The sequence below is a fragment of the Cibotium barometz genome, chromosome 4, assembly GCF_041138505.1.
Source record: "Cibotium barometz isolate CiBa-2024 chromosome 4, ASM4113850v1, whole genome shotgun sequence".
Lineage (NCBI taxonomy): Eukaryota > Viridiplantae > Streptophyta > Polypodiopsida > Cyatheales > Cibotiaceae > Cibotium > Cibotium barometz.
In genome coordinates this window covers 17,131,958-17,276,136 of record NC_141049.1, presented here as the reverse complement: position 1 = coordinate 17,276,136, position 144,179 = coordinate 17,131,958, and the positions used below count along the sequence as shown (strand labels likewise).

Genomic DNA, 144,179 nt, shown 5'->3' with positions numbered 1-144,179 from the left:
TATTCTAACATAGTCAAGAGCCTTAAATTACCCTTTTTCATTCCAATCAAACTCGAAGGTCACATGGCTGGCCGGGTCAAGGGAGGAACTTGCACTTGGATCATAGAGACCAACGCTTTTTTCCCCGTTAAGAGGCATAGCCATTGATTCTTTTTCATTGAACAAGGATTATCCGTGATTTACTTCAACTATCGTAACTTAACACAATTGAGTCTTATTTTTAGGGATCCATCAGTCCAACCTACCCCATCCAGTCCCATGGGTTAGCCAATCGCCCAACCACTGCATTGATAGGATCCATTTAGAAATTTGGTTATGTTTTGCCCTGGGTACCAGGGAAAAGAGTTCCCAGGCCCCGTAGCCGATGCTTCAAGCGAAATTCAAGATAGTCACACCACTTACGCACCCAATATGAAATTACCTTTTTTACAGATTCGGCTGTCTTTAAAACAATCTTTTAATGCAACCATAGTATCACTAATCCTAATCCTCGCTTGAATTCCAATTTTCAATCATTCCTTCATCGGTGTACCTATGGCATCATTGGCAACCAGAACGCTTACCATCTGCTCACTCAGGGCCCTTTTCAATAGTTCCTAGCTCATAGTACCCGGGAATATAATCACATAAGAAAATCCAGATGGACTCTTCGCCGTTGAAGATCAATAAGATCAACCATCCAACAAGATCCATATAAAAGAGCCATGGACTCATCCATTGAAGACCAGCAAGGCCAATCAACCAGATCCATGCCCGTGGTTAGAAAACAACTCCAACTCATTTTCTTCCTCGACGCACGCGTGGGTATCTTCGGCGACCCAGAGCCTGAGCACCGTATGGTCAGCACCCTTTAGGCTCCTTCGCAGGTCACCAAGCACTTCACTCATAGGCCGCTTCCTTGGTCCCTTATCCATCGTACCAAAAGCTCACCATTTTAGTCGAACCTAGGCTGGTCGGCCGACCTTGCCACGCGAGACGTCCTTCATTGACTCTCCGTCAGCAGTGGCTGCAACCTTATCACTTAGGTTCTCACGACCTTAATCGACAAGATAGTCAAAATGCTTTCCTGCATTCTTGACATAAAATAGTCTTTTAAAAACAGGTCTCATATACAATTATAGTTTCCAACAACTCCCATCTATCCACATCATATCACATCCATTATTCTACATTAATTCACATCGCACATTCCACGTCTATTCATATCCATTTCCATCGTTCTACATCCATTCTCATCCATTTACATCCACTCTCAACACAAAACATCCATTCAGATCCATTCATCTTACATTACATCTATTCACATCCATTCAGATCTATCCACATCTCATCATATCCATTCACATCCATCCACATCACATCACATCCATCCACATCTCATCATATCCATTCACATCCATCCACATCTCATCACATCCATTCACATCCATACACATCACATCTTATCACATTCATTTACATCTATCCAGACCCACATCACATCACATCACATCACATCCATTTACATCTATTCAAATCCACATCACATCCATTTACATCTATTCAAATCCACATCACATCCCTTTTCACATCCATCCACATCTCATCACATCCATTCACATCCATCCACATCTCATCACATTCATTCACATCCATCCAAATCTCATCACATCCATATACATCACATCTTATCATATCCATTTACATCTATCCAGACTCACATCACATCTATTGAGATCCACATCACATCACATCCATTTACATCTATTCATATCCACATCACATCCATTCACATCCATCCACATCTCGAATATCATATTATTTTTCTTGATTAAACTAAATTAACCATTCCTCATTTCCAAAATTGTTAGTATAATCCTCTTCCCATTTAGAATGAGTTAAAGTAATTTTTCCTACTTATAATCAATCTAAAAAGAATTAACCATTATTTTAACTAATTTAAAATCATAAAAATATCAATTCTCATTCTCTAGCTCATCAAGCCTAGAGTTTAGATTGAAACAAGAGATATTTTCCTAAAGAAAACATTATAATTAAGCATAAAGATTAACATAATTCTATTTAGACATTATGAATCTTTGGAAAGCTTGATTTGAAGAAAGTACCATTACTTTGAAAGCTTCTCAAGCTTTAGAGGGGTTGAGAAGAAGAAAATCATTGAGATAATTAAAAAAAACCATAAAAATAGGAGTACCTCTAAAATTGGCTTGATTCTTTACTTTGAAGTGAAGCCCCCAAGCAATCCTTTGGCTACCAATAGGAGAAGAGCAATCTTCAAGAGAGGTTGGAGGAGAGAGAAGCTCCAAGCTCCAAATAGAAGTGTAAGATTCCTCCCCAGCCTCTCAAGATATCTATCATCTTCTCTTGTAATCAAATCCCTCTTAAGAAATATAAAAGATTTTGTTTCTACCTGTTTTGGCCTAGAGAGAGAAAATATTTTAGAGAAAGGTTATTCAGATTTTGAATATTTTTGGATGGAAAAATATCTCTTATTAAAATAAGTTCTCCCAAAATAAAAGTTCAAAAAGATTTTCAGAAGGTGCATTAGAAATCAAGTATAATCTGTTCAAGAGGCCTTATCCTAGGGGTCCAGCTTTTTTGAAAATTTTAAATTAAGGTTTTGAGGGGCCAATCAGATTCATCCAAATGTGTGGAGAAGATAAATAGAAGAAATAAAGAAAATCCTCCCAAAAAAGAGTAAATACTCACATAAGATGAAGAGTGGACTAAGGACCAAAGGAAATACAAAAAAAAAAGATTTTTGACACCTCACAATGGGAATTCTCCCCTCATGAAGGAGGCACCTATTTTACATGTGTGGTGGAGTTTTAAATTATAAAAATTGAGATATTTCATCTCTCCTCTCTCCTAATTCAAGTCTAGTTCCAAAAAGTAAGCTAAACTGACCTAAAATGGTCAAAAATTGACCAAACTGATCTGGAAAAGTCTAGAATCAATTTGCTTGGTTAGAAGCTCACTTTTTCCTATAAATAGAAGCCTCCCCCTTTGTTGAAGCTTAATAGTGTTTTATGCACTGTTACTCTACTCCTCCCAAGAGCCACGAACTGTGAATTTCTTAATAATTCACTAGTTTTTGACCATTCCCTCTTCTAAAGATTTGGTGGCCACTCTTGTTGCAAACAAGAGTAGATCCCTCAAACCATCAAGCCAAAGAAAAGCTCCTAGAATTCATGTAGGTTAGAAATCTTATATTTTTCTTTACTCTTTTAATGGTTTTCTAATTTTTATTTTGTTTGAAATGATAAATCGATGCTATGTCTTGTTGGAAAGGCTTTCCCCCTCTCTCATTCTTAAAATCAGCCTTTCTTTATCCTAGTTAAGTGATCTAATAGTTGGAATTAAACTTTTCATATTGTTTCTTTTTTAAAAGTGAAATTTGATTAGTTTAGAGTGCTTAAAACCATTTGGGGATAATTTTTAAGTGATTTTAAGATAGGAAAAATTGAAAAAAGGTCAACCATACAAAGGAGGTTATGGCAAAATTTTCTAAAATTTGGTGAAATAAGTTTTATCTTTTATCATTCAAAAAGAGTAATACCCACCATTTGTGTATTCTAAAAGTGTTATTTTCATTCTAGGCATAGAAAAATGCATAGTAGAAATATTTTTATTATAAAAGTGTTATTTCTTTTAGATATAAATTCTATGCATATAAAGATGCATATTGGTTTTTTTTTATTACAAAAGTGTTACTTTCATCAAAATGGATTTTTATGCATAAATAGATGCATAAAAGAATATTTTTTTGTTATAAAAGTATTACTTTCATCAAAATGGATTTTTATGCATAAATAGATGCATAAAAGAATATTTTTTATTATAAAAATATTACTTTAATCAAAATGGATTTTTATACATAAATAGATGCATAAAAGAATATTTTTTAATTATAAAAGTGTTACTTTAATCAAAATGGATTTTTATGCATAAATAGATGCATAAAAGAATATTTTTTATTATAAAAGTGTTACTTTCATCAAAATGGATTTTTATGCATAAATAGATGCATAAAAGAATATTTTTTTATTATAAAAGTGTACTTTCATCAAAATGGATTTTTATGCATAAATAGATGCATAAAAGAATATTTTTTAATTATAAAAGTGTTACTTTCATCAAAATGGATTTTTATGCATAAATAGATGCATAAAAGAATATTTTTTAATTATAAAAGTGTTACTTTCATCAAAATGGATTTTTATGCATAAATAGATGCATAAAAGAATATTTTTATTATAAAAGTGTTACTTTCATCAATATTGATTTTTATGCATAAATAGATGCATAAAAGAATATTTTTTATTATAAAAGTGTTACTTTCATCAAAATGGCATAAATAGATGCATAAAAGAATATTTTTTATTATAAAAGTGTTACTTTCATCAAAATGGAATTTTATGCATAAATAGATGCATAAAAGAATATTTTTTATGTGTTACTTTCATCAAAATGGATTTTTATGCATAAAATGATGCATAAAAGAAAATTTTTATTGCAAAAGTGTTACTTTCACTAATATTGATTTTTATGCATAAATAGATGCATAAAAGGATTTTTCTTTTATATAAAAGTGTTATTTCTTTAGAAGTTGGATTTTATGCATAAATAGATGCATACATAATTTTTATATCAAAACAAGAGTTCTCTTTAATCCTTTGTTTAAATCCCATGAATATTGGTAAATGAATAAGTAAATACTCTGTGAAAGAAAATTCTACTGTTTCATATTCTCTAGGATGGTAATGAGAAAATTCAAAAAACCTATCGAAGTCAGAATTTTAGTTAAATGATTAATTTATCCCTCATAGGAATTCGTGATTAGTTTTGAATTCAGTTAAGCAAATACTCAATGAATGAAATTTAGTAAAGTAGTAATTGAAATATTACCCTTCTCGATAAAGATAATTCAGGGAGAACCTTTCTAGACTCAATCCCCTGAATCAGACTATGACCAAGACATAACTCCCTCGTCAGTTTCAAGAATAGACGATGTGACCAGTTGGGTAATCTACACTCAAATCACCCACCGAATCTAAGTTGAGTTTTCAATTTTTAATGGGCCTGTGCAAGGCAACCGGATCCTCTAACCGACGAAGAGTTAGATCCGGATGTTCGAAGGCCTGCATAGATCCCAACCTGGTCCCTTCAAGGGTGAAGGAGAGCAGTTAGGTGAAGTAGTGGAAAAGTGGTTGAGGCAATGGAGGAATACTTTGATGTAACTGGCTACAATGAGAGAAGCAAGATGGAAAAGTGGTTGAGGCAATGGAGGAATACTTTGATGTAACTGGCTACAATGAGAGAAGCAAGATGGCTCTCGCCAGGTTAAAGATTGTGGAAACGGCCAGGGTCACTTGGAGGAATCACTGCGAGACTAACCGTCTCGACCGGAATACCCAGACCTGGACCGGACTTAAAGCTTACCTTAGAAAGAGGTTTTGTCCTCCGGGCTTCCTTGAAACTAAAATGAATGAGTTCTTGGAACTAAAGCATGATAGCCGGACAATTGAAGAGTACCATCAAGCTTTTGCCCTTCTCCTCAAATATTCCCCTCAGTTGGATGAAGAGTAGCTGATGGCCAAGTTCATTCGAGGAATGAACGAGCCATTGGACACCTTAGTAAAGAATGCCAAACCTGTCTCAATGGCCGAAGCAGTAAGAATGGCAAAGGACTTTGCCAAAGCCTTTGTTGTTAAGGTCCTGCCAAAGCCTGCACCCTCTAATTTTAAAAGATTCCAAACCTCGAGAAGTAATTCAAAATTTTCGCCCCCAAAGAGGTAGCAAGGCCCAAATCAGAATTAGGATACTGGAAGATTTAGAAGTGAAGGAAGACCCTTCCCACAAAACACTTTCTCAGAAGCCCCACCTCTTTCAAGGATTCAGAGGGATGAGCTCAGAAGCGAGAATCAGTGTTTTGGATGCCAGGGTTTTGGTCACCAGCTGAAAGATTGCCAGGGTTTTGGTCACCAACTGAAGGATTGCCAGAAGCGAGAATCGGTGTTTTGGATGCTAGGGTTTTGGTCACCAGCTGAAAGACTGCCCGACTCCTACCATGTCAAGGGGACAGGGAAGTCAAGGACCGAGAGTGCAAAGACCAACCCCTTTCTATCAGTCAAATCAAGGTCCATCTCGCCCAAATTAGGGAAATCCGAGGAGAACTCCAGCTCAGCCATCTGCCTCTATCTAGAGTAGCCTCAGAACTCCTTCCCAGAACTGGGGCAACCAAAGAGAAAGAGTTCCACCTCAAACTGCAGCAGCCAGAGCAGTCACAATTGCAGAAGTAGTGGAAGAGGAAAGAGGATAAATTTATGCTGGAGTTGAAAACCAAGGGCCAAATCGCCAATTCTATGTCATTCATACTCCAGCTGAGTATCAGGGTAAGCCTTTTAAACTTTTGATTGATTCAGGCATTACTCATTCTTTCATTTCCCCTGGTGGATGCTTGCGTAAGCTAGTCTTAGATCAGAAATCAGGGAAACCTATGCAAGTTGAATTGGCAAGTGGGAAGATTCTTTTCACTCACCTTGAGACAGATCGTATTCAGTTCAATCTAGATGGGAATTCAACTGACTGTCAGTTTAGAGTTATACCTTTGGGAGTTTTTGACGAGATCCTTGGAATGGATTGGCTCCACAAAAATCAAGCTGACATTCACTATCATAATTTCCTTCCGTGACCTTCACGGAAACAAGGTTCAAGGAATCGAAATTTTAGGATCCCCAAGTCCGCAGTTAGTAAAAGCTTCTAAGTTACTAAAAGGACTTAGAAAGAAGTAGCGCATTTCTCTTGTCAAAATGAATCCAATAGAGTCAAAGTTAAAAGCTAAAGAACCTGAATGGTTAAGTGATTATGATGATTTATTCCTAGTAGAGCTAACAGAGATGCCTCCAATTCGGGAAGTAGAATAGAATTGACCCCTAGAGCTCAGCCAGTAGCCTTGCGCACATACAAAATGCCACTTCCTGAAGCCATCAAACTCAAGGAGTAGCTTAGATAGCTGTTGGAACAAGGGTTGTAAGACCTAGTGTTTCACCTTGGGGTGCGCCAATTCTCTTTCAGAAAAAGAAAGATGGAATGCTAAGACTCTGTGTGGACTACAGAGGTCTCAATCAGCTGACAGTTAAGAATAAGTATCCTATCCCTAGAATTGATGAGCTTCTGGACAGGCTAAGTGGAGCCCAGATCTTCACAAAGATAGATCTCAAATTAGGATATTATCAGATCAGGATTAATGAGCAAGATATCCCGAAGACAGCCATCAATACTCGGTATGGGCATTATGAATTCACTGTCATGCCGTTTGGATTGACAAATGCCCCAGCTACATTCAATCGCTTAATGCAGGACATTCTCTGAGAATACTCGGATGATTTTGTTCTTGTTTTCTTTGATGATATTCTGATTTACTCAAAGAATGCAGCTGACCATGAAGCTCATGTCAGAAAAGTTCTTGAGATTCTAAGGAAGCACCAACTCTTTGCAAAAAAGAGCAAATGCACTTTCTCTGCCGACCATGTTGAATACAAAGATGGGGGGAGGAATCTTACAGGTGTCTTTATAAGAGCCTTTATGGACAATCCAAATTATGCAAAAATATACATTGCATGAATTTCTCCAATAATTATGAAGGATAAGAATTTTTCTTAGAGTTTATAGCTGGTACAAGTTATAGGTGTGTTTATATGAGTCTTTATGGAGGACAATCCAAATTATGCAAAAATATAAAAAGCATGAACCAAAAATGATAATCCACTCTAATTTGACCTAATGGAGCTCAATGCTTATGTTTTTGGAGTAGATTGCACTCCTAATCATAATTGCTAAGATAATCCTTGGATCAAAGTAATGAAATCTAAGCTTCTTGGGCTCTAATTTCATGTAAATCACCAAAAAACAAAGGTTTGAAATAGAATGCCCTTATAGAAAATAAACTTCAAACTAACATCAAACACATAAACAAATACATCCCCAATGGCTCCAAAACCATATGTTCTTTAGAGTGTGACCTCCTAATCAACACCAGCGCGAATATGGGGTAGTCCCATATTTTGGAATGGATGAAAAATATAGATAAGCCCTAGGCTAGTCTTGGGCACGATGACACCAAATATATTCAGGTAAAGATTAGCCTTACCAAAGCATATCTCATTGGGTCTTGCCTTCAAGCCGTAAACACAACTTCCCATTGTGGGTGTGCTAGCTCGTTCGTCACATCCTCACTCTATTGTTGTCACACCAGAATTCTCCTTGCCAAAGGGGTGAAGGGAGAGCTCTCAATGCCTAGATGGAGGCAAGAAGATATGATAGTTCTCTCTCACAAAAGATAAGAAAAGAAGATGCTAATGGAAGAGGGAAACCTATAATCACACCTATTCAAATAAGTATCCATCAAGCAAGGAAGAATACAAGGGAATGATTATATCTTGCTTACTATCAAAAATGACTTATATACAAGTGAATAGTTTTCACACTAGGCCGACAACTATTCGTGCACTAGTTTGAATAGTTTTCACACTAGGCCAACCAAACTTAAAAGTGGTACGACCTGTACTACTAGTCTCAAGCAACTATGTACATTACGTAAATAATTTTCACACTAGGCCGACCAAACTTAAAAAATGGTGTGGCCTCTATTATTAGTCTTAAGCAACTATGTACACTAAGTCTATAGATGTTCCCTATTTGAAAGTAATTGTATGATGATGGTAAGGATGCTTTATAAATTTTTCATTGTCTGATAAAAGTTAAGTGTCTATGCCATTCACGTGGGTAAGATGGAAAAGGGCCTCATGGTAGATCGGGCGAGTAAAACCATGTTTACTAATAGAGTGGTTAAAAGTGTGTGTGCGTGTGTGTGTGTGTGTGTGTGAGAGAGAGAGAGAGAGAGAGAGAGAGAGAGAGAGAGAGAGAGAGAGAGAGAGAGAGAGAGAGAGAGTTGACTACATTTTGCAATAGGCCTCTTGTTTGCTTGCTTCCATGTGTGTGGAAGAGATAACACAAGTGAGAGAGTGAGCTATCTTGTGTTGTGGAGCCACCACAATGTGAGTGACACACTGTTGGAGAAATCTGAGAAGAGAAGCAACCAAATAGACATGTCCCTCAAAAGGTAACTTTTGTTTGGTTGCATTTCTTAGCCTACATTAGGTGCGAAGCATAAGAGATAATTATGAGAGCCTAGATCTGGAGTTCTTTCTAGTAGCTACAATACTAAAAGCATGTGATACACTTCCACCATGATTATTGTATTGTCACAAGACATACTAAACACCAGATTTATTTTAAAATGGGTGCTATTATGCAAACCTCTTTTGTGCTCTTACCATGATATTGGAGACATCCTTAACAAGTACATATGCCTTGTGATTAACATTACTCTTCACTTTTGGATGGTAGCCACACTACCTTTTTATATTAGCCACTTTGATTAACATTACTCTTCAGTTTTGGATGGTAGCTACACTACCTTTTTATGTTAACCACTTTGATTAACATTGCTCTTCACTTTTGTAAGGTGTCTTTTTTATAAGGAGACCCATTTTGGGGTTAACAAGACTTTCCACTATATTTTTACATTAAATAGCAAAGATGGAGACACAAAAAGCATATATGACCAATCTATGAACCAATGGTGTGTCCAAAACTACAACTTGGATGGGCGCCTAAAAATGGTCTGACAAAATACTTATGGCGATTGCACTCTAAGAGCATGTGGTAAGTTAGAACAGATTCCTTGTGAATGCACTTTATGTATGTATGATGAAATTAAGTATTATATAAGAAAGAGGCCACTTATGAGCCTTCATCGGTGCTTGGTCGGGCGATAATGTTTGTGGACACATATGGCCTTGTATATCCATCATTTTCCCATACTGTAAAATATGATCCCATTGTGTGATAAAGTCTTGCTCTCGCTAATTACCTTGTCTAATACATGTTAGTGAGTGTGCGTCAGTAATTTGAGTTGAGATGAGGGATGTAATGGCCGAGATCAAGCACATTGCTTCAAGAGCTTCCCATGATATAACTAACTCATGAAGGTAAGCTTTTGTTAATGTGTTAGGACCTTTAAGACACTTGGAGAAGCAATTCTAATTCTCAAGCACAAAAAATAGAGCATAACATAGACAAACAAATCAAAAGCATAAACCTTGATAAAAAAAATTAAATAAATAAGAGAACTTGAAAGATAGGAAAGAGATCACCGTCGACATAAGATTGGGTTAAATCTCCGGATGAGTGTGGCTCTTGTACCACTCACCTATATTTATATGTATTAAAAACCTTAATTTTTAAAAAGATAACTCCAAAGCACAAAAGCTTTTGAGCATGAAAGCTCTTATAAAATATAGTAAGCTATAAATATAAAGTCTTGGACTTACCAAAAGTATAAAATACCAATTGGTATGTACAAAGGTTTGAGGCCTTAGCCTTTTAAAAATACTAATGCCAAAATATGAAACCATAATAGCTGCACATTAGGGAAAATATGGATGAGTGTGGCTCTTGTACCACTCACCTATATTTATATGTATTAAAAAGCTTAATTTTTAAAAAGATAACTCCAAAGCACAAAAGCTTTTGAGCATGAAAGCTCTTATAAAATATAGTAAGCTACAAATATAAAGTCTTGGACTTACCAAAAGTATAAAATACCAATTGGTATGTACAAAGGTTTGAGGCCTTAGCCTTTTAAAAATACTAATGCCAAAATATGAAACCATAATAGCTGCACATTAGGGAGAATATGGACTACAAAAAGGGCCATTTAGGATTAATTTTAATGACATTTTAATCAAGTTTGGACCAATGGGAGGGGGGGGAGTGCACATTCTATCCACTAGCTTTAGGACCTAAAGTAGGGGTATTTATTGCTATACTCTAGGCTTGTCCCACTAGTAATCCCAATCACAATCACATCACCTTTTTTATCCAGTAGCCCCACACTAGTGTCCTTAGGGGTTTTTCCACCTCCCTTGGGCCCCACCACATCTGCTGGCCAAAAAGTAACCCTAAAAATTGAAAATTTTTGTTTCCCTCCAAAATGTGATTTTACCCCCAAAAAAGTGCTTCCATATTATTCTATAGTGAAAAAAGGATTTTCCAAGCTTCCTAGCCCCTTTATATGCTCTTAAACCAATTACACCTATAAACCATTAGTCCTAGAACTCTCTAATCTTGCCTACAACCTTCTAATCTCTTTCTAATCTTTGCTGCAAGCTTATAATCTCTCTCCAATCCTCTTGTGTGTCTTTAATCTCTCCATAATCTTGCAGCAAGTTTCTAACCCTCTTGCAAGCTTCCATATCTCTACTAATCTCGCTATAACCTCTTTTATCAATCTCTAACAACTTCTAAATCTTGCTGCAAGGTTTAACGGCTCTCTAAGATCTTGTCTAATCCTCTAGTAGTCTTCTAACCTCCCTGTTCCTCCTTTAATCCCACTCAAATCACTTTATCCTCTTGTAAGCAAGTTCTCAGCCATGGAAACATCTAGTAGGAGACCTAGCGATTCCATCTCTGAGTATGTTCTTAACAACTCTAGGAACGAGAGAGGTATGTGGGTTGGAGAGAGATTCATGATTAATGATTCGGTTTACTTATAGCCAAGCTCAAGAGGGCCACATAGAGTCAAAGCTTGTGGTGTTTTGGAACATCATTGGAAGGGAAGATTGCTAGCTTTCAAGAAAACTTGGAATGAAGGCATGGTGGCAGTGGTTCAATATGTCTACATGGCTTTAGACATTCATCTTCCTCCTCAAATGGCAAAAACCAAGTTTCCTTGTAATTGTAAGTATTTTGTCACTAATGTGGTTCTATTCAAATCATTTTGTTATACTCTTGTTGTTCACTTCTTTTTTTTGGTGGTTTTGTGTATACAGACATATTCCCATCAAGTTACATAGAGGAACAACCATTGAAGAGCATAACAGGGACCTTCAATGCTTTCCATTCCACCATAGATGAGGTTTATTTTCTAGCAAGAACCCTAGGACACTTATTGGTAGTAGAATATTCTTTTTCACACACTCTTACATAGTTCCCTCTAGGCCTAAAGATTATGAAAGACTTGAAAAGCTTCCATTTTCCTCATTAGTCAGTATTAAGTGGCTAATCCTAGACAAATAGAGTGTAGATGCCTTCAAAGAAAAGATGATTAGTGATATCCAATCCTCTTTAAAATTTACAAAGCCCTCTCGATCTCAGTAGGCCTTAGTTGGTATGCTCCCATTCATTCTTTTGTGCACATATTTTGCAAGCTCTTGCCACAAGCCACTCCAACAATGTTCATTTGTAAGAAACTGCAATCTGAATAGATGATTGTTTATTTGGAAATGATTGGGATATAGTGGAAAGGGTGCTTAAGGGAGATGTACATTCTTGCAGATTTGTGATTTCAAGTATCACACTTTAATACTTGATAGCATGCTCAAATTTATACATCCGATTCTTTTACGAGCAATGGATGAAGAAAAAGGGGGAGTGGATACCATTGCAGTCATGTGAGGGTGTTGATTCACCCATAAGACTACCAATCAAACTGCCTAATGGCACCATTGACCTTGTCAATGCTGCTAGCAAAGAATGGAGCTTAGCAGATGTTCAAGAACACCTACTAATTATGGGATTTGAGGAAGTACAAGATGTAAGCTTCAAGGTAGAACATCGAAAGGTATTATATTTTTCCTCATTAATTTTTGAGTTGATTTTTCTTAACCATCCATGCTCTGATGATATTTGTTCATATATGTTTGTGTAAATTGGGAGATGTATGGAGAAGTCTGTCATGCTTCATGATTCTTGGAGGGACGGTGGTATGGAATTGCAATTAAGAGTGTAATTGGATAATATCATTGTAAATTTTTTTCGTTTTGTAATCCAAAATTTTCCTTTTTGGTTGATATGTAAATGGCATGAACTAATTAAAATGACTACATTTAATAAAGTATTTTGGGCGGTCAGCCCTTTTTTTTATAAGTGTGAAATTGTCAACTCCAAACCCTAAATTTTTCTATAAATAGGGAACCTCCCTCATTTTTGTCGTTTGTATCACTAGCACTCGCGTGAACTTTGCTAGCATACATTCCTTAGAGATTTGCTTGCACTCTCATTGCAATCCTAATGGATCATTCCATGGCGTATTAAAACTTTGTTGCATTCCTAGAGAGGACTAAGTGGGATGGCCAATAAGAGCTATTTCACATTTTCTCTTGGACCATTGACTTCGAATCAACTATCCTCCTCACCGAACAGGACTACAAGGAGACCTTGGAGTACATGGAAACATACGTGAAGCCTTTCGATGTGATCATCCTTGACATTAACACTCTCTGGGTCCCTTGTGAGCTTTTATGCTACATCAATAAAACTGATGCAAACTATCCTAAGAGATTGCGTAGGTACCAACAAGCCGTGTAAGAAGATGGGCACTTCAAGGTGCTCACCACCACTGAGAAAATGCTTGCCCTTGGTAAGGGAAACATTGGCACCAAATTTTTGTCATGGATCTCAACATTCATTATCATGTTGAATAAACAAGAGTTTGATGATGAGGTTGAGGTCGGTGACGTTGCCCTGGCCGATTTAGTTAAGGGCAAGGAGGTAAATCCAAAGCTTGAGCTCCTTGATCAAGTGGCGAAACAAGCTCTAGCCTTAGTTCTTCTTCAAGAACATGAAGAGGCAGAAAAAGCTGAAGGTACAACCTCACGGGCCATTGGAGAAGGGTCATCAATGGATGCACCAGTGGATGAGGCCGATGAGATAGGGGTAGCACCAGATATGCCTGAGTTAGCACTAAGTATGCTTAGCTCCGTAGTGGTGGATGGAGATGAGTTTCTCTTCTTGCAGGACTCAGAGAAAATGTTTAAATTAAAGCAAGATGAGTGCTTGTCTCTCCTTTGCCATCAGGCTAGATTGTCCACTCGATAACAAAACCTCTCAATACATGATGGAGAAAATGATGGTACGGTATTAGAGAGTGTCCAATTTGTTCAAGGGTATATACAAGAGGCTGAGAAGGGTCAGGTTCCCAAGGAGGAATTTAAAGAAGTACAAGCTAGTGACCTTAGTGCATTCACCTCCTCAACAATTGGAGGAGCACAAGTCCTCAATTAACACTCAGATGTGATAGCATCTGATGAACTACACTTGGTAAGTTAATAATCTCTAGTTTTTGACTCCTATTCATGGCATGATTGATTACTAAAATGTGGTTTGTATGCAGCATGTCATGGAGTTGGATGCCTGGGCACATTGTAAGGGCAGCTCAAGGGATCCCTTTGGAACTAATTCAGCATTGGCCCATTACATGGGCCATATTCCAACTAAAGACATTGTGGTTGTCCACAATGGCCTATGGGAAGATTCCAAATTCTTGCTCTCAAGACCTTATCTAAAGTGTTGTGCTTGTCTAGCGTCTCCAAGAATGTAGAGAAAATTCTCCTCATCAGTATGTCATCCATTTTTGCAACCTTTCAAGGAGGCTATACTCCTAAGGTCCTTGTCAATATAGCCCTCGTAGAAAGTGTAGGAGAGAGAGATGTCGAGTGTATTGTAGATGCCATCATGTCGGGCACTCTTCCCCTCAACAAGAGAAGGCACAATGCCACAAAAGTGTTGTGCTTGTCTAGCATCTCTAAGAATGCAGAGAAAATTATCCTCATCAGTAAAAGTTGGCCCTTGTCAATACAACCCTCACAGAAAGTGTAGGAGAGAGAGAGATGCCGAGTATATTGTAGATACCATCATGTCGGGCACTCTTCCCCTCAACAAGAGAAGATGCAAGGCTACAAAAAAAATAAAAGACCTAAAAAATTTGGGATGTAAATTGTAATGCTTTTCATCATGTAATCCCTTTTTTTGGAAATATAAATACACTTGTTTTGAAGTCACCTACACCAGGGCCAATTTTAATTTTTGTAGTAGAATTTTACATGAAGTGAATTTTTTAACTGTGCAATTGATGAAAATGAATTTGAAAAGGTACTTTCGGGGGTTACATATGATTGAGGGACCCTTTCGGGGGTTACATATGATTGAGGGACCCTTTTTGATTTAAAAAAATGTCAAAATAAAATAAAAAACCCTAATTTTAGGAGTCCGTATACCCATGTTTTTCAAATTTAGGGAAGAGAGAGGTGTGAGACCACATATATATGATGAAAAAGATATGGGGCTTGAAAGAGATAGTTATTGGCTAAAAATGACCTTGAAAAGGTAATTTTGGGGGTCACATTGATTGAGGGACCCTTTTTTGATTAAAAAATGTCAAATTAAAAAAAAAACCCTAATGTTAGGGTCTTGGTAAGGTGATTTGTGATGGAATCGGCCTCATTTATCAAGTTATTCAATTCCTCCACATTAGGTACATGACTCATGCTTCATTACAAGACTAGAATATGGTCTTGAGGACCACTCGGTAGCCCTTGCAGTGCTATAGGATCAGATGTGAGGAACAATGAATGGCTTGACTGAAAGAGAAATCATGGCCATTCCTTGAGCATCATGGGAATCCCACCGTCTTTTATCTTTGGCGGGTCCATGTGGCAATGCTAAAACTCCTAACACTACTTGTTCCATAGTTTGAGTCCCTCTTGATGCTCCCTATTAATGCTGCCACACCATAGTCCTCCTGGCTATTAGCATACTCTTCATCTCTTGAAGCTCCATAGTGAGTAGTTGGGACCATCAAGTCGATCTTGAGTTGTCTGTGAACCCACCAAACCCGGAAAGGTCAGTGGTATTTTCTCTTTGGGACATCCTCACAGTATGGGATTTACCAAAGCTAGAGAGGGTACTAGGAATAAGAAAGCTCCCCAATCATAGACTATTTTAAGTCCTAGAATAGCAGGTTATAGTGGTCATGCCCATTGAACTAACGAATGAACTCTTGTGAAACTTTTCATATGTTGATGTGCACAACATTCAAGGAGTGACTAGCAAGATGATAGTAATACCTTATATTGCATTTGTATAGTCGCAAGAGTGCTTCCTATTATGCCCATATTTTGCATATCCTATAATTAACGTGCTTCTTTATGACATATCAAGAAGTAAAATCTTTAGAAACTTTTGAATGTACATTGTGAAAAAGGTGTTCCCAACAATAAGTTCTCCATTCAAAATCCCCTTTTTAGATAATTTTATTATGTATTTATCAACCCTTTTTTATGGCTACTATACTACCATAAGATTTCAAGCTATAAAATACTTAATTTAGCATTGATTTAGCACATCATGTAGTTGTTTTATTCCACAAGGCCACATTTGAAATTGTCTCACTTATTGACCAAGGATTTGCCAAACAAAAAGATAATGATCCGTTATAATAAGAAATCTAAGCATTCCCCACTCTCATATACTTACGTAAAATTTTACGCACACACGCATGACACCTTTTAGAGAGGCACCCTCAACTTGTTTTTTCATAACACAGAGTGCTTCTTGAAGATACATATGTTCAACTACCCTCAACTTGTTGAACATTTGGGGAGACAACTCCAACTTGTTTGTTCAAACCATGAAGTGCTTCCTCAACATACCCATCGTTAGGGACATAAAACCCGAACCCTAGATAATTATCAGTCACAAAGAAACATGATGAAGAAGAAGATGAGAGGTTCCCAAAAAAAAAGATGAAACCCTACCTTGGTTAACAACCCAACCATATATAGACCAATTACCTTAGGCATCCACACAACATACTCACGTGTCCCTTGTGTGTTTAATTGGTGCCCTTATCCTATGTATTAGAGGGTCGTTAGGCCTATAACCATTCATCACGAAGAACCTCATCAAGCATCCCATGCTTCAATAATGTGTCCCATGTTTTGCCAACCAGCATGTATTTATGGAGTTCGTAACACCCACGTGTAACAATTTCGCACAATTATCGAATTCCATGACCACATCTTGAACTGGAATATTTTCAAACACACTTCTTGTGCATTGGTAAGTGAACCTACATGTCATCCAATGCAAGGTGATTCCATCAGAATAGGGTCTTTATAACAACCCTTTTTTTTTTTGGCAATTTTAGCGTGTATTTTTTGGCCCTTGTTTGTGGCTCTTATTTACCACAATCTTCAAGCTACAAATACATAACATCATGTAGGTAGCTACCCTTGAGTGCTTCCTCACCAAGCCCATGTGTATCATGTCTTAAGATTAGCACCTTGTACAAGATCATGTAGGCAGCTACCCTTGAGTGCTTCCTCACCAAGCCCATGTGTATCATGTCTTCAGATTAGCACCTTGTACAAGATCATATCTCTAATTGTCTAAACACAAACTTTCAAGATGTAATCACATCTAGAAAGATTTTTCTTATTGCATCTATTCAAAACCTTCAATATGTAATCATATCTAGGAAGATTTCCTCTTATTGCATCCATACAAAACATCATTTGCTACCACAAACCTTTATGATGTAATCACATCTAGGAAGATTGCATCTTATTACATCTATACACAAAACATTATTTCTTTCTCACCATGCCCATGTTTAAGATACGCTGCACTCTAATTGGTAACATCCCAAGTTGGAAGCTTATTAAATATTTGTTATGCTTTGCCAGGTAAACACAACCAATGTGTTTCCAATAACCCCTTTTTAGGAATCTACCTATATATTATCCCTTGAGTACTTCATTATCATGACCATGTTCATATATTTTGAAAATATTGTACTCTAAAAGACCCAATTATGAGCTTAAAGCTTATAATACACTTTCTTTTCTTGTTGAGATTTAGCATACATACAAACCAAGGTTCTCACAACAAAAAAGGCCTATTTAACAATTTTCTTTTTAATCTTTTAAATTTCATAGAACATGGCAATACCTAGGAGACACATCTATTTATGTCTAAATGCTCCTCTCCATGCCCTATTTCAGTATATCTTGCAATTAATGCATTATTCACTCATCCATGTGGCCACAACTTGAACTAGAAATATTTATTTCTAGTCATTATTTTCTTGCAATCTCAACATTTGTACTCTTATTTTTTCACAATCATTCAAGTGGCTATGAAACACCCTTGAGTTGAATTTATTGAAAACTCTTGAAAGCTATTGGTCTCACCATGGGTTCACCATGCCCATATTTAGATTGTCCTTTATTTTTTGGGGGAGATTTCACAAGGCATAGTTCATGAAACAAAATCAAGTTTTACAATAAGGAATAACTACATTAAATATTGTCCTTATTTAGATTATTGGGGATTTCACGTTCATGAAAGAAAATCAAGTTTTATAATAAGGAAAAACTACATTAAAAATTCAAGAATTGGACTTGAACATATGTCAAAAAACACTCATATTATTGATTATAAGGAATAATTACATGAAAGATCACCCTTGTTTCAACCTTGTTTGACTAACTTTGATCGAGTGTGATTAAGCTTTGACAACCCATGTGATTTCAAACTTAAATATACATATCCATATGATTTAGGCATCTAATATCTATGGAAACCAACTCTAAAATGATGGCTAAAAACTTCCCATAGGCAATCCATTTTCCAAGGTGATTTTCACAAGCTTAGATGTGTTGTATGAGTGATTTGAATGGTTAAGCTTGTTGACCAAATATGCATACATCCTAGTGTGTATCCACAAATTGACAAGATTTATTCCAATGGATAATAGTAGTAGAAGCTTCCAAATATGGAATGAAAAAGTGATATTTTGCTTAACTATTCACACTATCAACTATGATTGGTGTATATTTGTACTAATTTGTACTAATTTATAGAAACCCAAATAAGGATCTTGATGGATTTATATGAAGCCTATAATATTGGGAAGTCCTTGCACCATAGAAAGAGTGCAGGAACTAGCCAAGGTCATGGGGCTTTGCCAAACTACACTCGGGAGCATAAAACAGCTCAAACCGAGGAGCTAATCTTCAATAACCTAGCTCACAATTTCATAAGTAAGATGTGTCACTCACCTCGTGAATGCTTGCACTTGGATTCTCATAAGAGACGATGTTGCCACGCAGCCACACTCCAAGCTCCATTCCAATGCCGCCGCCGCACTCCAATGCAAGCTCGACCCTCCTCTCACTCAATCTCCTTGTTAAAACCCTAAGATCTCTCTAGATAATTGTTATGCATAAACATGCATAAATCAGGCATAAACTCAACCACCCAACCACCCCCGAGCCCAAGGGATGCACACATGAATCATAAATGAAATACATCATACCTCTATCTTGATGTCCCATACCATCAAGAGGTATAACTCCAATCCAATAGCATGTAGCTATAGTGTGAAATGGTAGATGAGTAGATATGGATCTCTACACAAGAGACCATAGCATAAGCCTCAAGCTTCCTAGCCTCCAAGCCCCCTGAGTGTGGCCCATGCCCCTATTATATAGGAGGGCCCTCAAGTGACTCTTGACTTTCCATTCCTCATGTGTGACCCTTGGATGCCTGACCCTAACCTTAACCCTTAAGGTTAGTCCTAACCCATGCTCCACTAGACCTTGTTCCCATGCTCCCATGCTCACAAGTCTAATGTGGGTTAGCCTCCTAGTATATGCACACATAATGTGTAGATAACATAGCACACATAATGTACATATAACATACTTCCCCTCTCTCAAAACATTGCACTCTTGCAATGAAAAGAAGGAGAACTGCGTTGAACAATCTCAACTGACTCCCAAGTCGAATTCTCAATTTCCCTATCTTTCCACCTAATAATTTTAACCTCAGGGATTAGTCAACTACAAAGTTTCCTTTCCTTGAATTCAAGTACCTTATCAGGTTCATGTGGAACATATGATAATTCATCGACTTCAACGAGTTCTTGAGGAGTGACTGTGTCATCCTCACCTCCCAGTTTCCCTTTCAATCTATCGATATGAAAGACTGGATGAACTCTAACAATTGGAGATAGTTTTAGTTCATACGCAACCGTGCCAATCGGATATATAACTCGAAATGGACCACAATATCTAGGAGATAAATTTGAGCATTTTTCCATTGACAAAGTCTGAAAATCTTTAGGAACATTAAAATAAACCAACGCTCCTGGTTCAAAAGACTGAGATGAGCATCCCCTATCAGCATAAAACCGTGCCCTATCATGAGCACTCCTGATAGAATCCCGAGCTTCGGTCAGAATTTCCTACATATCTCGCTAGAAATCCCTCGATGCATCAAGCTCGATGTCCTTAAGACTGACATCAAGGTGCCCTGAGTTGATACCCATACATAAGTATGCACGGACTAAAATAATAGCCGTAAATTTAGAACTGTTATAGGCAAATTCCATCATTGGAAGATATTTCCCAATATGATGATTTTCTAGAGACATGCACAAAGCATATCCTCTACAATCTGATTCATACACTCTGTTTGTCCATCAGACTACTGCGGATGATCAGAACAATTCACATTCAAAGTAACTTTTTTGTTGTAAACCTTTCGGAATAAAGTAGGAAAGCATGACATTATAACAACAGAAACCAGGGATTCATCGGTGCCCCGACATACCCACATCTGCATATGGAATAATCGACGTCTCGAGTTACCCATATCAACATAGAGTCATCAACGTCTTGATGAGTCACATATGTCCATCCGTAAACCTATCATGTTGATTGTGTAAATCACCTAAAGTACGGAACTAGAGAAAGAAATGCCAACAAAGGAAGAATCCAAATTTCCTTATCCGAACACAACAAGATAAACTTGTTTGAACTCTAAAGAAAGAGATTTCAACAAGTGAAAATGCCGATGAGATTACCCTCATCAAAACATGCAGGCTATAGATAAAAGAAATTTATCTAGAGAATGCCCACAATATAACTTCTAGTGAATTTAGAAAATAAGATTGTCTTTGAATGTTGAGGTCAACATGCTAAGTGATGTAAGCAAAGCAACAATCTTGAGCCCAAATTATCCCATAAGATAATATATGTGAGGGATCACTAGCGTCCCATACCACCATGATACCACCCATACATACCTTAACAATTTGAAACTCCCTAGTATGCCGTCTAGGAAAATATGAATAAAATCCTGTGTAAAAGGAATAACATGGCCTTATCCAGACTTTCACATACTAAACTTGTCTCTATATACTTGAGACTACATCAAGGAATAACTCCTTCTGAGTACATCATTAGAAAAGAAATTGTATTATTGGCACCTTTCTAATGATAACTACCCAAAACACAATAAAGTTAGGGTAGAAAAATAACTCACCTAGATATATAAGCAACTAGGTATCCGAGTTGGAATATATATAAGAGTATAAGAAATATACTCCAAAATTACGTGCAAAAAACGAAGGCAAATGCTGCCTTCAAAGCACATGTAATTATTCAAAAGATCAAAAGATCCTTATAAAACCATGGATAAAAGCATAGAAGCTCCTTAAATCCATAAAAACCATAGTTGATCATAAAAATCAATGCATACCATCTAATGGACATAAATCATGCCAAAAGAAGCATTAAAATTGGTGGCCAACTCATCAATCCGGAGTATATGAACGTTGTGTTGTTCAAATAAAACTCCAAAGTAAGAAAGTGAAACACATGTGTGTAGCACTCAATAAGAAAACCCTAGACAGAAGTGATCTAGGAAGAACATGATGAGTCCATATAAAACTTGAAAAATATCCAATAAAAATCCACCAAAACAAACCGATCAACTGACCCATGATAGAGGCTTAAGAAATTAAGCACAAACCACACTTTAATAAGTGCTAAAATAGATTATCATGGAAAAGTGTCAAAGGTGAAACACACTTTGAACGAAAATTATAGCCATCAAGAGAAATTAAGGAACATGTCCAAAAAGAATGGCTAAAAAATGGTAAAAAATCATGAATACATCGTTTAGAATTAATCCAAACATAAATATCCATTAATACGAGGTATAATCGTATTAATAATATGCAAATAACCCGCATCTATCTAATGTCAGCATAAGAAAACGTACTTCAACATTAAATAACCCTCGAAAATATTAAATTCTCGAGAAAAATAATTATCATGATTTTTTTCTAAATTTTCCTAATTTTATAGGGCCTCAAAATATAATTTCACCAAACCTATCTCATGGCATTCCAAACCTATATTTTTCCAGAAAATTTTCAGCAATTTAATTTGCCAAAATACCATTGATATTTTAAATACCAATTTTTAGGATTTCTAAAAATAATTTCTAGAAATTTCCTAATTTTTTTCGAGAATCCCATCGTTCACGAAATTTCCAATTCCGCCCGACAATTCTCAAATTCAATGAAAATTTACAATTTTAATGGATTTTTCTAATTTTTTGGGTCAAAAAATATAATTTTAAAGGAATTTGAATGGTCACGGGCGCCCGAATGGACACATCACATGCCGAACACCAACCCCACATTTCCCCGAAATTTAAAATAACCTTTGTCTAATTTTTCACTAATTTTCAGGAATTTTTTGAAATTTTTAAATTACCCCGAACGTATTTAGAATATGAACGGTCAAAAAATTTCGGAATTCCAATGCTTTTCCCGGAATACGGTGATGGCACGGAAGCGGTAAAGCTGTTTACGCCCTTATAGCATGCCACACTTCCACACACGCATGCAAACACACCAGAACACCAGACCAAAGAGCATGAACAAGACTTATATTTCAGAACAGACCTTCACTTTTACAGAGTCGGATATCCCAGATATCCCAGACACCAGCTTCATCAAGCACCCGCTCGCAATCAGCCCTCTCTAGCTCCTGGTCGCTCCAAAATACCTTCGCTCTTGCTTCTCTGTAGTAGCCGACCTCTTCGTTCTCTGCTCTGCACCTCAGTTGAAGACCACTCTCTCCTACACCACTAGCACACTGCCAGTTCCCCAAAGCAAAGACCCGGTCACCCTTCTATCTTTGTCGCCAACCCAACAACCAGCCCAAGCCACACAATACCAAGGGGCTCCTTGCATCCAAAGCCTTTTAACAAAAACCTCCCAACTCTCTCCTTCGCACCAGTGGGGGCAGCAACACTAGCAAGAGACAACTCATCCTCTTCAGAGACGTCTACCCGATCAAAATAATCCTCCTCTAAGCCCTGGAGTAGCTGTGGCAACTACACGACATGCCAGCTGTAAGGCCACGATCATCAGCAGCCAGCGCCCCTCTCCAACCTGCGGTCGGACGACCCTCCTCTCTCACACACAGTCAGCGTCCGTCTCCCTTATTATCGGCTGCTACACTCTCCCACGTCCAACGCTGCGCCTAACACCTGCTCACCGGCTTCACTCCTCTCTATCGCTAGCCACCAGTCTTCACAGCTCTCGGCTCCCACACACGCTTCTCTCCTGAGAAGCCCCCGTGTATGTGCAGCTTCGCCCACCTATCATCTTCACTTTAGCTTGCCAGCAGCTACACTCCAGCCACGCTTGCTACCTGTAACGCTAGCCCTTGTCGCTAGCCCTTGTCACTTAACGCCAGCAGCTCGTCACCGCTACCAGCCGCTACCCTTCACGGCTATTCAACGCAGCACAAGAGCTCTGCCTCTACTCTGTGGCCGCCTTTCCTCTCCAGCCGACCTGCCTCCTTGCAGTACGTCAACGTCTCTTCCCTCCAACGCCTGGCGGCACACCCCAGAGCCTCCAACTCTCCACACGGCGATCTCCCTTTAACCAGTCGCCTCCACTTCTCTGCGCTCCCCGCCCTTTTCACCGTCTTGCAGCTGCGCCCAGAGAGCAAAAACCCAACAAAGCGGCCTCCTCCACTCATGGCGTCCTCGCCAGCTTCCAGAAGAACCTCGCTGGCGGCAAGGTTGGCTGCTACGTGGCCATTACTTTTGTCGGCCATGTTTGTATTATATTATATATATATATATTTAGAGTTTCAATAATGGCCACCATATTCCCTTTCACACCAATGCCCATGCCTACCTTGGCCACATCAATAGTTGCTTCCCACGCTTTCCACATCCTCAAATGCAACTTGCAAGTGTCCACTCATTTCTTGGACGTGCACACAATTCAAGGCGACCAAACAGCTCAAACCATCTCCAGCGGACCTCGTTCCGGACAAGCTTGTGCTTCCAAGATCTGATCATTTTCTCTCGCGTATACACTTCCATTAAAACCAAAAGCCTGACTGCCGCATCCACAACGCCCACACTGAGCCAATGGGTGCCCCCATGACTTTACCACAACACGAACAACACTCATGTACACATGTACAAGTTGAGTTTGAGGTTCCCAAAAAACTTCACACATATTTAGCAACCCCCTTTTTTCTGCTGAGACATTTATGTCCAGCAGCTGCACAAATAGAAACCATTTATCCCCCTGGATCAAACAAAAACCTCGGTGCATCTACCTTCCAATCCTTCAAGCATTTTCCTCTGTTTGATGCACCCTGTCATGGCCCTCCACTTTCAGCAACCCCCTGGGCTCTTTATATATGGCCTCATCACCATCTACTGTTGCACTTCCTCCTCCATACCAGCTCACATAATTTGGTGATGGTAACATCCATTCCTCACCTCTACTCCCCTCTGACACATCTGACTCCCATTCATAATCATATACTGATATAACACACATCTGATGATAAACTTCCACTTCACGGTCACTCAATTTCCAACCCACATCATTGGCTTCCAACCCTTCCTCTGGGCAAACTGCCAAACCAGGACTATAGCCAAACCACTCATCCATATGCTGAGCATCAACATGTGGTGTGTCCACCATGAACTCATTTCCTTTCAGCCCATCAACACCAAACACAGCAACCTCATGCATTGCAGACTCATCATTGTTGCTTTCCTGCAGTTTCTCCAGCTTCAAGACCATTGGCGATCCTTCAAGATTCTCCACATCTTGCACAGGCATCCCTACCAAGTCCAAACTCCCCAAACTGCCAGGCAAAGCATCTTGGTCCCCCTGACCAACAACAATATTCTCACATGCATCCTCACCACTGACAACCACCAACTCATTCTCTTGGGCATGACAAGGAACACACACCTTATGATCAGCAACCGCACATCCAAAATCTATCACGCCATCATCCAAAATAGCATCCAACTCATCATCAATCATCACACCATCACTCCCTTCCTGCACAATTGGTAAGCAAGTATCTGTTATCTTCTCCAAGGAAGCCAACTCCAACAGATCATCCAATGCATTATCAAGAACACTGTTCAGCTCATCATCCACACTCTCACAGGCTGCAATATCCAACTCATCACCCGGATCATCCATATGTGCTCCATCCATAGCATCTTCATTAGTAACACCTTTATCATCACTCTCCACCTTGACTGGCTGAAGTACTGGCACCTGCAAGTCATTATTCTTTTCTGAATCAAAGAGATCATCCAAGTCATATCCATACTCAAACTCATCAGGCTCCACAGCACTAGCATCACTTTCACAATCCATAGCATCATCAATACTTTCACCCTCCTTTTCCTCACCTTCTGAAGGCTCTTCAGGGCTGATTCCAGAAACCTCACCCTTCTCCATTTCCAATAGATTAATCTGTCCCATATCCTGCTCTCCAAATTTGACCTTATGGGCTTCACAAACATTGGGCTGAATTGCATCCTTCACCTGCATATTAGGGCCAATCACCCTATCACTCATTCCCAAAGACAATTGATATATGCCACCTTTAGCTTTGGCTAGTCTTTCACATTGCAGACTGATATGACCCCACTCACCACAATTTCGGCATTGCACATCACATGGATACCCTCTCCCTCTTCCAATATCTGCTGAATTTCCTCCAGAACCAGATGATGCATCAGTTTTCTTTCCCATATCACCTATGCTTCTTCCTCTTCCTGTAGACTCTATCCAATTCATGCTTAAAGACTTCATGAGCTCCACTGCTTCATGAACCTCCCTCTTTAAAGAATCCTCCTGTTTAGGAACAACAGTAGCTTTTCTTCCAGGATGCATACTCTCAATCTCTGGCACCTTCACAAACCTCTTTGGCTCTTCCTGCATTCCCAACTGCCTCAGACGCTTCACCTTCCACTCCTTCTCTCGAGCAACTCTGACAACCTCCTCAAAGCTATCCAGGTTCTTCAGCTCCACCTTCAGACGAATCGTTGGCTCCAGACCAGCCACAAATCACTCTCTCTTTATCATCTGCGGGGGTACTTCAGGAATCAAAGCCTCACACCATAGACTCCACAGTTTACCAAACTCTATCAGATACTGATCCACATCCTGACCGTCCTTCTGCTGAATGTTACACAACTCTTTCCACACTTCATTCGGACTCTTCACATGGACAAACTGTGCCAAAAATGCAGCTCTGACTACACGGTACTCAGGATCCTGTTGATGAACATTCCTGTGTGTAGTCACAAACATTTGCAGCCATGCTTTTGCATCACCCTGCAAGCAATAAGTCAAAATCCGAGAAAGGATCTCCGGGGTTGCCCTGTCTTTCATCAAGGCTGTAAATTCCATTTTCTCCAGAAACCTGACTGCACTCTCCTGTGGCAGTCCCCAATACTCCGGAAAATCCTGAGCCATTTCCAAATCTCTCTTCACTCAGCCCCTGTCTTCTTTCACAAACCAGAGGAAATATGCTCCTCTGTGGAGGCACCAAAAAGTGATGGCACAGAAGCGGTAAAGCTGTTTACGCCCTTATAGCATGCCACACTTCCACACACGCATGCAAACACACTAGAACACCAGACCAAAGAGCATGAACAAGACTTATATTTCAGAACAGACCTTTACTTTTACAGAGTCGGATATCCCAGATATCCCAGACACCAGCTTCATCAAGCACCCGCTCACAATCAGCCCTCTCCAGCTCCTGGTCGCTCCAAAATCCCTTCGCTCTTGCTTCTCTGCAGCCAACCTCTTCGTTCTCTGCTCTGCACCTCAGCTGAAGACCACTCTCTCCTACACCACTAGCACACTGCCAGTTCCCCAAAGCAAAGACCCGGTCACCCTTCTATCTTTGTCGCCAACCCAACAACCAGCCCAAGCCACACAATACCAAGGGGCTCCTTGCATCCAAAGCCTTTTAACAAAAACCTCCCAACTCTCTCCTTCGCACCAGTGGCAGCAACACTAGCAAGAGACAACTCATCCTCTTCAGAGACGTCTACCCGATCAAAATAATCCTCCTCTAAGCCCTGGAGTAGCTGTGGCAACTACACGACATGCTAGCTGTAAGGCCACGATCATCATTCATCTCTCTTTCTCTGCAGCAGCCAGCGCCCCTCTCCAACCTGCGACGGCGACGGACGACCCTCCTCTCTCACACACAGTCAGTGTCCGTCTCCCTTATTATCGGCTGCTAAACTCTCCCACGTCCAACGCTGTGCCTAACACCTGCTCGCCGGCTTCACTTCTCTCTGTTGCCAGCCACCAGTCTTCACAGCTCTCGGCTCCCACACGCGCTTCTCTCCTGAGAAGCCCCCGTGTATGTGCAGCTTCGCCCACCTATCATCTTCACTTTAGCTTGCCAGCCCGTCGACCTTCTCAATTGATGCTTGCAGCAGCTACACTCCAGCCACGCTTGCTACCTGTAACGCCAGCCCTTGTCGGTAGCCCTTGTCACTTAACGCCAGCAGCTCGTCTCACCGCTACCAGCCGCTACCCTTCACGGCTATTCAACGCAGCACACGATCTCTGCCTCTACTCTGTGGCCGCCTTTCCTCTCCAGCCGACCTGCCTCCTTGCAGTACGTCGACGTCTCTTCCCTCCAGCGCCGCCTGGCGGCACACCCCAGAGCCTCCAACTCTCCACACGGCGATCTCCCTTTAACCAGTCGTCTCCACTTCTCTGCGCTCCCCGCCCTTTTCACCGTCTTGCAGCTGCGCCCAGAGAGCAAAAACCCAATAAAGCGGCCTCCTCCACTCATGGCGTCCTCGCCAGCTTCCAGAAGAACCTCGCTGGTGGCAAGGTTGGCTGCTACGTGGCCATTACTTTTGTCGGCCATGTTTGTATTATATTATATATATATATTTTTAGAGTTTCAATAATGGCCACCATATTCCCTTTCACACCAATGCCCATGCCTACCTTGGCCACATCAATAGTTGCTTCCCACGCTTTCCACATCCTCAAATGCAACTTGCAAGTGTCCACTCATTTCTTGGACGTGCACACAATTCAAGGCGACCAAACAGCTAAAACCATCTCCAGCGGACCTCGTTTCGGACAAGCTTGTGCTTCCAAGATCTGATCATTTTCTCTCGCGTATACACTTCCATTAAAACCAAAAGCCTGACTACCGCATCCACAACGTCCACACTGAGCCAATGGGTGCCCCCATGACTTCACCATAACACGAACAACACTCATGTACACATGTAACACTCATGTACACATGTACAAGTTGAGTTTGAGGTTCCCAAAAAACTTCACACAATAGAAAGCCAAAAGTTTTGGGAAAATGAAAAGACAAAAAAAATCGGAATGTGAAAGGTCAAAGGTTTCCAGAATACGGAAGGTCAAAAGTTTTTCGAGAATTTGGAAAGCCAAAAGGTTTCGGGAAAACGGAAAGCCAAAAGGTTGTAAGGTTCCTCCCTTTAAAAATGGGAAAAACACTTAAGATAGTCCGCTAAGTCTTATCTTGGGAAAAATTTCCTATTCATCGACACCTTGACCCTGTAGAGATTCAAGGATACGATTTATAGGTATGACCTAGCTCTATCCCGCAGGGGAGCGTGATTTCCTAAACATCAAATCACCCATAGAGCAATTGATCAAAAATTGGGCAACTACTAGACTTGATTTCTAGGGACAACGCTTTTTTCCTCATCTTATGCAAGGCACAGCCGCTGGCCTAGTCTTCTTGAATAGAGTTGCCCAAGAACCTAACTATCTAACGTAGGGCTTTCACTTAATTTGTTGGAAAGCTACCCGACTAATCGGGTCCACCCATCCGTAGGATGGTGCCGTCAGGGCACTCCATCCTCCCACTTTCCACCCTACTCACGCATCAATTTGTGTTCTAATTAATACTACCACACTGTTTGACATAAATAAGCATATTCCTTAATTAGGGCCCTTCTTCACAAGGTTCGTTATAACAGCCTTCTTACACAATACAATCATACCAAAGACAAGATGCAATTATATAAAAAGTTTATACATGAATCCATTTCCATACAAGCCAATCTGGCTCTCTTATTCTTATTCTGCCGATGATCTAGAATTCGGCCTTCCAGCCTCTACATGCTGGGCAAAACCCTACGGGACCATACACCTCATCGTCGGCCGCTGGCGAGGACTCAAGCCGGCCTGTCGCCCTCTCAGGCTCCATCGCTCGATCCTCCCGCCCCTCAGAGGGATGTCTGCGCACTAGGGTGGGCTTATTTACCGCACTAGCCTGGGCCCTCAGAACTAGGCAGCCTCATAATCTCTTGCCTCAATCGGCGATCCTTATTCTCCCAAAGGTATGAGGGATACCTTGGGCCATTCCCGGGCTTTGCTAATGACGCCGCCCGGCTACACAAGCACGGAACGGAGTTAGCGTTTGAAGCCAAAAGAAATCTTGAATTCCAAAGATAACAACTTCAATGCAATTTTCTAAGTATAGCATTCACAATTTATGAAGATAGCAATTTCAACGCAATTTTATCGAAAACAACATCACATAATTCGTAATTTCATATAACTTTTATGTCCACGTTTTAAAAGAAAAAGACACCATTCATTAATACTAATTTAAGAAAAATTCTCTTCTTTTGAAAATTAACCAAGCTAACCTGGCCACCGTTTCCTTGAGGGACTTGAAAAGGGAGGACTGGAGCCGCATTGGGCGCATCTCCCTCCATCTCGTTGTTACGTACGCCTCTTGAGGCAATATTTTTCTGTCTCCGGGATGAGGCCATCTTAGGCGTCGCCTTGTAGAGCTCGCTGCTGCGATCGAAACGCTTCAGTCGGATCTGAATTCCGAGCTCGTTTGCTCACCGTATGAGCAAAAGAATATGGCGCACGAACCCTCGCTTGAGTCAAAAATCCCTTACTAAAGTCTACGCAAATGGGGGGGGGGGATTGTTGAGATGTCCTTAAGGCCAAAGGCAAAAACGTGGAGAGGGCTGGGAGGGGTGGCTGCAAGCCTCTCTGTAAGTCTATCCACACGGGGGGGGGGGGGGGGGGGGGGGGGGAGGGAGAAGAGTTAAGGACACTGGTCCATGGCAAGAGGAGGATGGAGGAAAATTGGCTTATCTGAAAAGAGCCAAATGAGGGGCTGTGAGAGGGTGGGCTGCAAGGGCGGCTGTACTTGCAGCAAGTACGCTACGGCGGTACGGACGGCAGCACAACAGGGCATACGCTACACAGAAGTGCGTGCCAACTGAGGAGCACCCCGGGGGTTTATATAGCTGAGGGGTGAGGGTGCGGGCGTTGCGCAAAGCAGGGACGAAAGGACGGGGTACCTTCAAAGGCTATGGATCAGTGGCCTGCATGGGTCTACCGGAAAGGTACGGTGTCGGTTGTCTGGGAAAGGAGTGGTACGCATGTACCTTATCCGGTCTGGGTGTCCGCCCAAGGGTACGCGTGGACCAAACAGTGGGCGGCCGTCCTTCGGTTCTTGGGCGGCCATTGTACGGGCGCCCTAGTAAGTGTGTACGGACCAAATTTTGGGGTGGGGTACCCAAATTTGGGGCGCCCGCCTCGATTTGCGTGCCGGACCGCCCCGGGGGGCGAAAATTTTTTTTGTCCGGGAGGTTCTCCTGGTCGCAGGGATTCAGACCGTTCGTCAATCGGACGTGCGGTCGTGCATTTATTAAGGTTTAAAGGTCGCTGTTTTTTAACTAAAATGATTGAAATTAGCGTATAGGCTTGATCCGGTGTCCGTTTTGGACGCTGTAAAATCCTATATTAGGGTAAAATCGCGCGCAAATTCCAAATTTGGGCTCAGAATTTGAAGATTCTAAGTGGAAATGACACAAATAATAAAATTATTGATATTTATACCATAAAAACTCATAATTACATGGACATTTCTTTATTAGAGAAGATGGGTACGTTACATCCTTCCCCCCTTAAAGAAATCGAGATGTCCTCATCTCGTCATGAATTGGGGATAATCCTTTAAGAGTGTAGCTTCATCTTCCCAAGTTGCATCCTCTTCAGGGTAATCTTTCCACTGAACTAGATGTTCTACAAGAGTTCTATTTCGGAGTTGCCTTTCCCTAGAATCTATGATGCTATTGGGCTGTAATTCAAGGACTCCTTGAGTAGGGATTACAACTTGTTCATCATCAAGAATATGATCGAGACTGGGGACATATGGCTTTAACAAACTTACATGAAATACATTATGGACTTTGATATGGGCTGGAAGTTGGAGTTTATAGGCACTTTTACCTAGACACTTGATAACTGTATAAGGACCACAATACCTAGGGCTGAGCTTCTTATATTTCCCAAGTGATAGAGAACTTCGTTTGGGGCACACTCGTAGAAGAACTTTGTCTCCTTCCTTGAAGATCCTTTCAGACCTCTTGTTGTCAGCATAATGCTTTTGTCGATCTTGGGCAGCTTTAATATCCCTTTGGATAGCTTTGGTCTGTTCCTCCATCTCTTCGAGCATTTTCCTGGATGCCTCAACTCTTATGGTCGGATCAGAGAAATTTAGAGGAGACAAGCATTCTTGCCCATAGAGTGCTTTGAATGGTGACATTCCTATGCTTTGATGATAAGACGCATTGTAGGCAAATTCTACCAGAGGAAGGTATTGAATCCACCTTCTAGGTTCCCGTCCACAGTATGCTCTGAGAATGTCTTCAATTACTTGATTGACTCTCTCAGTCTGGCCATCGGTCTTTGGATGATAAGCTGTGCTAAAGCAAAGTTGAGTCCCCAGAGCTTGAAATAAAGACTGCCAGAATTTTGAAGTGAAGTCAGAATCCCGATCACTTACTATCCTTTTTGGGAGACCATGAAGTTTGAGGACTTCCTTGATGAATATTCGAGCAACATCAGAAGCTTTGAAGGTCTTTTTTGCTGGTATAAGGTGAGCTACTTTGGTAAGTAAGTCCACTACTACTAGAATGGAGTCATATCCTCCTTGAACAGTGGGGAGACTTGTGACAAAATCCATACTAATGCACTCCCACTTCATTTGGGGAATATCTAAGGGTTGAAGCTTTCCAGGCATCTTGACCCTTTCAGCCTTGATCCTTTGGCATGAGAGACATTGTTTCAAGTACCGAAGCACATCTTTTTCAAGCCTGCCCAATGAAAGCTCCTTCTTACCGCATTTAATGTTTTTGCGTAACCTGGGTGTCCTGCAACAGGGCTATCATGAGCTTCATGGAGGATTAGTTTCTTTAAAGCAGGATCCTTAGGGATACATAGCCTGTGATTGAAGTAGAGGCTTCCTTCATGAGTGGAGTATCCCTTGATTAGATTCTTCTCTTTCTCTGAATGTCCCCCTTCTTCTACTAACTTTATCATCCTTTGATAATCTGGGTCATGAGATGAGACTTCTTCCACCTTGACCAGTATGGGATTATTTGGCATTGAAATTGCATTCAAGAAAGATTTGCGGCTAAGTGCATCAGCTACCACATTATCTTTCCCAGGGCGGAATTTGATGTCGAAATCATATTCTTGTAGAATTTCAATCCATCTCCTTTGCCGCATGTTGAGGTTAGGCTGGGTGAAGATCCACTTTAGACTTTTGTGGTCAGTTACAAGCTGGAATTTGCCTCCCAAGAGATAATGTCTCCATAATTTGAGGCAATGAACAACTGCTAAGAGTTTCAAATCATGGGTGGCATAGTTTGCTTCATATTGCTTCAGCTTGCGGGAAGTATAAGCGACTGGTCTTCCTTCTTGGCCTAAGACACCACCAAGTGCTAGACTACTAGCATCGGTAACCACTTCAAATTCCTTGGAGAAATCAGGAAGCTTTAAGACTGGGACAGAAGTAATAATGACTTTCAGCTGATCAAAGCTGTTTTGATGGATTGGCAGCCACACTATTTTGCAATCCTTCTTAAGAAGATCTGTCAAGGGTGCAGCTACCAAGGCATAATCTTTGATAAAAATCCTATACCAACCCGTGATTCCCAAGAATCCACGAACTTCACGAACTGATTTAGGGGGTGGCCATTCTAGAATATCCTTGACTTTGGCAGGGTCTACTGAGATGCCATCTTTGGAGACGATGAATCCAAGATACTCAATTTGATGAGTAAAGAAGGTACATTTGCTCTTCTTGGCATAGAGTTTGTGTCTGCGCAGCAATTGCAGAACTCTACGCACATGTTCCTCATGCTCTTCCATTGATTTGGAGTAGATTAGGATGTCATCAAAGAAAACAAGCACAAACTCATCCAAGTACGGGCGGAATATATCTTGCATTAGGCGGTTGAAGGTTGCAGGAGCATTGGTTAACCCGAATGACATTACAGTAAACTCATAGTGGCCATAACGGGTATTGAAGGCTGTTTTGGGTATATCTGCTTCCTTGACTTTGATCTGATAGTAACCAGACCTCAAATCTATTTTTGAAAAGACTTTGGCCCCATGAAGCCTGTCAAGAAGTTCATCGATGCGAGGGATAGGATACTTATTCTTGACAGTGACTTGATTTAGCCCTCGATAATCTATGCAGAGGCGGAGAGTCCCGTCCTTCTTTTTTTGAAAAAGAATAGGTGCTCCCCACGGAGAGCTACTGGGGCGTACAAATCCTTGTTCAATGAGTTGGGAAAGTTGCTCCTTAAGTTCAATGGCTTCAGGAAGGGACATTTTATAGGGAGTTTTTGAGACGGGTTGAGCTCCAGGGATCACCTCGATTTCATGGTCGACTTCTCGAGGAGGCGGTAACCCTGTAAGCTCGTCAGGGAAGATGTCAGAGAATTCTTGGAGCCAAGAGGGTTCTGTCTCCATACTAGGTTCAATGACTTTGTTGAGTTTGATTAAGAAAACTTGCTGACCCTTACGTGTTCCCTTGAGAAGATGTTTTGCCTTAACTACCCTAGACTTAGGTTTTCCTGTGATTCCCTGAACAGATATTACTTGGCCATGCTCATTTTCAAAAGTGATACTCCCCTGGTTACAATGAATGCTAGCTTTGTTTGCAACTAACCAATCCATCCCAAGGATTCCATCATAAATTCCTAGTGGCAAGACTCTAAAGTGGCCATGAGTTTGCTCATTACCCAGCTCAAAATCAAGGTTTCCTATAGAGTGGCGAGATACTACTTCTTTCCCACTGGCTAACTCTACAATCATTTTTCTAGCTGATTTTTGACTCAAGTTCAATTTTTGCAAGCACCTAGGAGAAAGGAATGAATGGGTACTGCCACAATCAATCAAAAGCTGAAATGGCTTACCGTGATGAGTGGCGGGGGCTTGGATTACACCAAATTGTTTATTCGGACCTTGGTGTTCTACTGCCGCATGGACGGTGGCGCGCTCTTCTTCAGCCTCTTCCAAGGTTGGTTCTTCACTTATAACACAGGCAGTTCTAGCAACTGTTCCTCCGCGGCCTCTGCCACGACCACTGCCTCTTGCACCTTGGTGGGTAGGGGTTCCACGGCCTTGATTTCCTCTGTTACTTGGGGGAATGATGTTGCCATCTTGGGACAGTTGGCTCTAAAGTGTCCCGGCTCATTGCACTCAAAACACAGAGGGCCTTCTCTGGAAGAAGCAGCATACGAGCGGGGGGCAAAAGAGTTGCCTTGTTGCCCTCTGTTGTAGTAGGGGAAATTCTGTTGAGGTTTCTTGTAGGGTTGATCTCTAAGGTTTGCCTCAGGGTAAGATCTCTTTTGATTCTTCGGTTTGTTAGCCTTCATTTCTTTCACAAGGGGCTTTGCTCGTATGAGAGCATCCTGTAAAGTGGTTGGCCTCATTGCTTCAAGGCGGGAATCTAGGGGTTCATTTAGCCCTTGGTAGAAACGAGCCACTTGCTGGGAAGTAGTCATAGCTGGGGCATACTTCCGAAGGGTAATGAATTTGGAATAGTAGTCCTCAAGAGTTAAGCTGCACTGTCTAAGACTAAAGAACTCATTCATCTTTATGGACTCATGGGATGGAGGAAGATATCTTTCCTTCACTGCCTGCTTGATGTCTTTCCACGTTTGAGAATGCTCGGTGACCTCCTTGTCACGGCACCACTGTTTCCACCAGAGTTTAGCATCTCCAGTGAGGCGAAACCGTGCGAGCATAGATTGATTTGCTACTCCAGTACCGGCAGCAGAGAAATAATCGTCCATCGCCTCAATCCAGACTTCAGCATCCTTCTCAACCTTTGAACCTTCTCCTTTAAAGGAGGGAGGTTGCATTTGCTTGAGCAGGAGCTTCTTCTCCTGGGTATCGGTATAAAGCGCATTGGGAAGTGGAGGGTGGTCATCCTGGCCATCATCGTAAAAACAATTTTTAAGATTACAAGATTCATATTTGCACAACGCTTAATTTTTGGAGAGCAAAACCATTGAAATTATTTTATTTCCAAATATTTACAAGGACAAGTTTTATTACAAAGATCTGAGACTAATATAATTAGTCTTATTTGACATCAAGGGAAATTCCTAGGCTTCACTGTGACATAAGGGTAGAGCGGTCCACATATGTGAAATATGGGGGTTCCGCTGTAGTTTCTAAAACTCTAAAAACTGATGGTAAGGGTAGTAAACTCTGGATTGGGGTGGGTCCCAACACTGCTACTCTATCAGCAGGTAAGACCTGCATCACTTTGTCATACACCCAACGATCCTGAGGTATGCGAACCCCATCTATAGTCACCGAGGTGTCGTCCCTGGGGGTACCGACGAACCAAAATAAGCGGACCATCTTCAGCTTCTCAATCCAACGAATCCGCTTAAGGTCGGTGGTGAGGTTCCCAATCTGATCTGCTCGGATGATGAAGTATCTCGGCCCACGACTCCAGAAATCTCTACCCCATCCTCTCTGAATACGAGAGAAATGAGGGAGGGATATCTTCTCTAATATCTGCACCATGGTGTCGCGAAACTCGAAATTCGAGGAGTGACTAGCAGTCTCGAAGATGCATTGGAAAACTAGAAATTTGGAGTAGGCATCTTCCTCTTCCTACAATCATTCAAACATCAATTTAACTTATTTGTTTAAGTAGGATATCTTTTCTAATTAGCATTTCGTTAGGTAAAACATTTATTACAAAACAGTCCTTAAACAGTAATTCCTAGGAGCCAAACAGGCTCTGATACCAATTGTAAGGTTCCTCCCTTTAAAAATGGGAGAAACACTTAAGATAGTCCGCTAAGTCTTATCTTGGGAAAAATTTCCTATTCATCGACACCTTGACCCTGTAGAGATTCAAGGATACGATTTATAGGTATGACCTAGCTCTATCACGCAGGGGGAGCGTGATTTCCTAAACATCAAATCACCCATAGGGCAATTGATCAAAAATTGGGCAACTACTAGACTTGATTTCTAGGGACAACGCTTTTTTCCTCATCTTATGCAAGGCACAGCCCGCTGGCCTAGTCTTCTTGAATAGAGTTGCCCAAGAACCTAACTATCTAACGTAGGGCTTTCACTTAATTTGTTGGAAAGCTACCCGACTAATCGGGTCCACCCATCCGTAGGATGGTGCCGTCAGGGCACTCCATCCTCCCACTTTCCACCCTACTCACGCATCAATTTGTGTTCTAATTAATACTACCACACTGTTTGACATAAATAAGCATATTCCTTAATTAGGGCCCTTCTTCACAAGGTTCGTTATAACAGCCTTCTTACACAATACAATCATACCAAAGACAAGATGCAATTATATAAAAAGTTTATACATGAATCCATTTCCATACAAGCCAATCTGGCTCTCTTATTCTTATTCTGCCGATGATCTAGAATTCGGCCTTCCAGCCTCTACATGCTGGGCAAAACCCTACGGGACCATACACCTCATCGTCGGCCGCTGGCGAGGACTCAAGCCGGCCTGTCGCCCTCTCAGGCTCCATCGCTCGATCCTCCCGCCCCTCAGAGGGATGTCTGCGCACTAGGGTGGGCTTATTTACCGCACTAGCCTGGGCCCTCAGAACTAGGCAGCCTCATAATCTCTTGCCTCAATCGGCGATCCTTATTCTCCCAAAGGTATGAGGGATACCTTGGGCCATTCCCGGGCTTTGCTAATGACGCCGCCCGGCTACACAAGCACGGAACGGAGTTAGCGTTTGAAGCCAAAAGAAATCTTGAATTCCAAAGATAACAACTTCAATGCAATTTTCTAAGTATAGCATTCACAATTTATGAAGATAGCAATTTCAACGCAATTTTATCGAAAACAACATCACATAATTCGTAATTTCTTCTTGCAATCACTCATTTATTTATTTTAAAATATTTTCTAATGTCATTTTTCTCTTTCTAGCTCTAAGGGGGTGCACGATATGTGCACATGAGATCCCATATAATTTTGTGCACATGTGCACATGGGAAGACCCCATATACTTTTACGCACTTACCAGCTTGGTCAATCACCTTAAATTTAATTTTCTCGGACTTTTAAATTATCTCATTTAGATGGACTTATCTCTTATTAAACTTATCTCATTTAAATGGACTTATCTCTTATTAAACTTGCATTCTCTCACTAGAATGTACATTAGAGAGAACAATACCTGAAGTTAACCTCCATTCTCTTACTAGATTATCCATTAGACCTCAAGCTAATTTATTGCATAGGAAGAGGAATCTTACATTCTCTCATGCTTTAAATGTACATCATCTTTTATTAAACCTATATTATCTCACTAGAATGAACATTAGAGATAACAATACCTCAAGTATATTTATTACCTAGGAAGAAGGATCTTACATTCTCTCCCACTTGAAGATCCGAGATGATTTCATCTCGTGAGAACGGGGGATAGTCTTTCCTTAATTCTTCCTCTTTTTCCCAAGTGGCCTCTTCAATTAGGAAAAAATTTCACTTGACTAGATACTCCTTTAAGATTCTACTTCTAGGAGGCTTCTCTTTGACGTCCAAAGTTGCTTCTGGTTTCAATTCTACTTATCCATGAGTTGGAAAAGAAACTTGTTCATCATCCAAAATATGACTGGATTATGAACATACCTCTTCAGCATACTAACATTAAAGAGATTGTGGATTTTTAGATACAAGGGTAGTAAAAGTTCATAAGTTTGATCTCTAACTCTTTGTGTAATTACATATGGTCCACAATATCTAGGTGACAAATTCTTGTACTTCACACAAGGAGAGATAAATTCTCTTGGATCGTATGCAAAGAAAAACCATATCACCTTCATTAAACTCCCTTCTAGATCTCTTTAGGATATCAACATACTGCTAGATCTCTTTAAGATATCACCTTCATTGAAATCCCTTCTAGATCTCTTTAGGATATCAACATACTGCTTTTACATGTCTTGGGTGCTTCAATGTCTTTCTTTATATATTACATCTGGTGAGTTAGAGTTTTTTTTAGTTGTTTTGATTGTCTTTGTTGAGATAGAGCCATTGTGAAGGTATGTCTCATGTTCTGAGAGTCAAAGTTATCTCATAATTAAAGCAATCATCTTCTATTAAGAGAATATAGTCAAATAAGGTCAGAAGAGTGTCAACTATAGGCAGCTGTGCATCCAAGGGGTCGGCTTGATGAGGTAAAAGGGTTTATTTGATGCTTTGGGAATCAAGGGAAGTTGTCTTAAGTTGAGTCTGACGGTCAGAAGCCAGACAGAAGTCAAACAGGATTATGGGAAAATGGGTACTTCTAGATCAGTGGTGGTGAGTTCATTGGGATCAATTGGATGTCTATAGAGTTGTATGTTTGTGTGGTTTGAGTGTTTAGAGGGTTTAGAGGCGTTAGAGGACTCAGAGCTAAGAAAATCTACCCCAATGAGTCAGCCCCACTAGCAAAGTTAGTAGTAAGTCATCTGTGGGGCAGCACAGAGTCTTTGAAGTCATATCTTCTTGAAATTAGGGCATCCTAAGGGTTAGGAGGATTCAATGGACATAAAAGATAAAGTTCTTGATCCAGATAGGGTTTCTGAGTCAGTTGGTTCTACCTCCAAAAGCAAAATCGGTAACAGTCAAGACCATTTGGATTAATGTCAGCAGAAGGTCCGTAGAGTGTAAAGGGATATTTAGCATGGTTCTGGGGTTGAGAGGTTGAGGGTAGGTGGACCATGAGGATAATAAGAGAGCAAGGAGGACACATATTTGGGTCGAATTCTACGTCAGTCATCCAAGCCAGTTTACAGGAGGGCAGCTAGGGTAGGTTAGTGTCAACGCCGCGGCAAGGCATCAACAGAGGAGAGTTGACAGGTTCTAATAAATTCAAGATCAAGCGTTTATAGTTGGCTGTCTCACTAGAGGACACTCTCGAGGACATACGGATCTGTTTCTACATGGAATTCGTTGTGCAGGCATCTGTTCTAAACTATGATATAATTTGATCATTTCTAAGCTAGACTTCTGAGATAGGTTTTAATCAATTTTTCTATCAGCAGTTCAGAAGAGGATCAACCAAGAGTTTGGTAAGCCCCTGGGGTAGTGGCTACAAGGTTAGCTAGTGGTGCGAGAGAATTGTAGAGAATCCAAGAGGACTCATTTTGAACTGGAGACAAAAGGAGGATTTTGGAGGTGGTTTTATGTCATTTTTGTATCAACTAAGATGAATTCAGGTTAGTAAAGGAGTGTTCACAAGAGTTATGGAGTTTTGAAGCAAGTTTGTGAAGTGTGCTGATGTTGACGAACAGTTTCTTGCCTAGGGTTGTCAGCTGGTGTCTGATTCGGGAGACAATCAATATTGGATCTATCTATGTCAGTTGGGAGTGATTCAAGTCAGCTACAATCAATATTTGATCTATCTATGTTAGTTGGGAGTGATTCAAATCAACTACTTGTCAGCAGCTAGGGTCAGCCAAGGCATTCAAGTTAAAGATCAAAAGTCTTTGTAGTTTGACCTGACCGAGGAGGACAGTTGGAGGTAACAGCCAACAAGCCGGATTGAAGGGGTAAAGGTGTTCATTTGTGTCAACTAGAGGTCACAGGATAGAGTCTAAGCTGATTGGTGCCTTTTGAGCTTGGATTCTAGTGTCCCCAAGTTCTAATCCTAATACATTTTCTTCTTGTATGCCTATTTGTGATGTTATAGATGCCATCACCGAGTTACCACACAATGTGTATACATATATATGTATGCACATATACGTGTATAGAAGTTGCTTCCACATACTAGGATGAATCCTTTTGATAGTTTTACTGCTTGGTGATTACAACTTTGACCTTTGCACATATTTCCCCTAAGGTTATTCTTCATATATTATCCCTCATCCCTAAGGTTATGCTTCATATATTATCCCTCATCCCCATGTATACAACAATTTTATCCAACAATCCCTCCCTTGATTAACTGATAACCTGCAACCTTGGCATAAGTCCATGGGAAGTTTCATGGCTTGCCCACTCTCATCAGTTTTTGACAACACCTATGACCCCAACCTAAAACTCACTCTAATTGCATTGGCAGTAGACTCCTCAGATCTGACTCCAATTATGGTCTATTGGTTTACAAAATGAGAGGATTCAATTTGCATACATGATTTTCATATGAGTTAGGATCCATATGAGCACTTAGAGGGCCTAGTCAGTGTCAATGTCAACAAAATTGGCCTCATAAGAGGCCACAGTATCAGCAGTATCAGCAAGTTCTTCTTCATCTCCGTCCTCCCACTAGATTTGTGGATACCCTCTTCTTGATGTAACAATCTCTCTTGAAGTGTCCAAGCTTACCACAAAAGTGGCACTTACTCTCTTCTTTGTCTTTGAATGTTGGCTTTGATGTAGATCCTTTGTTGAAGTGCTTCTTTGTGAAGTAGGCCTCATCTTAGAACGTGGTGTTGGTGGTGTTTTGCATTTTGATCTTATTTTCCACTTCCAAAAGAGCTCTTGTGATGTCAGCTAGTGTTGGAGAAGGCAAGTTGGTAAGAGTAGTGACTATATTGCCATAGTCCTCATGGGGAAAACTTTTTGCCAATAATGCAATGCATACATCTTCTTCCGTAGCCAAGTTAATCCCTGCAAGCTGTGTGGTTAGGCTTTTCATCAAATTTGAGTGAGAGACAAGAGGCTCTCCCCTATTTAATTTGAGTTCAAAGAATTGAATTAGAAGGCTAATCTTGGAGCTCTTGGCTTGAGCACAAAACAATGTCACCAACTCTTCCCAAGCTTCATTTGAAGTGTTTTTCCATCTATGTGATGGATAAACTGATCACTTAAGCCCAATGCTTTGATGGCAAGAGCTTTTCCATCCTTGCTAACTCATAATGCTTCTCCCTCCCTAGTGGTAGGCCTCTTCTCCTTCCCATTGGTAATGCTCCACAACCCCTTTTTCATTAATGTAAATTTGATCTTGTTTTGCCATGTATGAAAGCTTGTTCCTTTAAATTTGTCTATCTTGGTGGCCATTAGGCAAGGCCTTACCTCAAAGAGGCAATGTCTGGTCCCTTTACAAGAAAATAAATTATTAATGAAATATTAATCCCAAATGGTTTAAGTAATGAGCCCTCCTAGAATTAGAGATGCAAGAGAGTAAATGTGGAACATCTAATTCCGACATCTAACTCAGCTGATTCAGATAGCTATATTCGATAGTTGATTTAAATAACTGACCCAAGCAACTTACTCCGACAGCTGACTTAAATAGTTCACACTGACTCAGGCAGCTGACTCGTGCAAGCTGACTCAAGTAGCGAAATCAGTAAGCTAACTCAAGTAGCTGACTCCAAAATCTGACTCCACTTTCGGACTCTGTCATCTGATTCTTCAGAGAAAGTAAACCCCACTAAAAAAGTAAGCCTGACAAAAAAAGTAAACTCGGCTCAAAGAGTAAACCTGGCCAAAAAGTAGATGTCAGCACAGCAAGTAAAGCAGGTTGTTGGCTATCAGACAGGCTGTTATGGCTGATAGCAGTAGTTCATTGATTGTCAGCAGAGTAGGTCGTCTAACTATAGGTCATTGATTGTCAGTAGGTCATCGATTGTGAGTAGGCAGATTTGTTGATTGATTCCACATTTGGATTGTAGCTTGATGCTAATATGCTTTATCTTAGACTCTGATTGAAGTGGTGCACTGATCGAAAGACAAAGTGGTGCTCGGAGCTGACATGACAAGGTGGCACGCGGAGTTAACTGCAGGATGGAAAGATGGTTCAACAATTGTGGGCACCCTAGCCGTGAAGAATAGGGCATAGAGAAGAGCAACAATGGAGTGGTGCTCAGATTGGCAAAGCAATGACTAAGCTGGTTGATAGAAGTGGGCTCTAGGAGCAAAAATGAGATGGCATTAGATAACAATGGCTTCTACATGCATTGGCTCAAGTCCTCGTGTAGTAGGTGATAGTGACGGCGGGTAGCAATAGCAGCAAGCACACCAAACAACAGCTGGTAGAAGGTTGTCGAGGAAAAGCGGCAATGATTGTGGTCAGCAGTAGTAGACGAAAGAACTTGATGTGGCCTTGTAAGCAATCATTGCAAAGATTGCAGGAGTGTCATGGCTCTGATACCATGTTGAGTTTCATGGTGGATTGAAGATAAGGATCAACATAGTGGATTAAGACTAAGCATGTGCAACATTGAGTGATTAACACACAGTACTCACAGCAAATGCCCAGCATAATGATATAGAAAACATAAGATATAGTTCCATTAGATCTTGCCCCTTACATAGACATAAATACAAGGTTAATTGCATCAATGATGAGGTTGGGAATCCATCTCCAAATCATCTCCACCATTTCCTTGAATGTAGCTCGTAAAGTGACCTGTTAATCGGCTACATTCCCTCCCCTACCAGATTCCTCACGAGTTTCTTCCACCTACTAGGATGAATCCTTTTGATAGTTTTACTGCTTGTTGGTGACTACAACTTTGACCTTTGAACATTTTTCCCCTAAGGTTATGCTTCATATATTATCCCTCATCCCCATGTATACATCAATTTTATCCAACAACACTCACACACACATCCACGTGTGTGTGTGTGTGTGTGTGTGTGTGTGTGTGTGTGTATTATGCATATGTATGTGTACATATGTGTGTGTGTGTGTGTGTATTATGCATATGTATGTGTGTGTGTGTGTGTATTATGCATATGTATGTGTACATATGTATAATACACATGCAATGTGTGTGTGTGTGTGTGTGTGTGTGTGTGTTATTATACATATGTATGTGTACATATATACATGTGTATACGTATGTATATACATACGTATATATATATATATATATATATATATATATGTATGTATATATGTATGTATTATATGTATATATGTGTACATATATACATATGTATATGTGTGTGTGTGTGTGTGTGTGTCTGTGTGTATTATATGTATACATATATATATATATATATATATATATATATATATATATATATATATATATATATTTTTATATTTATATTTATATATATATCGTATGAGTGTGTGTGCGTACACACACACACACACATGTTTAATGTTTTTACAACTTTTTTCTCACAAGTTCTTTTATAATTTTACAAGTTTTACAAGTTTTTTATGCACCCTATATAAACCAATTTTCTCTCATGAAGGAACAACCATTATGAATTTTTTAAATGCATTTTTTCTCTAATCTTATAATTAAGGAGTCTTAGAGAATATGTTATCTTCTTGTCGATAACATACTCTTTACAACATAACTGATGCATTCACTCAATGTACTCATCACGTCTTCTTGCATGCACATGATCAAAATTACCTTGCCAATCATAATGCTAATCATCTTGCATGTGCCAATCATCATCATGCAACTCTTCCCTTTGCATCCTTGGAGCTCTTCCAACAAAATTAGAAACCAAGTTTTGAGTAGAGCCATGTGCCAATACTTTTCCTCTTGTAGAAGTATGAGAAGCGAAGCCACGAGAGATGTACTCAGCATATCATGGTGCATATTCCCTTGAGAAGAAGGAACATTCCCATCTTTAATGTTGACTCCTTTTGTAGGTCTTGGCATCCCATCACCAAAAGAGAAGTATTGTTGCATTCCATTGCCATGAATTTGATCCATATGAGAACCTTGCAAATGTGTACCTTCATGATTATGCATCCACGCATCTTGGTAAGGTGGATGGCCACCACCATTCCTTGACTCACTTCTCAATGAAGCCATCTCACTTTTAAAAGTGTTGATAAGTTAATTTCGCGAGTTGATGAGTTGGTCTTGAAATTTGGATTTCTTATCATTGAAGCTATCCAAATTAATCTCATCATGCACAACATCTCATACATATTGGATGGGTGGTGCTTCTTTGGTCTTAGAAGGTTCTGCCCTTGCATTAGTCACCATGTTTGCATAGGTAACCTACTCACAAGCATTCTTGCCATCTCCAAGAACTTTGTCACACACCAACCCTTGTATTGAAATTTTCTCAAAATGTGCATTATTCCCAATGTCAAATGAATCATCAATGTCTTCCACAAGTTTCCCTTGATTAGGTTCCAACATCTCTTGAGTCATCCACAATCTTGTGTGGTCTTCCCCTTAGCATAGCTACAAACTTTGGATTGAATGCATGAAATTCCAAACGAGGTTGGAATTGAGTTATCAAGGGCTCTATGGATAGCTAATGATATGTACTAACACAATATGCAAAAACAAAAAGTTTTCGGGTGATGCAAACACTCTCTGTTTTAGGGTTTATGAAGTACTACTGAAAATGTAAACTTGACTATAAGATGACCAAAACTTGACCAATTTTGATTATCTATATCTTGTTGGAACTATCTTAGCATGTACTATCATCCCCCCAAAGAGTTTGACTAAAGTCAAAGTGGAAGTCAACTCTATTTTGACTTTTGTCGAAAAGATAACTATGTCACTTTGACCTAGCAAATGAAATCAGAATCGGAGAGTTAAGGGCTTGATTGGTAGGTCTAATGAAGTACTAACAAGATATGTAAAGATCCATGTAACACAGTCTAGGGTTTATGATTGAATTAGGGTTTGGTGATTTTTGAAAAACCCTAATTTCACCCCCCAAACAATGTCGAAATCAAGATCTTTAAAACTTGACACAAAGTACTTATGGAGTATTACAAGAGGGTGCAAAGACCTAGGCAAGACCTAAAAACCCTATGACTAAATTTAGGGTTTAGGTTCCAGGTATGCAGGGCAAATTTTAGAAATTTTGACATGACCTTTGGGCAATTTCAACCAAAACTCGATCCAAAATGTGATCACAAATGATGCCCAAACATAGGCAATATGCAAATACCAACAATTGTAATATTTTCCCCCCTTTTTCATGCCATTGCCTTGCCCCAATTGCAATTACCAACAAAATGATTATTAATGCCACTTTGCTTATGTCAGCTTTTTCCAAATGTAATTATCCACAAGATGATTGTTGATGTAGCGCATTGATGGTTTGCCGATCTGCCGTGTACAAGCTCTTCCAACCCCTTTACCCAAGTTTAAAGTCTAAGGGCAAAGGTTTGGGCCAAGTCTTTCACTGCCAATGCCTAATCCCCTCACCATACCACTTTACCAAGGCACTCATGGCACGGTGAGTTCAAGCCATGCTCCCCTTGGTCTCTCCCCACATACCAGGGTACCCTCACACATCACTAGTAGCTAGAAAATGAGAGTGTATTACAATCGTGATGTGGAGAGTGATTGAACTCAAATAGATGGTGAGATCACTTACAACTGTTTTTAAGCATGACTCATGCTTATATCAAAAGGGTACCTTACAACTATGAGCCGTTGACTTATGCCTTGGCCCATTTCACACCCAAATTATTATGTCCATGCCCATAAGCCTAGGTCCCAAGCCCAACATATGAACATTCCCATGGACCCATGGCCACCACCACATTACATGGTGATTTCTGAGATAGCTTAGCTCACATTTACCTATAGTACCCATTCCATTTTCAAAGTGAGTATACACTTAGACCATTGCGCCTAGTATACCGCAGGACACATATATATATATGAAGCATACCCAAGTGAGGGGGAAAATCAACCTAGTGATGACAAAGAATCAGAGCATGCTTATAAACTATGATTATCTGATGATGAGCTTGCTAGATGAGTATGATTTATTTCTAATTATTTTTTTACAAAACTCATTAAGGCTAATGAGCATTGAATGAGTAGATGCTCATGAGTTATCAAATTGTCTATTTTGGGAGTCATTTATGAAGGGTGTAAGGGGGTGTCATAAAAAGGTTAACTTTTTTGATTCCCACTTGCCTTTTTGAAAAAATACCCATATCTCCTTAATTTAAAATTCAAAAAATATTTTCCCCAAGCAAGTAAATTCGAATTTCCCTCTAGACTCGAAAAAAAATAAAAAAATCGGTTCACGTCCTTAGTGTTTCATGCCGTGAACCCTACTATTTCACGTTGTAAAATATTCCTCGCGTAAAAAAAAACCAAAAAAAAGGATAAAATCCGTGAAGTCCGTTTTACGCCGTGAACTGCACCTTGGTAGTTCACGTCGTTGAAAGGAGTCCATTAGCAAAAAAAAAAAACGCTCTAGAAAATAGCCCTGTTTAGAGGCTCGTATCTCTTAAACCGTGAATCCAATGAAGGCGCTCTAGTACTCATTGGAAAGCCAACATCGAGCTCTTTGAAATTGGTCTTGACCGTTTGAGGTCAAAATCGATCGTTTTGGCCTCCGACCAACAACCTCAAGATTCAACCTGAAAATTAAGGTAAAAATGGTCCTTAAAGTACTAAAAATTACTCAAAACAGTACAAAACCGACTACGAATCATATTCGGGCTACTTTTTGAGGTTCTAAACAACAAAATCATGAAAGACTCAGAGAGACAAAGTTGTAGTACTCCAAAAATCCTACAACTCTCTCATGCAGAGTTTTTTCGAATTCCCTTTGGAATACCTTCGAAAACGAGCTGCGAACATGATTTTTTTTTGTCTTGAGACAGTGATGGAAAATAGGTTTTAGAATCTCCTTTTCCATCTGGAAAGCTACTAGCACCTTTTCTAGATAAATATCTCTAAGAGGTCATTCACGTGCGTGTAGCATCTAAGCTAATTAGGACAAACGGACACTCTTTTGACCCAACGAAGAGTACACCAGGCTTCCCGAGGCTATAATCGGCTGTGAGAAAATATAAAAAGCAAAAAATAAATAAATTGGTGCTTGCTCATTAAAGGAGCAATTAGTAACGTCAAGATATGGAAACGATAGAGGGACTACGTAGGCCGACACTCTCACTGAACCCAATGGCTAACATTCTTCGAGCCACTGAGATCCATGCTGCAAATGCACCTCCCAATACCATTCGCCATGCTAACAACAAGAGTCATCGGGTTTCGCACCCCCTGTCACTTCAATCCCACCGGGCCTTGATCCTTTACCTAACATTTGCACAAATCCTATAGTACCAACCCTTTCCAATTCCTAGATGTCCACACCTTGGACATATTGACTAGTCTAGGAAGGGGGGTTGTCCAAGGACTAAGTGAGTCCCTACCAACAAAAGCACTCACATACGGCCTCATTGACTCATACAAAAATACGGTTATACTACAGATTTTAAAAATTATAGACAAATACGACGGAATAACTGATCCTGTTCAATTCATTCAAATGTTTGAATAGAGATGTGAAGCCTTTGGAAATCCAAACTTCCCCACCAAGGTACATGCATTAAACCTATGCTTAGTGGGAAAAGCTAGTCGATGGTTCATCACATTGATGCCGGCAATCAAGACAAACTTCAGAACCTTGAAGTCAGCCTTTATCCATGGCTTTTCAAGACAAGGTGATCGGTGGAGTGCAACAAGTGAACTATATTCAATTGAGCGTAAACCAAATGAAACCATTAGAGACTTTATCCTTCGGATAAAACTCTTAGACTCACGATGTGAGTCATGGAAAAAATTAAATGATTCTCAATTGAAGAGATGTTTCATGATAGACTTAAAGAAAATAAGCTTACACAACTTGATCATTGTATCCAATCCAGAAACATTTGATCAATGTTGTCAAGAAGAAATATGTTTAGATGACATCATGATGGAAGATGATCATGATATGAGCTGTTCTTCATCTAAACCAAGTGAAGCAATGGCTAAAGAACGATCGATCTCAGAATTGTCATTCCCCGAATTCTATGCAGCCTTCCTTTAAAGCTTTCAATCAACATCTCTAAGAGAGGATGAGATCCTTCAAAACCAAACATTCTTAATGCCTCTCCAAGTGATGAGCAAAATGCCTTGTGTTAAGTGTAATCACTATGATCATCCCAATCCCCATTGAGCTTACAAGGTGCCTGTTTTTCTGTACTACATATATTGCAGAACCTTTGGTCATGACACTACCCACTGTTCCAATTCATTAACAATTGACTTAAAACCTCCATCTCCCATGGACCAAGCAGAAACAGTCCAAAGGGTAGAAACTGCTCAAGAAGCAGTTAAGCAAACACTTCAGTGTTTCTATTGTCGTGGACTGCACAAGGTGGCTCATTGTACAGTTTGGTATACTTCCATACCCACAATCACTGATACTTTGCAACCAATGCAAAAAGTTACAAACCTCGTCCACACGGAAGCCTCTCTACATAATGACCTACCATCTCCCTCAACGACCGACTCCAATAAAGCATCCACTCCTGCAACTCCATCCTCACCAACAAATTCTAATGCCACAATCTCGCAATCTACTTCTATTTATGAATAAGTTCCCCAAGCACAACCATCTAACAAGGAACTCAAGGGAAAAGCCCTGGAGCAAACGCCTCTTCATCAACCAACCTCGCCAAAAGAGGGGTTGCATGCTCAAAAGCCTCCACATCAGTAACCACCACTCTGCAAGAGACTCGAACCTCATCGTCGTCAACAACGCTCATGAGTCTCAAACCTGTAGCCTCAATGCCAACCAATGTGAAGGAGGGCTCAAAACCTTCTTCTACCAAAAAGAAAAATCCACCAAGACAACACAAATCAAGGTATCTTAATGGTATCAAAAAGTGGGTGGAGAAGAAACTACTTGTATAGCCCAAGGCTACTACAAAGGCACCAATCCGATTTGGGTGCCTCGATCATCAAAGCCTCTTCCTCAACGCAACACTCAGAGGCTTCACCTAAAGTTTGACAAGAATGGAGGCCCAAGCAACACCAAGCAAGTCATCGCTCAAAGTTGTCAAAAGAGTTATGTAGACAAGAGAACAAAGCTAAGAGAATTCAATGGAGGTGAAATGGTATTCTTAAAGAAGGTGAAACCAAAGAAGAGTTCTTTAAGACTTGGGAAGTTTAAGAAATCAACACCTAGATATGCAAGACCTTTTAAGATACTTAAGAGGATTGGAACACAAGCTTATCACCTATAACTTCCAGAAGGAGTTAAAGCACATAATGTATTTCACATTAGCTTATTGAAGAAGTACGTGGCTGATCCAAATCGTTTATTGGGTGACAATACAAGAGTGGAGGAAGTGGGCAGTTTTGAGAACCACAAGAATCTGTTTCTCGCAAGGTGGTACCAAAAAAAAGGAACACAAACACAAAGGAGTCACATAAATGGTCCACCTAAAAATGTAAGAATATCACAAACAACTCCCAACGATCTTCAATAGTAGCCAATACATTTTTGTTAAGCTTATAGCTTACTATTCTTTTGGCTAAGTTAATGTAGCAACTGCTCCATGAATACATATCCATGCTCATGCACTAGAGGATATTTGCATCAAGGCCTCACCATCGACAACTTTCCAGTACATCTTTGGATGGAAGGTAGCTACTTCTACAAAAAGAAGCAGCATAATAAGAGTCTACATGACTCATTTCTTGTACTTCATGTATATCTGCTTTATTAGAGCACTTACATATATATAAAAGAAAAAATAGCACATGGAAAGAAGCATGCAGGAACAAGTCCTAGTCAATAATATTTAACAAGAATCCCACCTCAAAAAGGGACTTCATCGAAGGCATATTCAAATGATGAATGTCGCTTCAATGAATCAAATGAGAAACTGAGAAACACAATCTCGTTTTGATGATTATGTCTATATTCTTCTAGATCCTTCCTTTTTTTCTTCCTCATCATTAATATCTCTTAGCTTCCCCACTTAACATAAATCATATATAACCTTGCTCATGATTGCTACAAACAAAGCGAGCAAAACAAAAAACATGCTCACTAAAATATAAAAAACACAATCATTCACAAAAAATCCACCCCCTCATCCCCGTTAGGAATTCCCAATAAACTACTAACCTTTTTATTTACTAACTAGCCTTTCTCATTCATTCCGGAGGAATAATGACCATTGAACGTCACTTATCATAAAACGCCATCAACAAAGCTTATCAAATCTCCCCAACACAAAGGTCTTTAACGTGATCACGAGGACGTGATGGGCATCAAAAAGACGGAATGTTAACCCATTCTTAGGATTAACAAGAGCTACCGCCATTATCTTACATCAAGGAGTCAAGGTAGATACACCAAAAGGTCATACATTCAAGATATGAAACAATGGTGTCCAAACATACAACCTGGACGAGTGCCCGTAATGGTGTGACAGAGTATTTATGGCGATTCTCGCTTCAAGAGCGTGTGGTAACAAGTTAGGATGAAGTCCCAAGTGATGTACTTCATGGATATATTATGAGAGTAGTCATTGTAATAGCATCAGGCCTCTTATGAGCCTAAAGCACCCGACTGGCCATAGTTTGAGTGAGTGTGAGCGTTGCCATGTATATAAGTGAATCTCTCATAATACAATATACTCTCCCATTATGCAATAGAGTCTTGATCTTGCCAATCCTCTTGCTAATTTTTCTCTCTAATGCATGCTACTGAGTGTGTGTGAGTGATGTGAGGTGAAAGGAGGGACGAGTACGCGTAATGTAACGCGACAGTGTGACAACGCTCGCGTGGAGGTGCGGTGGAATTGCTTCTCAAGGAGTTATAGAGCTTGGAGACCTCAAGAGTTACGAGGTTAGCCATTGGAAAGATCTTCACGACAATTGTGGTTCACCAGGTAATCTCTTGTTGGATGTGTTTCAAGAGAGATTAGGGTGAGTCATAACAAAGGACGTGAACATGGATAAGTTGACAGAAAATCTACTCAACCGTTTAAGTCAGCAATGGTGGTAGGGCCAACTCCAAGGCCAACCCTAGCCAACTCAATCACCCACATTTATTTCCACGGAGCATTATGGTTTGACATGCAATTTTTCGCCGAAACCATACAAGCACAAAGTGTCCACTGCTAAGGCCTAAACAAGAATAGTATTATGCTCATTTATTTCCATGGAGAGTTATGTTTTGGTGTGCAATTTTTCACTGAAACCATACAAGTACGAAGTGTCCACTGCTAATGCCTAGATAACAACAATATTGTGCTCATTGCTTGCGCTATGGGAATCACGATACAACCCATCCACGGAAGCTTGTCACCACAACCTATCCTCTCGGTGCGTAAGCAACCACTAGTCCTACCGCCCATACCCCCGACACTTAATCTAGTACCTGTTTTTCAAAACCCTCTACCAAGTCCTACCACCCATACCCTCGGCACTTAATCTAGTGCCTGTTTTTCAAAACCCTCATTTGAAGCTATGGTACAACAAATGTCGAGAGACTTCAATAAGATGTCACACATGCTACCTCTAACATGTTTCCATTGTAAGGACCTGCACCGTATTGGAGTGTCCTCATAAAGCCGTCACACAAATACTCAAACTCCATCCTCAAATCCAATGCCAAATCCCCATGTAATTCCATACAGAGGAATATGTCACAAGTGTGGATTTGAACATGCTTCCAAGGATTGTCCCAATAGAGTGACAATCACCCATGTCAAGCATCAGTCACTTCGGTGAGCCTTTACTTGTTAAGCATTCAAGGAGTACTTATTCATAAAGTCCATCTTAATGCTATCACAAGGCTTTAGACCAAGACAAGGACAATTGCCAAGGAAACATCCAAGGTAGCTAAAAAGCACAAAGCTCAAGCTTCAACCTCGAAGCCAACAGCCAAGAGCCTAAGGCGCAAGCCCCAAAGGTTGCAGTAGCCCCTGAAAAGGCTAGGCTAGTAGCCCTTGAAAAGGCTGATGGAATACAACCAAAGGTTCAAAAGAAGAAAATCTCAAAGGACACGCAAAATGCAACGCAAGAATAGTCATCAAAGATAACAATATCATGAATATTGAAAGTGATTTGATCAATAGCTCTTCCTTACAAAGACAACATATGCTCTCCTACTCGAACCAGCTCTTCCCAAAGAGAAGAAACCCATTGACTACACAGACCTTCCAAAGAAACTTAAAAAGTATCCCAACCTCCTGTTAGAGGAGTGAATGAAACAAGCCTAAGTGCTTGTAAGAAAGGTGCAAATTCAACTAGAGCCAGTACTTTGAGAAAGTGATTTGAGTACGAACCACTGAACCCGCCTAAGCGTATCTTTAACTCCATTCAAAAGTCAATCATAGAACCATCAAGGAAACCTCAAAGCGTGCCAAAGGCCGTTTCGCTAAACCCATAACCATCCTTAAGTAGCAAAAGAGCGAGTGCCAAAGCCTACCTCTGGAACCAATCCAACCAAATTCGACATTCCCTTGCAATAGTATACTTGTGAGCTTCCCCTTCACCTCTACTCTTGCTTGTTTGTGTTCTATTGAATTTTACATACTTACTAAATAGAATTGTTCGTAAGTTTTTCGCTTGCATTAGCTTCGGCTTTCCCCCCCCCCCCCCCCCCCCCCCCCCTTTTTGTAAGAGAGAACCATTGTGAAGGACCTTCTTCATCTAGGCAAAGAGAGCTCTCCCTTCACCGTATCGGCAAGAAGCATTCCGGTGTGACAATGGCGTGAGGGCACGACAGACGAGTTAGTGCACCCACATTGGGAAGTTGCAATTGCGGCTCTAAGGCAAAGTCCCCAACGACACCATATGACAAATGTAAACGATTGAAGCAACACTTGGAATCAAAAAGGTCATTTGGATTGGAAAACCGCCAGGCACTGGAACGAAGCACTCGATTAGGCTTTGTCCTGTGAATATTGCCATGTGGTTGCTAAGCAAACCGAACATTGAAATAAGAAGTGGTAGCCAGGTTAAACTCCCCACTGCTCCAAGCCCAATCCGATAGATTTGCATCGGAAAAACACATGCTTCAGCACAAGGCTAAGGTAAGCTCTTGACTTAAAAACCATACAAAACTCACCTTGAATTGTCTCATATGAAAGTAAAGCACATACTCTTGAGATTGGCACAAAACTTGTTTCAGAGAAAAGTATATCAAAAAGAATTATCCATCTTTCATTACAATCTCTAATCAAAAGCAAAATATTTCTGCATCAAATATTATTCCATATTTTAAAAAAAGGTCGTGTAAATTATCATTGTAGCTATGGTACAATGCAGCAGTCTATATTATCTCATCACAAAGATGAGGGCCTTTCATGAAGCGTCTCATTCTCCGAAAATGTACTATCTGTGCAGCCATATATGTTATACCTGCGATGCTGCCACATGGTAAACAGTTAGTTATACTTTTGATCACATGACATATGCACTGTAGTTTATTTGAGCTGCCCTTTACTAGTTGGATCCCGAAATATCCCAGAATTGGTCTAGAGACATCCATTGTTAATGTATACAACATGCAAACTTTGCTCATCTCTGCAATTTTCCATCATGAAAATTGAACATTTTGCATTGTGAAACCTGATTCCTAAATTTTGATTCTCATTGAAGATTTAAAGAGAGTTACAAATAGAGAGTCTAGAGCCCAAACTTCAGTGTGTCTGAGGTGGGTTTTCTTTGCTTTCTTGTACTAGGCAGGTTGCTATTTGATAGCCTCCACGCACCCCCCCCCCTTTGCTGTTATCCACCTAAAAACTGCTTCTCAAGCTTCAATCAGCAAGGTGTGAATATCCACAACCACCTCTTGATGGCTGAGATTTGGACAGCCACCTTCCTGCCACTTACTGCAGCCACATTGAGTGTCTAATCACCTGACTAATGGCAGATCTGCATTAAAAATAGTTGGCCTGCAAACCACTCTTCACTACTAGAAGGAGCTAATAACCTAATAAAGCCCACATGCCATGGAAGAGGATGTGTGGTTCCCCAACTGAAGAACGTCCACATTGAATGCCCTATTTAAATTCTTGAAGAACTTCCATGGCTTTTGACTGAAGTTATCAAGGTTCTGATACCAATGTTGCATGTGTTTTAAGTAGTCCAAACTCTCTACTAACAAAATACAAGTAATTTTCTGCAATACTGATTGCAATGCAGAAACACTGGTGACACTAAAACTGCCAAGAACTAACATTGATCTGGTAGGCAAAGATCAATGCCTGAAGTGCTTAAAGCAGAGTTGTTTTATGAACACCAAGGCTGGCTGACTTGACTACGTATTGGTTTTCCAGGTTGGCATCTAGGTTGGTCAATTGACTGTAAACAGAAAAGGGGTGGGCTGCCTAGGGTGTCTAGGTCTCCCTAATTGTTGCTGCTCTCGCCCACCCCAGGCCACCTAAGCACTGTGCCTGTTCTGTCACATAAACCACTGCTCACAAGAGCCACAACCACCACTGTGATGAATGCTACAATCCATACCAATCCATACGATGTGTGGTCCCTCAATCCTTTTCACAGCCACTGTGTAACTTGGGCATGGAAGCCTTCAGCATACCTTCCAGTATTTCGTTAAGAGGGTAAATTAGGTTGGGTACAGAACATGTGCTTTGCTAACAAATGCACTTGAAAAAAGATGTCTTGATTTCAGAACTTTGTCAAATACTATGCTTGCAATCACATGATAAAGAAAAGAGTGATACCTCAGAGATCGGCATCCGTGTCCTCACTGAACTCAAAAAGTCCAGATCCACTTCAGCCACTGCTAAACCCGTGCATAGACGATCTATTTTTTATCACACAAATATGAAGTCAAATGCTTGATCATAAGTACTTGGTATTGGAAAAAATGGCTTTTTAATAAAACACTTGCTTTCTTTTACAAAACTTGCCAATTGGTACATGCACCCCAGGAATGTGTCCAGAGGTACCCACATGCATAGGTAGTATGTGTATGCTCACACTGTTTTCTGCATCTTCACGGTGCACCTAATTTATGTTTACTAACAAGTATATGCTCGCTACATGCATGGCCAAAACAAATGCAATCATCAGTGATACTTTAATTACTCCAACCCTCATGCACATGCACTTGTGCAGGCATGCATCAACCCCTATGGATTTGCATTAGTTCATGTTAATAGGAAATTTAGAAATTCAATGTGATATGGACTCAACATGATATTATGTATGCACATGCATGCATGCATATGCATGCATACACTCCATTCATCCTAGGAGGTCCTTGACCGACTGGCAATCGTCTTACTACAAATGCAGATTGTGAAACCCTACGCAAGGAAATCTACACAATGAGTCTTAGGGGGGAGGGCATTGACAATGTCCTTGCTTGTGGAAATGATTAAGCTTTCAGGTATGTGATCAGTATCCTGGTAAGAGCAATCCATCTTTTGTATATTACCAAAATCAACCCCTCCATTCTAGTATAATTTGTACAGCCTCATACATACAGTGATAAAAAGGGGAACACGAGTACCTGTGCACCGACCAATCACAGTACCCCAAGGATCAATTATCATTGCATCCCCATAACTCTCTCTCTTCTCGTTATGTTTTCCAGTCTGTGCTGCAGCAATAACCTTTGAAAGGAGCATACAGCAAAATAATTTAGAGCTGGCACATTAGAAATGAAGGCGCACACACTAATGTTGTGCCAACACAAGAAGACATCAAGATTTTGATCATGTGTTGTCGCCTCTTGGATTTCATAATAAAAAAGGGACTTATAAGACAAGTTATGCACTACAAGTTATAATGACTCCCTCATGTGAGAAGAATCCATCACAGCTCCACGTGAGGGTGTGTAAATTGGCTATTCATTTGTTGGGGTAGGGCAACACAAGTTAATGTCTACTGGATTAAGTTAAATGCATGCTGTTCATAACTATCAAGCTGATTATTTCGTTGTTCAATGAGAATGACCTGTACAAGCTGCAAAAAAGAGAGAGAGAGAGAGAGAGAGAGAGAGAGAGAGAAATGAAAATGAAATGATATATTAACGTCTTCAAAAGGCCAAAATGACCTATGAGACCAAAAAGGTTTCAACAGTTGGTGGATCTGATACAATGTCTGTGTAAGGAAAGCTAAAAACAACTAAACAACTAACTGAAACTGAAACAACTACGAGGAAAAGTACGGTACCAGGAGCTCCTAATGGATAACATCTGGGAGGAAAACTCCAGCAACAAAGGTAAGCATCATACACATCACTATCCAAAGATGTCTCTCATTGGTCGATGGCGGATATCCTCAATGTCCTCCATGGTGAGTACTCTGACTGGACGTCTCCCATGCCGTGCTAGTATGGTCCTGATCCTCTGTTGTAGTCTCCGCCGGTGTCGAGATGGGCCTCTCATCTTGGGGCGCCTGGACCGCCCCAGCTCTATAGCCCGATCAATCAATGTACCTCTGGTGCGGCTGTACTCTGGGGCTAGCTGCAATGCCTGCTGACCTGACTGCTCAATCTCTGGTCAAAAGAAGTCTGTAATCTGCCTCTGTAGGTGTCTCTCCCTCTCTGATCCCCTCCCTCTCAGGAGACCCTCTCTATGTCTACGCAGCTCCAGCAAGAACAATCCGAGGCATCTCTGATCCTGGTATCTCATGACTCTAGAAAGTGGTCCAAAACCCTCTCTGAACAGGCAGTGAAAACGGCCTCGTATCTCATAATATACTGGACAGTGACATATGTAATGTAACTCTGTCTCTGGCTCCATCTGGCACAGCTGACAAATCCTGGCCTCAGCTGGTACTCCTCTGAATCTGCTAGTCTCAATCTCTAGCTGGTGTGAGGATGTGCGCATCTGACCAATAGCACACCGTACCCCATGAGAAAGATGAGTATCCATGTAGCTGGGTCTAATCACAAACCCATCCTCCGTGAGCTGGAGAAGATGATCTCTATAGAAAGCCATCTTCGTACCAAGCTCGTGTGTCGGCTGTATCCATGTCCTCCTAGTGTCCAGCTGAGTCAAGTCTTGCCTGATAAGTCTGGTAATCTCTGCCCGTGTGAGAGAGAGGGAGGGTGCATCCAGGGAGTACTGAAATGGAGGTAGCCTGTCCATACTAAAGCCATGCAGTTGGAACCAAGCTGTCATCTGTGCATACCAACATGATCCGTCTCCCTGTGATGCCAACTGTCGTGAAGACTCCAGGGCTAAGCGAGCATATCTGTCTCTAGGGAGAGCCCAAGTGCTATGTATATAGGAGACTGATCGAGTGAGTGCCTCTACTACCAATGGGGGGGCAGCCATCTCTGCACGGATAATATCATGTGGTACGGAGGCCTTGGCCCTAATCATCCGGGAAATCATAGAAACCAAGGACCTCTCCATACGTCTCCATCCATCAGTACTACCAGCTCGGCTGTGGTGATCCACTGAGGGTCCCCATATCTCCACTCCATACAGCATGGCTGAAGTGACCAAAGTGTCAAAGAGCCAGAGCTTTGTTTGAGGTTCCTGAAACTGAACCTGCGAACACATCCTCTCTAGTCTCCCCAATGCTGCATAAGCTCTGGTCAATCTGGTCTCCGCTGCTCTCCTCAAGGAAAATAGTGGGCCACTAAAAACCCAAGGGTCTATGAGACCAAATGATGTATACAAAATGTCCATGAAATCTCGTCATGGATGAAAAAAAGAAAAGGCAACAATAAACTAAAACTGAAAACTGATAGCTAAGATCTCAGACTCTGAGGTTATACAAGATGTGATCTTGGTATATGCCAGCTAGGTCGTGATGAAATGAACCTGTGTAGTGAGAGGCAGGTGTAGTAGTAGGTAGAGTGGGGAAAGTGCCAGAGAATGTAAAAGAGAGGTAAAGTGTGGTATGCACCAAGTGGGGGGGAGGGGGAGGGGGAGGGGATAGTGAAGTCATGAATATGGAATGCCAAGGCTGGGGATCCCAATAAGTAGTCAACTGTACTAAAGCTTCCACCATGTGGGAAGCAAGCAAGGCCTCCTGAGAAAGGCCATCTGGCCATCCTGTTATAAATATCAAGCCCGTAGCTAGCTCCCATGGCTAGGAGACATCTTCCAAAAACAGTAGTATGCCCCAAATCTTGTGATACTTTCTCCCTATATTTACGGGATCCAGGTCCCGTAGCAAGATGGGGTCTCCAAAATCAAGTAGGCGAACCTAATGACTCTCTGTCCAAGAATTAAAATCTCCTAGTAGGAGAATGTCACCTAGCTTGGAATACTTTGTAATGTCCTCATAAAGGGGCATGTATAGCGATTGCCCACTGGGTTGTGCATATGTGAATGTCTTTGGCAGGAAGTAGCAAGCTGTGATATGCACTGATCTGCCCGTGGTATTGACATTTCCCCGGAGCAGCACCTAGCCCCTCTTCTTTTGAGCATTCGGAAAAAGTTGTTAATGCTCGAGTTAAGCCAAGCTTTCCTTAGCTGGCGGAGTCGTCGTAACATGCAGTGGAAGTATTCGTGCTGGAGGATCCTGTCACACAAATGCTCACACCGTCTTCTGTATCCTGAGTTTCACGAGTTTAGCAATCCACTTTAATACTTCAAATTTTAAAGAGATATGAGAGAGAGAGATGAGAACTGTACACCGTATGGGGTTCCGAATTACCCACTGAAGGGCCCCCTATCCCGTTACCGAGATAGTATTTGCTTTATTATCTTTAAAGAGACTGACGGTGTGACTGACGATAAGCCGAACGCAAGACCTCTGAAGACCAAGTGTTGGGCTGAACTGTACACTACTGTAGAAGCACCAAAGATGTCCAATCTCGAGCCTATGCACTCTTCCCAATGGTATGAGGGAGGGATGCAAAGCTAGGGCTGAGAGAGGGGCTGTTTGGGACTGTTCTAGACTGTATATGAATACTGTAAATGAGTATGAATGCTGCGTTTTACCTTCACCAAGTGGCTGGAGCAAAACGATGAATGGATGAATGCTGAAAACTGTATGGATGCAGGGCTGAATGCTGGCTGAATGCTGAACTGATGCGTTTTATTGATGTAGATGGCTGAATGCTCATGCGTTTGAAGCGCCTAGGGCTGTAGGAGACAAACGCTGAAGAGAGGTGGCTAAAACTGCAATCGCTTATGCTCCTGAGGCTAAGGATGACAAGTGCTTGATTGCTCTCTTGCTGAATATAATGAATGATGGAATGATTATGCAAGGGCTGTATTTATATGGGCTGAATGAGCCAGTCGGCTGGCTATAGAGCTGGCCAACTGCTCATGTCCATAAATAATGTATAAATGTTGTGAAAAATGCTGAAAATAATGGAAAAAATACTAGAAAAATCCTAGATAAATACTGGATGCTATTTGGGGTTCCTGCAATGGTCTAGATGCTATGCATGAATGATGTGCAATGTGCAAGATGCTTTCTAATGCAAACCCTAAGGTTTCTACGGACTGTATATGCATGAATGCGTCTCTTTAAGTGGGTTAAGGACTTAGACGGACTGACGGACTTTCAACTTTCTACTGTAGTATGCCACGGGTCTATTGTCCTGCTGGAGAATTGCACCTATGGCTACATTGCTAACTTTAATATAGGTGCCAAGCTAAGCAGGAGAGAATGTCACATGCACTCTACACTGTAGTGCATGGTGACAAAGTGGCTCATCATCATCAGTGCAACTTTTGCGAGATAATCAGCTCTACATCAACGCCAAAAAGTATGTCTTTGGTGTTAAGGAAGTTCAATATTTGGGCTATATCATCGGTTCTGATGGGATTAGACTGGATCCATCAAAGGTTCATGAAATCTTAGATTGGGACATTCCTAAGACCGCCCAAGAAATCCGCTCATTCGTAGGTCTTTGTCAAGCCTATAGTACCCATCAGTTTTCTAACCTTGCAGCACCTCTTATCGACTTGCTCAAGGGGGTGAAGACTCGCAAGCAAAAAGTCTTAGTTACAAGCAAGGCGCTTGATGCATTCCGTGCACTCTAGAAAGCCGCCTCAAAAGTGCCTATATTAAAGTTAGCATCTTGGGATGAACCTTGTTTAAATTTGTAAATGAACCTTGTCTTTTTTAATGATCATTTACTATTTAAAAAATAGATGGGAAGCTTCTTAATTAAATTGCACCTTTTTTAGTAATAGAACAAGTCCTTTTCAATTAATCCCTCTCCTCTTCTTATTGTGCTGTATTCAATAGTTTGCACTAATGGCATTCTATGAGCGGCGGCATGGTTGTCGTTCATGCGTGGCTGAGCGACAATACATCGAGACAGCTCATTGTCGATGCCCTTTGCCTCTTCGAGAGAGCCTGACATTGCAAGATACAATCTCTAAGAGGGCTCGACGATGTCATTGCCCTCCCATGTGGTTTTGGGATGATGAAGATTGCTTGCTATTGCAAATGGTCCCAAGACACACTCGAAGACGAGCCCCCATATGGCGATCTGTGGTCCTAGTTGATGCTGAGGCACCTACCAGTCATGAGGATCAAGACAATAAAGCCCATGTAGAAAGTCACTTGTTGTAACTATTGCTAATGTTGAATGAATAAAGAATTTTATTTTTCTTCGAACTTTGTCGGCTCTATTGTGTACTTTCTTTTTTTAGAATCTCCTGGCACCTTGTCCTTATTGTCCATTGCAATGACCCTTGTTCCTCGGTCCTTCTTTGCAGTCTTTGCATCCATGGCCTCCATGGATCATTCCACCTCAAAGAAGTCTAAATCTACGGAGTGGTCTTGGTGGGATGAGATCCTCGCGGAGGGTGCCTACAAAACAAGAGGGGCGAAAAAGTGGACATGCAAATATTGTCTCCTTATGAAGTCAGGTATGCAACTCGTATTCGAGCACACATGCTTCATCAGCATGGACAAGATATTGCATTATGTACCAACATCACTAGTGAAGCACGAGAGGAGCTTTGTCAGAAAGACGAAGCAACGCGGGCATCTTCATTGGCTCGGAGAGCAGGGGTGGGAGTAGATCTTTCCACATATATGGGCACTTCAGGACAAACCTCTGGAACCACTAGGTCTTCATATGGTGGAATGCCTTCATTTTTTGGACCCACTACAAGTCCATTTGGTGCACCACCACCAGCAGTGGGCGTGAGGGGTACTGTTCGATCCAGGCAGAGTACACTTCACAGTAGATGGGACCCAAAGGAGGAGGAGGTGGATGGTACTGTTGCGCGCTTCTTCTACCATGATTCCATTGCCTTTCAGGCTGCTCGGTCCTTCTACTTCAAGGACATGGTGCGCAAGATTGCAGAGTATGGATCCACCTATACTCCATCATCAGATCTTTCCACATATATGGGCACTTCAGGACAAACCTCTGGAACCACTAGGTCTTCATATGGTGGAATGCCTTCATTTTTTGGACCCACTACAAGTCCATTTGGTGCACCACCACCAACAGTGGGCGTGAGGGGTACTGTTCGATCCAGGCAGAGTACACTTCAGAGTAGATGGGACCCAAAGGAGGAGGAGGTGGATGGTAGTGTTGCGCGCTTCTTCTACCATGATTCCATTGCCTTTCAGGCTGCTCGGTCCTTCTACTTCAAGGACATGGTGCGCAAGATTGCAGAGTATGGATCCACCTATACTCCATCATCAGAGGCATTGAGAACCACCTTACTAGCGAAGGAGAAGGACACAGTTGCTGCAGCAAAAGACATTGTTAGGTCCTCTTGGGACACGAATGGCATCACACTTATTGCAGATGGCTGGAGCGACACTCGGTCCAAATCCATTCATGGTGTCATTGCCTATTCCAGAGGGCAATCTTACTTTATCTCATCGCATGATGCATCCGAGACAGGGAAAAGTGCAGAAGCACTCTTCCTAGAGTGGTCAGCAGCCGTACAAGCGGTGGGTAAAGAGAAAGTGATCCACTTTGTAGCTGATGGAGAGAATGCGAACAAGGCAGCCGGCAGATTGTTGTGTGTCAGGTTTCCTCATATCACATTTTCTGTATGCATGGTGCACTGCCTCAACAATCTTCTCAAGGACATCGGGAAGTTGGATTGGGTTGCTCCCATCATAGAGCAAGCCACCCAGATTGTATCCTTCATTTATAGGCACACTTTCTTGTTGCCTGAGTTTAGGAAGAAGTCATCTAGAGATTTGAGCAAGTATTTAGACACTCGCTTCGGATACAACTTCCTCATGTTGGGGTCCCTTAACAAGTGTTCTAGTGCCCTAAAGCAGTTGACGGTGAGTGATGAGTATGAGAGGCATGCATTGTCTGGAACCGTTGTAGGGAAGGCAAGTGCGCCAAATATTGGGAACCCTCTTTGGTAGGAGCAGGTGAGACGCATCATAGCTTTGGGGAAGCTGATCATCCACTTGTTGAGGATGACAGATTCACTTCAGCCATGCATTGGAAAGATTTACGAGGGGATGGACAAGATGGTGGAAAAGTTGAAGCACATTGAGCAAGATGAACAGAAATACCAGGTTTTAAGGAAGCTATGCCAAGATAGATGGGATATGTACCATTCACCTATGCCTGCAACAGGTTGCATGGTTGATTCCCAGTTTCAAGCAGGGAATCAATACACAGATTTAGAGGTGGCAGATGGATGGGACATGATTTTGGAGAGACTTGAGCCTGACATTGCAAAGCAGAGAACTATCAAGGATCAACTAGCAGATTACGGGGCTTGCAAGAGGAGGTTTGGAAGAGCCAATGCTTTGGGAGATCGCTTCACCACTGATCCATGTGTTTGGTGGGAGGACTATGGGACAGACACTCCAGAGTTGCAACAATTGGCCATCAAGATTCTGAGCCAGGCGGTCAGTTCGTCTTGTTTGGAGCAACTAGGGAGCTCATTTAGCCATATCGCTTCAAAGAAGCGAAACGGGCTTGGCACTCAAAAGACCAATGATCTAATTTCTGTGAGTGCCAATTTGCATCTTCATGAGCAAAATGAGAACCCCCAATCTTGGAAGCATTGGTCAGAGGAGGATGAGAAGGGTTCAGAGGCAGAGGAGCATGCCAGTTTACCGCCTACGCCGATAGCTACTTTTGGGCGAAGCAGGGGATAGCGGCTCCAATGACTTTCTATATTATGATGATTTGGGCTTAGACGATGTGCATCTCTCGCAAGTTTGAGTCTACTCATGAGTTCCAAACTTGGCTGATGTATTTGCATTGTTCTTTCTATTCTTAATTCAACAAGAAATTGACTTCATCTTGAGGTGTCGTTTATGCAAATTTGAGAAAGTCTTGCTGTTGAGTTTGTAATTACTAGTTTTTGGTTCTAAAGTTAATTTATCAAGTATATGTGCCGTTTCCTAGCCGTTCCCGTTTCCCACGGTTCTCGTTTCCGTTTCCAAGGGGGGTGCCGTTTCTATTTCCCTTTTCCGTTTCTGGCGACTATGGTTTAATGCCCTATAGTTTACACAAAGGCGTGCAAACTTGTCCTTCTTTTGGACAAATAGGATAGGTGCAGCAAATGGTGAGGAAGAAGGCCGAATGAATCCGGCTTGGAGAAGCTCAGATAACTGTTTTTCTAACTCGCCCTCTAAAGTCTTGGAAAGAAGATAGGGAACTTGCTAGGAGGATCTAATCCAAGGACCACATCAATATAATGGTCCTCAGGGCGAGAGGGTGGGAGACTGGGCGGGAGATCGTCCCTAAGCATAATGTCCTGATGTCTGGATAGGAGGTCTGCTAACTGAGGGACTGAAGATGAAATGGATGCTACCAATGAGGTAGAGGCTGTTTGAGCACGAACATAAAGTAGTGCTCCTTCTGCTCCTTTGTGGATAGCTCGTCTGGCCCGGAGATGCGAAATCAATGGGATGCCAAGAATGCTTCTATCCCCATGAATCATGACAGGCTCCGTAAAACCTTTACAAACAGTAAAAGTGTCCTGCTCCCAATCGGGAATAGGCTCATACTGACGGAACCACTGAATTCCTAAGATCATGTCACACCCCAACAGAGGCGAGACGATGAAATCTTGTTGAAATGAGGCTTTCTGAACTTCAAAGACAAATTGCTGTGCCTTCTGGGAAATGTGGGTGCAAAGACCAAGTGTAAACCCATCCACATCCAGATGATATGGGACTAATGTGCAGTTCATTTTGTTAGCCAACTGGGAAGAGATGGCATCTTCAGAACTGCCCATATCAAACAGGACTACAAACTGTCAGCCCTTGGCAGAGCCGTAAGCTCGGATGAGGCTTTTCTACGTAGCATCGCTCTCACCCTCCTGCTTAGCATCAAATACCACTGATGGCATAGGATGCATAGAAGGTAAAAGTTGAACCGCATTGGTGGTAGTAGGCGGGGCTGGAGGAGCTAGGGAGGCTGTGGCAACTATGGCAGAAGGGGCTTTAGTGGCTTGTTCCGCTTGCAATTTGTGGCAATCCTTCTTACCATGCCCTATGATGTGACAGAAAAAACATCTGTTTTCTAACTGATACTTCTTTTGCTCCTCTGGAGGAAGATAACCTCCAGTAATGTCTGCTTTAGCCTTTTCAGTGGGGGTTTTCTTAGGCTTAGATTCTTTATCTTTCTTACCCCCTGAACTGGAGCTATTACTGCCGTCCTTCTTAGCATCTTTAGAAGATGCATTACCTTTCCCTGGCTGTGCAGTGGATTGCTGCTGATGGGGTTTGGTACTGGACTGAGATGACTGCTTGGGCTTGCCTCCGTTCACCTTCATTTCTTCATTCTGAGCGAGAGTCAAAGCCCGGTCATATGTACTGGATTCAAAGTTACGAACTGTGAACCGAATGTTAGGATCCAATCCATGAATGAATTGCTCCATCTTGGCCTGCGTAGATAACCCTAACTGTTGTGCTAAAGTAATAACCTTTCCGGAAAACTGAAGCACTGCGGATCCACTCTGTCTGAGTCCATAGAACTCATCTGCCAGACCGGTCATGTATTGGGGCGGGAGGAATCTGGTCTTTAGATCATGGACAAAGGTATCCCAGCTAAAAGCTGTGACACCTGTGGTTTGGTTTATATAAAGATTAGACCAATGCTGCCACCAAGTGACTGCCTCACCAGTGAGATGGGGAGCTACTACGTGGACTCTATCCTGAGGATCTGTGATCCTAGCAAATGGAAAATGAGTAGTAAATTGATGAATCAACTGATTTACTGCTAAATGATCACACTTACCATCATACTTACTGAAATTAGGTTGACTTCGAATGACGGTAGTTGATGTTGCGGACTCTTGGTTGGTGGCACCTGAGGCTGGGGATGCTGAAGAGGTGTTGGTATCTAAGATGGATGACCTCCTTTTTCCTTTGGTGCTCGAGTAGCATACGTTCTTGATCGAGCTCTCGTTGGTGCTCTCGAGCGGCGAGTTCAGCTTGACGCGATCTTCGTCGATCCTGCGTTGGGCTTCATCATAGTCCTGTCTTTCTGCTTTTTCTTGTTGCTTTCTAGCTTCTGCTTCTGCTTTTTCTTCTCTCCTTCGGGCCTCATCTTCTCTCCTTTGTTGTTCCATCTGAAAGAAGAGGGAGAGCTGGAGGCGGAGGAGGATGTGCTGCTGCTGCCTCCAAGAGTTGGAGACGCACCATGAGCAGCTGGTTCTAAGCTCTAAGAAGAGCTATGGTGTCTGTTGTAGTCGGAAGAGCAAGGTCTCCTTCTGGGGAGACGTCTTTCGGCTGATGAGTACTCTCTTCTGTAGACATGATACTGAAGTCCGTGGTCGTGCCGGAACGCAATCTGACCATCCAAGGATGCCCCCACGCTAGGATATGGTGTGTGTGGACAAGCTGAATCTGATACCAATGTAACATGCAACGGCAGTATTCATATTGGAGGATCCTGTCCCACAAATGCTCACACCGTCTTCTGTATCCTGAGTTTCACGAGTTAGCAATCCACTTTAATACTTCAAACTTTAAAGAGATATGAGAGAGAGAGATGAGAGCTGTACACTATATGGGGTCCCAAATTACCCACTGAAGGACCTTCTATCCCGTTACCGAGGTAGTATTTGCTTTATTATCTTTAAAGAGACTGACGGTGTGACTGACGATAAGCCAAACGCAAGACCTCTGAAGACCAAGTGTTGGGCTGAACTGTACACTGCTGTAGAAGCACCAAAGATGTCCAATCTCGAGCCTATGCACTCTTCCCAATGGTATGAGGGAGGGATGCTAAGCTAGGGCTGAGAGAGGGGCTGTTTGGGACTGTTATAGACTGTATATGAATGCTGTAAATGAGTATGAATGCTGCGTTTTACCTTCACCAAGTGGCTGGAGTAAAACGATTAATGCATGAATGCTGAAAACTGTATGGATGCAGAAAACGCAAGGCTGAATGCTGAACTGATGCGTTTTACTGATGTAGATGGCTGAACGCTCATGCGTTTGAGGCGCCTAGGGCTGTAGGAGACAAACGCTGAAGAGAGGTGGCTGAAACTGCAATCGCTTATGCTCTTGAGGCTGAGGATGACAAGCGCTTGATTGCTCTCTTGCTCAATATGATGAATGATGGAATGATTATGCAAGGGCCTTAGGGCTGTATTTATATGGGCTGAATGAGCCAGTCGGCTGGCTACAGAGATGGCTGATTGCTCATGTCCATAAATAATGTATAAATGCTGTGAAAAATGTTGAAAAATACTAGAAAAATCCTAGATAAATCCTAGATGCTATCTGGGGTTCCTGCAATGGTCTGGATGCTATGCATGAATGATGTGCAATGTGCAGGATACTTTCTAATGCAAACCCTAAGGTTTCCACTGACTGTATATGCATGAATGCGTCTCTTTAAGTGGGTTAAGGGACGTAGACTGACTGACTGACTTGCTATGGCTGAGAATGACCTACGTAGCTCGTGCCTGACTTATCCTAGACTGAAGATTAAAATGGGGTCACAACATACGACAAATATCATCCTAAATGGAACTAATACTGTTCAATGTTGCCCTGATGATGATGAGCCAGTTTGTCACCATGCACTACAGTGCAGAGTGCATGTGACAGTCGTGGTGGCGAGCCAGGCTCTTCTCACCACCATGTGGTACATCACTTCTCACGTTCAACGGTTGATCCACAACTTCCTCATTTCTCTTAGCCCGCAACCCCATTCTAGGAGGTCCTGGGCCCAGAGTCCGAGATGGATCTTTGCAAAGATGCAGGCCTGTGGCTTTAGCTCAGCATTCGAGAACAAATTTGCAGCCAACTTCCTTCGAGCTTTGGACCACCTCAGACCGGCCCTTCAGCAGTCCTCCCCAGCTTCAACAAAGGAGCGCCTCCGATAGCCCTTGATATGGTTCCCTCTGGTTTGGTTACCCAATGGTCACATGATAGGTGCCCGTCAACATGTGTCGTGGGGAGCTCTGAGCATGGGCAGTCCCTGGGATTGCTTACTTTTCAGACAGCTTCCCCCGGAGGCCCATTCGAGGAGCCTCACTGGGATACAAGGCAAGAACAGACTTAGCCTTGACATCGACTCATCCATCCCCCTTGAGTGGCTTACCCCGATCCCGGACCCTCCTCCCCCACAGGCCCTAGCAAGGAGCCTCGCTGGGGTATGAGGCAGGAAGACTTGGCCTTGACATCGACTCTTCCATCCCCCCTGAGTGGCTTATCCCGATCCCAGACCCTCCTCCCCTGGCACCCCCTTCTTTGCTGTTGGCACTTGGTTGATCATCACAGTCTGTTTCAGGTGTGACCATCTACATGAGTCCCAACGTCATTGCCTTTGGAATTGCCCGAGGCTCAACAAGTTTTTTTTTTTTTCCGAGAAAAGATCCTTTCATTAGTTATATAAAAACGCCCGTAGGGCTACAAAAGATCCTCTCCTGCTCATAAGAAAACAGAGCAGAGAACAAAGCAAGGCAGCTAGGGGGACTCTCCCTAGGTGCTGAAAAGTACAAGTATCAGTACAAAGAACTGAGGGGCTCTATCATACAATAGGAGGGGGGGAAAGCCAAACAGGTGGCCTGTAGTGCCAACGGGGGGACCCCGCGTGTAGGGTATATAAGGGACCACTGCGCCAGGTGGTGTGAAAGGCCTGGCGCCGCAAGATCGCCTCATCCAAGTCGCCCCGGATGCGATCATACTGTCCTCGCAGGGTGTGGATCAACTCCTGCCAAATCCCCCGAACAATCTCTGCTGGTGGCTCCAGTCTCCCCTCAAAGGCCCTGAGACACCGGGCCCTCCAGGTGAACCAGATGGTGAGGCTGCTGACGAGCTCCCATCGTAGATCCCTCTCCTGTGTCCAGCCGGCGGACGAGAAATCCAGTGAAGGAACAAGGCAAGGCTGGCCCCTAATGAATCTGATGGCCTGGCTGTCCTGCTCTGTCTCATAGCCCATAGCGGGCCCTGACGAAGTCGACCAAGCAGCGGCACCCCACGTATACATACCCTCCGGAGAGGGGGGGGCCAGAATGCGTAGCATCCGCAGCCAAATCTGCTGCGCCTGAGGGCAGTCCCATAGGCAATGTCTCTGTGTCTCCATAGGGTGGCCGCATCGGACGCGCAGGCTGCCGGAAGACCGCTGTAGACAAGCCAGGTGCCAACTGCAGGGCCCCTGTGGGCGACCAGCCACTGGAAAGTCGAGATCCTGCGTGCCTGTCGACTAGCCCAGAGCCTGGTCCAAAAATCCTCCAGGAACTCCTGTGAGAGTCCTTGAAGCCGCCAATGCCCCGATGCGCAGTTGGAGAGACCATCCTCCTCGCCGTCAAAATATGTCGCCCCAACCCAACAGTATACTGGAAAAAGGTGATCTCTGTGGCCTCAAGGGATGCATAAGGATCATGCCACTCGTACTCGCCAGGGTCCCACTGGAGTCGGGCCAAGGGGCGCGCTGCATATGCCCATATGCGCCAATCAGAGTCCACATCTGCAGGGTCTGGGTCAATATGCCACTTCCGAGAAGCGGCGGCCACTACCCGTATTCTCTAAAAGATGCACTCTGCAACCAAAGGCGACTCCACCTCCACTCTCTGAAGTCTGCCCTCATCCTGGATCTCATAGTAGAGGCATCTGCCATCCTCAGTGCAAGCTCTGACAGCAATCAGGATCTCCAACTGTGTAAAGGCTCCCATCCACCGTGGGGCCACGGGCTCGAGAGGCGTGAACCACTCCTTTGTGAGTGCCTCCTGAATGTCATCCCTCATAATCAACCCCTCTCTGAAGTGACTCAGCCTCTCCACCTGGATCTCCTCTGGGAGACTGCAGAAGGCCTGCCAGTCTCCAAAATTGCGTGCTGGGCCTGCCGCCAATGGTCCCCAGGCTAGACGCGGCCGAGAACCCAGCATATGACCCTGCTCTGTGCGAACCGCTGGGCTCCAGATGAGCGGCTGTCTGGCCCGCTCCTCATCACAAGGAGGAGGTCTCTGAGAGAGCCCCGGTCTCAGCAACTCCCAAGCTCTCAGGATGCTCCGGCATGGTAAGTCTCCTCTGCGGTGCTCGAGCAAGGTCGGTGCTTAGAGCCCTCCGGACTGCAGGTGAACGCCAGGGGACTGCCAGGGCCTCCCGGGGAGCTGAGGCGAGCGGGGGGGGGAGGAGGGGGGGGAGAAGGGGGTGGAGAAGGAGCTGCTGCCGAAACCGGAGCGGGGACGGGAGGAGGCGAAGGTGGAAGCGAGGCGGGAGGGGGGGACGGGGGAGGGGGGAGGGGGGGCGAAGGAGGGGGTGCTGGCATCTCCTGGTCCTCGGTCGGCACTGGGGTCTCCTCCTCGAGGGGAGCAAAGCTGTTCCTCACGGGAACCCAGTGATGCTGAGACTGTGGTTGCTGCTGTGGCTGTCTCCCTTGACGGCGCCCCTATCCAGGCTGCCACTCCGAGGTCTTTGTAGGCTGAGCAGGTGTCCCGGAGGCTGCCTGCCGAGCCGCATCTGTGGGCGGGCAACCAGGGGCCTCCTGCTGCGGTGAAGGTTGGGGTCTCCTGCGAGGGCAGGCCTTGGCCAGGTGGCTGACCTGTCTGCAAATACAGCACTGGTTCGGGAGCCCCGAGAACTCCACTCTCTGATCAATCCATCCCCCCCCCTATCCTAGGTAGCTGAATGACCTTCGAAAGGGAGGATATGTCAAGAACCAAAACTCTGACTGAGGGTAGCCCAGCTGCTCTAGCCACCACTGAAGCTGCTGTGGGGCCAGTCTCGAGCACCGAGCCCACCAGTGCTCCTAGCCTCGAAAGGAGCGGAAGAAACTCGCGGCGGAGTCCAGGGAAGCAAACTGTAACATGGAAAAGGCGCTCTCCCTGCTTGGCCGCTGCTAGGTCAAAGCCATGCTGCTAGGGTTTGAAGAATGCCCGAGCACCCCTGATGTCAAGGGGACTCATGGCTAGGACCTGGGCCACGCTTTGGGCTGTCTAGAACTCGATCTGGTAGTGTCCACGGCTCAGTAGCTGAACGTCCAAGATCTTGCCCACATCTGCAAGAAGACAGGCCTGGAGAAGATCCCGGATCTCCCCTCTGCTGGGGCGAGTGCCGACTATACGGCAGATGGTGGAATGTGCCTGGAGGCGTTCCACCTCTGCAGCGAGGCTCGCTTCCTCTTCCGGCGAAAGAGAAAGCCTGATGGGGGTATCCTCAGGGGCGGGCGAGGGGGCTGCGGAAGAGTCCCTCTAAGGTGGGGCGGGAGGAGCCTCCATCAGTGTTTGAAGCTTTGTCGAAGGCGAAGCGTAAACGGAAAACCCTGCAGGCACCGAGCTGCACAAACGGTAGATCGAGGAACGGCAGAGGAGGGGGAGAAAACAAAAGAGGGGAAAAAAGAAAAAGAGGGGAGGGGATTTCAAATACAGGCGGCAAGGCCGCGGGGGGGGGGGGGGGGGGGGGGGGGGGGGGGGGAAGAGAGACGGAGCAAAAAAAAGGGGGGGGGGGGGGGAGGGCTGGCGCGAATAAAGAGAGCAGTGGAGGGGGGGGGCTGGCGCGAACGAGCAGAGGCGGTGGGGGGGGTGCGATAGAGCACAGGCGCGGGGGGGGGGGGGGGGTAGCGCGAATGAGAACTGGCGGGAGGGCACAGGCGGCAGAAGAGCAGAGGCGGGGGAGCGCTAAAGAGCAGAGGCGGGTGATAGTCGAGGGCAGATAGGAGGCGGGGAAGGGGTGAGCGAACAGGCTGCAGCGCGAGCAGGGGGGGGGGGGGGGCGGAAGCTTCAGCGAGTGTGACAAGTTTTGCTCCAGGCTCAACAAGTTTGGTAGAGGATTCTACACATCTTCACTATGGACAATGTAATGGCGCAAGCACCAAAAAGAACCGATCCTAGATTGAATACACTTGCAAATGAATGAGAAATCACACTGAAGATAAGATAGCCTCGCCCAACACATCACTAGCCGGAACGGGCCGACCCCCCCTTTAGGAAAAACTTCATTCCACAGAGTATCTCTTTTGTACAAGTATGAGGGTGCTATGCACCAAATTTCCAACACATGCATAAAAACAATGACAAACAACAAGAGATAGCTTATCCAAGCCACACAACAAAGATAAGCAACACTAGTGAATCCTCTCCTCTGGGGAAGCCCTCAACAATTTAAAACTCTTTCCCTTCTTGGAAAGGCCTCTGTGAATAGCTTGACTTCTATGCTCAGCTTCAATATCCTTCCATGGGTAAGAGTTCAAACAGGTCAAAACAGAATCGAACTGCAGTTAATGCTTTGCCCAGGTGCTGTCGTACAATTTCCACCCCTTATGTAGCCCTGACATGCAACTATACAAGTGGTATAGCTAAAAAAACAGCCGTACAGGGTGGTACAGCAGATGGAGCAGTCGCACAGGGTGATACAGCAGAAGGAACAGTCACACAGGGTGGTACATCAGGAGAAACAGCCGTACAGCAGGTACCACAACTATGGTTGGCTGTTCATAACAGTTATTTCAGTTGGGAAGAGCCGTACAGCAAGTACGACGGCTGGGGTCAGCCGTACAGCAGGCGACCACAATCACCAGTACTAAGGTAGTGTCGCACAGCAGGAGCCACCACTGGGAAAGAGCCGTACGTATAGCCTTCATTTGGACATGGCGGAAGGAGAGCACGTCGACTTGCTTTATGGGTTTAGGGGGGTCAGTTTTGGAAAGCCCACGTAAATGGAAGGTTTCCTTTGGTGATGGCTGGCAACTTCTATTCTTTTCCTTCTTTACACGAATACTTAATGCTAAATAAGTTGTCCACTACACATGTGGTGCCCAATATTATTAGTAATGTGCAGCCTTATTTAAGTGAATGTGAACACAAGAGCTTATAATTTGGTCACCATAAAATGTACCCTTTTTGGCCTCTTTTAAAATGCTTTAGACCCTCTAAAATACCATAAATTTGTCAGCAAACAAAGGCACTCCACTCGGGATAAGCAATATGCCAGGTGTCCCGGCACTACCTATCCCTTCACACATCCATTTAGGCAGGACACGAAAACACGTCATTCTCTAGCAAAAATCCACTAATGCATTCATGATTTATGCACTTGCATGCAGGGTGGAAATCCCCTGTTCTCAATACTTGTACTATTTTGGACACCCTAGGATCCCAGAGCCCTTTCACACAGGAACATGCCTAGATTTGTGACATACAGGGTTCCCCCCCACACAATTACTTGGGGCACAATTGTTCCACCTAGGCTGAGGGCAGTCATGGCATATGAGGAGGATGGTGGGGGACTGGCACTATAAATATCTCATTATCAAAACTTGACAGCTCCAATTTCGGTTCCCTCTTCAGTTCATTGGACTCCAAGCTCTTGCCATAGATGGGAGATTTGTAGCAGTATTGCTACGTGGCATATTTGGTGGGCTCATTGTAGCGAGGTCATCGAGGGCACCCCCACCCCACCAGTGGAGTCCATCCAGAATATATGGCTCGATATCATCCACACCCTCTGTGAACACTAGGGGAAGCTTCAAGGTGGCTCTGATCGCATGCGGAAGCGCCCCAAGGCCTTCTTGCAAACTTGGTGTCACAGCTCGTTTCTCACTAAGAGTGGTGGTGAGCCCACCTGGCATTATAGACCACCGGTATGATTGTCCCCCCATCCCCACCCCCCACCCCCAATTGTATGAGGTAGCGTTGTCAGGCAAAATTTTGCAAAAGTGTTTTTGGCTTGTGTACATATGGGATGCATGGCATGCAAAAAAGCTTTGCTCTGAATGCCCTGGCAGGTGTACAGAGTGGATGGCTTTGTAGTAGGCTAGTACATGCATGGTTTTTTTCTAGGAGCAGGTGCTTGAGGTTCTTGAGTGTTGTGGAAGGCTTGTTCAAGAAAGAGAATACAGGGAGCTCTTGTATTTGAGCCACATATTCTCTTGCAAGATGTAAAGAGGATCTCACAGTAAGCGTGAGAATGTGCCTTTGGATAGAATAAGTTGAGGACCCTTGTGTTAGGTGGGAACGAGGGCTAAGGCACACTTAAATCAAATGTTTTGTTACTAAGGCTTAAGCCTTAGCCAAGGCTCGAGCCTTGGCTGAAGATTGATGCCTCCACGTGAAAGTATATGGGAACTGCAATTGGCATGATGGCTGGTTGATCTTGGGCTGATTCTAGATGTCGTTCTCTGGCGCCTTTAGTATGTGGGTGTTGGCCATGTTTAGTAAGCATGTGATGATGGTCGGCAATGCATGGCACCGACTGCAGTAGCCATATTTGGTATTTTATGGTATAGCTGATCAAGAACCTGTGGCGGCTCATCTGCAGGATGATCCTTGTTGTATTGAGACGATGGGCTACAAAGGTACTCCTCTCCTATAAAGGGAGTGATGGCGATGGCAATAGGGCTGCTGTTCTCAGCCATGGCCTAGGTATATGTTGCCAAAATGAATGGGAAACAGCCTTGTGAGCGTATGTCTCACGTGTGTTGATTTGAAGGAGAAGGCGTAATTGACGTGTTTGGTGGTGTAGTCCACGGGTTTACACTCTCACAGCGCACCTTGTGCCAGCCTTCGATTACCTCGTCATGCACACAGTGCAAGCATATGTGTTTATTGGGTGTTTACTTTGTCTATGGTGCCCCTGTTTTGTGCTAGCGGTTCCAAGGTTGGGGGAGTGGGAAGCTATAGAGGCCTGTTTCCTTGTTTTTTTTCCACTCCGCACCTTTTTGGTGCCCCCACTGAGGAGGGCCAAGTGTTTTTCTTCGCCTACAAGGGTGTATGCCCCAGGGGTTGAAGGTTTCAGGGAAGGTGTTTTTCTTGTTTTTTCTTGGGATTTGCGGTGAAGCTTGGGGATCAAAAAGATGTCGTATCTAGAGTTTTTTGGTGGTCCTAGTGAAGATGTAGCGGATTTCCTTGAAAGGATGGAGGTTGCGTGCATAAGCAACCACATCAACGAGCCGACACAGGTATTGCGGTTGCTGAGTATATGTTTGAAGGGAGATGCGAGGACATGGTTTAGAACTTTTGAAGAGTCGTTAAGGGATGTTGAGCCACGCATTCCAATGACCGAAGATGGATTGAAGACTACACTTTTGAACAGGTTCAAGAAGGCTGAGGATCCAAACAGAGTCTGGCATGAAGTGCAGGGGTTGACACAGGGCGAATTGGAGCCAATTGATGATTATGTAAAGAAATTCTCCTTGTTGTGGGAGACCTTGTGCAGGGCTTTGGGGGAGGATCAAGTGCCTCCGGACATGATGAAGAAGGATCGTTTTGTTGCGGGATTGAAAGGGGGGATTCGCTGGAAGGTTGAACTAAAAAAGCCCAAATCTTATGAGGATGCTGTGGAGATTGCCAAATCAAAGGATTGGAAGTTGCAACGGATGAACCAGCTGGGGATGGTTCCAGTAGTAGTGAGGCCTGAAATTAGAAGGGTAGAAGTGGTACCGATGAGAACCGTGCTGGAAAGAGTGCAACCGACAGAAGCTCAAATGAATAATGCCACACCACAGGGGACAGGGGTAGCACCCACAACTGTTACAGCTTCTGATGAAGGGCTTCAACAAGACATGAGGCAAATAGTGGATTGTATGAATAATCTGAGTTTAAAAATGATGGGGAAAACAGGTGGTCGTAGACGTGGCCGAGGCAGAGGTTATAATCAGGAAGGGGTTGAAGGTCAAATAGGCTATGGAAGTGGCCGTGGTTTTGGCAGGGGTAGACGGTTTATTCCTACATGTTGGAATTGTGGTGAATTGGGGCATCTAAGTCCCGACTGTGAGCCGTCGCGAATGGGGGGTGATATGTATCCCTTACCCTCTCAGATTCCCAATAGGGCAAATGATTATGGAATTGAAATTAAAGGTGAAGCAGGGACCAGTGGGTTGACAAATGAGGAGAAGGGTAAAACTAAGGTGGTGAATGTGGTCACCCTTGAGAAGACGAAGGAGATGGGAGCTGATGTAATGCCTTTGGGGAAACGAACGCCACAGGAAAGGGAAGGCAGGAATGCTGTAGGGCCTAGCAAGAAGAAAGGTAAAGCGAAGGAAGGAGGGGATGTAAAGGTCAAGCGGAAGCGAAAGCCTCATAGGAAGTTTCAAGTGACTGATTTTCCACTAGGGGTTGGGCAGGATAGCTACAATTTGCAGGAGGACATGGCTGAAAGGAAAGCTAATATTACTCTTGGACAATTGATGGAGTTAGCTCCCAAATTGAGACGTCAGTGGAAAAGTCTCGTGAACCCGAGAGAGAAAGAGCCTGCCAGAAGGACAGTGATTGTTTTATCTGTTGAGGAATTGCCTGATATATGTCCTGTGGTGGATGTATGGCACAAAGGAAAGAATCTGGGAGAAGCATACATAGATGGTGGTGCACAAATTTGCGTAATCACACTAGCAGCTGTGGAGTGGTTGGGTCTTCATATTACTGAAGCGTCTGGTTTCCGTATTCGGCTGGCCAATCACCAGAAGGTCAAATGCTTAGGTGTGATCAAGGGATTAGAACTGCAAGCTTTTGATGTAAAGGTGCTTGTGGACTATCATGTTATGCCGGCAGGAATGGGTGCGTTCCCCATCATTTTGGGAAGACCATGGCTGAGAGCGGTGAAAGCTGTTCAAGATTGGAGGAAAGGGGTCATTACTCTGTATGATAGGCGAGGGGACAAAAAGCAATTTAATATGGATAATCAGAAGCCTGTTGATGATGAAGGGGAGGATGAAACAGATTCGAGTGTTGATGACACGACTAGTAGCACCACTACTAGTGAGGGAACAGAGGACACTTCATCCAGTGAAGAGGATGCAGAGATGGCTACCCTGGTTATTGATGAGGAAGTGCTTAGTGATAAGGTTGCCCAACAAGAGGAGGCCATATAGGAAGAATGTGAGGAAGTAGCGATTGATTTTATGACAGAAGATGCCCTTGAAGAGTATATGTTTTTTGCCTATATGCTGGGCAAGGGCCCATCCAGGATGTCCATCATGGGTGATATTAGAAAGCTAGGGATGTCGATAGTTTGTTGTGAGGATGAGGCCGCTCGATGGTGGACCAGGATCTCCTGAATCTATGGTTGATGAGCTAATGTGCGCCAAGGTTTGAGGGGATGAAGGCGTCTAGCTCTCTGGAGTGTCTGTGCCCGATCTGATTTGTCTCCCATGGGTCTACTACGAGGGGGCACTGTGGTATAGGCTCTCATACCCACTGTGGTGAGCTTTGGTGGCTCCCTATCCACCCCTCTAGGCTGGAAAAAAAATGGTGATGGTAAGCTGAGAGGAGTGTTGGGGACAAGGATCTTTGAGTAGTGACTCTCTGTGTCAATTGAGCTCTAATAGGAAGAGTCCAAGGCACCTCTGATCTGTCTACTGCATGATCTGGGATAAGGGTCCAAAGCCCTCTCTGAAAAGACAATGAAATCTTCCTTTGATCTCATAGTAGACTGGGCGCTCGCAAACATAGTGCTCCTCCAACTCAACTGTCATCTGCAGACAGAGTCTATATGTCCTATCTGCTCAGCTCTGCCAATCTCTATCCTCAGTCTATGGGATGATACCCTAAGTTGGCCAATGGCTATCCTCATAGCATGGGACATGAAGACCTCAAGATAACCTAGTCTCTATATGAAACCATATGCTCTGAATCTCAAGAAATGATCTCTATAGTACTGCATCTTGGCAGGCAATGGGCCTACCAGTGTGATCCATGTGTTACGTGTATAGCCCCAGTAGATCGTATCGGATGACCCGATTCCTGTCCTCATGTCTAAGCCTAACATATGAGGAATCTGGATCATACTGAAATGGAGGGAGCTAGTCCATCTATAGTCCATGTGGTTGAAACCAAGTGAGTACTATGCCATACCAGGATGAATGCTCTCCTCCTGCTGCTATCTGCTGTGATGACTATAGTGCAAGTCGGGGGAGTCAAGGTGGACCCATCTCCCTCACCCTCTGTACATAAGTGACTATCTGGAACACGGCCTCTATCAACATGGAAGCCGCAGCAAACTCTGACTGGATGATTTGGTGGGGGTCAGATGGTTTGATGCGTGATAACATCATGATCTGAGGACGCTCTATGCACTGCCAATCTGCTAGGGATAAATCTGGTGCCTAGAAGGGAGCTACATAAATAAGTGCCGGGGTGACTAGGGTGTCAAAAAGCCAACCCTTCGTCCTCGGCTCTTGAAAATGCGCCCGGAAACACTGCCCCACCAATAGCGCTGGAGTTGCATATTCTCTAGTGAGTCTATCCTTTGCTGCATGTCTCATAGAGAAGCATGGACTAGAAGCGTGGACTAGTGAAGGTAGCTCCGAGATAGACATATGAGTGCACCACCCATAGTCACATGAAAATGCGTTTCTGGAGTGAGAAACCCCGAAACCCCGAAACGCAAGAAACGTTTCAGAAACTCCTAATTTTTTTGGTTTCTCAAAAAAAAAAGTTTCTCAAAATGTTAAAAGTTCCTATTGTTTGGAACTTTAGCAATGCAAAATTATATAGGGAAAAAACCGAAACCTTGGCGTTTCTTAGCCGAAGGCCGAAACGTTTTGCCCCGGAACCCCAAAAACCCCGAAACGTTTCTGGTGACTATGGCACCACCTCACTGTTGTTACCCATGTAAGTGGTCTTTGTATGGCCTACAAAACTGGGTAGGAGGTGTGGAATACCATAACCTTGGTTTTTCCAAGGTTGACTCAAAGCCCCCTCTGTGTGCAAAAATCATGTAAAGCATCCATGTGCTTCTGTAGCCCGTTCTTAGAATCTGCAATGAGTACAATATCATTAACATATAAAAGGATGGAAACAAGAATACCTCCTAGAGAGCCTCCTCCGCCTCCGGCTCTGTTAATGAAGTCTGAGATCTCATCTATGTGGGTCGAAGATAGCGGCCATCCTTGTTTCACTCCGATGGTGCTAGAGACTTCCTCAGAGAGTCCTCCCGGACATTTCACCCTACCAATAATTGACTCATGTAAGGCAATGATAGCCCAGATCATGTCAAGCGGGACCTCGGTCCCCTAGATGCTATAAGCGTTTTAGGAGACGGGTGTGAGGCATTGTATCAAAAGCTTTGCGGGTATAGCTGGCGGCCATCTGCCTTGGCTTTCTTGATGATAGCCCGAAGCGTGAATATATGATCCAGCCTGGAGAAGGAAGGTCCTCCTGAATCCTGCCCGTTCTGGTGCCCTATATCCCTCCCTCTGTACCAATGTGCTCAGCTCACACTCAAGTTTAGATCCATACAACTTGGCCAAGATATGGCCAATCATGATGGTTCTGTAGTTATTAGGATCCATGGAGTCTCCCACCTTATGGATAGGCGCAATAGTGTGTGAAGACCAAGTGGGGGGAAAGCTCTCTGAGAGGGCCCTATTAAACATAAGGTCTAGGAGGGGTGCCAGCATAGTTGTCACGGTACGAAAATATGATACTGTACGGTATGATTCCGTACAGGAATTTTTGGTACGATATGAAATTTTGGGATACCGTACGATAAAATACGGTTTTTTTTTTTTTGCACTTACAAACTATGGAGCTTCAAGCTTGAATGTGAGGGAGATTGGGGAGGGCGAGGAGTCCATAGTGCTTGAGGAACTAGAACATGGAGATGTCTCTCCTAGTTGGATCTCCCAATTGTCTCAAAAAAAGAGCGTGCATGGGTAATGCCATACCAAAGGTCTCCCAGTGTAGTGTTTATGACTAAGGGACCGTCCTTGCACAAATACGGGCAGTGCATCTAGGGTGATAGGTCTAGGGCATAGTTGTTTCTCGTACCGATTCGTACCGTACGATAACGTATGGTATTCTCCAGTATGATAATGCCCAATTACCGTTTTCTAGCCGTTTCTGACCTTTTGATGCGCCGTTTTTTGACATTTTGCTGCCCATTTTGTGACCATTTCGTTTGCCTTGTCTTAGGCCAAGTATTTGGCGTTTGCCTATGCCATGGCCCATACCTACAAAATGCCCACCCCCCAAGCTTACTTCAAGGCTCACAATGCACATCATACATGAGCCTTGAACTTTGATTCTTGAAGCTCTACTATCTAGCCTCTCTCTCTCTCTCTCTCTCTCTCTCTCTCTCTCTCTCTCTCGTCTCAAGCCCCTCTCTCTCTCTCTCTCTCTCTCTCTCTCAACTCTCAAGCCACTCTCTCCCCCGTCTCTCAAGCCTCTCTCTCTCTCAAGCCTTTAGGCTCTCTCTCTCTCAAGAGTCAAGGACTCAAGCCTCTCACTCTCTCATTTTCTCAAGCCTCTCTCTCTCTCTCTCTCTCGCTTCGCTGTTCACTGTTCGCTTCACTTTTCCCCCCGCCCGCTTCGCTGTTCGCTGTTCGCTTCACTTTTCCCCCCGCCCGCTTCGCTGTTCGCTTCACCCGTTGTTCCCTGTTCGCTTCGTGCCTCTGTGCGTAGCCGCCCTCTCTAATCACTACTACCGCCCACTTCGCTTCTGCCTCGCTGCCAGGCTGGCGCTATGCTGGCCCGTTTGCCTGTCAAGAACACCGAGAAGGAAGAAGGGGAGATCAATGACAACACTCTCACGGCCATCAAAGAAGAGATCTCCAGGGAGATCACAAAGGACATGGAGAGAAAACTCGAAGCCAAGCAGTCAGGATGGGTTGGGGTGGTGAAGAAGAACATCCGTAAAGAAGTGAGGGAGGAGACTCAAAGGGAAGAACATCAAATCATTCACACCACCGCCGCCTCAACATTCGAGTCACAGGTATAGCCGAGACACCCAACTCCACTCCCGAGAAAGATGGACAGCTTCTATGCATGAAGCTAGGCTACAGGGAAGAGGACCCTCTCCCCTTCACTATAGCATGGAGAGTCGGGAAAGACTCAACACGCAAGTGAGCCCTCATCCTACAGTTTGCAGGAGAGACAGAGAGGATCACCTTCATGAGGAAGAGGGTCATATTATGAGGCTTAGAGGGAGCTCCTATTTTCTTGGATGATGATCTCACGAGGATGCAACTAGAGCATAGGAGAGCTTGCATGCCACGAGTCTTACACGCGAGGAGAGAAGGCAAGAAGGCCTTCTATCGAGATGGTCGGGTCATCATTGATGGCCGGCCCATGGATAGCGGTTTGGGGCCTATGGGACACAGACCAGGCCACTGACAGAGATACACATGGCAGTATGGAACTGTAATGGTTCACTATGGGTGCAGCCTGGATGACTGGAGCATGTTATGGTGGGGAGAGACATCATAATTCTGACAGAGACACATCAGAGCCCAGAGAGAGGGCTACCTCGAGTAGAGGGATTCCAGTGGGAGTCAGCATTCAGGAGGACCACACGCCAGGGTACCTCGAGAGGGTCGGGGGGAGTACCAGTTCTATTCAGACGGGAGCTACAAGGGAGACTGAGAGTGGTAGCACAGGATCCAGAGGCCAGATACATGTGGATCAGCTTACAACTCTCACAAGACAAGGTTATATACATAGCCCTATGTTACTTTCCTCCATCAGGATCCTCCTATGTCATTACAGAGGACATGCCACAGGAGGAGACAGGAGCCTCGCCATACACTTGTCTGTCAGAGGAGATTATGCATTATTCTACACTAGGGGAAGTATTTCTTACGGGTGACTTCAATGCCCACACATAGAGCACACAGTGTGAGGTGTATGACTATGATGACATGGAGATCCTCCACCCTGTGGATCCAGACGAGATAGGGGCTAGTCGGGCAGCATCAGAGGACACTGGACCAGACAGAGGACATTATGGGGACCACTTACTAGAGTTGGGAGCCAGGCATCGTCTCGTTATTTATAACGAGATGCTACAGTGGCCGGGATCAGGAGGGCTGACATGCTTCCCACATGGGGGTCATACACAGACCGGAGGCACGGTGGTAGACTACATTATGGGGTCTTTGGAGGCATCACAGCTCGTCACCTCATTCTCCATCCCACCTCATCCTATTGGGGCAGATCATACATACTTGGCATTTTCACTAGCCGGATCACCAGTATCACCAGCCCCCACATACCCACGCCACACACTACAATCTACTTCACACACGACATGGCAGACATATACACTGGCAGAGTAGAGGATGGGCTCCTACTCATGGATCCCCTGGCACCTATGGATACCATTACAGACCAGCTGGCATGACTCCTACACACAGCTGCATTACAGAGCTTCCCACATTGTGTCCACTCAGGAAAGCCTGCGAGATCTGGGACTATTCCCTAGAACAAATGGTATGATGACGAGTGCAGAGCCATATACTCACGGCTCCGCATACAGAGAGCCTTGGGAGCCATCACAGAGCAGGAGTCGAGGAGAGAGACAGTGCCACCAGGAGTCGAGGAGAGAGACGCTAGGTGGAGGTGGTGACATCATACGTGTACCTAGGGGTTACCTTCTCTGCAGCCACGCGCTTCACCATGGGTTCAGCACAGCCAGAGCTAGATTGACACGGGGATATGTAGCATTGGCTATGCTAGAGAGACAGTGCCACCAGGCGCATTTTCAGGAGCCCCGAATGAAGGGGTGGTTATTTGACACATTAGTCACACCGGCACTAATGTATGGAGCAGCGGTATGGGCGCCAAGCCTTGCTACCCATTGGTGGACACAGATAGAGAGACCATAGGCCCTCATGATGGCACGCATGATACGCAGCAAACCGTCAGTACCTCATGACATTATCCGAGCAGAGTTTGTTGCGCCTCCTATGATGGTAGAGGCCATATTCCAGACTATATGCCTGCTAGACAGATTCAGAGAGATGCCACAGGACAGATTGTCATACAGAGCTTTTGAGGCATCAAGACAGCTAGCTGAGGCAGGAGACAGAGGATCATGGTATGCACAGGTCACACATTGGTTCTCACAGCATGCATGGCCTAGACATGGATCATCTACCACCATTCCAGTATGACACGGATGCACCACATATCCGTCTCTCTCATAGTGAGAGGAGCACAGTATTGAGACTGGACCTATGGCAGCTCTATACACGAGAGACATGGATATCGCCTACACAGCCTCTTCCACCGAAGATGCTATACTACAGAGATCACTTCATGAGTATCACTGATGATGGATTTTTAGAGAGGCCTAGATACATGGAGGGCTTTTTACCACACGGCTCCCGAGTGGCTATTGGTCAGCTTAGAGTTTCATAACATCGATTGGAGATCGAGACTGGCAGAGCAGCACGGATTCCCCGAGAGGAGAGGGTATGCAGGTTGTGCAGGGAGGAGGTGGAGAGTGAGGAGCATTATATATGCAGATGCAGAGCATATACAGCCATTAGAGAGAGATATCCCATTTTATTCAGAGAGCTACATTCCCTACGCCAGATATTTGAGGCAGCAGACCAGCCCATACTGGGGAGATTCATTCTAGACATACAGCGTCACAGAGAGACATCATTACAGGCTCAGACACCTCCAGAGGGGGGACGACAAACACAGATTACTACATTTTTTCAGAGATCCATCCCACTCCCAGCCCCTACACAACAGGGAATTACTCTCCAGAGAGCAGAGACACTCAGAGCCCGCAGGAGACAGAGGACACCTAGCTTTCGGACACCACGCGTATACCAGAGAGAGATGACAGAGATCAGAGCTCAGTTTCACAGAGAGGGTGCGGAGCGACTGGCTCACTTCTTCAAAGCAGACCCAGGCATGTTCTTCAGGGAGCTGTGGACACCCCCTTCATTGATGTATACCATTTTATACCCCCAGTATGGTACAGGATGGAGCTAGCTAGGTTGCATATCATGATTGTATACTCCATGCATATAGCTTTGCATTCTCCTAGTAGTAGAGCTCCATCCCCTCCCCCACTGATTGTACTTATTGCACACCCAGATTCGGCTTTTTAGTTCAATACTTTTTCATTTTGTTGGGACGATAGAGGATACCCCACACAGGTACACTGTTTTGTCTCATAGGCTGAGTTCGGTCTTCTGGAAGACGTTAATAAAATCTCTCTCTCTCTCTCTCTCTCTCTCTCTCTCTCTCTCAAGCCTATCCATCTATTTTAACTTCTAAGCTCTCCTTGTCTCTCTATTATAATGACGAGGGAGAAGAATGAAGCCTTCAATGTGCATGCTATCCATGTAGAGAAAGCCCATGGAAAGTCCAAGTCATATAGGTGGACTTGTAAGTATCGTGGCAAACAATACACAAGTGGAGTTACTAGGCTTCTTCAACATCTCGGAAAGGTGGGGAAGAAGTTGCGCCATGCAAGGAAGTCACCCTTGCTATATCCGATGAGATCTTCAACAAGATCAAGGGTGGATGGGGTGCTCACCGTGATAGTGGTAGAAGCTCAAGGGCAGATGATGAGGTCATTTCCCCGCCTTGTGATACATCCTCCCCCGTCGCCTCTGCCTCCTCAAAGAGACAGACTTGAGTCTCCCATGAGGCAAGCAACTCTAGCCCAAGCCACCAGGGTTGTCTCTTCTTCTCTATCACATCTCCGAGAACGGCAGCGGTTAGTGGATATAGTGATTGCACACACCATTATTGAGTGCAATCTCTCATTCCATGTGCTCAAGGTCGATCAATGGAAGTCAATGGTGAAAGCCATTGCAAATGTGCGCCCATGTGAAGGATGGATCGGCATCTCCTATCATGACATGCGCACAAAGAGGCTTGTGGATGAGAGAGAGAATCGATAGATCTCTCAATCCGGTGCAGACGGCATGGTCCAAGTATGGGTGTAGCATCCTCTCTGACGGATGGAGTGACCGGAAGAAGAGAGGCATCATCAACATACTTGTCTCTTGCCCTCTTGCCCTCTTGGCACATACTTTGTGCGGAACGTGGATTCCGGAAAGGCGGGGAGAAAAACATCAGGCACATTTATATATCGCCATATTAAGCAAGCCATCATGAAAGTAAGTTTCAAATTGCACTCAAGTCTTTAAAGTTTAAAGTTTAGGCTTTAGCATATGTGATATGTGGCTATGTCATGATTCAAGTCTCATACCGTATATGCTCATCGCATCCATTCATGTGCATTGTGACATGTAGGTCGGATCGGAGAACGTGGTGCAAGTCATCACCGACAACACTTCAAATTGCCGTCGGATGGATAAATTGCTCGAGAAGGACTATCCCTCCACAGTATGGATGCCTTGTGCCTCCCATTGCATTGACTGGAATTGAAGAAGCCTTCATCTACACGCTTCGCTTACATGTGGCTCCTCTTGGAGCGCAATGTGGAATGAGTGGGATGAGCGAGAATCGGCGGAGGCCAAAGCCATGCAACGGCTTTGCCTAAAGGAGGAGTTTTGACAGTCGGTCCGCACTATTGTCATTGCGGTCACACCTTTCTATAGGATATTGCAGAGGACTGACATGGAGGGGCCCACCATGGGCCTTCTCGTTCACTTCATAAGAGAGGCCATAGTGGAGTTGCGCACTTCTCCTTCCATCGACGAGGAGAAGCTCGATGGTATGTTGGCCATTGTGGAGAAGAGATAGAAGTGGATGCGAAGACCTATACATGGTCTTGCCGCATTATTGCACCCAACTTACAAATCACCCGCCCTCTACACCAACGTGGAGCTACTTGAAGCCCGAGATGCTTTCTTGCCCAAAGCATTGTCGGAGGATTGCCATGGGAAGTTCCTTGAGGAGCTCATTAGCTACAATGACCTAGAGGACCGCTTACCACTCCCTGCATAGAAAACCATAAAGCATAACGAAGAATTAGGACTAATTGCCTCAATTAGAATCATGCAAGTGTGCGCAATGCAAAAGATGGAATCGGCAAGACAGGTATAAGTTATAACTTATAAGTTATAAGCATTCAAATTTCAAACTTCAATGTTTATTGAAACTAAATTCTAATACATTGCTTGTTACTTGATCATTGTACAATGTAGGTGAATGTGGATGCATTCAAGCTCACAAGGGGCACTCTTGAGAGTGTTAACATCATGCAAGTGTGCGCAATGCAAAAGATGGAATCGGCAAGACAGGTATAAGTTATAAGCATTCAAATTTCAAACTTCAGTGTTTGTTGAGACTAAATTCTAATACATTGCTTGTTACTTGATCATTGTACAATGTAGGTGAATGTGGATGCATTCAAGCTCACAAGGGGCACTCTTGAGAGTGTTAACAAAGAGCAAGATGAGAAGGAGGAGAGGATCTATGCAGAGATCTACCGAGAGCTCAAGACGTTTGATCGACGGCCTACTCGCACTCGTCGTGGGCGTGGAGGTAGTGGTAGAGGAGTGCAAGTAGGAAGCTGTGGATGCACGATTCGTGGTGCTTCCAAGGACATAGTGCATACCTATGTGCGGCGTGGTGCGGGTAGCTCCACACTCGCTCTTGCAGATGAGGATGCTCCCTTTGGCTTCTCACATGAGCTTAGAGAGCCAGAGTTCGATGAGGTCAACCTCCTTAGTGATGGCGACTTCGGCGAGGCCACTGATGTGTCCTCTTCTCATGAGGATGATTTCAACGAGAGCTCTGATAGTGATGCCTTTGTCTAATCTCTCCTTGGACCTTGGCCCTCTTTTTGTACTCACTTTTTTGTACTCGTGCCTACCGCGCATGATCGCATCGCACCTCTATGCTTTATGTACTTTTGTTTGTCACTTCAAACTTGTTTTTAGTGAAATTTTGGTTTGAAACAACTTCTCTAGACTCTACCCTTCCAAATTGAAAATGTCTATGTTTGTAGGTGTTCTTTAATAAAAAAACCGTATTTTATCATACGATATCCCAAATTTTCATATCGTACCAAAAATTCCCGTACGGTATCGTACCGTACAGTATCGTATTTTCGTACCATGACAACTATGGTTTAGGGACTCCTCTATAGATCAAAATGGCCCTGTGCAAATCTTCTCCCTCGTACATAGCTTGACGATCTGACTGTCTAGCCTACCTATACCAAGGATCTCCAAGTGATATAGCAAGATTCTCTCCTCATCCTACCAATCAAGTGTACATTACCAGTCTACCTTGCCAGATTTTTTACGTCTCTCAAAAACCCCATATGGAATGCTGAGTGGACATGAAAGTTGCGAAGTATTGCGGGCATTTGGGATCTTTGTTGAGCAAAAGGTTGGGGGGGGGGAGGGGGCGAGAGAGAGAAAGAGCGTACCGTATGAAACCGTACCATGCGAACCGTACACTACAAATAGGTTTGTACCAGTATGAGAAACAACCATGGGTGCCAGGGTGTCGCCTGCATAAAAGAGGTGCTCAACCATAAGCCCCTCGTGATCTTGTGAGTCGTTCTGAAGCATGCGTATAGCCTTCAACACCATGTCTCCTGCGAAGAAGATGGATGTGGTGGGACGTGCATGAGGTGAATGTAGGAGGGGGAGTTGGTGGGGTATATTGAGTGTGCATATGAGTGCCATATGTGTGGGTCTGTGATAGGTGTGGGTAAGCGTCGTTCCCAAATCCTCCGCCAAGCCTCATTAGAATTCCCGCTTAGAAGAGTTGGTATGAGTCCCTGTGCTCTTTACGACAACGTGCTCATTGCTTGTGGTGAGTAAGGTACCAGTTAATCCGTTCAACGTTACACTTCTGGATTTGGTTAGTAGCAAAAGATGTGCACATGTGGTACATCATTCGTTACCAACAATTCTGAGGCATGGTACCTGTGCAGTGTTTGTGGCGGTGGATCGGTGGGTGTGTGGAAAACTGTCAATGGCAGATGTGTGGAAAATTGTTGTGAGCTTTGAGGTGAGGGTGGTGAGAGGTGTGGATAGGTCTACATCCAAGAGACGACGACAGAGCTGATTTGTGTAGTGTGAGACATGTTAACATTGTGCATCTCTGTGTTTGGGGACTGTGCCTATTTATTGGGCTTTTATGCTTTTTCTCTTGATTTATGGGTCGTGGAGCAGTCCGCCAGCTCCTCTTGCTGGCTATTGCCATTGTAAAAGCCTCATGCTATAATAAAGGTGATCTTGTCAACAAGTGCTCTCTCTCCTTTTCTCTCTTTCCTCGTCTATGCTTCTGCTTGTGCTTACTCCAACATGGTATCAGACGTCCCAGCTGTCCTCATCAGCGTTTTGATTCCCTCTCCTCCCACGTTTCTGGCATCAGAAGGTGGCTGCGTTTTCTGCTGAACCTGCATTTTCTGCCTCTTCACATCAGCGTTTTCTCCTCTGGAGGTGCTCCTGCCCCATGCAACCCCAGCAAGACGACAAGGTGCAAGTCCAAGTGGCTGGTGGTGTAGCGGCTGCTGTTTATTACAATCAGGACAGCTTCTGGAGGTGGTTTATTCATGCGTGGTGCAACCCGACAAGCAGCCCCGACAACCCCACTTCCCCTCCCTCCGGTTGGATGTTTTTGGTGTGTTTTGATGGACTGTTTTGCTGCTGTTTAGCCTCTTTCTCTCTCAGATTTGAGAGGGGGCTGATTCATCCTCGTGCTTCGCTCAATTGAAAAGTGCTTGAGAGGAGTCTTGGAGTGCTCAGATTTGTGTACTTTGTTGCTGTGGATATGGCTGCCCATTGGAAGCTGAATACGTGAATCTAGTTAATCCACAAGGGCTTGTGAGAGATTGTTCAGGGCAGTGAGAAGAAGCCCGAGCATCCTCAGAACTCAAGGTGGTGGACCTAGGTTCAAGAGGATGAATTCCTTGAGGAATTACAAGACTCGGAGGATCGTGATTTGAAGGCGCACTCAGTGCTTGTGTGGACCATTACGAAGGAGGTCTCACTGGCTATGCAAACTCTTGCCAATGCATATCAAGTTTGGTCCAAATTGGAGGATCTCTATGCTCGAGATTCATCGATGCGTGAGTTACTTTGCAAGGGCAACTCTACAGTCTAGTATTTCCTACTGGTAATTCTATGTTGTCGTTCCTTATGAAGGCCAAGGTTATCCATGACCAATTTCTGGCAATGGGTGCTACCTTGTCCTCTACTCAGTTGGCTGCACTTATCCTCACCAAGCTTCCTCCGGAGAATGATGTGGTTTCTCGGGCTTTGAGGTCCTAGGTCAAAACCAATCAACTAGATTTTGATGATCTCAGCTCCCTTCTTTTGGTAGAAGAGTCCATCCTCGTTCCTCATGGTAAGATCAAGGTGTCTCTTAATAGTTCAGATCAGGCACTTCCTTCAATACAAAAGAAAGGTTGGAGTCGGTGCTTCTCGTGTGGGAAGAGAGGACATTTGTCTAAGGACTGCTTGTCCAAGAAGGAGGACAAGACCAAGGGCAAGTCTTCATCTCAGAAGAAAGGCAGAGACACCACACAAGACATGCTTCTAGTGACTCATCTAGGGCTGCCAGGGCACTTCCAGCTCCGGAGGGCCAAGAAGGTGTTCTTCTCTAGTATACAGATAGGTTCCCCCATGTGCTTCCAGCTAGAGAAGGCTTGTGGGCGGGAAAGGGAGCTATTAGCAGCTCCGTTTTTTGGTGCATGGGAATCATGAATCAGAGTTCCAAGCATTAAAAATCTAGGAGGACAAGGTCGGCATTGGTGTAACAGAGACTATGGACAAGATCTGTGCCAAGTTCATTGATAAGGTTTTGGGATGTGATGTGTTCACAATCCACTGTTGGGGGATAATGGGCGCGGTGTGTCTGGTAGCTCATCATTCTACTCATGGAGTTCATTGCACACTGGTGTGGGAATTTAGAGCCAAGCAGATTTCTTTGTTGTTCCTGGTGGCAGTGTGTTTTGAGGAAACACGTTGACGGGTGCTCTCTCCGAGGTGATTCCGGTATCTGCAGTACTGCAAGGTCCATGGTTGCATCTTCATCAGCTTATCTTCTTCAAACGTTTACACACTATGAGATGTAGAGGGGGTGTTAGAATATTGTGCATCTCTGTGTTTGGGGACTTTGCCTATTTATTGGGCTTTTATGCCTTTTCTCTTTATTTATAAGTTGTGGAGCGGTCGGCCAGCTCCATAGGGACAGTCAGCCAACTCCTAGCATCCCTATATTAAGGGTCGCCTCATCATCACTTGTATCCAATCCGTGCACCTTGTAATGCTCTCTTGCTAGCTATTGCCATTGTAAAAGCCTCATGCTATAATAAAGGTGATCTTGTCAACAAGTGCTCTCGCTCCTTTTCTCTCTCTCTTTCCTTGTCTATGCTTCTGCATGTGCATACTCCAACAAGACAAGGATGAAGGCAAGGTAACTATGGTCGGCATCAAGTAGGCATGGTGGGATGGTAAAGCCAAGTATCAACGAGGCTAGTTTTGACAATCCCATAAGATAATTGACTGTACTGGAGCCCCCCTTATACAAAAAACTAGTGTAGATAGCAAGGCTGTGGCGTAAGCCAAGCTGTAGGAGGCATCTTCCATATAAAGTGATGTCTCCATCGTCCTGTGAGACCCGTTGTAGTCCTATGCCATCCTGGTCTATCACCTGCAACCTGATAGGGTCCTCAAAACCATACATCTAGATTTGCTCACTCTTGGTCCTACCATCGAAGTGTAAGAGGACCTCGTCTAGTCCCAAGAAGTCAATGATATCTTCAGAGAGAGTTGTGTGTGGAGACTACCTCCAGTCCTATAGAGCATATCATGAAGAATCTAGGGAAAAATAGCATACCGCCACATAGACGCATCTCGAGGCTGTAATCCATAACCAAACCTAGAAATAGTAGGCCTCCTCATTACAAGGTGTGGCCATAGGCTTGCACCACATATGCCACATGTCAAGATGAGGTGCCAAGTGTCCACTAAGATGTCACCTTTACACATCATTGCTTACATAAGTCCTTTAGGGGCTGTTCCCATTTACAAACAACCCTTACACACTTAGCGGTTGTTCACACACAGGAACCACTTTATTTAAGGCCTAGTTCACACACAATTATACAAAACTCCTTTTAGATTGATTTTCCCAACGACCCCTCCTGTCATTCGAGTCTCCCCCGGGTAAGCTGACTTCCACTGGTATCCCGATACATGTGGTAGTCCCCTCTCTTGGCTCTAGTGTGTCTCTATGTAGAAGATGATGTCCCGTCCAGTGTGAATGTCTCCCTGAATCCCCCAATGTCTAGCCACAAAGTCACGTTGCAGTTCCAAACTGCCATCCTCAGATGTGTGGTCCCATAGATCCTGTGTCCCTATTTGGCACGTCTACCTGTGATGACGGCCTTGCCATCTCTATAAACTGCCCAGTTCCCAGGCTTATGGGCTTCAAGCACCTACGGCATGCTCATTTTCCTATGCTCCACCTATGTGGGAGTAAGGTCATCCTCGAGATAAAATTTCTCACCCTTGAGGGCTGCTCTTATGATCCAAGAATGCTTGCCTGCTGGTGGTGTCTTTGAATTTGAGTAGTGGGTTGGCACGTGTGGTGTCCTTACCTTCTCTCCATGCATCTATATATGGTGTGCCTTCTATGCCCATTTTCCGACATAGTATGGTGGTGTCTACCTTGGCAGACTCCCCTTCTTGCAGCCCAACCACACGCACATGTAATACCTGAATCTTCCTCCTTTTATTCTCCTCTATCGTGTCATGAATAATAGTGGGTGTGGGTGGTGTCCTATGTCTCCTGGTGACCTCTGTCCACTCCTCAACTTCTTTCTTCACTACTGCAGCCCACCCTCGTTCAATTTCCCTTTTGGTCTCCACAATGTCCCCCCTGGAGCTTCACCTTCAGGTCTGCAACTTCAGAGAGGATGGAGAGAGAGAGAGAGAGAGCATCTCCATCCAAATAAATGAATACCTGAAGCACCGAAACTTTCTTTTCATTCTCCACCACCTCAAAGTACGACCCAAAGTGATTTAAACATGCAAAAACCTCCACTAGTGAGGCTTTTCTATAGATGTGCACAAGGCTACTTTTCTAAGAACATCCAAGAGGGCTTATCTGTTTGAGAAACTTATTCGCACCAAATGTATTGTAGCACTTTTGGTCTCATAGACCCTTCAGTCTTTTGTAGACGTTTATAAAACTTTCTTTCTTTCTCCTTACGTTCCTATTTCATACGTTGATCCACCATCTGCATCACTGCTGGGACCATAAGCATAATGACATCTGCAGTTGTTGTTGCTAGAGAAATGGGTATAATTGAGGCAGCCATCTCGCTCTTGGGTGACTATTCCTCTTCAAACTGATCTTAAACATTGTGCCTCAACATGTCGATTGCTTTGTTTAAACACAAAACAACCATCAACTGCCTGAAACAACTAAAAGTTCTTTCATCAAATTAGAATGTTAGCCCTTACAGATGTTGTCTAAGCCTTACTCTCATACCACTATCAAAGATTTGTGAAAGCGATTACCAGGATGAAGTCGATAGTTTCCATGGAAGGGGTGACCATGCCCTCAATAGCCTCACTGCAACATATTGCAAGATGTGCCAAGCTGTGATGCTGCTGATGAGCTCCCATTGCTGGTCCGTGGGTGTAATTTATGGCATTGCAGGGACTTTTGTTGCAGGGATGATACTTTAAACAGTGGTGTGACAGCCTCAACAATGCCCGGCTCTGCTATCCTCCTCGTATAGAATCATTGGACAGCTTTGGTGCCCCAAGTAATGAAGTGGATCTCCAATCAGTCCATCATGAAGAGCTGCCACCACACCTATTGAGCCTTAAGGCAGTCCCAAATGCAATGGTATTGAGACTCGTGTGGGCTTGCAAGTCCCTGTGCCCCTGTAGTTGCAAGTCTACCCACCGTGAGGCTCCTATGCACAACGAGCCATAGAAAGAGAGACATATTCCAAGAACAGAAGCTGCTCTATGGTTGCTCCCAGAAGACAAAGAGGACATAAGCTGATGTACCATGGCCTACTCAGTGCCCCATGGTAATAGAGGTAGTGCCCGCTCCATGAAGCTGAATCTCCTGCCCCAAATTAGCTGTGTATGAGAAAAAGGGTAGCCTTGTTGCTTGAGAACAGGCTGAGAGATCACACCATTGCCAATTGTCGGAGTCTTATTGCAAGCCGGCGGCTAGGAGCGATTCTCCCCCAACAAGCCACCAAGAGGGATCATCTGCAACTTCAAGTCAAGAGGGATAGATGTGCCAAGCTTGCTCGCAAGAGCCAACAACTCAGACCCGCCACCAGAGCCCCTGCCACTTGGAGGCGAGCGGACTGGCCAATCACAAAAGCCCGCTAGCGCCGCCGCGGGGGGGGGGGGGGGGGGGGGGGGGGTGTGGCGCTGCTCCTGTGTACCTCTAAGAAGTAATTTTTTGAGGCTGAATCCCCTCTACTCTCTCCATGCCCGACCCGAAGAGAGCTTTTTGAGACAAGAACTCCTTACCACACACACAAGGCAAGAGCAAGCCCTAGCTCTCACCAGAGATGAAGAGCTCAACCTTTTTGCAGAGAAAGTAGATGGATGGACAAACTGAAAGGATTAATCAAACTATTGAAGAGATGCTCTGACATTATATTTAGTCTAACTATATCTTGGGAAGATTGTGTACCATTGTGGCATTAGCAAATCAGTTAGTTCAAGGAATGCAAGACATTCTTCTTTAAGTTCGAGATCGGATGATTCGAGTTCAAGAACAGTATCAATAGACAGCTAACCGACATTGCCGACAATTTAAAGCAGATGATATGGTTCTTTTGTTCGTCGTTTCTCATCGGTATAAAGTAGTGAAATCAATTTTTGTAAAGTTGACCACGTTACTATGGTCCTTTTTGGATTGTTAAGAAGAATTCTCCTTTGAGTTATAAGTTGGATTACCACCTTCATGGGGAAGATTCATTTGACTTTTCACATATCATGGATGAAGAAATTTGTTCAAGGAGATTCTAATGTACCAAACATTCTAGATTATGTTCCAGAGATTGAAGATGAACATATGATTTTGATTCCAGAGAAGATTCTTGATGCTCGACAGAAGATTATTATAGAGTTCTTGGTACAATGAAAAGATTTAGATGATTCACATTCGACTTGGCAGAGTGATGAAGATCTACAACAATACCTAGAATTACTTCAATAGTTCTTTTGTCAAAAACAATCACTTATATGTTCTTGGATCTTATTTTAAGTGGGAGGAAATGCCATGATTTGCCACTAATATCTCTTAATTATAGCCTAATCACTAATTAGGGTATCACCAGTTCATCTAAAGACATAACTCTCTTTGACCAAGAGCCACACCCCTGTTAGACATCATCTCCTTGTTGCTAGCTTCTTGTTTCATGTCCTATTTTAGCCTCTAGGACTGACCATGTTAGCTATAGGGGCTGGTCACCCCTCACATATGTTTTCCCATATTATTCCCCATTTTATGGAGTCTTGGGCTTTTTTCCCTAGTCGTGGAGGATCTTTTCCCTAGTCAGCTCCCTTCATGTGGGCATATATATAGCTGGCTTGCCTCCTTGTAGTGTTTGGCGGCCTATTTTGTACAGGGCAACAGCAGCATCTTTGTTGCATTTTTTCTACAGGTGGTTTCTTCTAATGTTGTTTGCTGATCTGAGGGCTTGGTGGTACCATATATCTTCTGCCTTTCCAGATTCAGCCCAATCTACTGCCCCAAATACTTCTGCGTTTTCAGATTTGCAGCCATAGTTGCTGTGTTTTTCTAAATTGTTCCTGCTGGTAGTTCTACTTTCACCTAGGCTCCTCCCGTTCGACCTGAAGGTACCTTCTCTTAAGCGTTTTTTCCTCATATGAGGTGTGAACACTAGTTCGCCTGAATTTTCAGGTTTGTAGCCTCTTGTTTGGCTGCGCTTTCTTCTCCAATGGACACAGATCACTTGCAGAGGGGGTTTCTTGTTTGGATTGTGGCTTTGGAGGCAGTTTGGTACTTGAGAAGGATACTAAATTTCTGATTTCAGTCAGCGTTTTGCTGATTTTGGAGCATCTATACCTGTGTTTTGTTCCTCGCCTGCACAGTTACCCGGTTTCTTCATGTTCCTTGCTTTCTGTTGGCGGTGGAGTGCTGTTTTTTGCTGAACAGCACTGTTTTGTTTGCGTTTTGCTTCCCAAAGGAGTTTTCTACACTCAGAGGGGGCCTATCTCCAGCTACTTCACTTGAGGATCAGTTTCGGAAGCTGTTTTCTATCTATGGAGACTTTCTTCTGTGACAGGAGTTTACAGATTTTGGAGGAGAGTAGTGATCCTTTCAGAGATCCCGAGCAGAGTTTATTTTGTTCGAGCTTGTGTTCTTTGCAGTGTTTGCAGAGAAAGGAGGGTGTTTTGCCTGTGAGGTGTGATCCTTTTCACATGGATCACTTGTTTGTTGCTGATTCTTGGAATCTTGTTACCGCTGCAGTTGGTTGGTTTTGAGGTTTTTCATACCTTCTCCAGGCTTGAAACATGACATTCGACTTCGGGGAGTGTTCTTACACTTGGGTTTGGAACCATTATTTGGAGCAGCACGTCACAGCCTACGTGTTTGTTTTTTTCCAGAGGAGCGGTGTACCTAGCACCTTGTTATGTTGCTTTTGTAGCTGAGTTGCTAAGGAGATTTCTTGTGGAGCTTTCTTGGTACCTGTTTCTACAATCTTTCATCTTTGATTGAGGCCGGCGTCTCTCGCTTCTTGGAGTTCACTCAGCATCCGGTGCTGAGAGGGGGTGTTAGACATCATCTCCTTGTTGTGCTGGCTTCTTGTTTGGTGTCCTATTTTAGCCTCTAGGGCTGACCATGTTAGCTATAGGGGCTGGTCACCCCTCACATATGTTTTCCCATTTTTTCAAAATTTAAAAGTCCGTACCGGTACCGTTTTTTTGTACCTTCGTTTCATACCTGACAACTATGATATTGAGAGCAGGTTCTCACCTGTGTTTCCTCTCTCTCTCTCTCTCTCTCTCTCTCTCTCTCTCTCTCTCTCTCTCTCTCTCCTGTGTTTCCACTTTTCCTTCTTCCGCTGCACATTCTATCAACCCCTGCATTCAAGATGTGATCCTTCGCTTGTAACTCTTCACGCCCTATTTAAGGCGGCCTTGTGTCTCAATGCTAACAACATAGCTTTCCGCTTTACTTGTCTTAACTTTAAGCATTAAGTTCTAATCATGTCTTATAGAATATCATTAGGCCAAGAAGTCCTCACAAGATTTGTCTTCACCTTGGGAAGATATGCAAGTGGATGTGTCTTCACAGTGCGCAAAATTTTGTACCAACAACAGCTGGAGTTTTTACTTCAGTGTCTTAGCAGATGAATTACTTGGAGTATATTCCACAATGCGATCTAGACATGCAAGTGTCCAACAGTACTCATGGATACAAATTTGACAGATCTTCTAGGAAGTCTTGTTCTTGGTTTTTCTTTCCTCCTTCAAGGTGCATTAGAGTTGCTGCAAGCAGGTATTGTGATCCATCTGAGTCGATGCATTAGTGACTGAAATGTGGCTAGTGGTGTTTTACCAAGCCTTTCTTTGGAGTGTGCTTTCTGTGAACTACTAGAGGATACTTAGCGGCTTGCAATGTTTATTCATGGACAATTGGACATATGAGAAGTACTGGAAGAGGAAAAAGTTGGTCATCCGTAGGTTTCTTTGTAGACCTTTGTGCAGAAGCGGCGAGGATAAAATGTGAGCCTTTGCACTAAACGCAAAGTGGTCTCACAATGTTCGGGATCTTGGGTACCTTGGATGAGCTTTGCTTGGATCTTTTCCTTTTATGAAAGGGCACTTTATATGCACACCACATGGAGAGACAGCTACAATGCAAGTGAGGGAGAATGTAACACATCTCACCTATAGGTACACACGAACAGCAGCCAAGGTGCGCAACCATTGGGTAAAATGTGCAGGACAGGCAAGTGCATGTGCGACATGGTGGTCAGCATGCTGACGTGGTAGGTCGTGAACAAGTCGATAGGTGTTTATACTGGCTGACTAGCAATAATCATGTGTAGATATACACGAGTAGAAAATCGTCGTAACCATTTGCATTTATCAGCACTAGTCTTCGTACATAGTGTTCCTCACTCCATGTGATTTGAAGTCTTCATGTTTTAGTCATCTTTTGTACTAGAGATTCAGTTGCAACACTTCTTTATTGTACATAATACAGATCCATACTTTAGGACTCTTGTGTGTGTTGTATGTGTTCGATTCCATTTCTCTTCTTTCTATATCTAAAAACCCTAGCACATAGGCCAAAGTGTTCTACAAGTACCACTTAGCAATACAAAGCCTTGTTTGATCATCTTCAAAGTTGTTCCTTCAAGAAAAAACTCCCTCCTCGATTCCCACCCTCTCACCCAGAAGATCATCGGATTGATCTACTACCACCATAGGAGTGGAAAACGTGAGGAAACGACTAAATGGCAATACAGCTGATGGAAACGCATTTCCCTCCACTAAACGTTTCCGGAAGTTCGAAACAGCTAATTGGTGCTTGGCAAAATGTTTCCTTGGCAGTTGACTGCCGTTTTAGGGTTGCTGGATATAACGGGATACGAGCGCCAAGATTTTTTAAAACCTAATTAGAAGCCTTAAGGTGGCCACTTATGCACACGTGGCCTAAGAGCTTTCAAAGCTACCAAGGCCGCAAGCCCCATACATGTAAGCTTTCAAGTTTCAAGGTGCTACCCATTCGCAAATCGTTGTAGCTTGCAAGGCACCAGCCTATGATACATACACGCTATCATTAATGCTTGGTACTACGGGCTTCTCTACAAAGTCCAAAAAATTTTATTTAAACAGCCCATACTTTTGCTATTACACACAAATGAAGAAATTCTCTTAGTCACACAAACTGAGAAATTCTCTCTTAGTTACGACTCCAAATGGCCCATCTCGACACCGGTGGAGACTACAACAGAGGATCAGGACCATACTAGCACGGCATGGGAGACGTCCAGTCAGAGTTCTCACCATGGAGGACATTGAGGATATCCGCCATCGACTGATGAAAGACATCTTTGGATAGTGATGTGTATGATGGTTACCTTTGTTGCTGGAGTTTTCCTCCCAGATGTTATCCATTAGGAGCTCCTAGTACCGTACTTTTCCTCATAGTTGTTTCAGTTTCAGTTAGTTGTTTAGTTGTTTTTAGCTTTCCTTACACAGACATTGTATCAGATCCACCAATTGTTGTAACCTTTTTGGTTTCATAGGTCATTTTGGCCTTCTAAAGACGTTAATATATCATTTCATTTCATTTCATTTCTCTCTCTCTCTCTCTCTCTCTCTCTCTCACATATGATCAAGTTTCGACTCTTAGCTAGAGGCTTAAGCCTTGGAAAATGAATCTTCAAGCAATGGAAGCTCAAATTCTTGAAAGCCAACAGGAGAAGGAGATGACCCAAGCTGATTGTTGGTGGCAATAATTGGACATTTTGACGAAATATGACAAGAGAGGGAGTGCCAAGAGGTTTAAATGCCAGTATTGTTGACTTGAGAGGGGTGGGGCTCCTGAGCAAGTAAAAGCCCATTTACTTAAGTCATAGTGGATATGGCATCGAAAAGTGTAAGCAAATCCCCACAGCGTGATTATCAAATGTACCTAGTTCCACGGAGCCAAATAGAGACTCACGCTATATTCGCAACTCCAGCAAATCCAACAAGTGGACCTCCTCCCACTAAGGGTCATGGACATAGCCAAAGTTCAAGGAGTACAGGGAGTGCAACCGCCATATTTGGAGCATCTTCCACCAGCATTCATGGTACTCCATCCCAAACAAAAGGTAAACAGGGAACCCTTGGTACTGCATGGCATCCTCAAAGGAAAGCACAAGTAGATGCAGCTGTTGCCTAGTTTTTTTATTCATATGGTATCCCTTTTAATGTGGTCCGATCTCCTTTCTTCAAGGAGATGGTGGCTGAAATTGCAGCCTTGGGGCCCACTTAAGAAGCACCCAAATATGATGCATTGCATGAAAGACTTTTGCAAGATGAAGACTAGCATTAATGATGCCTTAGTTCCTATCAAAAAATTGAGACTTCTATGGGGTATCTTTGATGGAAGATGATTGCAGTGATATACACAGCCACTCTTTGAAGGGTGTCCTTGCATCATGCCGGGACAAGGCTTTGTATAAGAAGTCCACATAATGTGGTGTGCGCCAAAAAATAGCACCTGTTCTTTGTGAAATGTGGAGTGAGGCAGTGGAGTATGTGGGGCTAAATAATGTATCTGATTTGGAGAGTACAAACAAAGCTACAAGGGCATTATTACAGCAGAGATTTCCGCATGTGATATGGAGTCCGTGCATTGCACACTATTTAAACAACTTGTTTAAAAACATTGGCAAGTTACCTTGGGTCAAAAGCATGATTGATATAGGCAAGGAGATAATCACATTCATCACATGCCACCACTTCTCGATAGCATTGTATCGAAAGTTCGCAAAGAAAGAGCTTCTCAAATACTTTGAGACTCGCTTTGCTTATAACTTTCTTATGCTTCACCATCTCTATAGCTAGAGATCAGCATTGAAGTAAATGGTGGCAAGCCCAAAGTGGGCTCCTGGCCTACTTCAAAGGCAACATTGGGGCAATTTTGTTTCACCACTATCATTGAGGCCTGAAGTGAAGAATCTGCTTTTTATTTGCTTGCCAACTGTAAATATCTTGCGCTTGGTGAATGGAGATGTACCGTACATGCAAAAGATTTACAAGACAATGGATCAAATGATTGAAAACATCCGCACCACTGAGACAAATCAAGCTAGGCTTCAAGAGCTGGAGAAACTTGTTGGCAAATGGAGCTAGTACTATACTCCACTCCATAGTGGAGCATATGTATTGGACCCTAAATTTCAACACAAGGGAAGACATCAACAGGCAGATAGTGAGGTAGTTCGGGGTTGGAACTCCACACTTCAGAGGTTGATAAATTCTCCTAAGCAATGTCAAATTGTAAAGGACCAACTTGTAAGCTATTAAAGCAAGGATGGCATGTTTGGATGGAGCGATGCTCAGCGTGAAAAGTAATCTTAAGGCTTTTAAAATTGTATAATATAATGAACATTACAAATCTCTTGCTATGAACATAAAGCACATCATTGTATATTTCTTGAACTTCAGGTTCCATGGTGTTGTAACTTGGTGGGAGGGACTATGGAGTATTTATAGACATAACCAGTTAGACTATATCACTTGTTGGTGCTGTAACTTGGTGGGAGGGACTATGCAAAAGTATCTCCGGGCTTATGTCTTCAAGGTAAGACCCCTTGTTATGAGCTGTAGAACACATCAAAAGGTGAAACATACAAGAAAACATCTAACATAATGGTTGATCACTTACGTAGCATTGTGTCTCTACAGCTCGAGCACGGAGAAGAATTTCCCAATGGGCAGCTCCAGTTACTTTTGTGAATGCTGATGGCACCAGCAAAACCTACAAAGATAGAATCTTCATCATCAAAAAATCAAGATTTCCTCTACAGCATCTGATGATCCTTTTCTCTTCAAAGCTGCATCCAAATGGTAAACAAACCACACTGAGATTTGGAATGCTTCGGTTTCATGTGCAAATTAGAGACCAAAAAGCATGAAAGAAAACCTCCGCATCCTTTTTGAAACGAAGTTGCTGATACAATTCTGGAAAACGCAGATCATAGCAAACAGTCAAACCTAGCCGTCCTACTGGACTGCCTGCCACCACCACATCAGAACCTGTTGCAAAACAGCCATCACCCGAGGTAGCTTGTTGTAACATACAATTTTCATGTGGCCCTTCTCCATACAAGTGCCCGATCAGATGGACAGAATTTCATTAAGGGAGTATGTAACTCATACGATCTCATGTTAAGCCATACCAGGTGCAGTAAATTTGCTTTCCTTAAGGACAGGCCCCCCAGGTACATCAACATCAAATCTGCCACAACCAAAGATGTTTCCATATGCAGCATGTCACTGTAATTTTATTAAAGCTGAAGAATAAAGGCATGCTAAAAAGGTACAGTAATCGCACAAATGAATTTTCCGATAGCAGCTTTTAATGGTCCCTTCATCATCCAAAAGAACATGAGAGTTGAATAACCGAGATCCATCAGGACACTTCTCTTGAAACCCTCCAAGGGAAATCCACAGCCCAGCATTCCTGTAGGAAATGCAGCATCAGTGTACCATGAAAGCCTAGTCTATCAAAGCAGAAATATGTCACTTTCGAATAATCCATCACATGTAATGGTTATGCCCTCTACAACTGCAGCCTATAAATCAAAAATGCTTAAGAACTATCATTAGCGCTTGCAGATCATAACTACTGGTGGCAAAGCATAGCATAAACGGGTTGAGTTCAAGATTAATGCACAAAAAGTGTCTTGCCTTGCAAGTGCTTGATATTGTTGCAAAATAGGCCCATCCAAAGGCTCAGCAATTGATAAGGCTTCTCCTTCCTTTGAGCCAAAAAATGAGAAACACTCTGGTAAACTGAGAAATTTTACCCCTGCGGATGCTGCTTCCTGCTCTGCCACACAAATATTTTTGTTTTTAAAAAAAATCATATTGCCTTGTTCAAAATAGGAGTTTTTCAAACTCCATCACATCAACTTGAGGTAGCTAGTGAGGGAAAAATCCAAGCAAAAGCACTCATTGGTCTTAGCCAGTCAAGCAGTGGCCCTACACGAGCGATTGCTCACACCTACCTTCATATGATAGAAGTATATCAAAATTAAATAAAGTTAGATAATAGATAAGCATGCCAGACCCTTTCCCAAAATATTACAACAAAGGTTTAGGGTTTAGATGGTAGAATTGTTGCAGAATTTTTTATGGCACTAAGCCCATGACATACAAGCAGACAGCCAATGGCAAGGGCTGGCAAGAAGCACCATCTCCATCGTCCTCCCTTTTCACCTTCAAAGAAAGGATCCTTCTATAAGTCGAAAGAAATGTCAGGATGGAGCAGACTACAACAGTCAATAGAGATAACAAGTACAGAAGGGTCCCTCTTGCAAGGTCTAAAAGCCCAGAACGAAAGGAGGAGGGAGCTCCCTCTCCAGTTGTCTGCTCTTAAAGAGAGGCGAGACGGTACAGCATGGAAGGAGGGGAAAGAGCCACATAGGGAGGCATTACTGCCAAACAAATCCATCTCTCTCTTTTTTTTCGCAATGGTTGGTTGATTAGATTACGAAAATGTAATACAAAGCAAAGGTCACATGACCAGCTATACAAACATGTACATAGAGACCGCACATACTAAAAGGCCACATGAGGCATGCCCACCATACGAAGAGCATGTAACCAGGGGTCAACTTGTGCCCTGGTGATAACATGTGCATCGATCAAAGAAGAAACTTGCCAAAGCAATAGACCACGAACACACTGGACGTGACCTTTCACCCTTGATTGTGAATCAAAGATGAAAGCATTTCACATGAGCCAATTATGCCAAAGACCCAACCATCGAAAGAAAACAAAGAAGACCTCATGTTGCTGATTGTTCCCCCTTGGCTGATCATGTCCAAATACCCATTGCTTGGGTGACAAAGTGTGTCCAGTAACCATTTGCCACACTGAAGAGATGAACTCCCATATCTAGCGAGCCACCTCAACTAGATTCTAGACAACTCTGGCAGAAGAAATAGTTGCTATTCGAAAGTTTCCAACGCCGAAGGGCAGTGGCCAAAGGCAGGCCCCAAACCATGACTCGCCAAATAAACACTTTGCCCTGAAAAGGAAGCTTGGAATGCCAACCACAGAAATAGGATGCGCTTCCACCAGGAGGCCGTTTTATGAACATTCCATACTTTATTAGCTTTTTCAGCAAGCCATCTCTTCTCTTGGACCAAAAGATGATATACAACATTAGCGGAACCCTTCAACAACCTTGTGTTGCGACCCAACACCCAATCATCCCATGCATGAGAAGAATCCATCCTAGGAAGGCGTCCCATAGACTGCACTTGTTGTTGCAACTACAACCAAATACACATGTAATCTCAGGGCACATGAAATCTATGAGGAGCACGGTGGAATCATGAATGATAACATTCGTTGCTCGCAGCCGCCCGGGCAACAAAGTATCAGACATCCTCACAACACCTAGTCTCACCGTACGATTGAATTTCCGTCTACAAGTATTCTTCTCTGGCCAAGTAATCACACGAGAGGTGGCCAACACCTCTACAAATAGGGAGTTCTCATCTTGACGAGAATCTAGAGGTCTCCAAGAAGTGGACCGTAACACCTCCTGCCATGATTTAACCAAATGATCCAACAAAGGAGAAGCAGATACACGCACGGATTGTAAAGCATTTAAAACATCCCACCAAGATGCAACAATCCGGGTCTTCCCATGCACAATCCCACATCCTCCAGAAATGCAACAGCCATGTCTATCCATGGCTGAGAATCAACACACATAGCCTGAAGTAAAGTCCACCTACGGGTAAGAAGGTGTACCCAAACATCCAACAAAGCTGCCCCTCCCAATCTCTTCGGGGTGGCAATATGCTTCCATGAAACCCAAGTCAACCCTCGATTATTGCCTTTCTTTTTCCACAACATGAATCGAAGTGGCTAGGTGAGAGCTGTCAAAGCCTTTCAAGACCAAGGAAGTAAGGGCAACAAATAAGAAAGCATAGCTAGCATGATGACCTGTGCCACTTTCAGCCGGGTGTGAAACGGCCATGCCTAAGACTTCCAGTACACAAACTTATCCCCAATACAGCTTGAGATCCATTCTAAAAGTCACCTCCCTCTCCCGAGCCAACTGAGTAAGCAAAGTATGCATGGGATGGGTAACCAAAGCAAATAGCAAAAGGTTCAACGGACATCCTTGCCACAAAGAGCAAGTAAGGGACATTGGGAACGTAACTCCACCATTCATCATAATCCAAGACTAAGATCCATGGCTGAGAGTGTAGATCAAATGAGACATACGTGGCCCAAAACCCAAAGAATGCATCAATTCAACAAGGAAAGACCAGCTGACATGATCAAAGGCTTTCTTCAAATCCAACTAAACCATCACCACCTCTTGCTTTGTTTTCCTTGCATAATCAATGCCTATTTGAACATTAAGGATATTATGCAAGATATTGCGCCCCTTTATAAACCCATACTAAGCAGGGTGTATCAAGTCTGGCAAAAACATGTGCGATCTGTTTGCCAAGACTTTAGAGAAAACCTTATACATACAACCCATCAAAGAGATAGGCCTCCAATGTTTTAAAGCAAAGGGAGAAGGCACCTTTGGCAACAACCGAATCACCCCCACTTTCCAAGAATCAAGCATAGCTCCAGATTGCCAGATCTCCTGACAAATGGTTGTCAATGGACCCTTCACTGGTCCGCATACTTGGAAAACAATTCATTAGTAATGCCATCCCAACCTGGGTTCTTGTCTTTGGGCAAATGAGCAAGCACAAAGCCAACCTCCTCCTCTGTAATATCAGCATCTAAAATGTTGGCCGAATCCAAAGACACTTGATGTTGCACCAATGCTGGAATACTAGCGCGTGCTTGATGAACATCATTAGATAGCACCTCAGGAGTGCCCAAAAGCTCCTGGTAAAACAGAACACACAAATCAATGATGCTATGAGGCTCTGAAATCATCTCCCCCAATGAATTTTCAAGCCTCACAATATTCTCTCTAGCATAAGAGAGATGCAACTGAGCATAAAATTTATGTCTGACAATTATTATCCTTAAGGGCCTCCAACCGGGCAGATAACTTAGCCCTCGTATAACTTGCCTCCTGACATTCAGCAACTCTACAAGAAAGCCAAGAAACAATAGTATCCACTCTATCATTCCCCAGTGATATAGCCACCTGAGATTGCAAGACCCTCAGTAAAGATTGCAACAGTGTCAGCTCCTGCCTCCTTTTCGAGGCCTGATGAATACCATAGTTACGAGCAAGGCATTGAACATTAGACAAAAAACAATCCCAGGCTGGCATTCCCTGCTGTGTAAAGCATAGCTGAAAATTATCAATCAATTGTAGCATGTATCCATGAAAGACCTCATGATCAAGAAAGCTATGATTGAAGCGCAAAGGCAGCCTCCCAAGCAAAGTTTTATAAACATCCACAGGCTGATGCATTATGTCCAAGACCACTGGGAAATGATCCGAAAGAACACACTACCTCTCCACAACCACTTTCAATATCTCAAGCAAAAATAAATCATCGCGCATAACATACATTCTATCCAGCTTGCCAGCTTGCTCAAAGTACCAGGATACTAGCCAGAGAAGAAGAAGGCTCATTAGCCCTGGTAGATCGAGGGCGCAAATTATATTGCATAGGAAGAGATCCACGTCCCTGGACAGAAGGCTGATGGTCTCGAGAATGAGCACCACCCTGACGTGAAGTAGCCCGGCGACCATAAGTAATAGTAGGATCATGCAAATTCTGGATTTCCCCTTGGCCGGATGACTGATCCATCTTTTTGCCTTTACGACTAACCACATCTTTCCAAGGAGCCTCCTCCTGAACTACTTGTTCTCCTCTATCCTCAACCTAATGTATATCAACATGTTGTACATCAGAAGTATTGTTTGTGTGCTCCACAACCATGTAAGAAGTATCCTTGCCCACCTCAGACTCCACCTCAACAGGCACCCCCTAATCTTTGTCATTGAGCTTGCACTCAACCATGAAATGCCCCAATTGACCACATTGAAAACATTGTCCAGCAAAAGCTCCCCAACGGAGCTTGAAATGCATACACCTCATTCCTGGTGACTTAAGGCGCAACCATGGAGGACACGGATGAGTAGTATTCCATAACATACATAATCTATTCCGATTGTTGGACCTAGAACAAGGCAGAACCAAGACTTTTCCCAAAGATTGCATTGCATCATGTAGTAGAGGCCAATACATAGCAGGGCGATTCTCTGCCTCCACCCAAATGGGACATTCTTGCTTAAGAATTTCCTAAAACTCATCCGAGGGTCTCCATGGGGGTACAGCATGCACCAACTGGCCCTCACAAAGCAACGGCACTTTCTGAAGCACCAACTGCCAAGCTTCAAGTGTTTTAAACATAATTTCAAAAAACCCCCTGGGTCCATCAAAAAATTTCATCTACCACATCTGACTACAAAAGGGAAGTCAACCACTAACGGATCATATGCATTGGCGGCAAGCGCCCTATGAAAAAGAAAATTGCAGCCTTCTCATGGAAGGCTACTAGGACCTGCAAAACACGGGACGTGTCCATCGACACTTCCAAAACATCCTCTTCAGGAATATCCACTGCCTTTGATTCATTATGTTCCACATATTCCTAAAGAAGGGAATTCGTGAAATCCAACAAGAGATCCCAATCCACTTGTGCATCATTACAAACATTGTTCGACCCATCACCCAACAAGGGCATATTTGTCTCTAGGGTTGTTGCCACAACCATAGCCTCATCTTCATTGTCGCCGCCACAACATTTAGGCCTCTTGGAAAGGCCTAGCTCACGAAGTCCATCCTCTGTCTCGCCTTTGTCAATGTCAAGACCCAAAGCAACCACGGTTTTGTTAATGAAATCTTCATTGAGAGTCAACATCTCTCCCACTTTCTCGTCTCTCTCCCTCTCTCTCTCTTTGTGCTGAATGCCTAGAACAACAGAATACAGTTGTACAAAACCCTAAAACAGCAGCTTCAAATCCTAAAACAGCAGTTCGAAACCCTAAAACAACAGCCCGAAACACTAAAACAGCAGATTGAAACCCTAAAACAGCCGAACTGCAAAGAGGCATGGAGGAAACTCTCAGAACATCGCCCTCCCACACCTATCACCTGCCTAGACACATGGCACTCCTATGCACGCTCCCTCTATCATATCCCCCATCAGCCACCCCTACCCCCACCACCAGACCCCCACCCCACCACCTCCACCTTCTTCACAAAGGGCATGGTCCTCAAGGCCATTCGTAGACTACACAATGGGCGAGCCCAAGATCATGAGGGACTCACTGCTGAGTACATCTTGCATGCCCACGATACCCTAGCGCCCCTACTAGCCTACATGTTCAATAGAGCCCTTTGTGAAGGATTTCCACCCTCTTGGTCCACCAACACCATCACCCCCATCCTCAAAGCCGGAGATCCACTTGATCCTAATAACTACAGGACGATCATGATTGGCCACACATTGGCCAAGCTCTATGGATCAGTGCTAGAGGCGGAGCTCGGTTCATTTGCAGAGAGCCAGGGATGCAGAGCCTCAAGACAAGCTGGCTTTCAGAGGAGCTACTCTACCCTTGACCACATCTTCACCCTCCGTGCCATCATCGAGGAGGGTAGAGCACGAAACCAGAGGATTTACTGCTGCTTTGTGGATTTCCGCAAAGCTTTTGATACTATACCCCAAGCCCGCCTCTTACACCGTCTACAAGAGATTGGAGTCCCATCTGACATGGTTTGGAGCATCATCGCCCTCCATGAGTCCGTCACTGGACGAGTGAGAGCCCCAAGAGCTACATCACAGGAGATTGCCAGCACCATTGGGGTGAAACAGGGCTGCCCTCTATCACCCACTCTTTTCGGCCTCTACATTGACGAGATCTCGAGCTTCATTGATGGATCAGGCGGGGCTGGTCCCACACTGGCAAGCATATTGATCCCCATACTACTTTATGCATATGACATCGTCCTCCTCTCAGACTCAGTCGAAGGGCTTCAGAGACAGCTGGATGCCTTACATGACTTTTGCACTCGGCGGGACCTCTCTGTTAACCTTGGTAAAACCAAGGTAATGGTCCTCAAACCTCCCACCCCATCACATCCAGATTGAGCTTCACATATAGAGGGGATCTTGTGGAGATTGTCTCATCCTATGTCTACCTTGGTGTCACTTTCAGTGGCCGATGCTTTACCATGCTTCCCGCAGCACATGCCAAAGTGACACAGGGATATGCAGCCTTGAGCTTACTTGAGCAGCAATGCTTCCAGGCACATTTCCAGGAGCCCAAGACGAAGGGCTGGCTTTTTGACACCCTCGTCACACGAGCCTTGATGTATGGAGCAGCTTTCTGGGGGCCAAATTTATCCGATGAGGATTGGCAGCGAGTTGAGAGGCCCCAGGTCATGATGTTCTCCCATATGATCCGCAGCAAACCATCAATCCCACACTAGATTATACAGGCACAGTTTGCTGCAGCCCCGATGGTAGTAGAGGCACTCTTCCAGACAGCCATGTACCTTCATCGCATCAGTCACATGGATCCCCACAGGTACCCAAGGCTTGCCCTGGAGTCCTCTAGACAGCTAGCACTTGAGGGGCACTCTGGAGTATGGGGTTTCCACTTGGTTCTCAGTATACGGGCTCTGCATGAACCGCCTACCCCCCCTTCAATACACTTTGGACTCCCCTTTTTTCCGGCTGTCCCACGAGGATACCAACCGGGTTATCCGGTTAGATCTTCTTAGCCTCTACACACATGGCACAAGGATCACACCCCCAGAGCTCCCCACGAAGATGCACTTTTACAGAGACCACTTCCTCACTCACTGAGGATGGATTCATCCAGCAGCCGGGCTACTTGAGTGTTCACATGTCCCATGCCATGCGGATTGCGATTGGCCAGATACGGGTTTCTTCCCACCGCCTCAGAGAAGAGACAGGTAGAGCTGAGCGCATCTTCAGAGCCAAGAAGCTCGTACGGACACCCAGAGAGGAGAGGATCTGCCGACTATGCCACACAGAGGTTGAGACGAAGGAGCATTACATATGCCGCTGCCCAGTATACTATGAGATCCGCGAGAGATTTCACTCTCTATTTCGTGAGGGATTCGGTCCACTCTCCAGGATCATTGACTTCCAGGACGAGCGTTGCCTGAGCCTCTTCCTACTTGAGCTCCGCAGACACAGGGACACCTTGAGACATAGGCCCCAACCACCCCGCCCCCTCCCTCGGCAGCCAACCATCACCAGTTTCTTCCAGACCCAGGAGGTGGAGGAAACCGACATAGTGGATCTTGTGGACCCTCCACGAGCTGCTCTGGACCTACCTCGCCCGAGAGGAGTTACCTCGGACCGAGCCTCTGCACTCCAGCGTGCCAAACGCCCTCGACCCCCCCGTCGGCCACGATCACCTCATCAGCTCCAGATCCAAGACATGCTCCACCGCCATCGAGCTACCTTTCCACGTGACATAGCTGAGGGAGACCTCTCGGCCATACTCGTCAACCCCATGCTTGACATTTTGGAGAGTGGTATACCATCTACTCAGAGCTGATGTTGCTCCCATGTTTTTATGTTCTTAGTTTTCCATGACGAGTTTCCATGGACAGTTTTGTATCACCCCAGTGAGATAGCTATATTTATGTTTTCATTCTGTTTATTTTCCATTCCATGATGAGATATGCCATGGACATTATTGTACCACTTTGGTCTCATAGGCCCATTGGGTCTTTAGTAGACGCTTAATATATCTTTCTTTCTTTCTTTCTTTCTCAAGTGAAGAAGAGGCCCCGGCTTCCAAGAAGAAGGCTGCATCTGATCCTAAATCACCTGAGGCACTCCCACTGCCAACAAAGGTTGTGGTTGATGTCCATCCAAATGAAGCAGCAGGGTGGCGGAACCATCAATGGCCTAGCTGCATCACGCATGCCAAATGTGCCTGGCCCGGATGCTGCTGATGAGCTCCCATCTGTGCTCATGCAAGCCTCTGAAGTCCACTAAGGCACTGGTACCGAGGAGGCTGCAAGGACGGCTGAGATCTCAAAGTTCGTGAGCTAGAGAGCAAGCCCTGTGTCATCCTCTTTGTAAAGTAAAGCTGCCCCCACCTCTGTGACGGCTGGCCCAAGCAATCACCCCCCACGCGACAAAGTGGAGAGTGCTCGATTTGGAGGTGAACAAGCAGAGGATCCTCCACTAAACCTGTTGTGCCTTCAGGCAATCCCAAAGGCAATGAAGCACCATAACAACCATATGAAGCTGGCCAGCCTGCAAAGGCCAGTGCCACAACAACTGCATTTAGCTGTCTGGCCTGCCATGGTAGCCACACGCCCACCGCAGGACTGCAATCACTGATGATTGAGTTGTCTTTTCCACGAAAGATGCACAAGATTCCTTCATTTTTTTCCACGAAAGCTGCACAAGATCCCTTCATATCAAACACATTGGAATTCATTCCACCAGCAATAACTTGACACAATCTCATTTGCATGCCTCAGAACCTGTTCAGACAGAGAGAACTCATCACATACAAGCAGACAACCAATACGCCCTGCCCTACTTCTTCAAGAAAGGATCCTTATATTCGTCAAAAGAAAAGTCAGCATAGAGAAAACTTCAACAAGGTATAAAAGGGTCCCTCTTGCAAGGTCTAAAAACCCAGAATGAAAGAAGGGGGAAGGTCCCTCTCTGGCTGTCCGATCTTGAAGGGAGGCTACATCATGGGGGGGGGGGATTCTGTCAAACAAGTCCACCTTACCCGTGACCCCACCCCCCAGCAAGTGAAGAAGGGGCCCAAGCTCCAAGTGGGCAAAATCCAATCCTAGTTGCATGTGAGGCACTCCCACCACCCATGAAGGGTGTGGATGATGTCCGTCCAATAGTCTCCATTGGCGGGGGGTGGATCCATCAATGGCCTGGCTGCATCAGGCATGCCAAATGTACCTGGCGGAGATTCTGCTGATGAGCTCCCTTCTCTTGCTCACGCAAGCCTCTAAAGCACCAGTACCAAGGAGGCGGGGATGGCTGAGATCTCCGAGTGTGTGAGCTAGAGAGAAAGACCTGTGTCATCCTCCTTGTAAAGTAAAGCTGCCCCCACCTCTGTGGCCTAAGCAATTGAACAGTGTGATGAAGTGGAGAGTGCTATAACCGAAGTGAACAAGCAGAGAATCTTGCACCAAACCTGTTGTGCCTTCAGGCAATCCCAAAGGCTGCAGTGATTGAGTTGCCTTTCCCACAAAACATGCACAAGATTTATTTATATTAAAAACCCACCACCGCAAGGCTGCGGTGATTGAGTTGTCCTTTCCACAAAAGATGCATGAGATTTGTTTATATAGAACTCCTTCGAATTCATTCCACCAGCAATAACTTGACACGATCTCATTCGCACAGCCAGAACCTATATACACATTGATGACATGTCCTATGCACCTAGCTGATGAACATATCTGAACAAGAAGGTGTAGGACCTGGAGAGGAAAACTGGTCCCACGTGATCCCAATCCAAGACAAGTCACCTAGGGTTCCACTCTAAGCGTCCAAGGTCAGGTGCGCTGGAATGATGTCAGATGATCCAAGTGTTGGGTTTGCAACTGGACACCAAGCGTCTATAGAAGCATGTAGGATTGCATGTAGAAAGGGGTCTGGCCCTTAGGGCTACCCCAGAAGAGAGTGTAAATCTCTTGTGTGGGCATTGGGTATGCTTAGGCCACCCAAGAAGGGCCAGGAAGGCCCTAGGCCTTGCCCATCAGCCTATGGTGGGGCTGGGCAGGCTGTCGGCCAGCCCAAGAGGCTTGGCCAAGCAGCCGACAGGTCTTAGAGACCTTGCCCAGCCAAGTAGAGGCTGTCCAGCAGCCTGCGCATGCTTGGACAGCAGCCAGGAGCATGCGCATAAGGGCCAACCAGCAGTAGTGTGAAAACGATGACTAAAAAGGGCATTAATTGCATTTTGACCAGGTCGTGAGGTTTTCAAAAACAGGCCGACTCCTTTTGACCCAGCCGACCAGCATCTAGAAGAGGTATAAATACCCTAAGCATAAATCAAGTCAAGCATCTCATAATTCACAAAGGGCTAGTGTGTTCCAAGGGCCAGGACAACCAAGGGGAGTGCTCCAACCAAGGTGAAGAGTGCAAGTCAAGAACCGGTCTTTATTTGCAGATTTACATCATTCTAGTAAAGAAAATACACCACTCATGGTGGGGGCCCTACAGAGGGTATTCGGGACCCAATACTGTGTCCTCTCCTCCCTCCCTCCCTCCCTTCTCTCTCTCTCTCTTTGGAGGCTTGCTCTGGAGTCCTCCAGACAGCTAGCACTTGAGGGGCACTCTGGAGTATGGTATGCACTAGTTTCCACTTGGTTCTCAGTATATGGGCTCTGCATGGACTGCCTACCCCCCCTTCAGTACAGTTTGGACTCCCCTTTTCTCCGGAGGCTTGCCCTAGAGTCCTCCAGACAACTAGCACTTGAGGGGAACTCTGGAGTATGGCGGTTCTCAGTATATGGGCTCTGCATGGACAGCCTACCCCCCCTTCAGTACAGTTTGGACTCCCCTTTTCTCCGGAGGCTTGCCCTAGAGTCCTCCAGACAACTAGCACTTGAGGGGAACTCTGGAGTATGGTATGCACTAGTTTCCACTTGGTTCTCAGTATATGGGCTCTGCATGGACCGCCCACCCCCCCTTCAGTACAATTTGGACTCCCCTTTTCTCCGGCTGTCTCACGAGGATACCAACCGGGTTATCTAGTCAGATCTTCTCAGCCTCTACACACATTGCACATGGATCACACCTCCGGAGCTCCCCACGAAGATGCACTTCTACAGACATCACTTCCTCACACTCACTGACGATGGATTCATCCAGCAGCCAGGTTACTTGAGTGTTCACATGTCCCATGCCATGCGGATTGCGATTGGCCGGATACGGGTTTCATCCCACTGCCTCAAAGTGGAGACAAGTAGAGCTGAGCGCATCTTCAGAGCCGGGAAGCTCATACGGAGACCCAGAGAGGAGAGGATCTGCCGACTATGCCACACAGAGGTTGAGACGGAGGAGCATTACATATGCCGCTTCCTGGTATACTATGAGATCCGCGGGAGGTTTCACTTGTCTATTTCGTGAGGGATTCGGTCCACTCTCCAGGATCATTGACTTCCAGGACCAACGTTGCATGGGCCTCTTCTTGCTTGAGCTCCGAAGACACAGGGACACCTTCTTGAGAGAGCCTCGGCCCCAGCCACCCCGCCCCCTCCCTCGCCAGCCAACCATCACCAGTTTCTTCCGGACCCACGAGGTGGACACCGATATAGCGGATCTTGTGGACCCTCCACGAGCTGCTCTGGACCTACTTCACTTGAGAGGAGTTACCTCGGACCGAGCCTCTGCACTCCAGCGTGCCCGACGCCCTCGACCCCCCCGTCGGCCACAATCACCTCATCAGCTCCAGATCCAAGACATGCTCCACCGCCATCGAGCTACCTTTCCACGTGACATGGCTGAGGGAGACCTCTCGGCCATACTCATCAGCCCCATGCTTGATATTTTGGAGAGTGGCATACCATCTATTCGGAGCTGATGTCGCTCCCATGTTTATATGTTCTTAGTATTCCATGATGGGTTTCCATGGACAGTTTTGTATCACCCCAGTGAGATAGCTATGTTTGTGTTTTCTTTCTGTTTTATTTTCCATTCCATGTTAAGATATGCGATGGACATTATTGTATCACTTTGGTCTCATAGGCCCATTGGGTCTTTAGTAAAATAGACGCTTAATATATCTTTCTTTCTCTCTCTCCCCCCATGCTCAATATCCTTGATGACCCCCTCCCCCTACCAGGGGGCTAGCTCCATAGGTTGTACGTTGATGATGGTATCATATGGCTCGGCTTTGACATTCCACGCTCATAGCTCTGGTCTTTGAATTCTTTTGTACCACGATGAGATTACATGGACGCTATTGTATCACTTTTGGTCTCATTGACCCACTGGGTCTTTAGACGACAATCATGATATGCTAGGTTGCATATCATGATTGTATACACCATGCATATAGCTTTGCATTCTCCTAGTAGTAGAGCTCCATCCCCGTGCACACCCAGATTCAGCTTTTTTTGTTCAGTACTTTTTCATTTTGTTGGGATGACAGAGGATACCCCATATAGGTACTCCGATTTGTCTCATAGGCCGAGTTCGGTCTTTTGGAAGACGTTAATAAAATCTTTCTTTCTTTCTTTCTCTCTCTCTCTCTCTCTCTCTTTGGATGCTACAGTGGCCGGGATCAGGAGGGCTGACATGCTTCCCACATTGGGGGTCATACACAGACCAGAGGCACAGTGGTAGACTACATTATGGGGTCTTTGGAGGCATCACAGCTTGTCACCTCATTCTCCATTCCACCTCGTCCTATTGGGGCACATCATACATACTTGGCATTTTCACTAGCCGGATCACCAATATCACCAGCCCCCCACATACCGACGCCACACACTACCATCTACTTCACACATGACATGGCAGACATATACACTGGCAAAGAAGAGGATGGGCTCCTACTCATGAAACCCCTGGCACCTATGGATACCATTACAGCCCAGCTGGCATCACTCCTACACACGGCTGCATTACAGAGCTTCCCACATCGTGTCCACTCAGGAGAGCCTGCGAGATCTGGGACTATGCCCCAGAATAGATGGTATGATGACGAGTGCAGAGCCCTATACTCACGGCTCCGCATACAGAGAGCCTTGGGAGCCATCACAGAGCAGGAGTCGAGGAGAGAGATGAGGAGACTTACTCGCCGCAAAAGGCGGGCCTTCGCAGAGATACAGGAGCTAGAGATCTTTCATTTCTTCATGAGTAGAGATAGCCCTATCTCGTGGCAGCACTTCAGAGAGCCCTGGACACCGACACCTATTGCAGACCCACAAACATGGCACACATATGCAGAGGGCCTATACCACGCCCCACAGCAGCCACCTATACCTCAGCCACAGGAGCCTCGACCTACCACAACTGGCTTCTTTACCCACTCGATGGTAAAGGAAGCTATCCGCCGCCTACAGCATGGACGGGCCACCGACCATATGGGCCTGCAGGGTGAGCATCTCATATATGCAGTAGATTCTTTGGCTCCTTTTCTTCCACACCTGTTTAACAGAGCACTAGCAGAGGGTTTGCCTGCGGAGTGGACGATGCACACCATTGTGCCGATTCAGAAAACAGGGGATATGCTCGATCCAAGCAACTACAGGACGGTTATGTTTGGCCACGTGTTGGCCAAACTCTATGGTGCAGTGTTGGAGCAAGAGCTTAGCTTATATGCTGAGCAAGCAGGTTTGCGCTCATCAGGGCAGGCAGGCTTCAGGAGAGCTTTCTCTACCACTGACCATGTATTCACTTTGAGATGTATGATTAATCAGGCCAGAGTGAGGAAGAGAAAGCTCTATTGCTGCTTTGTGGATTTCTGCAAGGCATTTGACACAGTACCACGAGAGAGGCTCAGCGCCTGCAGTCTCTTGGCATACCAGCAGATATGGCATGGGGCATCTATGCATTATATGAGCAAGTTTTTGGGCGAGTCAGATGTCCAAGAGGTATGTCCAAGACTATTGCTAGCACCATTGGTGTGAAGCAAGGATGCCCACTTTCCCTCACGCTATTTGGGTTATACATTGATGAGGTGGCTGACTTCATTACACGGGAGATGGAGTTGATTTAGCAGGTACCTCAGTACATATTATGCTTTATGCTGATGATATTGTATTAGTGTCTGAGTCTCCAGGAGGTCTACAACAGCATCTACATGCACTCGATGACTTCTACACACAGAGGGGTCTTAGTGTGAACCTTGGGAAAACCAAGGTTATGGTCTTTCATACATCGAGACAGTGCAGGAGTCAGCTGACATTCACTCTCGCAAGACGCCAGGTGGAGGTGGTGACATCATACGTGTACCTAGAGGTTATCTTCTCTGCAGTAGCCACACGCTTCACCATGGGTTCAGCAGCCAGAGCTAGATTGACACGGGGATATGCAGCATTGGCTATGCTAGAGAGACAGTGCCACCAGGCGCATTTTCAGGAGCCCCGAACGAAGGGGTGGCTATTTGACACATTAGTCACACCGGCACTAATGTAAGGAGGAGCGGTATGGGCGCCAGGCCTCGCTACCCATTGGTGGACACAAATAGAGAAACCACAGGCCCTCATGATGGCACGCATGATACGCAACAAACTGTCAATACCTCATGACATTATCCGAGCAGAGTTTGCTCCACCTCCTATGATGGTAGAGGCCATATTCCAGACTATATGCCTGCTAGACATATTCAGAGAGATGCCACAGGACAGATTGTCATGCAGAGCTTTTGAGGCATCTAGACAGCTGGCTGAGGCAGGAGACAGAGGATCATGGTATGCACATGTCACACATTGGTTCTCACAGCATGGCCTACACATGGATCATCTACCACCATTCCAGTATGACACGGATGCACCACATATCCGTCTCTCTCATAGTGAGAGGACAGAGTATTGAGACAGGACCTATGACAGCTCTATACACGAGAGACATGGATATCGCCTACACAGCCTCTTCCACCGAAGATGCTATACTATAGAGATCACTTTATGAGTATCACTGATGATGGATTTTTAGAGAGGCCTAGATACATGGAGGGCTTTTTACCACATGGCTCCCGAGTGGCTATTGGTCAACTTAGAGTTTCATCACATCAATTGGAGATCGAGACTGGCAGAGCAGCATGGATCCCCCGACGAGAGGAGAGGGTATGCAGATTGTGCAGAGAGGAGGTGGAGAGAGGAGCATTATGTATGCAGATGCAGAGCATATACAGCCATCAGAGAGAGATATCCCATTTTATTCAAAAAGCCACATTCCCTACGCCAGATCTTTGAGGCAGCAGACCAGCGCATACTGGGGAGATTCATTCTAGACATACAGCGTCACAGAGAGACATCATTACAGGCTCAGACACCTCCAGAGGGGGGACGACAGACACAGATTACTACATTTTTTCAGAGATCCATCCCACTCCCAGCCCCTACACGGCAGGGAATTACTCTCTAGAGAGCAGAGACACTCAGAGCACGCAGGAGACAGAGGACACCTAGCTTTCGGACACCACGCCTATACCAGAGAGAGATGACAGAGATCAGAGCTCAGTTTCACAGAGAGGGTGCGGAGCGACTGGCTCACTTCTTCAAAGCAGACCCAGGCATGTTCTTCAGGGAGCTCCTGGCGCGATGGACTCATGGTTTCGACCCCGCTTCTGACCCGCTAGCAGGCGCGACAGGTTTCCCCGTCACTATCTGCTTTCCTGGACTCCGTAGGGAGTACTTGCCCCTCTTGTCATCCATTGGCAAGGCGTTCGGGCAGGTGGTGGAGACGCCTCAGATAGCGGCTTCAGTGATTGCTCGGGCAGCAGGACTCCCGGCCATTCGAGTTGTGGTTCCGTCACCGGAGTCCCTCCCGAAGACGATCCTTCTCCCTTGTCTTTCTAGAGGACATCTGATACAGCGCGTGGAGTATTCGGGCCTCCCCGGCCAGTGTTACACATGTCGGGAGATGGGCCATCTCGCACGCGCCTGTCCCCGCAAGGGGGTTCATCCTTCACGCTATGCCGCCTCTGGACCCCCTGCAGGAGACCCGAGGGGTGGCCATCCACCTCAGAGACCGGACATCCCTGGCTCGCCACAGCAGGCGCCATCATCTGACGAGCAGGCCCCGGCGGAGGATGCCGCGCAGACCCAGGAGGCTGGCGGATGGCAGGAGGTTCGCCGGCGGAAACGCCCGGCCCTCGCAGACGCCAGCAGGCAGCACAGGCTGGCGGACAGGCGACTCCGGTTGGCGTACAGGCACCTACCCGCACTTATGCTCCAGTCAGGGATAGGCGACCAGCAGGTCCCACCCCGATGGACGAGGATTCAGACTCAGTGCCCGTTGAGGCCGCTGGTGGAGCCTCCCATGTGGAGACCCCGCTCCCGCCTCCCCCCGCGGGGGGCCCCGCCCCCTCCTTGGAGCAGATTCCTGAGGATCCCGGGCCGCACTCTTCGACCCCCGGCTCCCCTTCCCCTCACCCGGAGAGCACTCCTTCCACCCCCCCCTCTCCTCCCCCCAGCCCCCCCCCTCCCGCCTCCCCCGGCGGCCCCCCCTGACACCTATCCTCTGGCAGATGCCTCTCCATCCTCTCCTCACTCTCCCCCCTCCTCGCCGCGAGCCCCCATCCCTCCCTCGGCCTCTCCAAGATACTTCGCCAGACCACCCACTGCCCCGGGGCAGCGCAGCTGGGTAGGCCAGAGCTCAGTCCAGCGACTGTTCCACCGCCACTCCAGGCCGGTGGAGATGGCGATCCTTGCTTCGCCCGCCACAGAGTTCTCTCCAGCCTCCCCTGGGGGGCCCCCGCGAGTGATGGGGCTACCAGTGGATTACGGTTTTTTCAGGTGCCTCCAGTTGGATGCTGGCCCGTTCGAGACACTAGTCGCGCCCTTGCGAGTTTGCGTGGTGTGCCATCCCTCTCGTTCTCCCTCAGTGGTGAGCAACATGGTGGCTTTCTCCTTTCCTCTCAGTGTTGCCCCAGACACAGCATGGGATTGCAACTCTGTAGAGGAAGTTTTGCGCGATCAGATACTGGAGTTTTCTCACCACTTCAGTGACTTGGGGCTCACGGACCTATTGCAGACCCGATTACACTCAGCCCGCATGAGCTTGTTTGGTATAGGAGACTGGCGGGCGGATCCGGTCCACACCTCAGTTGAGGCGGTGCTTCTGATTCTCCTCCATGCCGCCCCGAGGGTGCAGCCTACCTTTAGATATATATATGCAGAGGATTGGTCTCACGCCTATGCCCTGGACAGGGCGAAGGCGGAGTGGGGCTGGGCACAGAGACAGGTCACCCTCTTTTTGGAGAGACTCCGCACCCGGACAGACAGTGATTATTATGCCTCCAAGCCGGCGCCCAAGACTCACAGAGTGGAGGGCAGATCATCCGGGCCGGCTGAGAGGGGTGAGCCAGTGGAGGCTGCTTCACTTGCCATAGCTCATCCATGAGGATCCTCTCATGGAACATCCAGGGTCTCGGTGGACATCGCTGCTACATTGGTCGGGGCAGACTTCGCCAGGAGATCCAGAGGGCTCTCGTTGGAGGACCCATAGATATCCTTTTCATCCAGAAGCACCACCTTTTTGCCGGGCGTACCCGCACCTGCGGGAAGATCTTGCCAGGCAGGAGTCACACTTTTTGGTCACCAGCATATGGCTCCCAGGGGAACCAGGGTGGAGTATGCATCTCAGTCAGCGAGCAGCTTCTATCCGAGGTTGTGGACTCTGGCATTCTGGTCCACGGTCGTGCGCAGTGGATCATCCTTCGGGTTGGGGAAGACCGCATTGGCTTCCTCAACTTCTACGCCCCTAATGGGGCGACCGGGAGAGCCGAGTTCTGGAGCACCATTAGGCAGTCCCTCCCCTTGGCAGACCACTGGTGCCTCGGAGGGGATTGCAACATGCTGGAGGATGCAGAGGACAGGATGGGGGGCAGCCAGGAGACCATTCATGGGCCGGAGCTCGCTGCCTGGGAGGAACTAGTGCTACAGGTGAGAGGCCAGGATCCGTGGACTCTCCCGGAGTTTGGCAGGTTGCAGGGGAGTCTATCTTTCTCGCGCTCGGATAGACGGGCCACAGGCGTTAACCTTTCCCGCATCGACAGGTTTTACATTGATGAGTGGGCCTGCGATAGAGGTGGCACTGTGGGCATACTTGCAGGCTCCTCGTTTTCAGACCACTTTCCCAGTGCTTCTCCAGATCGAGGACCCCACGAGAGGAGAGCAGGGCCAGAGCGTCCGGATTCCAGATTGTCTCATAGAGGAGCCCGAGATTGCGATCAGAGTTGAGCAGGTCTGGCAGGAGCTGCAGTTCAGGAGAGGATCGGCAGCCAGCGATCTTGCCAGTGGCTTGCAGGAGATCAGCCAGATGCTCAGACAGGCTGCCTTGGACCGGCTGGAGGCCTTCAGAGAGCAGGAGAGGAGCCTACGGAGGAGTCTAGCGTCCCTCCAGAGACTCCAGGAGAGGGATCCTACGAGCCCTTGGATCTCAGAGCAGATGGAGTCAGCTCGCACTGAGATCAGATCCATCGAGGAGAGGAGGGTGGAGTTCCGATTTCATGCTCGGGCTTCTTTTTGGACACAGGCTGGAGACAGAGTGACTCGAGATTTCTTTGAGGTGACAAGGCCTCGCTTCAGACGAGAGGGTCTCAGGCGTCTTCGGCAGGCTGATGGCCAGGTTGTGGTGGATCCCCCCAAGGTTCGGGCTATAGCCACAGATTTTTACAGGGATCTTCTCTCTGCTGAGCCAGCTGATGACAGGGTGAGAGAGGCTCAGGAGGCAGTCTGGAGCTTCACGAGACCGGTTGTGCCGGCCCATTTGCAGCACTCCCTTCTCTCCCCCTTCTCGGATACGGAACTGGAGGAGGCTCTTCAGGCATTACCTCGGGGCAAATGCCCAGGAGAGGACGGTCTTTCGGTGGCTTTCTTCCAGAGGTACTGGGGCCTCTTACATAGGGGCTTCAGATTGGCATTCCAGGAGATTATGGAGTCAGGAGTCATGCCGGACAGCATGGCAGAGGGGTTGATCCATTTGATCCCCAAAGAGGGAGGAGACAGACTGGAGATTAGACAGTGGAGACCGATCACCTTGCTAGGCACGGCCTACAAGGTCCTAGCTAAGGCGATCAGCAGGCGGCTTCAGCCTCACCTTCCGGACATCATCCACTCCACGCAGACATGCTTCATCCAGGATAGGAGCATTCTGGATAACATTTTCTCTTTCTGGGAGGCTACGGCTCTGGCTAGATTTCGACAAGAGGATCTGGCAGTGCTCCTTCTCGACTTCGAGAAGGCATATGATCGGGTGGATTGGGCCTTCTTGGAAGGCACTATGGAGAGGATGGGCTTCCCCCTCAGTGGATCCGTGGGGTCTCTGCACTCTACACATCGGCTCATAGCCAGGTGCTGATACAGGGCGTGCGCGGAGAGAGGTTCCAGCTCTCGCGCTCGGTGAGGCAGGGGTGCCCCTTGGCGCCCTTTCTTTTTCTTTTTGTGGCGGAGGCCATGAGCACTTTTTTGACGGCACAGGATACAGGTTTGCGGGGCCTCCAGCTTCCCATCCGCACATCGGAGGAGCTCCTAGACTCGGAGTTTGCGGATGACACTGCTGTCTATCTTCAGGGAGGTGAGGAGAACCTCCACCGCTTCGCCTTAGCCATGGACAGGTTTTGCAGAGCTTCGGGCGCTTTGATCAACTGGCACAAGTCGTGTGGGTTGTGGGTCAGCTCTATGCCCCCCCCGACTTGGAGGCCAGTTGATGGTTTTCAGTGGCTGCCCCCCCGCAATACAGTGCGTTATTTGGGATGCTATGTGGGCATTGACATATCTCCGGAGCAGCAGATAGCCCCCCTTCTTCTGAGCATTCGGAAGAAGCTTCTGTATTGGAGTACCGCTCGTTTATCTCTGGCTGGCCGAGTAGTTGTGGCCAACCAGGTTCTGCTTGCTACTATGTGGTACATCACTTCTTGCTGGGCCTTCTCTCGGGCGTGCATTGGCCAGGTGCAGAGGCTCATCAGGAACTTTCTTTGGTCCGGTGGCGACGGGCGGCCCGCCAGGGCCAAGGTGGCATGGGCAGTGATCACTCAACCGAGGGAGAGAGGCGGCCTGGGCATTGTTGATCCTATTTGCCAAAGCCAAGCATTGCTTGGCAAGTTGGTAGTTCGTGGCCTCCTGCCAGGCGCTGAGCCGTGGAAGGAGTTTCTTGTTTCCAGGATGCTCAGCCGCACCCCTTCTCTTAGCGGCCCCTGGACCCCAGCATCAGGTGGATCTTTACAGAGCAGCGATCCAGAGGAGTGGGCCTTGGCTTCGAGGAGCGTTTTGCAGCTAGCCTTCTGAGGGCCTGGTCGCATCTGAGGCCCTCACTCTTCCAGACTCCCCCGGGCACCGATGAGGAGCGCCTGAGGCAGCCTTTGATCTGGAACCCCTTGATTCGACTCCCCAGTGGCTATATGGTTGGATCGCGGTCTCACGTGTCTTGGGGCCCGCTGAGCTCTGGCCCAGCCCAGTCCCTAGACGACTGGATAGGTTTTCAGCAGCTGCCTCTAGAGGCTCAGGAGAGGAGACTCAGTGGGATGAGGGGCAGAGAGTTGATGAGACAGGACATTGAGGCAGCCATCCCCCAGGAGTGGCGGACCCCAGTACACGACCCTCCACCTCCACAGTGGATGGGTGTCTTTACTCGGCATGAGATCCTTCTAGCGGTCTGCGGCACAGCGGAGAGAGTCGCCCCACTCACTTTCGAGGTGGGAGAGGGTGGCCAGCTTCAGAGGACACGACTAGATTTGGATGGGCTCCAGGGATGTATTCTTCAGAGGGTGCGGGTGGTCGGCTTTCATCAGAGACAGTGGCATGTAGACCCCTCACCGGCCTCGATAGGGGAGGACTGTTCTTGGAGATTATGGGCTTGGGACAGCAGGCCTCTTATTCGTCTTCAGTGGGATCCAGGTGAGTGGTTTTGGCGAGATCCCTACTTGGCCCCTACCAGCCCAGGCATCCCCTTTTTTCAGTACACAGCGAGGCTGGGGCGGCGGATTCAGAGACACAGGATAGCGAGCATCCCGGCGGCGGCCGAGCATTGGCGGCGACAGGGGCTCTCCCCTGCCTTTCTTAGGGACTTCTGGCAGCGCCTTTGGGCCAGCTTCCGGCCCCGGAAGGTGACGCTGTTTCTCTGGCTCACAGCGCATAGAGGACTGGCTGTGGGGGCTTGGCTAGCTTTTGGCAGTCACCCAGCGTCCTGCCCTCGGTGCGGCCATGCACAGGAGTCGCAGCCGCACTGCTTATGGGATTGCCCACAGGCACAGCAGGTCTGGCAGCGCGCTCTCAGGATGGTTTTTGCAGGCTCACCAGGTGAGATGCTGGTGACGTGGGGTGCGGTGGCTTGGGCCACGGACAGCGGCCCGGCCCTTGGATATGAGGACGTCCCTGGCAGTGCGACCATCCAGGTCTCTGACAGGGCGATGGCGGTGGTTCCGACGCCAGACTTCTCTTCGGCAACCCCTCAGGAGGGGGTCGGGCACAGATGGGAGATGATCAGCAGCATGACGGCTTGGCACATATGGAGAGCCCGATGCAGGGAGGCCATTGACCGCCAGGCGACTCCACCGGCGGAGGTCATACAGGCCCTCTGGGTGGACATCATTCACACCTTGAGAGGACACTGGGGAAACTCCAGGGGGACTCGGATCGCATGAGAGGGCGCCGCAAGGCTTTCCTCCGCACTTGGCAGCCTGGCCCTTTCCTCACCGCGAGGGGCGAGGATGTCACTTGGCACTACAGGCCTCCAGTTTGGCTTTTCTCACCCCCCACATGTACTACTAGGTAGCCCCCCCCCCAGAGAGCGGCCAGCCCCACGGGGGTGGAGCTCAGGTGTTCACTGTGGTTTTTTATCCCTCCTTGCGAGGTGAGCTTTGTAGCCTTATGGCGTTTTCTCATTAACTAATAGAAGGATCGTTTTTCCGGAGAAAAAAAAAAAAAAAGATCGGTTCTGGCCGAGGCAGGTATCGTCATTAGCTGATTCTTAATAAAGCTGAATTGTGATGGTTCCTAGTAAGTATGTTTTGAACTTTTGAAAGCTACAGTTGGCTGCAGGATTTTTTGACATCTCAGAGAGAGGTGAATTCTTAATTGCAACATGACCCCTGATGCCATGGGGTCTGCCGCATGTAGTTGCTAACTTGTCACAATCTCCTGCTAGCACAGGGGCCCATTTTCTGAGGAAAAGAAGCTTCCCCATGAATATAACTATTACAACGGGCTTAGCAAATCGATCATGCATGTGCCGTAGAATGAAAATTTGAACGAATTAAAGAGTGCCCAACAAATCCATTGCATGAATCATGGCAAAAAAACAAACAAACAAACAAACTTGGCATGATCAAGTGCCCCAACAAATGTGGGCGTTCAAAAACTAGATTACGACATTATATTGAGGGTGATTATAGCAGAGACGAGGCTTTGATCAATAGAGAGAACCTGGACAAGGCGAGAGCACGTGAGGAAGTTGGAGTGGAGGTCGTTGGTGGAGGTCATCTGGGCTGCAGCTACCTTGATCGTCCGAGAGGAGGCCATGGCAACTACTACTGAAGCTGTTGCTGAAGAGGAGTACGCTCTGCCCACAAGTGTCCGGCACAAAGCCATATAGGTGATTACCTCTTCACCATAAACACTGTGTACCTAGCCTCAATTAATTTCCAAGGCCTCGTCTTTGAGGCTACATGCTCTAGAAGTAAACTAGCCCCCTCCACATGGCTCGTTGTTGTTAACCATTTCATAGGCTAGCATGGTTCCACCTGTCCACTCAGGCGCTTTGCCATTTTACATGCTTGAATGGACACCCTATCCTTTGTAAGACGATGCTTGACCATATAGCGGCCTTATTATATGAGCTTAATGCCAAATAGGAAAGTCACTAACTTCGTGTACATATTTGCTTTTGACTAGATCTAGTGGCTCGAGACTATATTTAAGTATTTTTGCCTTAGTGTAAAAGCTAGTCACCTATATATGAGTCATTGAGGAATAGACATTCGTTCTCTTACAATAGAATACTTTTGAGCTCTTCTCTTCTCCATTCTTGCTTGCTTGTGCTCTATTGAATCTTGCATGCTTGAGAGAGAGTTCCACTATGAAGAACATTGTCTTCTTGTCCTACATCTAGGTATAGAGAGCTCTACCTTCATCCCCATGGCCATGGAGCATTCCGATGTGACAACGAAGTGAGCCTTGCAATGGACGACGCAGCACACCCACATTGAGGATTTATATTACGTCTCAAAGAAGGCAAGACCCAATGACACATGATTCAGCAAAGCTTGACTTGAACATATTCGGCACCGTGAACGGGGACTAGCCTAGGGCTTAGCGTTGTTCTTTCCTCCATTTTTAGCTATTGGGATCTCCCAATATTGCCCAATATCGATTACGAGATCATAGTTCAAAGGCATATGGTTTTGGAGCTTTGAATATGTTTAGTTTGTTGTTTTTATTTAGTCTTAAAGCTTGTTTGCATTCTAGTAGCATATCTCGAAAGGAAAACCATAATTTCATTGGTCTTTTTTGCATGATTTTAAAGCCCATAAGCCTTTGATCTTGTTGCATTAAGCCAACGAATAGCTTAATATTTGTGATTAGGAGTAGAATTCACTCTAAAAACATACGCTTTGAGCTTCATTAGGTGTGGATTAGAGTAAAAAAGTTAAATTTTGTTCATGTTTTTCATATATTTTCCATTCATTGTTAGAATTGGTAGCTTAGAAGCATGCAAAATCAACCAAAAACAATCTTAAAAAATACTTAATCACTTGTTGCAAAACCATCATCAATTAAGATTAAGAAACTTAATCACCTTCATCAAGTCCAAAAAAATCTCAAAAAACTCTAAAAACCAGGCCAACCCATCTATCAAGTTAAGAACTTTAATCACCTCCCATCAAGTCCAAAAAATCTCAAAAAAACTCCAAAAACCAAGCCAAACCATATGTCAGGCTAGTAGACATGAGCCCACAGTTCCATATAAAAAAGACATGAGTCTAGCTAAACGAGTGAGATGTAAGTCTAGAGATAGGTATATAAAAAATACACGAGTCGAGCTAAACTTGAGCATGGATATGTGAACCATTAGTTTGGACATATGAGACGTGAGTCTAGAGGCATGAATCAACAAACATGAGTTTGAAGGTAGGTATATCTAATACTGTACCAACCAATTAAAATAGCCTTAAAGACATACATACTCATGTCCTTTAAGGATTTTTACGTCACACAATATACCAACTATAAATTTCAATAAAAATTTTATCCTTTTTTAATGCCCAATAACTTCACACCAACCTTATCATAGACCTATTTCATAAAAATCCATGCCTAGGTAGGCCTATTCTATAAAAATCTAATTCATACAGAAATGGCGTGAGCCTTTTCATGTGAGTCTACAAGTGTAAGCCTACATTCGTGAGTCTACAGGCTTGAGCCTAAAGACATGAGCCCATCAGCATGACGTGAGTCTAACTCACCAAATCTGCATGATATTTCATACAAAAAATGTGTGAGCCTATAGATACGAGTCTAGCGATATGAGTCCATAAACATGAGCCTACATAAGTGTGAGTCTATAGGCAGCGCGAGCCTAGTCTCTTTTTTTTACGTTCAAAAAACCAAAAAAGAAGTTCAAACAGGATGCTCAAAAGAAGTTCAAACAGGATGCTCAAAAAACCAATATCTTCTATAGCTTTAGTAGAACATACATATCTGAATTCGTTTTATACATGTAGTTCCTGGGGGTTACATCTCATGTGGAGATACTTGGTTCTAGCATTGTCTCTCCTTCCTCTTGTTTGATGTTATAGAACTGTGTAATGGGGCTTCATTTTCTCCACTAGGTAAGAATCACATATTGAAAGTGTGTCTCAAGGCCTTATATCTCGCCTTTTCAAGTGGGATTAAAGACCTAAACCATTGGAATGCTTTGCCTTCAAGCCAAAGTCTAAATGAATAGATCTTGGTGAGATTATCAATCTTTCCCATGGCCTCACAAACTCGATTAAACTTCTCTAAGTATTGAATGGGATCTCTAGTTTAATCAAATTTGGTCATCATCCTTAAGACGTAGATTGGCTTTATTACCCAATTTTGAGCCTTGAATGGGATCTACAGTTCTATCAAATTTGTCATTATCCTTGAGATTAAACTAGCTTTGTTTTACCCAATTTTGTGCCTCTAGGTGTTATGTTTGTGCAAGCCCCCTTCCTGTTTCAAACACCATCCTCAGCTAATTCACATGGTGGGTGGAACACTTTTCAAAGGCACTTGTCGTATGCTGGCATGTTAGCTTTGAGATTGCAAGCTTGCTTGTGCCTACAAATGAGGACACATTATACGAATGCTCTTTTACCCTTCCCCGTGTTCCATGTTTCTTGTCTAAATGGAGAATGGAGAGGAACTCAAACTTGGTTTCGTATAATGAAGAAGCTTAATGGGCTCTTATACAAAGTGAGACTCTTGATAGCACAATGTGTGTAAGCAGGGTGTTTTGTGGAATGCTTTTCCCTAATGGTATAACAAAAGAGATGTCCTAATTGCTATAATTATGGTTGCTTGGGTAGCTTGGCTATGGCCAAGTTGGGACAAACCCAACTTAGAATCAACCCACCAAATATGGCATTTGACATAGTTTGAGCATGTCCTTGAGGGAGGGAAGCTTGAACCTTAAAGGTTCTTAGTCCTACACCTACTTTTCACTAGAGCTTCACCCAAAGAGAGTAGTTTAATGCTCTTTTCACGAAGTTGATGGTGGTGTTTATAGAGATAGTTGGTGAATCTGGGGCTTGGGGGACTTTAGAGGCTCCTGTTTTCAGGGGTTCCAATATTCCTCCGCTTACTTCTATGTTTAGTTGGCCCATTTTATCACAAAGCTCCTCGCTTGAGGTGGACTTGAAGGAGTCTTAACTTCAAGGGGAGCACTTTATTGAGTGTTGCTCATTTGTTGTTGGGATTGAAGATTGGGTGTGTTTGAGGAGGTGTATTTTAATATGCTATAGTCAACTGTATTGTCATTTCCAATAATAACTCTGAATAAAAGGTTTCACTTTGGAGATAGAAAACCAAGAACAAGAGAGCCATGAGCCCCATGAGTAGGAAAACCCATGCATCATCAATATGATCCCTATGGGTATCCTGAACAGACTCTTGCCATCGATTGTGCCTCTCTTTTCGAAGTTATCGTGTAACAAAGAGCAAGAGACCTCAATGAGATGGTACTTAGGCCACCACTGATGTAATGGCCACACCATATCGTGGAGTGTCCTCATAAATATTGTACACAACAATCTCCTCGAGTACTTCAAACACTCCAAATCCCGTGCTAAGTCCCAATGTCATTCCTTATGAAGGCACATGCTACAAATGAGGATTTGACCATGATTACAAGGGTTATTCCAAATAGAGTGACAATGCCCCTATGAAGTATCAATTATAGCACTTTGACGAGCCTTAACTTGTTGAGTGTACAAAGGATGACTTATTCATACAATAATGTCATCACAATACCCCAAGCCTAGATGATGGCAACAGTCAAAGGGTTTTTCCAAATAGAGTGACAATGCCCCTATAAAATATCGATTATAGCACTTTGATGAGCCTTAACTTGTTGAGTGTACAAAGGAGGACTTATTCATACTATAATGTCATCACAATACTCCAAGCCTAGATGATGGCAACAATCAAAGGGAGCATCCAAGGCTACTTATAAGTAGAAAGCTCTTGCTTCCACTTCAAAGCACGTAGCTAAAGAGCTTGAGGCACAAGCGCAAGATGGAGTAGTCTCTTATAAAGGTTACTGAACCAAAAACAGAGGTCTAAAAAGAAGAAAACCTCAAAGAGCACACAAAAACATAACACTCAATTAGTTATCAAGGATAACGATGTTGTGACTATCAAAAGTGGTTTAGATGTAAGAGCTCCAATGGACAAGAGTAGGGAATTTGTAGTGAATACAAATGCATCATGGCCTTCCCCATGTGGATCATTGGTGCTTTTTTTGGGGGGGGGGAGACATCGAGTAATCTCCTACACAAACCTGCTCTTCCTAATGAAAAAAAGTCCAAAAACCATCCTAATAAACTCAAGGAATATCCCAACCCAATGTTGGAGAAAGAGCGAATAAAACAAGCCCAGGATCTTATGAGAAAGTTATGCAACTAGACTAACACCATCCACTCCATGCATACACAACAATCAAGCAAGCAAGCATTCATAAACACAAGCATGCAACCATAAGCACAAGAGAGTCAGAGAGAGAGAAAGAAAGACTCAATTGTGACAAATGGGATTGTCCCTTTTCATATTCCATAAAAATCATTTATATACATGAGCTCACTTTTTACAATGGCCGGCCGCCCATTTACAATTGGGGGCCCAAAATTGGCTTCCTAGCTCTATGTACATCTAGCTCACTAAGACCAGCATTACCCAAGCCGTAAGCTTGGTCATCCCATATATCTTTTATCAATAAGCGCTTAGCGTGGTTACAAAATGGTAGATTACAAGAAGTATAACCACGCTTGAAAAATGATGTCAACTAGAGTGGTTAACATACCTCCCTCCCTAATTCAGGTCCATCCTTGGAGCTGGCAAAGGATCTAATGGTAGTAGATTGAGTACGTGTGGATGAAGTCGCGTTGTGAGGTGGTATGGGGGGGGGGGGCGATGGAAGCCTCCATCAGATCTTTGAATGTTTGGAGGTACCATGCAGGCATCCATTGGATGCGCTTATAGTAGCCAAAAAGTTACTTCAGGTGTTAGGTCTTTGTTGAGGTCAAAGGCCAAGCCTTGACTGCCTTTGTGGTAATGGCTCCAGTCCGGGAAGGTCTCCAATAGAGTGATGAGAAAATTGAAGATCTGGATTGTGGTGACCACAGTGGGATCTGGCACCTACTCGTGTTTGCTGATGAAGTCATAAAGGCACTTGATCATGTTTGCTTGGTGTAAGGGTTCTGTGGCGTCAAGGGAGCAAACCATGGGCAGCTGTAAAGGAGTTTGGGGTTTTTGGCTTGCTCCTCATGAAAGAGATTCCAGGCCCAACAGCTACGAATCGGAAGATATTTGAGGTTGATCCGAAGCTGTCATGGTGCCTTGTAGTACTGGTTCCATATGTATGATTTGAGGAGAAAGGGACGCCGCCAGGCCTGGCTGCTTGCCCATGAGTTTGAACATGATGGGGTGAGCAACGGCCGGGGCTTGTGGTAGCCGCCACATTGTCGAGGGGGGTGCTTGCGCTTCCAGTGTGATGCTTGGTGTCAAGGTAGGGTCACAGGATGTGGAGGTCCATGTGGTCGGTTACCCTAGTGATAGGAGCCTCTTGGAGTTGTTGACTGAGAAGGATTCGTATGGCCTGCTCAAACTCTATGCGATCTAAGGGATCATGCCAATTGAGTGGGTTTAGCGGAGGGTTCATCTCATCTTGCTCGCGGGGTGGTGGTGAGGGGATTCCCCCTTCTCCAAGGGTGGGGGGGAACAGAATATGCCTCATGTGAGCAGAATCTCCTAGTGCGCGCCCAACGGAGGGTTTCCAAGGTATTTCTACCCAAGGTATTTCTATGAGAGAAGGCCAGGGAGATGGGCCAGCTTCTGAGTAATGAAGAGGGAAAGGAGAGGAGCCCGTGGGTGGTGGGGTTTCGTATAAGTTCTGTGACCAAAAACGGCCTTCCGCTGCACTTCCTCCTCAGTAGCCTTACGATGGGCGACATTAGCGATCTCCTCTGTGTTTGGGCCCGGGCCAGCAGATTGGGGTGGAATCTACTCCTGCGGCTTTGGTTATGGGTAATGACGCTTTGAGGGTGGAGAGGTGGGAGAGGATTAGGGGGGTGGAGGGAGACTGGCACTACATCAGGCCCCTGCAACTGAATTGCCCTAGGGAGTTCGTCCCATCCAGCAGCATGGTATAATGCCATGGGGCCACGAGCTTTCCTTGGGGGTTGGCATAGATGGAATTCAGCTCCTTATGCAGGTATTCTTCCTAGTTAACGGGTGTGCCCTAGTGGACCCTTGCCAGTGTGGAGAGGCTGCACCTGCTTAATCTATCGATCCATATGGTTGTGATGAGCAAAAAGGATAGGGCCCTCGCCAACATGACAAGCTCCTCTTGTGTGATGTTGGCCCACTCCACCCATCCTTATCTCAGACTGTGTCAAGACTCAGGTGGACGGTTTGGGTCTGGCATGTGGCATCAAGCACCTGTCCAATTACAACACTTGCATTATAAGTCTCTGTGAAATAAAGGAAATTTGGTTTGGGGGGCAAGGGTGTGTTATGAAGTTTTTGTTTCCCTTTCTCCTTTGTAGTAGTTGTGGCGGAGGACACTTTGGGCCTCCATTGGAGGGTTAGTAATTGCGAAATGACAAGAGTAGGGAGTTTGTACCTTGGTGATTTGGGGACCCAAATTTGGTGATTGCTTTGATAGTAATTTTGAGCTTGAAGTAGAGGTTTGGGTATCCATCGGTAATTTGTTGTTAGACAAGGCTTAGGTTGTGGGCGAGGATGGTTCGGCCTTGGGGAGCGTTTGGGTCAGTGATTGTCCTGTACCCTGTGGGCTTGGGGTTGCCGAATGGGTTGCCTTCGAGAGGGACGAGGAGCTTGTGTTTCTAGTATATGAGTATGGGAAGTAGATCGACGGGGGATCTAGAGAGTGGTGGTACCTTCATAATACCCTTGAGCTGTGAGAAGCTTCTTAGGTATCCATTGGCGAGGGTGCTTGCCCTGTGTGCATCGATTAGAGTTGTTAGTAGGGTTAGTGTTAGTAGTTTTTTTGGGGGGGTCAGTAGGGCGATGGTGGCATTGGAGAGTTCAAATTGGGCTATTGCTGAGTTGGGTAGTGGTGGTGAGGATACGCGAGGCAGTGGTGTGTCTAGAATGGGGAGTGGCCTCTTTTTAAGTGGTATGGATCGGTGTTAATTGGAGGGTGAAATAGCAGTGGTGAGGGGAGGATTATCATCTTGGCATGAGGGAGTGGAGGAAACGGGTTCTTCATCCGTCATTAGGATTATAACTTGGCCAGAGGCCAGTTGTAGGGTGGCAGTCCTTGCATCCCAGTCAATGTTGCAGCGAGGTTGTGTCCCATCCAATCTCGTTTGAGAAGAATTTCCTCACGCATAGTTCTTGTAGGCATCACATAAAACTTCCCTTCCAAGGGATTATTTCCAATGTGGACTAAGTTTGTAATTGTGCCTAAACATTGAACTACGAAAGGCCACTGTTGTGACCGTGGAAGGGGTCTCGTTTAATGGGGGCCTCTTGAGGGAAAGCCATGTGTCATAAGACTTCAAGTTGTAATTAGACCCTGTATCGACAAGAGCCAATTTTTGGATGAAGCTTGTTGGGGTTGTCATTCCTAACCATAACCGTAACTGAGCAGGTTTCACCTCCTAATCTTCCTCTTCAAGGTCTACGATTTGGACCATGTTGACCATAATGTTTTCCCCTCCAAGTTTGGCTTCCTGTTCTTTAGCCTCTTGTTGGGTTGCTTGTTTCATCTCTTCGTGTTCGGTTTTTGGTTGGTTTTTGTCATGAATGACCTTGAGTTTTCAATTAGTGGGCCATTTCAATTTGCTACCATTGAAATATCCCACCATCTCGACGACGCCGAGTGTCTTTATGCGCAGTGCGCCTTGGGGGGTTATCTTAGTGACTAGGAAAGGTCCTAAGGCTCCAAGCTTGAGTTTTTTTAAATAGATTTTTGTGCTAAAGAGGAGGGCCATATCACCCTCGTCCTTTAGCAGGTCATTAAACCATTATTTATGCTATAGTTTTTTGACAGTCATACTATAGACAATGAGAAGGCATGCTTTGTTAAGCTTTTCGAGCTTGAACAGGCGACAATCGAGGATGTTGCTCGTGAGTTGTTGCTTGACTATGATTCACAAACTCTGGACCAAGAACTCCATAGGCATAATTGCTTAAATACCATAGGTTAAACTGAAGGGTGTCACATTGGTAGCAGCCTTGTAGGATGTTCGATAGGCCCAGAGTGCCACAGGCAACTTTTGTTCCCAATCATTGTGGCTGCCTTCAACCGTTTTGGTTAGAATGGCACAAAGAACTTTATTGGTGCTTTCTGCTTGGCCATTGGCTTGGGGGTAGTATGGGGAATATTTTCTGTGAGTGACAAGGAGTTCTTGTAAGAGGAATTGTATTACCTCATTAATGAATTGCGTGCCATTGTTGCTCAAAATGCATTAGCTTTATGGGTAGCCCTTGCTTCAACGCATTTCGTGCAATAGTTTGTGGCTACTATGATGTATCGAGCTTGAGTGTATCTAGCCGCAGGTCCAATGAAATCAATGCCCCATTTTTTGAATGGTTGCACAGGACACAATGGGGTTTAGGGGCATACTATCTTTAAAGCGTGGAATTCCCCCTCATTGGTATTCATTGCACTGCTTAACATATCCCGCTACGTTGGCCATTAAGGTGGGCCACCATAGCCCTGCTGTGAGGACTTTTGGCATCATGCATGGTCTTTGTTGAGAAGTGGGTCAATTGGTAGGTCATTGTCTAGAAAGTGTGCAACCTCCTCTCCCCATTCCAAAATTAAGCATAATTGGAACAAGGTGGCGTCTAGTAAATCGTCCATCAACTCCCATCGCTGGCTCACCATTGGGGATGCGTGACATGGTCCACCAAGACATGCTGTGAGCCCTTTTGCACTGTGATAGTGAAGTCGAGCTCAAGTAAGAATAGCAACCATCGGGTGATTCTTTCGGCTGTGCACGGTTTGTTTACGAGGTAGAGAAGAGCTTGATGATCTACAAAGAAGATAATTTTGGTCTCCAGAAGATAATGGCAAAACTTCTTAACCATGTAAACCATAGCTACTAACCCTTCCTTTGAGTGGTTATATAATTTTGTTTGCCCTTGTGATTGGCAGCGCGGCTGGTAAAACTAATGGGGAAATCCATCTTATGTTCACTGGGTTGGGCTAGCACACACGCAACTCCAAAGGTAGAGGCGTTAATGTGGACATGAAATATGATATCCCAGTTGGGGGACCTTAAAATAGGAGCACTTGCCAAAGGCTTTCTTTAGGGTGGTATACGACCGTTGGCATTTCTCTGTCCACTCAAAGAGGATCAAGAGTCTGTAAAGGGGCAAGCTATATTGGCATACATGAAAATGAAACACCGCAATAATAACCAACATGTCCCATGAAGCGCTAGCCTCCTTTAAAGTTGGTAGTAGGTGGTGGCAACCCAAGGATAGTAGTAGGTGGTGGCAACCCAAGGATGCACCATACCTTGCTGTCATCCATTGGAGATTCCTTGTTTGGAAACAATATGTCCCAGGATAACTCCATCCCTAACCCAAAATTGGCATTTGAGAGGGTTCAAGGAAATACGATAGAGCCTACGATGGCGGGGGCATTGGTCAGCCCAAAAGACATGACATGGTATGCATAAGTTTCCCATTCGATAGCAAAGGCCGTTTAATGTTGATCTCTTTGGGATCGATAGCAAAGGCCGTTTAATGTTGATCTCTTTGGGATCGATCAGTACCTGATTGTATCTAGAGAATCTGTCTAGGAAGCTATCTAGTGACTCTTTCAAGCACGTGCTCTGTGAAGGGTAAGGGATAGTGATCCCATATAGTGGCGGCATTGGCCTATTTGAGGTCCACGCATACTCGTACCTTTCCGTTCTTTTTGGGCACTATCACTATGTGTGATACCCATTTTGTGTGCTCAATTTCATAGATGAATCCGGCATCTATGAGTCGATCAATTTCTTCATGGACCATCTTGGAATACTTTGGATTCATAGGGTAAGTCATCCCCAATTGAAATTGGTCTCGGGTCTTCACCTAGGCCCGCTAGGTTAACTTCCTTCACCTTGGCTGGACCATCATATGAGGTTCTTGGCTCTCCATTGTGGGACCTTTGGGCCGAGTCATATTGTACAAATCTATCAGCCATCTTAAAGGTTCTAGTGTTTAGGCACTTGTTTAGTCTCTTCCACTTTAGCGCTTTCCTCTTCTATTAAAATTTTTCTGCAAGTGCTAACTTCTTGTTGCGTGCCTTGCGCACGGAGCGACAAAGCTTTTGGGGTTTGGGTTGGGGTCAATGGTTTCCATTGGTTTGGGGGTGGTCATGTGGACCATGAGGGATCTATTGATGAACTCCTTTTGCCAGACTTGGTTGAAGTGTTGACGTGCTTCAACTGTCCCTACGTATTTAAGCTAGTGGGTGTCTGAATCAGTAGGAAAGGTATAGCATTCTTGTCCAGGGAATCCATTGGGTTTGTGAGTTCTATGTGAGCATGTTCCCTGTGATGATTCCACATTATCGGCCTTTTCAAGTTCATGAGTGGCAACATCAGGCAAGTATGTGGTGCTAAGCATGTAGAGAGACGTAATCTCCTACCCATCAGCTGTTGCTAACCTGGTTCCCATGCACCTTAAAAGTATGTCCAAGGTAGCAAGAATATGCATCCAATTCTCATAGTCTTCCGGCTTCGGAAGGGGTGCACATTCCCCACTATCCTTTTTCTCATCTATTGTTTTATGGCAGGTTTGGCACAAGTGGACTACAGTGGATTGGGTGGTTATTACTGAGTCCTCTGCAAAGGGTTGACCGCTCATGGGATGAACCTTCCAAGTGCGTAGGTTGATCTTGACTGTTTGGTCTTTTCTCCAAATGTAGATGTGGTCGGTATCCCAATCATGGATCATTTTTATCTCCCTCATAAAGGGTCATCCAAGGATGCAATTATATGAAACTGGTTGTTAGCCGAAGTTCATCACCACAAAGGTAAGGCGGAAGGTGGTTCCAAGGATCTTGATTTTTAATTCCTTTAGAAGACCAATGGGTCTAGTAGTGGTTCCATTAGCGAGTTTTACCAACAAGGTCGTGGCATCCATGGCTGGAGCTCCCCATTTCTCCGAGCATTGTTTGGTGACAGTGCTCACTCCTGCCCCCCATCCAGGATGGCAGTGACTTGGAGGCCGTCGAAGGTTATTGGCAATGTTGCATTGAATTTATCACCTTTGAAATATTATCCAAGTTTGTTGACTCGAACCGTGGGGGTCCCATTGATCCAATGGGGTTCAATGAGTTCATCCTCCTTAGTCTCATTAGAACTATCTAGCTCTGTAGATTCCTGCATCCCTGTTCTAAGGCGTCCCTCCATCCAATCTTTTAGATCCTTCCATAAGCTTGGGCTACCTTGAAGTAAGGTGCCACTGGGGATTTGGATCTGAGAAGAGAGGAAGGAAGAAAGACTTGCAATATCTCTGGGAGAAGATGTTGTTCCTTGAGGAGGAAGGTCACCTTGGCTTGTCCTCAAGCTTTTATTCGTATAGGGTATTGGGATTTGGACCTTTGTGTCTGTCCTTTTGAGAAATCCCATTCTCTGAGTAACCTTCTCCGAGCGAGGTGAAAATTAGAGCCAAACTTGGCAATAAACCCCAAAATAAATTAATTTTTTCTAGACAAAATTTTAAAACACAAATGTAATTAGAAAATAGTGTAACATTTTTTGCCAATCCAATGAGCATAAGACATAAGCACTTACATAATTTTCCATTCACACCTCACTAGAAACCAGTTGGAAATCCTGCCTATATTAGAGTGCATATATAAGTGACCATTCTTACATAACCACTAATTAGTTAGAAGTTCCCAAAATTGCATGAACCACCAATACACAAAACCAATCCAAAATCTAGGCAGAGAAAACATTGTAACTACACAAAATTGAAGCACACAAAACATTCTAACAATCCCATGTCCTGCAGACCCCAAAAAGGCATAAACATCCAATGAAAAAAACCACATTCAATTGCACTCTTTCAAGGTGCGACATCGCCTGCCTCCAAGTGCTTGAAACAACTCAATTTTTCTTAGAGCTGCTTGGTGAATAAACTCATGAGCAGTCGCATCTAAACCAAGGACCTGTAAGTAAACAAAGTACATGTGCTTGTATGGAATGTATGTAGAGCTGCTTGGTGAATAAACTCATGAGCAGTCGCATCTAAACCAAGGACCTGTAAGTAAACAAAGTACATGTGCTTGTATGGAATGTATGTAGAGCGCTTACTCTCTCTTCTCTGAAAATCTTCACACGTGCATCTTGGAAAGTTGTTGATCATCCACTATAGAGTAGTTCACTCCCAATACTCTAGATCCATTAGTGGGTTACCTAGAAGATATGAGACTCATTGCATACAATAATGGCCTCACGAATTACTTGTCCGTCCAAGTTTCAACCCTTATCAACATTCTCATTAAATTCTTTTATTAACCTTGTCCTCCATCTCATAATTTTCCCGTCACAAAATCGTGGATGAATAGCACTAGCCATCGTACCATTTGTAACCGTATTATTCCATTATGTGCTTAGCGGAATATCAATCTTTTTTTGCAAAATGAATCCATTTCTTTCAAGCATTTACACCTCATGACAATCTAAATTGGTACCTTCTTCCACAAGCTAGACCTCGGGCGCCAGTCCTAGTGTGCCTATCACATGGTCCTTATCAACTTCCCAAGAGTGTGTTAGAGATGAATTACAGAACTAGACATACCCTCCAACAACTCCACCCGGATACTTTCTATGACCCCAAAAACATGGAGCTGGAACTCCACTATTTTTGTCCAACTCTACATCAAGTATTTGAGAGCCACATCTGCCATTCTGTCCTAGCAATCGCCAAAAACAAGTTACCTTGCTACCAAGATTAGTTCTGCAAATTGATCACATTATTTGGGCATTTTAGTCTCCACACATGATACTCTGGCCGATGATTGTCTTCATCCAAGATTTGGCTTGGATCCGCACACAGTGGATGCTTTTGGCGCACACTTTGCTGACCTCTCTTGGATCTCAAGAGAGTTAATACCCATCTCCTGCATAGTTGTGTGAGCCGAATCAATGAGTCTTTTGCGAGAAGATATTTTTTCACCCATACTCATAAATATGTTAGCCATGTCCTGCATTTTTGGTCCTCTACCAAAGTGCACACCTTTCAAGTAAGCATTATACTTCACACTTTGCAAAACATCCAATGCCATGTTTGCACCTATGGCCTCGAACAAGATAATCTGACTTTTATAACCTACTGATGCTCTCATACTTGCATGCTTTGCCTCAGCAAGGTTTGTCCTTGGAATAAAAACTCCCAAGTACTCCTAAGAACAAACCAAGAGCCCTAGTGAAAAGCCCTAATATCCCACCAAGCTAGCCATGTCTCCAATGCAGGAATCTCTCCTTGCACATCATGGCCGGAAAACCAAAACTTTCTAATCTTAATTTTACAAGCCTCCGCGGCTATCTCTAAAGGAGCTTTTCTCCATTTTCTACACAGAGACTTGTGTTCCTCAATGAAAGATGGGCGAATACACTTACACGAGTGCCTCACCATACTTTGTTAACAATGGAAAACATAACTTCTCTCTTTCTTAGGAAATATTTTCTTTGCCCCTCCAAAATAAATGGTGCGAACAGCAATCCAATTAGCATTTGCTTCATCTGCCGTGAATCCACGGAACTCAGGTTTATCAAAGCTATTTTGCTGAACCACTGTATTCAACATCTTCCAAAATTCTATTTGTGCATGCCGATCCTTAACTCTAAATTCGCACGTAGCCAGGGTAACTAGTTCACAGATGAATGAATTGTATATGTGGGTAGACATTGTATGGATGGGCATGATTAGGGCTCTTGTGGGGTAACTAGTTTTTTTTTTGGTCTCTCAGAGCTATGGCTACGACCGAGAGGCATCAAGTCTTTTTTTTGTAAGCAAGGGGCTGTGGCTCTGGCCAAGGCCATGTCTCTTGTCTCTTTTTTTATAAGCAAGGGGCTATGGATGGGCATGATTAGGCCACATGTGGGGTATATGTTTCTTGTCTCCTTTTTTATAAGCAAGGGGCTATGGATGGGCATGATTAGGCCACATGTGGGGTATATGTTTTTTATATTTGTTGAGGGCATGATTAGGGAACACGTGGGAGCATTAAGGATTCATGGGAGGTTTGAGATGAAGTTGAAGGGATATGGAGGTGTTGTTTGAGACTCCTTTGTGAGGTCAAGGAGAGTGATGTTTGTCTCTATTCAAAGTATCTATTTTTGGGCATTATTTTTTATATGTTTGGGTCTCTTTGAGCTATAGAAGCTTTGACAATTGTCCCTTTTGATGGTGGTTGTCTCGCTCAGAGCTACAGAAGCATAGTTGGTGAGCTGAATGGTCATGTGTTTTGGCGAAATGAATGGTCAAGTTTTTTGGTGATGCATAGTTGAATGGTTATCTTTTGAAGGATTAGTGGTTGTGTTTGGAAGGATTAATGGTTGTGTTTGTATTTTTTTGATGTGTAGACAATCCACCCTGGTGGTAGGGGAAAGCATACTAAGAGAGAAAGGGCACAAGTAGTTAAAAAGGAAGGGGAGTCTCAGGCAACAATTAGCTTGGACCACATTAGTTGAGTGGTGGAGACTAACTTTGAGGGTGTTCAGGATGTTGGAGAGGAGGTCGATAGTTAGACAATGACTGACCCTTTGTCGAGTAGCTCACATGTGGCTGTTGATGATATAATCATAGGCAGCACTTAAGAAAAGGGTGGTAGCACTTTACCAGGTAGCTCTCTTAATACAATGGATGAGTGGAATGGCAAAGAAGCTTTCTTACAGATTGTGCCTTATGAGTGTAGGAGATCAGAGGTGCCTCCATTGGAGGACAACAAAGATGAGAGTAAAATTTATATTGACAAAGGTGAGGACATCATGCAAAAAATTAGATTGTTTAATTGTTTTCAATGTCCTATGATCCCTTTGTGTAGACTTATTTCTTATGACCATGTTAGGGGTTTAAGGGAAGATGTTTATGGTCTCAAGATTGCATTTAGCAAAGAGGTATATGTGCCAAAAAACGAAGCATTTATAGTTTCTCTTTTAACATGTGAAAAAGAGACTACCTATGTGAATAATGAGATTACTAGTGGATGGGTCGCTATTTGGCATGACATTAAATTAGAGTTTGAGGAGGAGATTCGAAGTAGACGAGAGTTGCAAATCCTTAAGGGTAGGATGTTTTATGTGTGGGAGGGCAACTATTGTACAGTGGCTTGGGGACACAAGCTATCAAAGAAAGATTTTCTCAAACAAGAGCAAAGCACCATCGTGTATTGTGTACGATCATGGATCCTACACGTGTGAGCGAGATCGCTCTCTTGGAAAGCCTGCAAAGGATGAATTAGTAAGTTTCTTATAAATTTATGTTTGAGATCTTGATCATGTGGTGTTTTGCTTGGGAAAAATTGTAATTTTTTTGTCTCCATTTTTTAAATCTTGAATACTCATGCTTTGGTAACCACAACCTTGCGGGACGAGATTGTAAATTGTGCCACATTAGTGCTGCCAATTATGATGATTACATGAAAGATTTTCCAGAGAGAGATAGAAAGTTATTTACTTTGATTAGAAAGAATAATACAAAGGGAGCTGAGCCTTGGTACACTCTTACTTGTAGATACTTGGGCAAGCTTGTTTATAATGCAAGTATTTGATAGCTTAAGCTTTTCTTAATACTCATGCTTTGCTTTAAATTGTCATGTGATGAGATTCGATGTTATGTGAAGGTTCAAATTACTCAAGTCTTGAACAAAGAGCTTGAGCAAGTGCACTTGAGCATGGGAGAAGATGAGGTGAAAAAAATCAAAGCTAAGGAGATAGAGGAATTGGCCACGAGATATGTTGACCGCATAGGTAAGTTATTTTGTAGTGTGTTTTGTAATGGTGAATTGCATGACTATTGAGATTAATATAGTGTGATTCTAATTGTGTTTTAAGACAATATTAATTTTGGACATAGTGTATTAAGAATGATTTCCATTTGTGCCACGAGGAGAGTAATCTTGCTCCTATGACATGAACCAAAAAACTATATAAGACTTAGTATACATATAGGATATCGTATAAACAAGAAAAATTATAGTTAATATATAACATGAATCCTAGTTTTCATATGAAATGTGAGTCATGCATGCCTCAACTAGTGGATACACCTCACATGAAGCAAGATGCTCTACCAACCACTTGTACCCATGCTGTGTAGCATCTTTGATCTCATGTTCAATGGGGGGACGGCCAAAATTTTGACTCTACAAACAACAAATTCAAATAAGAAATTTAGGCATATGAAAATCAAATATACAAGCTCACGATAAGAAAAAGACAAACACTTGCATTTCTTTTACTTACAAATCGTGCTCTAAAACCCACTTTGCCACCTTTTCCAAGTCTAACTTTCATGCCTCTACGCAACGGCTCGTCTGTGGCATGTTGCTGGTTGTAGGGAAATTTTACTTTAGCAAGCACCTTGTGAGTACATAATATAGAAACAAATATAATCATTATTGTGGCCGTGTAATAGTCTTGTCACACTTCTTCTTTTCAGAACTTCTCCTATATTTTTTTATCATAGAAACAATACAACCCATAAGAATGGACATAATAGTTAAATTTCATAAAACCAATACACCCTTCTTCCTTTTAGCACTTCTCCTATATTTTTTTATCATTAAAAAAATACAACCCATAAAAATGGACATAATACATAAATGTTAAACTTCATGCGAAGGTTAATAATACACAAGAACTTCTTTCTTTTAATTATGATAGTGGTACTACAAACATTCTAACTGTAGTTCATCCTCACTGGATCTTTGTTATGATTAGTGAAATGTTTTGTGTTATTCTCTAATATATGATCTCTTTGTTTGGATGAACAGAGTAGTGATTCAAATGCATCCATCCATACCCCTCCTCCAATTTCTTTGTCATCACGACCGAAGATGCTACCTGAATCACATTTTATTGGAGAAGATAATACATCTGATTGTTTTGATAACCAAGCATGTTTTAACTAAAGAAGATTATTTTATTGCACACTATGTCGGGGAATATACATGTGGTGGAGCAGATTCACAAAGCCTATAGTCTAGCTCATAACAAGCACAAATGTAGCCCCTATGTGTAACCATGTTTATTCCCTTATAACTCTAACACTTGAAAGTTTTTTGTTTATAGATGATTAGTTTCAACTTTGACGAATTTGTATCTAAGTTATACATCAATGATTAAATTGGTATGCTAATCACTGATTAACTCTAATATTAGGTGACGACATCTTTACCCTCACAATAGTGGAGTCCTACTCTCCATAGATGTGACTCTTCCTCATCCAGTGAGGCTCGAAGGAGATGTCCTAACAGTGAGAGGATAACAAGTCATGCGATTGCGATCCACTCTATATGAGATTGTTTACGATGACTTCCAGTAGGAATGAAGTTTTGCAACCTAGTCTCCTTTTGCAGAGACCGCTAGGGACTATCCATTGCCAACTCATCTAATTCAGGATGCATATGATCATAGAGCTGCTGGTGGTTGGTTATCACCTAATCTTCCAAGTGATTGGGAGGAATTTAGCCACTAGGGATCACGATTCATAATAGCACCATCCATTATCTAGGATGCAGAGAGCGAGGACTTTACATGGCACAAGATTTGCATGTGCTTGCTGAAAGTATGGTGACACTCATGAGCTTTTGTGGCCTAGTCTATTTAGAGGGAAGATGGAGACAGCTATGTCAACACATCATTAGTATGACCACTTATGGTATGTTGTCTAATGCAGCATCCATTCGCGAGAGAGAGAGAGAGGAAACAATTGGTGCTAGAGTTTCCTATGTAGAGTATGCTTACAAAGATGGTCGTGGCTATACGCATGGAAATATAGTAGGTGTGATTAATAGCACCAGAGGACAACCAGGAATACAACCTAAACAATATAGTAGGTTTGAGGAGAGATATGGTGTGGAGAAATACATGTCCCAAAGCCCCCTCCAATCTTATCATTATCCTCATTGTTTCTGCTTGAGGATGCATAGCAAACAACCTTTCATTATCCTCATTGTTTCTGCTTGAGGATGCATAGTTGTTTTGCTGCAATTTCCCATTTTGCATGTCAGCCTGCTTCTTATAACAATCTGCCTGCACATGTCCAGGCTTACCACCACAATAAAAGCATCCACGTGTATCATTATAATGCCTTTGCCAATTTTCACAACCTCTTTGACTCCCCCTGCCTCTGAATCGGCCTCTTCCACCTGCGTGTTGTTGCTGCTGCTGGCCATAATTCTGATTACCTGTTCAGCCACCTCCTTGGCTGCATCCATGGCCTCCTCTACCTCGTCCTCTGGTTGTTTGTGCCATTTGAACCTTACAAGCAAGAGAAGAGTTGTTTGTAGACTATACATTTTGTAGGGCGATTCCTGCTTTTGCTGGGAGATGTGAAGAAATAGGTGATCAATTGGTGGATGTACCTTTGGGTCGACAATGACACCATCGTAGAACATAGTTTTGTAGGATTTTCTCATAGTTTTCAACTGTATAAGAGTTTTCATCTATGTAATCATGAGATGTATGTTATGCCAATAATGAATTTAGATTAATTTAAACTTGAGATGTATGTTGTAAGCGAGTCATGAAAAATGTTCACTAGTCCTAAGCAATCATTTACAATAGGCTATCTTGATTTTTACCTAGTCCTAAATATTGATCAATTTTACAATCTTTTGGAGACATTAAAGAGAACTGTTTTTATAACTTTTATAAAATAAGCATAGTTTCAAACTTCTTTGAAAAAATGTACATATTGCTAATTTAAAGGTGGAAAAAAATTCACTTTTAATGTCAAATAAAAAAATGGAAAAAACAAGGTCAATGAAAAGATTTAATATTCTTTAAAACTACTAATTATTCAGTGGCATTCACGCATGTCTATGTAATGTATAATACATTCTTTACTTTTAAAATTACAAAAATGTGATTTTTCTTCTACAAGAATTTGATTAACTTCATCCCAATCATTGCACTTCATCCCAATCATTGATTTAGAGCATATATTTGATGTTAAGATAAGTAGGTGTATGGAGTCCATGGCCATAGAAGAGGCTTATTGAAAAACGATTTCTCTAGATTCAGATAGAAAACCAATGATCCAAACGGTCAAATTTTAGATGGTAGTGAGTACTATAATTTATCAGTTTACTTTATTTTGATCTAATAGTTGGATTTAGAGTTATAGTCTTTGTAAAAACACAATTTTTAGTATATAACAGTTAGATTTTGAGCCATAAAAATGACAACAGTTGTCGTTTTGAAAAGTTGATGGAAATTTGGATTCTAGAATCCATTGAATCTAAGTGATTCTAGAATCCAAAAGTTTGATGTTTTTATTGTAAACAGTGAAATTTCCATCTGAAAAGAAAAAAATTGGTATGTAAAATGAATGAAAATTTCACTTTTATTGGACGAAAAATTTAGTCTATCAACGGGAAAAAGATTTGTTGAAAATTTCCATCGATGGGAGAAATATGTCGACAGAAATTTTTTTTCCATCCATGAGAATTTGGATTGGATTCTGGAAATCCAAATTTTCGTCGGACAGAAATTTCAATTGATCAACAAAAATTTGAATTCCAGAATCTAAGTGGATTCTGGAATCCAAATTCTCATTGCGACGAAAATTTTGAATTCCAGAATCCTGGAATCCAAATTCTCATCGTGACAGAAATTTTTCCCGTTGATGGAAAAAAAATCGGTCGACAAATTTTTTTGACAAGCTCATTATGGACCAAAATTTCTCTTTTTTCGATGGAAATTTCACTATCACGATAGAAACGTCAATCTGTCATCACAGAATTTTGGATTCCATAATCCACTTTGTTAACAAAATGAATTCTAGAATCTAAATTTTCATCAATTTTTCAAAACGACAACTATTATCATTTTCATGGCTCAAAATCTAACTGTTATAAACTAAAAACTATGTTTTTACAAAGACTATAACTCGAAATCGAACTATTAGATCAAAATAAAGTAAAGTGATAAATTGTAGTCCTTATTTGTAACCGTCTAAAATTTGATGGTTTGGATCGTTGGATTTCTATCTAAATCTGGAGACATCTTTGCTTTCAATAAACCTCGTCTATGGCCATGGACTTGATATACCTACGTGTCTTAATATCAAAATATGCTTAAATTCAACCATTGGATCAACTTTGTATACAAAGAAATTTTATTTTCTTAGACAATGCACTAGCCCCATGTAAGAGAGTTTCATTAGATTATATTGGGTCTAAAAGTGGGGATGGTAAGCGAGGGAGCTTGATGGAGGGAGCTTTTCTTGGCTACCCTCTCTCTCTACTTGAACAATCTCTCTCAAACTATTACCACCACCATCTTCGCCCACCACCACCCAGCCCAGCCTAGCCCACACCACCCTCTCTCTCCTTCTCCCACCCTCTTCCCTCCCCCTCTCTCTTCCCTCCCTTTCCCTCTCCCACCCTCCCTCTCTCACTCTCTCTAGGAGAGAAAGTGTGGTGTGGGCTATATCCATCTGTATATCCTCCTCTCTCCTTCTCCCACCCTCCCTCTCTCTCCTTCTCCCACCTTCCCTCTCTCTCATCTCCATCCTCTTCCCTCTCTCTATCTCCTTGCCCCACCACCACCACCACCCAGCCCACCCTCTCTCTCCTTCTCCCTATCGCTTGGTACTGACTCCCATTGAGGAAAATAATCTCAAAAGGGATCATGTTAAGGATGCCAAAACAACAACAACGACACTTGTGCCGCTTGGTATTGACCCCATGAGCAACATGACCCTGAGGTGGTTCGGTACCAACCGATATGGGCCAATATAGGATGCCAATGATCCTCCTATCACTTGGTGTAGAACCTTAATGCAACATTACCCTAACATCTACTATTCATTAAGAAAG

At 44.3% G+C, this 144,179-nt stretch overlaps 1 protein-coding gene across 1 annotated transcript; it reads right to left on the bottom strand.

Annotated features, from left to right (window-relative positions):
• Positions 1-53,225: 53,225 nt before the first annotated feature.
• Positions 53,226-123,107, bottom strand: LOC147638971 (Nitrilase/cyanide hydratase and apolipoprotein N-acyltransferase family protein). The gene is made up of 9 exons (XM_086786119.1): positions 122,834-123,107; positions 100,443-100,579; positions 100,087-100,215; positions 99,932-99,990; positions 99,676-99,788; positions 99,418-99,510; positions 55,584-55,686; positions 54,790-54,872; positions 53,226-53,469 (listed from the first exon to the last, which is right to left on the bottom strand). Exons 1-9 carry the CDS (start codon positions 122,996-122,998, stop codon positions 53,386-53,388), a joined length of 966 nt encoding a protein of 321 aa, XP_086642245.1. The 5' UTR covers positions 122,999-123,107; the 3' UTR covers positions 53,226-53,385.
• Positions 123,108-144,179: the final 21,072 nt, after the last annotated feature.

What these genes read in the sequence shown, in the direction of transcription:
- LOC147638971 (XM_086786119.1), bottom strand. Translation starts at nt 122,998, where the DNA reads ATGGCTTTGTGCCGGACACTTGTGGGCAGAGCGTACTCCTCTTCAGCA. An exon ending in AAGCAAATTTACTGCACCTG is followed by an intron (nt 99,789 to 99,931) that starts GTATGGCTTAAC and finishes GTTTTGCAACAG; the next exon opens with GTTCTGATGTGGTGGTGGCA. An exon ending in GTTTCAAAAAGGATGCGGAG is followed by an intron (nt 99,511 to 99,675) that starts GTTTTCTTTCAT and finishes CTATCTTTGTAG; the next exon opens with GTTTTGCTGGTGCCATCAGC.